Source organism: Panthera tigris, chromosome B4, assembly GCF_018350195.1.
Source record: "Panthera tigris isolate Pti1 chromosome B4, P.tigris_Pti1_mat1.1, whole genome shotgun sequence".
In the NCBI taxonomy this organism is placed as follows: domain Eukaryota; kingdom Metazoa; phylum Chordata; class Mammalia; order Carnivora; family Felidae; genus Panthera; species Panthera tigris.
The window spans coordinates 16,378,308-16,499,940 of record NC_056666.1 but is presented as its reverse complement, the minus strand read 5'-3'; the positions used below and the strand labels follow the sequence as shown (position 1 = coordinate 16,499,940).

At 39.9% G+C, this 121,633-nt stretch overlaps 1 protein-coding gene across 2 annotated transcripts; it reads right to left on the bottom strand.

Annotated features, from left to right (window-relative positions):
* Positions 1–9,393: 9,393 nt before the first annotated feature.
* MRC1 (mannose receptor C-type 1) lies at positions 9,394–107,345 on the bottom strand. 2 transcript variants are annotated; one of them, XM_042991176.1, is made up of 31 exons: positions 107,329–107,345; positions 106,815–106,985; positions 92,747–93,148; positions 89,108–89,281; positions 84,659–84,823; positions 77,031–77,144; positions 74,441–74,587; positions 69,449–69,634; positions 60,696–60,853; positions 58,752–58,862; positions 51,120–51,235; positions 48,985–49,133; positions 46,657–46,856; positions 44,229–44,356; positions 43,623–43,710; positions 41,200–41,344; positions 39,581–39,622; positions 38,299–38,462; positions 36,953–37,020; positions 35,180–35,280; positions 34,086–34,228; positions 33,591–33,705; positions 29,573–29,739; positions 26,365–26,467; positions 22,250–22,482; positions 19,706–19,871; positions 18,582–18,731; positions 13,581–13,694; positions 12,734–12,898; positions 11,525–11,566; positions 9,394–10,362 (listed from the first exon to the last, which is right to left on the bottom strand). In XM_042991176.1, exons 2-31 carry the CDS (start codon positions 106,873–106,875, stop codon positions 10,112–10,114), a joined length of 4,368 nt encoding a protein of 1,455 aa, XP_042847110.1. In that variant the 5' UTR covers positions 106,876–106,985; positions 107,329–107,345; the 3' UTR covers positions 9,394–10,111. The 2 variants fall into 2 exon arrangements, with proteins under 2 accessions (XP_042847110.1, XP_007081330.1); XM_007081268.3 differs by lacking the exon at positions 107,329–107,345 and having other exon boundaries at positions 106,815–107,206.
* Positions 107,346–121,633: the final 14,288 nt, after the last annotated feature.

The window sequence follows — 121,633 nt, the reverse complement described above, 5'->3', positions numbered from 1 at the left end:
GGTGGCACATAGCAATCGGCCGAACACACTTCAGGACTATCTGGAATTCATCCGATTACATGCCATTGTGTCCAGCATGACAGGAACTTAACCGGTTTCCCTATCACCTTCATAGCCAAGAGTTTCTCTGATTTCCAGAAAATTGAGGGGAAAGAAGAGACAGAACCCTCTTTGAAATATTTCTTGCAATTTTTATCAAAGAAACTGATGAGGTTTCTTTTCCCTTTTAGTTCTCAAGGAGCTAAAGGTGAATTACAGAGCTATGATGGTCATAGCATCTGAAGATTTTTATTTACTTCCTTTTCTAACGTGAGCAAGCCCTGACCCATGACAACTGACCTTTCCATGAGGTGGGAGTCTCTATAGGGATAATTTTCAGTTATCACCCATAGCAAAGAGAAATGGTTCTTTTCACAAAGATCTAGCGTTCTGTCTAGGACCCCACAGTAGCTTTTCCCTTCCTTGAGCTTAGACTATAAGACTGGATAAGAGAGACAAATCATCAACTCATACATATTCATTAATGGTGATTGTGAAGGGGATGTAGGAATTGTAAAAGGGGATGCACTGGGGGCATGTCTTAGACCATTCGGGCTGCTCTAAGTTCTGGGGGCTGGGAGTCCAAGATCAAGTTGCCAGAAGATTCAGTGTTTGGTGAGAACCTGTTTCCTGGTTCACAGACAGTCGTCTGCTTTCTATGTCCTCCCATGATGGAAGGGCCAGGGAGCTCTCTGGGGTCTCTCTTATAAGGGCACTAATTCCATTCACAAGAGTTCCACCTTCATCACCTAATCACCTCCCCGAGGCCCCCCCTCGCAATACCATCATATTGGGAATTTGGTCTCAACATACGAATTTGGGGAGATGGGACGCAGACATTCAGCAGAGGGCAGAGAGTATGAGGGAGTTTATGAAAGGTAGTGCAGAAACAGTTTAGCATCTAGAGTTCCCGGTTAATTAGCAGAGAGAATAGAAAAACTGCAGCTTCGGTGACCTCTCATGCTGTCGGGCTAGCCTGCTTCTACCTCCCGGATTATGTGAGATTTCTAACAGCTTTGAGGAAATGCCATGTCAATGCAAAATGATTCTGAAATAGAATGCTCCTCAAAATTGTAGCGCGAGGGCATCAGAGTCCCTTGGGATTCTTGCCGAAATGCAGATGCCAGGACTCGGATCGAGCTCTATTTAATCAGAATCATAAGCATGGGCCCAAAGGAATCTGTATTTTAAATCAACCCTCTAGGGGGGTTCTTAGGCCCATCAACGTTTGAGAACCCCCTGCCAAAACCCCACATCGGGAGCCAGCCCAGAGAGTCTTGAACTTTCTTGCCCTTAAAGAAGAAAAAGTCTCCAGAAAAGGGAGCGTGAGAGCTTTGTGGCATTCTCTAAAACTCCTAGAGAATTGCCTGTATATGCGCTGTAATCAGACCCATGAGGAGAAAGCTGTGATAGGAAAGGTGTTTTCACTCAACCCACAGAGCGAGTTGAATGAGATCAATAATCGTTGCCAAAATCTAATCGTGCGGAGCCGCCATGAATAACGTTAATGTTTAAAAGCCCCCACAGCACGGCCAGGATCTCCGGCCAACTCAGGGGGCCTTTCCAATGTCAATGCCACCTTTTGATTAAAGCAACTGCCTGTCAGGGGGCCTTTCCAAATCCAAAACGTTATTTATAGAATGCTAAAGAAGTTCCAATACCCAAATATGTGTTGCACCAGTTTGCACAAAATCACCAGTGGAAGGAATCTCCTAAAGCATTTTTATGATAATGTCTATTCAGGCTTGACCAAAAACAATGTTTTAAGGAAACTTTCTTATTTGACACTTGGACACAACATAAATCCTCTAAGAAAAACCAGAAGTATGAAAGGGCAAATGACAATATTACTATTTTTGGTGATATCTTCTTTTTGGTTAAAAAAAATTATATTAAGGGCAGCCATTCTCCATCAGGAAATTCACCCACTGCCCTCTGCTAATTTTGAGAAATATGTGTTCATGCTCTCAAGAATTTTGACCTACTAGGGAATCCTGAAGAATAATGAACAGCTTCAGGGGCGCCTGGGTGGTTGTGTTAAGCGGCTGACGTCGGCTCAGGTCATGATCTCACAGTTCGTGAGTTCGAGCCCCGCATCGGGCTCTGTGCTGACAGCTTAGAGCCTGGAGCCTGCTTCGGATTCTGGGTCTCCCTCTCTCCCTGCTCCTCCCCCATTCATGTTCTGTGTCTCTCTCCTTCAAAAATAAATAAAAACATTTAAAAAAATTAAAGAATAACGAACAGCTTCAAACGTGAACTATTTAACACGATTGCTTCATTTATCCAGTTCATGAAGTCAGCTGGGGAGTTTTCGTTTGTCAAGGTCTTGTCAAGCTGCCAAAGCCTGAACACCACGCCCAGATGCTCGTCTCGTGGGTCTGAGACGAGGCCCAGCTGATTACAATGTGCAGCCAGGGTCGAGACGTCCATTTACAGCCAGCGCAGTAGGTTTTCCCTAAGACACCAGCGGAAAATAAATGCTCGCTAATATAGGTGACTTACTTTCCTCACAATTCAAGCGTTTCTAAACTAAGGCAGGATTTTCCACCTCCAGTCTTGTTATGGAAACAAGCCAACTCTTCCAGGCCTCCCCGAGTTATCTGATCTAAGTCTCCACGAGTCTGTAAGCCTAATTCTTCCCGAGTCTACGACAGTAACTCTGAGTAAGAGGGAGTGTCATTTCTGAGGACCTCCTTAAGTTAGGCCACGTTACCTACGCAGCTTTGATTATGTGTGTTTAGGCAACGAATGAGTAAGACGTGTTGTCCCCTTGGTTAGGTCACCTGGGCCGAGCCTGACACATCCAGGGGCTGTGAATGCACATGAAGTAAGGCGAGGACCAGCCAGAAGACTGCCTGCTGTGAGTATTTGAGGGCGTGATCCCTAAATTCTAGTTCCTTCTCACATTCATCCCGCTTTACTCCGTATCTGCGACCAGTGGTTTCTCATCTCAGTGGTTTTGCTCAAGTTTTCCTCTGTCTGCCATCTGTTCCGACCTTCCCCCCTCCCTGCTGAGATGCTTTTTTCTCATCTTTTTGGGTTTTTTTTGAGAGAGAGAGGAAGAGGGCATCCGCATGTGCTTACCCAGGGGAGGGGCGAAGGGAGAGAGAGAGAATCTTAAGTAGGCTCCACACCCAGTGTGCACCCCAACCCAGGGCTCCATCTGACGACCCCGAGATCGTGACTTGAGCTGAAATCAAGAGCTGGATGCTTAACCAAACTGAGCCACCCATGCGTCCCTGCTCTTTTTTCTCGTCTTACCAGATTGCGTTCAGGTCTCCAGTCCGGTGACACGTCTCTCAGAAACTACTCCTGACATTCAGAATGGGTTCTCTAGTGAGGTTTTCAAATGAAGCCTAAGTTTGGGGGCCCTCACTGGCATGGTTCCCTGCCACGCCAGTGGACCAGGCCCTAGCAGCATTTTCACACTGAGGTTGTGTTTCTAAAATAAGATGTGTAGAAGTAAGATATTCTAACCCTAATTATTTCAGACTCTCCACTTCAACTACACTTCCAACGACCTCTTGTCTTGTGTCCAGGAGTGTGGGAGTGACCATGGGCATTTGGGGGAATCAGGGTAAAGGGACCTTGAGTTTGAGACACATTTGGTTGGTTTAATGGAATAATATATTTATGTGGTTGTCAGTATAGAAATGGTGTATCAGTCAGGGTTCAGCCAAAGAAAGACAGCCAGTGGGAAACGTTAAGATGAGAGATAATGGACGGACGGATGGATGGATGGATAGATAGATAGAAGATAGGGAAACATCTACAGAGACAGAAGAATTGGCTTATGTAACTTCAGCAGACTGGCTAAGCAAGTGTGAAGGCCACAGGGCAGGCCATCAGTAAGGGAAGGACAGGAGCGAGCTGGAACCACATGGGCCAAAGCTGTTTTCTAAAAGCAGGAGTTTGCGCCCACATCCTACCCCGGGGAAAGCCTAAGTCCAATTTTGACACCATTTAACTGATTGAGTCAGGCCCGTACAACTGCAAGTCACCCGATTAGGGACTTTAATGACTTCTGCAAAATCGCTTCACAGAGCAGCTAGATCCATGTTTGATTCACTGAGTACTGTAACCAGTGAGGCCGCCGCATCAAACAGCCGCCTCACAAACTGCTTCTAGGAACGGACCGACCATCCACTGTGCCCAGTCACCTTGCCTCACCTGGAAGGTTGGAAACCAGAACTCATTCAGCAGCGTGAGCATGGCCTGGTGTACCCAGGACCCAATTCAGTGGATTTAGAGGAGAAACAATGTTTGAAATATTTGAAACCAGAAACCAGTCTGCAGAAATTCCTACAATTACCACAGGGCAAAAAATTGAAGTAGAATTTCATTTCTCATCAAAGCCAGATCAAAACTAAAATAATGCAGCATGTACAATATGAAAGAAAGCATTCTGCGGCTTTCCTTTTTTTCTCTTCTTTTGCCAGGAATGTGGTACACAGCTCTATCCAGTATACTATGTTACCTGTAACTTGGAAACACACTTCTGGAATATTCTCAAAGCAATCGAGAAATTCTTCTGTAGGTACTGGCAGACTGCACATTTGCATGTATAGAAAATATACCTTACCTTGTCGTTTTAAAATTTGTTAAAGGATTAGAATAGAATGAAAGTCAAACGAATGGAAACATGAAACAAAGCAAAGAATCAACCAATAGAGGGGCGCCTGGGTGGCTCAGTCGGTTAAGCGGCCGACTTCGGCTCAGGTCACGATCTCGCAGTCCGTGGGTTCGAGCCCCGCGTCGGGCTCTGTGCTGACAGCTCAGAGCCTGGAGCCTGTTTCAGATTCTGTGTCTCCCTCTCTCTCTGCCCCTCCCCTGTTCATGCTCTGTCTCTCTCTGTCTCAAAAATAAATAAACGTTAAAAAAAAAAAAAAGAATCAACCAATAGAAAATTGAAATTGAGAAGTTTGAAAATTTCAAAATAAAACCAGTAGAAAGTATTCTGACATCAGGATGGAAATATGAGGAAGAACATTTTCTGATTATTCCCAAAGCAATAATTTATTAACAGGAAGAGACTAATGTCAGGTTGAAGTAGTGAAGAGACTCTTAGGTTATATGGTAATTTAGTTAATGAAGAGAATGAAGAGAACTGAATCATATGAGCATATTAGAAAAAGATTTAAATTTTTAGCTGATTTGACACAAAATACCAACCTCCCCAAACCTTCATAATATGCCATTATAAAAAATGTCAACAAACTGATTAGTGATTATCATCAGATTCAAAGGTATTTATGACTACTTGTTGTGCGCACACACACACACACACACACACACACAAAATAAATACCCTGAAGTATTAGTGCTTGAATATAAATGAAATTCCAGAGGTTTTCCCATATTCGACTATAACCCTGAAGTTTATACTATATTATCAACAAGTTATATAAAGAAACCTCTTAAAACTATCAAAGAATTCTTTTAAATTCTGATCTATCATGCTGAAGACTTATCTTCTATTATCTTTCTATTCCTTACATAAAAAATATCACAAAACCATTGCCATATAAAGGGGTGTGATGGTTAATTTCATGTGTCCATTTGGCTGGGCCATGGTGCCCTGCTCAAGCATTACTCTGGATGTTCCTATGAAGGAGTTTTGAATGAGATTAACATTGAAATCAGTGGACTTTAAGTAAAGCAGATTACCCTCCCTAGTGTGGGTGAGGCTTGTCTAATCAGTTGAAGGCCTTAATAGAACATAGACTGACCTTCCTTGAATGAGAAGAATTCTGCCAGCAGACTGCCTTTGGACTCAGACTGCAACTCTTCCCTGGGTCTTCAGCCTGCTGGCCTATCCAGTACATTTTGGACTTACCAGGCCTCCACGACTGCATGAGCCATTTTTCCTTAAACTTTCTCCATTTAGATAGATGATAGTTAAGTAGATAGATAGGTGATAGATGGATAGATAGATAGATATATAGATAGACAGACAGGAATATCCTATTGGCTCTGTTTCTCTGGAAAACCCTGAAAAATACAATGGACAATAAAAAAAAAACGTTATAGGCTAAAATAAGTCCCCACTACCCCCACCAAATTCAAATGTTGAAGCCTTAACCCCTAAGACCTCAAAATATGACTGTATTTGGAGATAGGATCTTTAAGGAGGGTATGAAGTTAAAAATAAGGTCTTTATTGGGGCGCCTGGGTGGCCCAGTCAGTTAAGCATCCAACTTCAGCTCAGGTCTGGATCCTGTGGTTGGTCGGTTCAAGCCCGGCTTCAGGCTCTGCTGAACAACTCAGAGTCTGGATTCTGTGTCTCCCTCTCTCTCTGACCCTCCCTCGCTCACACTCTGTCTCTCTCTCTCAAATAAACATTAAAAACAATTTTTTTAAAATAAGGTATTTAAGGTGTGACCTAGTCCAATGTAGCTGGTATCTTTATAAGAAGAGGTAGGACGCACATAGAAACAGCAGGGACTCCTGCACGTAGAGGGCCAGCCATCTGCAAGCCAGAGAGAGAGGCATCAGAGAAAACCACCCCACCAGGACTGTGAACTTGGACTTCCTGCATCCAGAACTGTAAGCTGTAGGAACTCTGAAAGAAAACAAACTTCCACTGTTTAAACTACCAGTCTGTAGTACTTTCTCTGGGTAGATCCTAGAAAACAAACACAAAGTAGATCAGCAGTTAATTATTAAAACTAAAGCACAATTATCCTGAATTTATGATGTTCGTTGTACGTGCCGACTTTTAAAAATTTGTAACTTCTCGTGACTTCTTTTCTCATTTTGAATGATTTTTCCCTTTTGTACTACTTTTTTGTATTATTTTTCTTCAGAAGTGCCCCTCCCCACCCAAGGTAACTCCTCAGGCCCACGAAACCTGGCTGTCACACTGCTGAAACCACGTCTGCGTCCGTCACTGTTCCATTAATATCTTCGGTGTATTTCAAATTGTCATTATGTGAGGGGCTGGATGTGCTACCTAACCTTGAAGTCATCATTTTGCAATATGTACATATATCAAGTTATTATGGTGTACATCTTAAACTTACACAATGTTATATGTCAACTATACCTCAATAAAGCTGAAAAAGCATCTTAGGCGTATTTCTAATAGCACATTCCCACATCGCTGTAAAATGATCTGTGTCTACACCTCCGTTTGTGAACAGACACTGGTCCTGACCCACATCTGAATCTCCAGGAGTTAGCTCAATGCCTAGCACATGTAATAGATGCTCCAGAAATATCTGCCAGATGAACGGGCAGATATTCAGACAGATGCACTAGCGAATACGGAAAAGTGAATTAAAAGTCTCCTGGTGTCTACAAATCTCAGCTTTAGTTTTAGAGTTCAAGTTACAGACTATTCACATGGTATGAGCTCAACTGGGGAAAAACAATATCCTTAAGGATCTTCCACCTGCTGGATGCTGATGCAAACCTGAAGCAAGTGCAAAGCCATCGAGGAGAACACTTAACCATTTACCGCCAGATAGAATTTCTGGTTAAGACGCACAGCTCAACTATAATAATCAAAACCAAAGCTGCATACAACTACTCTTCTCCCCTCTATATTTCTCTCCCCCACCCCCAAAATACCCTTGATAGTTTAGTATTGTGTTTGGATACATGCATAGATACAAATGACCTAACAATTTATGTTTGAGGGGATAATGTGAGTGGGATGTATAAGGCTCAGCACTCTGCCAACTATGGAATATTTCTTGCAAAGGTAAGACATTTAAGTCTGAGATATATGTTTGAAGCCCAAAATGTTTTCTGTGAAGATGCAGCTCTCAGTTATAATGAAAAGGACTTGTGTCAACAATTTTTAAATCATGGTCACTTAGGTATTCCTCCTTATTCAACATTTCTAATGCTCTCTTGTATCTTGAGAGATACAAATATGTGTATTAGGAAAGGGATATATATAAAGAGAGAATATGTAGTATATATATTAGGAATATATTAGTATATATATTAGAAATATATATAGCATTTCTATATATAGCATTATATAGAGAGAATATATATTATATGTTAGGGGAATATATATAGCATTCCTAATATATATACTAATATATACACACACTAACATATATAGCTTATATACGTATGTGTATATATATATATATATATGTACTAACATATATAGCTTATATATGTACTATATATATATTAGGAAAGGCATTTCTGTAGTACAGTTCACTACACACAGCTGTGACACTACAGCCATCATCTCCATTAGAACTTCTTCAAACTGAATATGGTTCATTCTCACAAGAAAGAAAAAGCAATTTGTTTTCTCGTGTTTCAGGGATGAAAGGGAATTGTTTGTGCTCAGCAACCTTTTCCACAATTGCCTCCCTCTCACTTCCTATTTCTTTCCACCTGTTACTCATCTGAGTTGGGGTATTAGAAAGTCCATCCTGTCCCTACCCAGTGTTCTGCTTCTTAATCTTTTTTGAACTACAGACTTACCTGAAAATCTATTTTCTTCCCAGAAAAAAAAAAAAAAAAAAGAAGGCACAAACACAAATTGGTACAATGCTTTGCATGCAATTTTTTGGACGTTCATAGACCCCTTAATGGCATCCAAGGAGTCCCATCCAGAGACCCCAGGTAAGGAGCTCCCGCCCGTTGAGCAGTCCCTTGAGAAAGGCAAGGATGGGCTGATAGTGTAGTCCCTGTGTGAGATGCAAAACCTCCAGGTATTACACCATGTATGTGAAGCTTTATTTAGGAAAAAATTTTTTCTTTTCTTTTCTTTTCTTTTCTTTTTTCCTTTTTTAGAGAGAGAGAGAGAGAGAGAGAGAGAGAGAGAGAGAGAGAGTGTGTGTGTGTGTGTGTGTGTGTGAGCCAGGAAGGGGCAGATGGGGGGGGGGGAAGGAGAGAGAGAGAGAGATTGAGAATCCCAAGGAGGCTCCATACTCAGCATAGAGCCTGACATGGGGCTCGATCCAATGACCCTGGGATCATGACAGGAGCTGCAATCAAGAGTTGGATGCTCAACCAGCTGAGCCACCCAGGTGACCCTAAGGTAAAATTTTTAAAAGCAAAAAGGAATTATTAAAGTGACAAAAAGATATTTAGAGATCTGATTCTCAGTAACAGTGCCTTTGGTTTTGGACTTCTGAGTGGCATCAATGTTATAGATGAAGATCTGGGGAAATTATGTAAGTCACCATGAGAAAAAATTCATTTTGTACATAATGCTTTAGCAACACATCTTTTCCAAACAGATGGAGGGTCTAGTTTAAAGAATTTATCTAGTAATAAATTGTTTATTTTCAGAGGAAAGACCAGTATAAAGAAAATAGATAAATAAGTCACACTTAAAAGAAAATTTACATTTACCAAGATCACCAAAACACAAATATATTATAAATAGACCTTGTCTTTGATGTTTATTTCACATTATCTAAGTACACCCAGTTATGCAAATTTACATTTTTATTTCACATCTTTGCATTCCTGATATACATATAACAGGACAAAGAACACATTTGCAATATTCAGCCTTGAAAACCCTGTTAGGGGAAAACAGGTTCTCAGCTGCCTCATTCTTTCTGCACATGTACAAATGCAATTCTAAATAACTGATGTAAAAGTCAGGATTCGTAAAAGGAAAATGTGACTAAATTTTTATGCTACCTGAAACAACAAAGAACAAGTTACGGGTACTTGATTTTCAAAATGGTTTTCTAATTACCGAATTATAATTCAATAGGTAACATTTCTTTGGGAGCACCTTAAACTATTTTAGGAAGCTTAGATGTTTGGGGTTCTTCTAATCACTCTGTCACAGGCAGTCGACACTACCGACACACAAGTGAGGCTTAAATGTGTTGGCATTATGGTGTGGTGTGTTCACCTAACATATTTTTAGAAGTGGTCATCAATATCATTACCTCTCTTTCACGAAGATACCTTGCCAGACTAGAAAATGAGCGATTATTTCTTCAATTAGGCAAAGGAAAAGGACAGGCCAGTGCAATACAGTACTAATTGTAAAGGAGACAATCACATTGAATTAAAGAACCTTAACATTTTAGTATAATGTTATGAAATTCAAATATATCAAAATCACATTATGAGACTAGATGCCTGCATGTTCGTTCTGTTCGATGTTGCCCACGAGATCTTTTGTATCGCTAGTTCCTGGACTCAACCTACTGTTAAAATAGAGAGTGTTTTCAAAAGTGTTCTCTTGAGGTAAGTGCACACGTCTCTTCTTGTAAAAGAAATACGCAGCGAGGCCAGCACCTGTTACGATCAGGAGGACCACAATGACCACGACTCCTGCCATGTTGGAAGCTGGTTTGGAAGGGTCCATCTTCCTGGGGTCAGCTGGAAATAAACAAACTCATAAGGATAAAGATGGAGGGAGGCCAAAGGTAGAATACTATGAAGAACAATACAACTTTCTTTTTGGAAAAACTAAACGAAGAATATATATTCTTTCATTTCAAATGTTCTTTGACATCTGTCAAAGAGAAATGCAGGACATGAACACAGGAGTCCAGGTAACATGAAGAATTATTTTAAACGTTAATATTAGTATTCGGTTGCAAGGATATTTCATCTCTTAGTTAATCAACGTTTTAAAATATTTATCGCTGTTTGAAAATAACTGAAGGCTGATGACAAATACATCATACGAAGATACATAGACTAGCAATAATAATGATGATTTTTAAAAAGCAAGAAAAGGGGCACCTGGGTGGCTCAGTCGGTTGAGCATCCGACTTCGGCTCAGGTCATGATCTCACGGTTTGTGAGTTCGAGCCCCGCATCAGGCTCTGTGCTGACTGCTCAGAGCCTGGAGCCTGCTTCGGATTCTGTGTCTCCCTCTCTCTCTGCCCCTCCCCTGCTCATGCTCTGTCTGTCTGTCTCTCTCTCTCAAAAATAAATAAACATTAAAAAAATTAATAAACATTTAAAAAGCAAGAAAAAATAGGGAAAAGAGAAAATCAGAATAGTGGAAATTTGAAATCATGAGTATAATTAAACAAATAGCACCCGTAAGGTTAATAAGGAGGTGGCAGGCAAACCCTAAATCTCACTTTGAGTTTTTTTTAGCTGCTAACACAATAAGCGAAATAAATCAGTTGTCTATAAAATTGTAAAGAACCTTAATGTTCAGGTTGTCTATAAACTTAAAATTTAAAAGGTTGCTTTAAAAAAAAATGAAAAAAAAAACCCACAAAGATTCGAGAGAAATTTCCCCCATGGGTTCCAAAAGGTAACTCTGCAACACAGCAATGTCTTCAATAATATCTATGGTAAAAACCCCGACCTGACTCCAAGGTCTGCTTTTCTAGAGCATCGTTCAAGGAAGGCTGATGACATAATGACAAAGGTTAATATAACCCCAAGCAATTCTACTGAGAGTACCGGGGGTGGGGGGGGTGGGGGGGGTGGGAAGGGATTATCATGGTTGTTAAAACAAGCAAACTGTATTGATACATTACTAATACAGATCTTAAAATTTCATAATGAATGGTCTTACCTTTTGTGGTAATTAATGCATGAGTAGGTTCAGCATCAACAACTGTTTGTGAAATAAGAAATCAATTAAATACTTATAAAAACCCATAATAATTGCATGTAGATAATGAGTATTATTTGGCTCACAGATACATGGAGTCCTCCATATTTTGTTCATGGTGATATGATATGATGCGATATGATAGGATACAATATAGATGTATCGTATAGATACATGTATGTATAGATAGGATACAATATATATACGATATACGATATAGGACAGATGATAGAGGCTACAAGACTTATGGGTATGAATGTATGTATATACGTATGTATGTATGTATGTATGTATGTATCTATCTATCTATATACATACTATATCAGCATCCTACAGCTGTAGGGAGAGTTTGAATACAATGGAAATCGCTGAAAATACAATCCAGTGAGTTGCATTTGAGCCACTGATACTGACCCTCAAAATCTATCCAGTCTATCCAATAATCATGTATTCTTGGCTAGATCTTTTGAAATTGGCCCACTGAAGCCTAAGGTACCACACGGCGTGTTGGAATGAAAAGTAAACTAAGATTTCAACACTGCACCAAAGAGTGTGGTGTCTCAGAACAGAGTTTTAAAAGACTGAGGAACTACCTAATTCCAAAATAACAAGATCTATTGGGGAGAGAGTGTTAATTTACCTAATTCATTTATTTAAATAGATTCCCTAATTAATTTTATCTCTTCGGAAGGATGTTATATAAAGTGGACTGGCGTGAAAATATTAAAGTTTAGGTAGTACCACGTCGTGGGCATATCACACCATTAATTCCCCCAAACTGTGTCTTCACAGGGTCTGCCACTTAATCTCAGAAGGAGATTTCATTGGTCTTCCACGATTTATTCTATAACAAATTCTGAGAACTCTCTGGAACTTTGACCCCATCCCCTTGGTGGGGATGACTTTGTCAACTGGCTCTCTAAACCGCTTACAACTTGACAGTCCCTCTGTGTGGGTATCCCATTAGAAATGCACTGATATACCAACATCATTATGTCAGCTGAGCAAGCTACTCTCTGCTCACTCAGAGCTGCGGATAGCTGAGCACCAGGGCAGAGTGGGTTTTTCACTTACACTGGGGTAGGGCTTGCAAGGGACGTAAAATCACATTATAATCCCACACATGACATCTTGACATTTAAAAGAAATGATGGCCTGATTCTTACTTACTTTTTGGTCTTTTACAAATATACCCCTTGTAGGAAGAACAGTGAATATTATTCCAAAATCCAGAAGCTGCGGATAAAGCTACACAATCATTTCGTTCACCAGAAGGATCTCCTGTGTTCCAGTTGACAAAGGAAACTGGATTGTTGTTTATCCACATCCACATTCCTGGTTGTCAAATTAAGTCAATAAAAACAGAAGTTAAAAATCACCTTTGGGTTTTTTTTGTTGTTTTTTTCGAATAGGCTTCAATGCAGGGAGTGCAACCCGGGGCTTGAACTCACAACCCTGAGATCAAGACCTGAGCTGAGATCAAAAGTCAGATGCTTAACCAACTGGGTCACTTACGCAGCCCCCCAAATCACCCATCTTAAAATAAATTCTACCTATTCGTGCAAAATTTCTACCCATATTATTTTAAACTATAATCAATAGTTGTTTACAACCAGACTTTTAGTTTGCAAGATTATAATGACCAATTATTATAGGGAAAAAAACCTGAAAAGAATATGTCTCTTATACAGCTTTCGTTGAACATTTATTCCTAATTAGTACAAATACGTATACTTATCCTCCCCTAATTTTTTTCTGAAGATAGAAAATGCTTTTTAAAGCTTCTTAAATTAACTTAGCTACAGAAAACACTCTTTTAATTGGCAGCTTCCAAGATAGCATACATAATACGTGAGTCATTTAAAATTTCAGTTCTTATCGTAAGTGAAAATATGAGTTTGAATTTTCAAATTCTTCACCAATTAATCATTATTTAAGGCAAGACTTTCTGGAGCTGAAAACTTGTTTTGCAAACACCACCGTGAAATATCTGTGATTATCATGCCGCAAAAATTACCTTCGACATTTCTGAACAATCCTATCCAAAAATTGGTTTTGCTTTGAAGTGGCTCAACTCGATATGACAGAAAACTTGACTCAGCAGCACTTTCAATGGAAACCAAAGAAGAGCCTGCAACGTAGAAACACACACACACACAATGATGGAACTATAGCTAAGCAGATAAAATATTTTTGTAATGACAGTATTGATCTTAGAAGTAATAAAAATCACCCCGACTTCTCCACTTAAGGGACAGAATTTCAAAGAACGGACATTTGACTTCTAAGAATTTCAGTTTCCATTCTGCAAATATGATGGTTTAAGCATCATGTGCGTTACAAACACCGAATGAGTTGCTGAAGGACATGAGAAGATGAGTAAGACAATGCGTCTTTTCTCTTTTTTTGAAAACTCTGCTTTAATGTTTCAGGGGCACATCAAGCTCAACGTGTGCAAAACAAAACTCATAAAATCCTTGCCTAGAAATCTTATTCCTCCTTAACTGTTTCCATGTCGGTACGTAGCGTCATCATCTTCCCATTTGCTCGAGCCTGAACCTGAGAATCACTCTTGGCTTCCACCCTTTCTAACACCAATGCCTAATCTTATTGATTTTACTCTTCGTCAGTCACGTCTGTCTGCTGTTAGTCCATAACTGGAGGCCTGTATCTCTCTCTCTCTTTCTCTCTCTCTCCTTCGCCCATTTTGCCCAACCTTCTACCTCCCTCCCCTCTGGCAGCCATCAGTTTGTTCTCTGTATTGATAATTCTGATTCTGCTATTTGTTTACTTATTCTTTTTTTTTTTATCCCATTTCTGCATAGGATAATATGGTATTTATCTTTCTTTAAATTATTTCACTTGGCAAAATGCCCTCTAGGTCCATCCATGTTGTCTCAAAAAAAGCACAATCTCATCCTTCTTATGGCTGTGAAATATTCCACTGTGTGTGTGTGTATGTGTGTGTGTGTGTGTACCACATTCTCCTTATCCACTCATCTACTGGACACTTCCACATCTTGATTATTATAAATAATGCTGCAAACAACATAAGGGTGCATATATCTTTTTGAGGTAGTGTTTTTGTTTTCCCTGGGTAAATACCCAATAGTGGAATTATTGATATGATACTTCTATTTTTAATTTTTTAAGGAATTTCCATACTGTTATCCATAGTGGCCGTAGCTATTTGCATTCCCACCAACGGCACCTGCGGGTTCCTTTTCCTGTACATCTTTGCCAACACTTGTTATTTCTTTTCTTTTTGATTTCGGTCATTCTGACAGGTTTTGGCCATTTGCCATGTCATTATGGTTTTGATTTTTATTTCCACAATGATGAGTGACGTTGAGCATCTTTTCATGTGTTGCTGGCCATCTGCATGTCTTCTTTGGAAAAAATGTCTATTCAGGTTTTCATAGAATGTGTCTCAACAAGGTTATGGTTCAGGAGACACTATAGACAGATAGACGGATGCATTAGAAGAGAAAATAAGTACGATATGTAACTGACATGTCAAACCGAAGACTTGTTTTAGGTGAAACAACCAAAGGGGAACATGGAAAAATAGAATTCAAGCTGTAGGAAGCATAGGATTTCAAGTAGAAAGAATAGAAAATCATTCCAAGAAGAGAAGGAATAAGAGAAAAGACAGGGAGGGAAGCATAGTGCTTACTCAGGAACATGGCGCACAGATACACGGACTCTCCCATGTTTGGTTTGTGGTGAGAGGAGTTAGACAAAGGATGGATGGATGGATAGATTTATCTACTGCGAGGAGCCTAGAGTGCTAACAGATGGCTCCGTTTGGCCAGACTAATCTGACCCACAGGTGAAAAAAGACTTGGGTTGGGCCTCACTGCAGATGGCAAGAGATTGGTATTTAGGGTAGTGATAAAGAACACTTGGGTTTTTTTTCAGGCAGCAGAATGATGCAGTGCCCTAGAGGAGTAGTGATCCTCTAGGTACGGGATTGTAGAAAGTAAAATGAGATAGGAAACTGACAGACTGGTTAGATTACTATGGCACCAACACCTTACACTACATTAGGGTTGATTCAGCGTCAGCATTAGAGTTTATGGTAAAATACTATAGCTTTCTAATAATAACCACTAATATATTTTAAGTACTCCATGCCAGACATTTTGCTTTGTGCTTTACCAGTATGATCTCCCTAAACTTTTACAACAACCGTATCAAATGAGCACTACCCCCTCTTTATAGATAAGGAACCAAAAGTACAGAAGGTAAGTAATTTGTCAAGATCCCGAAGATAGGAGAGGGTAGGGTCATGGCATGATCCAGGCCTTCTGGATCTCAAAAACCTACACTTAGCCGTGTGCCTGCATCCCATGTTACTGGGTCCTGGATTATCCCCTTGATTAGTGTTTTTATTTCACAGTCACATATTCCATGGTTTAATATATTTCAGGGATGATAACCGTTTCGAAATATTTATGACATATTTTGGTAAGTGAAAGTCATTCATTTTATTTACAGGAAAACTCAGTCCTCTAAAATTGGAAACAAACTTTCTCCATCTTCATTGCAATTTTAAAATCTCATTATTTATGTATTTATGTATGTATGTATTTATTTTTAAACACTTAATTTTTGAGAGAGAGAGAGAGAGAGAGAGACAGTAAGTATCCACGGCAATCCTCTACAAAAGCAGTAAGAACACTGACAAATTTTGGAACCCTAAAGATTAATAAACAGCATGTAACAATCCAGCAATACTTATCTTAAAAAATTCAGTTTTTGTGTTAAGAGTGAGCTTCATGATGTTTTAACTTGCTCTAATTTCACTGCATTACCCTCAGCTCTCTGTTTACCTTAAAAACGACAGCTCCCAAATCACAGTGAAAACTAACAGCCTAGAAACCACTAGAATAATCAAAATGGCGGTGGAGCTCTTGCGAAGTCCCACTTCAAAGAATTTCCATTATTTTATCTCTCTGACAGTTCCCTGGAAAGTCTGAGTTGCAAAGCTTTGGCTTTATTTGCCCCAATTCAGAGCTCTTCCAAATGTAAACGGTCTTGTCTCTGAAGGTGTTCATGCAATTATCTAACATCACAGGTGCCTGAGGCAGGGATAACAGTTGAATAAAAAAGAATAACAAAACAGCAGCAACAACAACAACAACAAAAGCTTAAAAGAAAAAATGGGAATAAGATGTCCATAGTGAGCTCCAAAAAGCTTTGATCCATTCTTGAGAATCGACAAGGCCACAGACATGCACTGGGGCGTGTACATGTGCATATTTACAAAAAATCTGAGAGATTTCTAAGCTCTCACTCTGGCTAACCTTGAGGATCTGCAAGAAGGAAGTGAGCACTAAGGCAGAGTTGTTGGGGGTTTTTGTTTGTTTTAGAGACAGAGTGTGCTGAGTTGGGGAGAGGGGCGGAGGGAGAGAAAATCCTTAGCAGGTTTCATGCTGAGTGACACAGGAGTCCATCCCATGACCCTGGGATCATGACTCAAGCCAAAATCAAGAGTTGGATGCTCAACCAAATAAGCCACCCAGGCGCCCCACTAAGGCAGAGTTGTCAACTATTGTATGAGTGTGGAAGCTGTCATTAGCTGACCCCCTGAACTAACTAAGCAGTAACTACCATGATGACACATGAAAAAGAATATAAACTTTACAAAAATAGTTAAGGAAAATCACTGAACAAGAAAAAAAAAACCCAGCAAAAACAACACACTCTGTGGAATGGAAAGAATCTTATTCCAGAGTTGTACATCATATTATTTAAAATGTCTAATTTTCAACAAAAAACATCACAGGAAATGCAAAAAAAAAAAAAAACAAAAAAAACAAGAAAGTATGGCCCATACGCAAGACAAGGAGTAAATACCAACTGTTCCTGAGAAAGTCACACCTTCGACTTACCAGAGACCAAATCATCTATGTTAAAGAACTAAAGGAAAACATGGCTAAAGTATGAAAAAAGAGTATGAGATACGTCTCACTAAGTAGAGGATATCAAGAGAGAGATACAAATTATTTCTTAAAATTCTGGAGTTGAAAATTATAATGATTGAAAGGAAAAATTCACTAGAGTAGCTTAACAGCAGATTTGATTAAGCAAAAGAAGTAACCACAAAAACATGAAAATAGGTAAGTTGAAATTATCGCATCTGAATAATGAAGGAAAAATAAGAAAAATTTACAGAGCCTCAGAAATTTGTGGGACGTCACCAATTAGATCAAAATATACATAATGGATGTACAAGAAGGAAAATAAAGAGAAATGGGCAAAAAGAATACTTGAAGGAATAATGGCCCCCAAACATCTGAAATTTGATGAAAAACATTAACGTATGCATCTAGCAAGCTCCACATCTATCCGAGCTCCAAGTAAGATAACCGCAAGGAAATCCACATCCCCGAGAAACTGTCAAAAGATAGAGATTCTTAAAATCAGCAAGAGAGAAGTGACTCATCATGTACAAGAGATCCTCCCGAGAATCGACAGTGATTTCTCAACAGAAACCATGGAGGTCAGAAGGCAATGAACGACACTCTAGATAACTCAGAATGACAATCCTAACAATTTAGAATATTAGAGCAGGATGCCTGGGTAGCTCAGTCAGTTAAGCGTCTGATGCTTGATTTCAGCTCAGGTCACCATCTCGTGGTTGTGGGATCAAGCCCCACATTGGCCTCCATGCTAAGCTGTCTGCCCCTCCCCTCTCTTTCTCAAAATAAATAAATAAATATACATTAAAAAAAAACTACAGAACAAAAGACTACTAGGGCAGAAAGTGAGAAAGACTTATTCAGCAAATGATTGTTTTTCTACTGTAATTCTTTAAAATTTTGAGGCTGTAATGTTATAAATTACATTGGGGACGCATGATGTGGACCATCCTGTCACAATAGAAATTAACAAGAAGAATAAGCCGGTGTGTTTACATTCCACAGGATTTTAATGTACAGTGTTTTTAAGTACCATGGTAATCCGGACTAGGTGATTATGACATTTTTCTTACAGTAAACGTGGCACCTACCCATTCGGAGACATTCCAGAGAAGCCTGGCCCCAGTTTCTCGTGTATGAAGATTCGATATAGTAGCAGTGACCATGGAAGGGAATCCATGCTGTGTGCTCAGACTCTGGGCACCTGCCAGGCAGTTGTGGAGGTTCGGTGGCAGGGATTTCTGTTAATAAAAAGACATTTAAAACAAAGCGAAGCGTGAGGTTTCTCTACTATGTAGAATAAAAGATTAGCAGCTCAGGAAAATTTCATCACCCATCACCATTTTTTAAAAAAGTTCTAACGGTAATCATTTGGATCCGCCATTTTTGTTATTGGGTGTTCTTTTTAGTGTATCTTTTTCTTTTCTTCATTTTAAATGTATTTCAGTAGACGCTACTTTGGTAGAATAGAAATCAATTGCCATCATAATGAAGAATGCAGACCTATAAATATTTACGAAGGTGTTAAGTTCCTAAAAAAAGTTATCAAAAAATAATTTGCAAAGGGAGTCCCCCTTCACTGTATTCTAGGAAAATTATCACCTTCATATCACTGACTCTCATTAATCGATATGTAGTCTGATAAAATTATATTGATACAGATGTGCTGTCAACATAAAAACCAGTCATAATTGCCTGACAAATCTAACATCACATAATCTCAAGAATAAAAATTCAAAAGTTTATAAAGTGCAAATAAACTCTAGCCATGAAGAAAATTTTCTGTCCCCATTATTTGGATCTATGTATATTTGCTTATTATCAAGTTAGTCTTCTGTTATGTGAAGGAAGATGTTTTATTATCTTGTTCTTTAAAGCTATTTTTTTAAGGTTTATTTCTTTACTTTGAGAGAGACAGACACAGCGAGAGTCAGGGAGGGGCAAAAAGAGAGAGAGAGAGAGGGAGAGAGAATCCCAAGCAGGTTCCACACGGCCAGCGCAGAGCCCAGTGCGGGGCTTGAACCCATGAAGCCTTGGGATCATGACCTGAGCCACATCCAAGAGCCAATGCTTAGCCAACTGAGCCAGCCAGGTGCCCCTTATTATTTTATTAAGTTAACCAGGAGACGTTACTGTTTAATAATGTCAAAAGTCATGTGTATTCACTTATTGAGGAAATTTCAAATCCCTTGATTGTTTTTGTGTATTCAATTACCATCCGATCTTTTGCAGAGAAAATAAAAACTTTCATTGCAATATGCTGTCTTCCAGGAGCCATCGAGATCCATGTAAACACATGCTGATTTCAGTCTGGGCTCATCAGCAGCCCAGTTAGTGTACCTTATCCTCCATTTATCAGTCCAAGCGTACTCATTATTGGTCTGCAAAGACGAAAACAACAATTAACGTGCAGTCTTGCTTCATTTAGAAAAGACCGAAAGAACCAAGTGAGAAGTAAAAGTATATTTTAGACTGTGATTTGACAATCTTCAACATTTGGTAATAAATCGTTTCTACCAACTGCAATTCAGTAGAGAGAGCCCTTTCTTTTAGAGGGACTCTTGGAGTTCCCCATAAATACATCCTTGAAAGCTAATTTGAAAAACACTGACTTAAAAACCTATGTCTTATTCTATGAAACGTTTTATTTGCAGGTTTTCAGGGTGAAATACAAATTTTGTCTTCAGGACCAATAAAATATTTATTACATCAACACTAAAATGACAATAAAACTAAGTAATTTTCATTGAATTTGTAGACCTTGGAGAGAAACACAATCTCTTCTAATCGCCTCAATGTTCAGCTGTTGAAAAAGCACACGTGACAAATGACTTAGGCAAGATCCGACAGATAACAGAGGAGCCTAGGTGCCACGCTTTCCAGGAAGATGGTCTTTCAACTATAACAAATACTTCTGGGTATTTTTTAAAAAGCAGATTGTTCTTTTCAACTTGCACACTTAACTTCTTACTGAATTTAGTGGAACAAAATTTATGATCACATGTAAATTAATTAACCACATCAAAAACAGTCCTTATCAATAATATCCTTTGACCAGTCTAAAAGATCTGACAGGCAATGTCTAACAACAGATGATATATAATATTAATGAAATAAATGAATTCTGAAACCGAACCATGGGTCCCATTTTAACTGCATTATTTAATTTCCCAAGCCAATTACCAAAGATTTAATGACAAAATCAAAACCATGTATTACCTCAAGTTGGAATTTTGTAGTATTCTACCACATTTAATCAAATAATGCTTACGTTGTCCTTAATTCTATAGATGTAAGGAAGATAATAGTACTGTTTTCATTATAAATGTCGGTATAGTGGAAAAGCTACTTAATCTTTCTAAAAGTAATAAAACCTTATGTTAAACTCATGAAAGAATTGTGACCCTGTGCGTAAGAAGGGAATGAGTGAACTAACAAGCAAATTAATTACTAAAAAACAGAGTCAACACAGACATAAAAATGTCTTGCCTAAGTTTACTCACAGAACTCAGCATGGAACTACTTACTTTTAAGTATTCACTTCCCTACTTAGGAAATACTCTTCGCATGAAGTGTGTATTTTGATCTCTGTAGCACAGCATTAGGAAATCTATAAAATCTGACGCCAACCTACTTTCCAGTTTTATCTCTTTCCGTCCATTTCTCTCTTCCTGGTACTCCCTTCCTTATGTTCCACCGTCCCAGGCCACATCAAAAAAGTCCACTTTCTCAGAGAAAACTGCTTGGCCCTCTCCCCTGACTCGACTGATCCCTTTTCTCTCTTGCAGCACTGTTAGATACCTCTCTTTAACATTCTGGTTTTGTCTCCTAGTAACGTGTTGACATTTCTATTTCTTCTACTAGGAAGTTTGCTGGTTGACTAGCTAAATGGATGAAGATAGACGGATCACAGGGGCACCTGGGTGGCTCAGTCAGGTGAGCATCTGACTTCGGCTCAGGTCATGATCTCATAGTTCGTGGGTTCGAGCTCCGCATCGGGCTCTGTGCTGATGGCTCAGAGCCTGGAGCCTGCTTCAGATTCTATGTCTCCCTCTCTCTCTGACCCTCCCCCACTTGTGCTCTGTATCTCTCTCTCTCTCTCTCTCTCTCTCTCAAAAATAAACATTAAAAAAAAAAAAGACAGATGCATCAGAGGGCATCAGGGAAGACTCATTTTAGGAATATTTTAGCAACTCCATCACCACTCTTAGTTCTGTGTCCCCCACCCCAATTCTCTGCCACTGGCAACCTGCCTTTTTCTATTATGGAATAAAAGAAACGACTGCAGTGACGTTCTTCGCACAGGGACAGAAGCTTCACAACTTCAGGACTCACAACTCTAGAATGACTGGCCACAAAAAAAAAAAAAAAAAACGTATCCTCATTACCCAGGAACCATGCCCCTGATCAGCTTTCTTGATTTCCATGGTAGAGCTGTAATTGTGACACTCTAGAGAGAAATAAGTTAATACCTGAGAGTGTTGAGCTGCAGAATCTAATTTTAATATTCAAAAGCAGTGTGAAAGTTAATCTAAGTTATGTAAATTTAATTTGATCTCTGACATATATCACTAGCTTGCTAGATCCCTGAAGGCACTGGATCCTTAAAAGATGAGGTCTAGTTTATGTTAGTGTCATTCACATTGCCCAGCACAGTGTCTTACATTTAATGAGTGCTCAGCAGAATGAACAGAAAGAGAATCCTGTTTCATCACAATTTATAAATCGTGTCGAGTCGCGCATGTTTCCAGCATCTTACCAAGTTACTGTTCAGGGCGATCCACACGGGTTCGTTAACTTTTTGTATTTGCATAAATGCAAATGCATTACTATAGGGGTCCAGAATGCTAGCAATAAGGGAAGTGTGGAGCTTGCAATAATTTTCCGCCTCTTGCCACTGTAACTTTAATTTCATGAGTGAATAGTTACTTTCACCATATTTAATAAAGCCATCTGTTGGAATTGTTGTTGGAGAACTAGGCAAGGAAGAGTCTGGAAGAAAAAGATTATCTTTCATTAGCATTATCAATAAGCATCACTTAGAGTGTCAATGATATACTGTATCTACTACCATATCTCATTCCATTATAAAAACAATCAGAATAGCATCAATCCAAACCATCAGGTGTTAAAAATATTTCCTAAGCCATTTCACACCAAAAACCAAAGCTCTGATTTTTAATCGGTATGCCTGGTTAACTTAAATAATTTCCAAACTGCATCCAGATCATTAATATAGATATGTAATCAAGTTTCTAAATTAAAAAAAAAAAAGGCTCGTAAATTCAACGATATGTAGAATCTGAGCAGAAGAAATGACACAGTTTAATCCCATAAATTAAAGAGCCTATCTATTGTCCTGTCATTACTAATTTTTACTTTACCATCTTGGTCAAATTTCAAGGTCACCAACAGTCTTCCTTCCCCTCCTCCATCTGTCCTACCCTATCCATGAATTTGCATCTATTTGTGTCTATTTGGCTCCACCTGTTAGTAAGGCACCTTCAAGAGACTGATTTAAATTCTGGCATGAAGCCAGATACTAGTCCCGGGTTCATTTAACCCCTATCACACCATCATGCTTCATCCCCACTGATGATTGCCTACGCCCTTCACCCAGGCACCCCCACGCCTTGACCAAACCGACTCAGTGGCTGGAGTTCTTCTAAGCCACAGTCACTGTGGCTTTCTGAAGCTTTTTCCTCAGTCTTCCAGCATGGATTTCTAAATCTTGTTGTTGTTTTTAATGTTTATTTATTTTTGAGACAGAAGGAGAGAGCAGGAGAGAGGCAGAGAGAGAGGGAGACGGAGAATCCCAAGCAGGCTCTGAGCTGTAGGCACAGAGCCGGACAGAGGGCTCAACCCTATGAACCATGAGATAACGACCTGAGCCAAAATCGAGAGTCAGATGCTTAACTGACTGAGCCACCCAGGGGCCCTTCCCAGCATGGATTTCTAATCGCTGTTGTAGGCCAACCTATCCTTTGTGCCACTTACTGTATAGACCCCCCCCCCAAAGAGCTTCTTTCTGTGTCCCTTAACAGATGCCCTAGAATTAGAGGTTAGCAAATGTCAGCCTGTTGTCTGTTTCTGTGGCCCAGGAGCTAAGAATGGCTTTTAAATGGCTGACAAATTAAAAAAAAAAAAAAAATCGAAGAATAATATTTTGTGACATGTAAACATTATATGAAATTCAGATTTGTATCCACAAATAAAGTTTTATTGGAACGCAGTTATGTTCATTTGTTTACATGTTGTTTATGATCGCCCAATATCATGGCGGAATGCTAGCAACAGAGAATGTATATTTACAGCCTAAAATATTTACAATCTGTCTCTTTCCAGAAAGCAAAAATTTGTCAACCCCTGGCCTAGGGTTCTAGATGTCCTTGCCTGCCAATTTTGTCTTGGCTAAATCTCAGATGTGTTCCGCTGCATACCAACCTAATCCACCATCTGTCTTGTCCCGTCGCTATACAAATGCCGAACGTTCTTTTGATTACGCCTGGTATGGTGACAACTTTGTATCATCAAGGGCAGTTTCCCCTTTCTTCTGCTGTTGCTGCCACCTTGTGTTGGTAAAAGAATATCCTTAAACCAAGCGACCCAGGCCAGCACCCTCCAATGGTACAGCCAGTAGAGACTGAACAATCTTACGGTTTCCCAACTTGGGGAGGTCTGGGTTTGTCTTCACAGCACCAGAAAATTGTAGGACCACTAAAAGTGGCAAATGAGGCTCGAGGGCAGGCTGAAAAAAACCGTTTCGTGGCAGACTGTATGCAGCTAGGAAACAGCTCATCTGTCCAACTTGCTTATGAAAACAGTCATAAAACAATTATAAGGGAAAACTAAAATATTGAGAGGTTATTTTTAGGTGGTTGGACTGTGGGGAATTTTTTTCCCTTCTTTTTGCCTTTCTGCATTTTCTAAATGTCAACAAAGAACAGGTGCTATGTGTTTTTTAAAACAGTGGGTTTTGGCTCATATATATTAATATACATATGCATAAAAACATGACTCTATATGTGAATAGGATTATAAATATTATCTATTTTTTAATAAGTTTTTATTGGAGGCAAATAGTCTATCACTTATGCTTGTAAGAAGAAGAAAAAGATTGTTAAAAAGCTTGTAAACCGTCATTCACTCCTGGAAGGACAGTCCCTCCTTTCCTCGACACACAGATGCTTATAAGAAGAAAAAGATTGTTAAAAAGCTTGTAAACTGTCATTCACTCCTGGAAGGACAGTCCCTCCTTTCCTCGACACACAGACACAGATCGCATGTTTGGCATTTCTCGTGGCCCAAGATTCTGGTGCCATAAGACACAGCGGAGAGAGAAAAGCTCCTGAATTAATGAACGCTTAGGATTCCCGCGGTACTTGCCAGTCATCTGAAAATATCTTAAGTGATTTTCACTCATTGCCATGAGCTGGTCTGAGTTCCCTGATCCCCCAGAAAGTGTGGAAAAATCCATTTGATGTAGGAGAACAAACACCTTCTAATTCAAACTCTAAGAATTGTTCTTAGGAGGATAGCAGCCCATGCTATCCCCTCCCTCATCTCTCAACCACCTTGCATTGTTGGTCCTCTTTCTGTGGAGCTAGATAATTGTATTCTTGTTTCACTGGAAACAGCCATAAAGTGCATACAACCATCATCCTGATTCTCAGTACATATGTACATTTTCTGTTTTATTTTCATTAAATGATAGTAGGGCTTCCTAGGATAAACAATGACACACAAAGCAGATATCTACATTTTTAGGGGCTCCTGGGTGGCTCAGTTCGTAATGAATTAACTCTTGATCTTGGGGGTGTGAGTTTGAGCCCCACGTTCGGTGTAGAGATTCCTTAAAAATTACAGCTTTAAAAAGAGAGAGATCTATGTTTCTTTTAAAGTTTCTTTTATTTATTTTGAGAATGAGAGAGAGAGCGCACGTGAGAGTAAGCAAGCATGAGCAGCGGTGGGACGGAGAGAAAAAGGGAGAGAGAATCCCAAGCAGACTGTGTGCTTTCAGTGCAGAGCCTGACATGGGGCTCAATCTCATGAACCATGAAATCATGACCTGAGAGCCAAGAGTCAGCCACTTAACCAAGTAAGCCACCCAGGCACCTTGAGATATACATTTTTTTAAATTTTTTTTTAACGTTTATTTATTTTTGAGATAGAGAGAGACAGAGCATGAACGGGGGAGGGGCAGAGAGAGAGGGAGACACAGAATCTGAAACAGGCTCCAGGCTCTGAGCTGTCAGCACAGAGCCCGACGCGGGGCTTGAACTCACAGACCGCAAGATCATGACCTGAGCCGAAGTCGGATGCTTAACCGACTGAGCCACCCAGGCACCCCGAGATCTACATTTTTAAAGGCAGAGAATATAGAACCAAGGAGGCATATATGATATTCTGTGTCAATGGTTCTCAAATTATGCAAGCACGACTGAGGTATGCTTACCGTGACATTTTTAAAAAGGTACAGGGAGGCAAATACCCTAAAGTTCTAACGAAGTTTGAGAAAGTTCCAACTCCAAGTGTAATCTGCATAAAACTTTTCAGATGGATGAAGGGGCACACTCATGAATAGTTTATAGAAAACGCCACCCTTTTCATCTGTCACGGGCATCCATGGATTGAGGTGAGAAACAAACCTGTCAAGGTGCCATTCTTTAAATAAATTTTAAATAAATTTATTTATTTATTTATTATAAATTTATTTATTCTTTAAATAAAATTTTATGTTTTTAGAGCAGTCTAGTGTTCACAGTAAAATTGAGAAGAAGGTTCTCAATTTTAATATTTTCAAGGTTTAATATTTTATAAGAAATATTAAATAACCCCAGCTCTCATGGGCAGGCGAGGTTTGGTAGAACTTACCAGGAAGTGTTTGGCATATGTAGCCCCGCCTACTGTCACACGTGTCATCCATCCATTTTCCTGCATCCCTTGATTTCCCACCAATAATAACAACACAGTCAGCCTGTACATTTATGGAGAAAGGGGGAAAAAAAGGAGTGTGAAGCAGTAATTGTTAAATCAATTCATTAATGAGCCAAAAAAATCCATTATTCCTAACCTCCAAATTTAATCATCCTATTTTTTAATATATTTTTTGATGTTTCATTATTTATTTTGAGGGGGGGGGGAAGGACAGAGACAGGGAGACACAGAATCCAAAGCAGCTCCAGGCTCTGAGCCATCAGCACAGAGCCCGATGCGGGGCTCGAACCCACAAGCCGTGAGATCATGACCTGAGCTGAAGTCAGATGCTTAACCGACTGAGCCACCCAGGCACCCCTTCATCACCCTATTTCATTTACAGTATGTTCAATTGCTCCTTACTTTCCATGCACCTGCTTGCACTTTCTACCTGGATCTCTCACAGTGAACTCTTGCTATTTTTAATTAACAACCCGGTAGATTAGGGTAAGTTTAGAGACAGGTCTGAGAAATTTTGCTATCAGAAATTCTATTAATCTCTATCAAAATTTAGCAACCAAATGTTAGGAGAATACAATATCTTCTCCACATAAATTCCCCTGATTCAACCCCCAGAATAGGTGTCCTGCTGTTAAAGGGAAATAAGTATAATCTATATTTTTCATTTGCTAATTTAATTTATAAAAGCATCATTATGGATTCAGAACAAATTGCCGGGGTAGAGCTAGAAAGTTTCACATCTTATTTGCGATCTTACAGGGAAGTACGCCAGGCTGGAAAGAGTTCTCTATTCTGTGTTGTGGATATGTTTGCACTATCTAGCTTCCCATAGGATGGTCTATGAGCCAAAGCAAGTCATAAAGTCATGAAATCTGCACCTGCCAAAGTTTTCATCCCATGTCAGATGAAGATTTTGACTTATCACATGTTGGGCTTCTTGAATCTGTCAGTTCGAATAATGAGCTTCAACTCCCAGGAACTCCCTGTCCGACACATAGATGGGCCATCATTATCATCCCCATCTTCCTCCTTAGCTCTTCTTATCTTTGTTACCCTGGCTTACAGCCTGTGCTCTGCTCCAGAAAGCCTGGACACAGCAAGCATGTTTCCGCCACAAAATGCACACGAAGAGTTCTCTCCCACCCTCTCGATCACACTGTATTTAATCCTCTCAAGTTCCTGAAATTGTAACAACACAGTCTGTGTGTTTTGATTCCATTTTCGTGCAATCGACTTTATATTTTGCGCTCAGAAAACGTCTAGAAACAAATTCGACGAAAGATGAACAGTGTTTTTTCCTGGGTGGTGAGATTACAAATTTTGTTTTTGTTGTTTCTGCTTGTCTTTAGGTTCCCAAGACAAAAAAAGAAACTTGGGCCGTAATGATTTGTGTGTGTGTGTGTGTGCTTTACACAAAATTCACCTCTCATCCAGAAATTGTTCCCAGCAAATCCCCTATCACTCTATTCTGCTTCATCTTCTTCAGTAAGTTTTTAGCCCTCATGTATGTAAATGAAGATTCAAGGAATTTCTGCACAGAAAATCACTAGGTACCCTACACAGAGCTACCAAATTAATAATCACAAACACACCATTTCGATCAGATCATGTTTCTCCTCTAACCTTTTCTTGCTGCCTGTCTGACAAAGCCAGACTCATTCCTGGGGCATTTAAATTTCTCTAAATTCTGCTTTCAACATTTTAAAGTTTTCTCCTACTTTTTTTCTGTATAAAAGCCCTGCTCTACCAGAGCTATTTACTCCTGCCCAAACCCACGTGGTGCCTTTTTCTTGAAGAGTTAACTTGCTTCACTCACTTAGCATGGCCTTCCCCAACCCTCACCTAACTTCTGGATCATTGTCTCAAACCTCTTAAGGAAAAGAGCCCTCACTGATTCTTTCTCATGCTCCTTCTCTGCATCAAATGAAAGTCTCCCTATGTAAGTGTTTACTGATTAGATCACTCCGTCCCATAGTAAGTTCTTTCCTGTTAACTACACAGGGCTTTATAAGGGATCCTGACATTATACACTTGCATTCCTTACTATCTTCTTTCCCATATAAGACTTGTGGTCTAAGGGGCACCTGGGTGGCTCAGTCAGTTAAGCATCTGACTTCGGCTCAGGTCATGATCTCACGGTTCGTGGTTGGAGCCCTGCGTCGGGCTCTGTGCTGACAGCTCAGAGCCTGGAGCCTGCTTCGGATTCTGTGTCTCCCGTGCTTTCTGCCCCTCCCCCACTCGTGATATGTCTCCTTCCCTCAAAAATGAAATGTTAAAAAAAATAAAAAAAAAAAAAGACTTGAGGTCTAACCTAAGTGTAAGCTTCTTTAAGGTAAGAAAAAAGTCTTTTGTTCATGTTTTTCTCAATGCCTAGTGTGCTGTTTAATACTGACCAGTTGACTATTCAGTGATACAAGATTAAAAGCACTAAAATAAAGAAACAATCATCTGTCTCTTAGGTTAACGTACAAGAGAACCCAGGGCACTGTTTGGCACATAGCAAGCACTCTACAAATGGCAGCTCAGTCATGATAATGATGAGGATGGGATCTTTAGTAGCAGTAGGTCCTGGGCATAAACCCTCAACACTACAAGCATCAAGAATTTACAAGGGGCGCCTGGGTGGCTCAGTCGGCTAAGCGTCCGACTTCAGCTCAGGTCACGATCTCACAGTTCGTGGGTTCGAGCCCCGCGTCGGGCTCTGTGCTGACAGCTCAGAGCCTGGAGCCTGTTTCGGATTCTGTGTCTCCCTCTCTCTCTGACCCTCCCCCGTTCATGCTCTATCTCTCTCTGTCTCAAAAATAAATAAACGTTAAAAAAAAATTTTTAAAAAGAATTTACAAGCAGCTGGTACAAATAAAGTTGATAACTCTGGGCTCAAGTGCACATCATGACTACAACAGAGACCCAGAGTGGAGCCGGCTTGGCCATCCCTTGGGATCCCCACCAGCTGCCCCACGAGCTGAAGAGTTCTGAATTGAATTTATACTCCTTCTCTCAAGGCTGGCTCAGTCTGAAACACTTAAAAACTGCAAGAATGAACCAGATCAGGGAGAACTCTGATAGACTGTCAAAGAAGACTCATCACTAATATGATGAAGCAGGCTGACGGTATACGGAGAGGTGACCTGAAACGGATATTTACATCTTCGTAGGACAGACTGCTCCTTCTCCCACCAGGGTAACCTTTCCCCCAGTTTGTATAATGAACTCCTCGACCATCCGTCCACAGGAACGTGTGCTCTGAATTCACATCATTCAGCCCAGTCCAGGCATTAAACTTGGAGTCCTTCATGTGATAGGTGAGAAATGCTGAAAGAAAAGTTGCACAAGATACTTTAAAACCTGGGGGAAAATACTCAACATATGGAAAGTATTCAAAATACAGAATTTTAAAATACTGAATCCATGATTAACATCTTTATTATTTAAAAGTACTTACCATGAAAACAAACACAGTCTAACCTTAAAATCACTTTATCATTTCAGTTTTGTACTTTGGCAAGTTTTGCGTCATACGGGTCTAGGTTCTTCTCCGGGCCAGGGCAGATAGCTGTCCGGTCTGTGCGCCGCCCAATGGCAGTGAGGAAAGGGTGGCTCAAGCCCATCGCATGCACTGCTTTCCATTTCATACACCCTGATCTGGGGGTGACTGCCTGCCTTCTGCAGGAAGAGGTATTGTTTCTAATTCATACATAGTCATCTTATGAGTTATCGGGTGTCGTGATTTTTTTAAATAAGATGATCTAATTATAATAACTAGGGGGCAAAGAGAGCTCTTAATCCAGAAAATTTCTGAAAATGAAAACTACTTGTCAAAACGAGAAGCGTTAGGCTGTCAAATTCTCGCTACTTTGGGTTGCCGAGCCCAAAGAGCTACCCAATTGAAACTGCTTCTGGGCAGCAACTGCTAGGGGTCAGGGGCCATCCGCTAAGTGTGCTTGGACCCAGGGGGGTAACTGGATGCTAAGCACTCATGTCATTAGGAGAGAAGATCTAGAACAATTCAGAGAACGAAGAACAAATGTGGCCTTTTGCTTCTTTGCCAATTCTGTGGCAGTGAGAGAGGATGGGGGCAAATATTCAGAAGCTGGAAAAGGCTGAAAGGCACAGGTGCCCCAACCCCTGTCCACTTGCCCTTCCTCACGCCTCCCACACCGCGCGGCCACCTTCCACAGCTAGCAACCTCCCCAGCCAGGAGTCGTGGTTGCCCAGGTGGATGAACACCGACTCTCCAGAACAATTTCCACACCCTTACGCTCGAACACGACTCCTGAATGCAAAGAGGATACTGACTGACTGTGCACTGGGGTTTTACTAAAAAATGCAAAATAGAAGCCCAAAGAGACACAACGATCTGTTTATTCATGAACAAATAATTCCATGGAAGGGCTACTACTCCATGGTTATTCTGCCGAGTAGCAGAGGCAGTGAGTACTCAGCTCAGAGATTTTTGCTTATTTCTCAACTAAAGGTAAAAAAAAAAAAAAATTTTTTTTCTTCCAACATTTTTCAGAGAGAGAAGAGAGCATGGCAAGGTATTTACTTTGGTTTTATTTTATTTCCTAAACAAGATCATAACCTTTCCCAACCCCAACTTGAAATAATGTGGAAAAGAACTAACTACCTGCCAGTGTTTTAGCCCTCACTTCTTTTTCTGCCAACAACCACAAATAAGAATTCAACAACGTGTGCTTGCTTTGCCAGGAATAATGTTATTTTATCTGAAAATTGTTTCCTTCTGCACATCTCTATTACCCAGGTTCTAATTCTGTTATGCCAGGAATCAGCACTTTGTGGTTAAGAGAAGAAGTCAATTATTGTGTTTCTCCGCCGGGTAGCTAAGCCCAAAATGTGGTAGGCCAGTTAGAGAAATATGAATATTATATTCTTAAAATGTTTTTATTGTGTGCTATGGTTTGACCCTTTTCTTTCCGTGTCTGGAAAGTTGCTGCACTTGACAAAGGTTCTCAGCGAAACCCTGGTTGATTTATCGTATAATATGATAATATGTTCCAAGAGAGCACACGGCAGCCTTTATGGAATAAGGTAAACATTTGAGAGAGTGCCATTTGGGTTCCTGTGTCTTTCTTCTTTCTTATATTTTCTGAGATGTACCATGATTTTGGAAGTCAAAGGATTTCAGAACCAAGAGGGAACTTAGAAATTATCTAGTGCCTCATCTCCCCCTTAACAACCCACAGAAATTCATTCATACAAACATTTATTAAACATCTTTCATGCCATGTACCAGTCAATATGTACACTATATGCTAGAGTCTATAGGATCCAAATAAGAACTTTCCAATGTAAGCATTTTCACAGTCCTTTAGAGAATTCACAAAGCAGCCCATTTAATTAGTTCCTTTTTTTTTTTAATGTTCATTTATTTTTGAGAGACAGAGCAAGCAGGGGAGGGACAGAGGATCCGAAGCAGTGTGCCCAATGTGGGGCTCGAACCCGCGAACCTTGAGATCATGACCCAGGCCAAAGTCTGACACTCAACCGACGAAGCCACCCAGACGCCCCTAATCCATTCTAATTCTTAGAATGGCCTCCCAATTTTGAGCCTAGGCCTATTTCTTTATAATTGCCATTCATTGGTGTTAAATCTTCCTTCCAGAAGCACACGCGTCCATATCCTGTCTTTTTCAGGCTGTGAAAGATGAAGGTCTTTCAAACATGGCTCACTTGCTGCCTGCGGTGGCTTCCAAATTCTCCAGCCATTTGGTTTCTTCATCTGGCTGGCCTGTCAGTGGCCAGTATCCTCCTTAAAGTGGTGGCTCACTTATTTAACTTACTATCTATTTCAGGTAAGGTGGCCATGAAGAGACCATGCAAAAGTAGTCAAGTGTCTTTCTCTTGTCAACAATACAATAAGTTTTAACAATCCGCTCTATGGATATGATGCGTTTTTCCTTTCATTGTTCTTCAAAGCAGTTGTTTATCCTTATGTTTTATTAAAAATTTTTTCTCAATTTGTTCAAAGTTCATATCTAAAAATTAGTTTTAGGGCATTTTAAAATGTTTTTTATTGATGCTTATTTACTTATTTATTTATTTAAAAAATTTTTTTAAGGTTTATTCATTTTTCAGAGACAGAGAGACAGAGCGTGAGCAGGGGAGGAGCAGAGAGAGAGGGAGACAGAATCTGAATTCAGACAGGCCCGGAGCCTGCTTCAGACTCTGTGTCTCCCTCTCTCTGCCCCTCCCCTGCCCGCACTCTGTCTCTCTCTGTCTCAAAAATAAATAAACGTTGGGGCGCCTGGGTGGCTCAGTAGGTTAGGCGTCCTACTTCAGCTCAAGTCATGATCTCACTGTCTGTGGGTTCAGGCCCCACATCGGGCTCTGTGCTGACAGCTCGGAGCCTGGAGCCTGTTTTGGATTCTGTCTCCCTCTCTCTCTGTCTCTGAAAAATGAACAAACCTTAAAAAAATTTTTTTAAATAAATAAATAAGTAAATAAACATCAATAAAAAAACATTATAATTTCCATTTACTGCTCTAGGGGTAGTTCTAGGAGTGAAAGTAGAGACTAGTTCTAGGAGTGAACTCTCTAGGAGTTAATTTTAACAATTTTCCATTTCACTCCTAGAACTACTCTCTACTTTGGCTCTTTGGGGAACAAACTGGCTTGGTGGAAAAAGAATAGCGTCTAAGTGGGAATAGCCAGTTTGATTCCCAACCCTCCTGCTTACCAGCAGACTGCCTGAACACCAATCACAAACGGGCTGATGATAACCTACTTCACAGAGTTGTCATTAACAATGAAAAGGGACTTCTTTTGTTTTTAATTTGAGAGAGAGAGAGAGAGCATGCATGAGAGCAGGGGAGAGGGGCAGAGGAAGAGAGAAAGAAAGAGAGTCTTAAGCAGGCTCCATGGTTAGTGTGCAGCCTGATCCAGGTCTCAACCCCACAACGCTGGGATCACGACCTGAGCTAAAATCAAGAGTCAGAGGTTCAACCGACTGAGCCACCCAGGTGCCCCAAAAGGGACTTTCTATGTTAAATGCCCAGCAGGCTCCCTACAACTGAAAAATAGTTCTCCATATGTGTTTGGGTTTTCTCCCCTGCCTCGTCAAAAACCAAAATATCATTTACTATCATCAGCAGGAAAAGGTTACATATTGAAGCGCATCACTGATTGTACAATGGTCTGCATACCTTGTTCTTTGTCATTGCGGATCGATACCAGATTTCCCCCAAATCCTATGCAAGCTTTTCGTGCCTCTTGCCAATTTTTTCTTTCTTCTTCAACAAATCCAAAGATTTTGAAACACTTGGAGGGAAGACAAAAATAGGGACTAAGTCAAGATAATAGTGTTTGCCCTAAAGAAATTTAAATTATTCATGCAGATCGACGCTAAATATAAATTTTCTCATCACCCAACAGAGATCCAGAAGGTTAAGTTAGTTTCATCACCCACGGACTTCCTTTGCAAAGTGTTTTTTCTTCCTTGTAACAAAGGGCACATCTATCTGGATCCTTCAAGTATACTCTCAATTTCCACAGGGAATTTGACACAGGAACCTTCATCTATTCTTGCCTAAAATTTTCTCAAGGGACTAGGTAAGCGGAAGTTAACTTTCAGCTGAAAAGTTTGCACTGTCACTCTCCACATCGATCGATGCCAAGGTTACCGCTAATTGTTTTAGTACCTTGTTATTGTAAAAATTCCAGCCTTCCTTACAACCTCCTGGGACTGCAGGCACGGTAGGAATGACCGTGGCATTGATGCTGCTGTTGTGCCGCTGGCAAATGAAGGCATTTGGATAACCACAATTAATGTCATTCCAAAACCCTGGCAGAGGACAAAATAGCTAAATTAGATTTACATATTTGCATTTAAAAACACTCTTTTTTAAATAAAATGCCTTATGCTTTGTAAGGATTCTCAGAAATGGCTTAGATTACAACACCATTTTTACACAAGTAACTAGAAAGATCTATGCCGTACCCTTTTGTTCTTTCACTTAAACTAACAATAGTTCGGCTTTATTTTATTTTATTTTGTTGTTTTATTTTAGAGAGAGAGAGCACAAGCAGGAGAGAGGGGCAGAGGGAGAAAGAGAGACAAAGAATCTTAAGCAGGCTACCCGCTCAGCATGGAGCCTGATGTGGGGCTTGATCCCACAACCGTGGGATCATGACCTGTGCCAAAATCAAGAGTCACACACTTAAATGACTGAGCCACTCAGGCGTCCCGATAATAGTTCAACTTTATGGAGAGCTTCCTACGAGCCCAGAATAAACTTGATGTTGCAGATACATTATCTAAACAGCCATTAACAGCTAAAGATAATAATCTAATCGTATCTAAATTTATAGACACCAAGCATTTGTTTAGTGGTTTAGAAATATCCTATCTTTAATTCTCTCAACAACACACAAGTTCTGGTCACTATTCTCATTTTACAGACAAAGATGTGGAGAGAGATAATGGAGACAGAAAAACCCTCTGGATATTCTGCTCAAATCAAAACATAAAAAAAAAAAAAAACGTTTCCTAAAATAAGTGACAAGATAGTGTCCTTTATTAGAGCACATGGGAAGCACACATTCTCCTCGCCAACTAAGCCAACATTCTCCTCGCCAACTAAGCCAACTAACAGTTACGCCGCTGAGACTTAAAGTATTTCTTCTGCTTTTCTTGCCTGACGTAAGGGCACAACTTGCTACTTTTAGGCTAGGGATGTAGCAAAAGACACATCGCACCATGGGGCAGATTCAAGACGGTGTTTATGTTGTCTACCTGAATTTGAATACATGGTCACACAATTTTCATCGTCGTTTGCAAAATTCGGTTCACCTGTGGCCCAAGACACATAATCCACTTTGCTTCCGTCCATCCAACTGAAAGAGAAAAATCAGGCCCTTAGCAATAATAATCCAAACATCGGGATAATTGGTTACAGCCTAGCGTGAGGGAACACCTGAGTCAGTGAAGATGCACAGAGCACAGGATTGGAAGCAAACAGAAGAGAGGATTCTAGAAAGACTAGCGGAAAAACTCTGAGGAGCCGGTGATTCCCGGGCCATTGTGCTCCTCTGCGGCAACCCAGGGCTTTGGATAGTCTGTCTTCTTTTCCCTCGCTGGAAGAAGCTACCTTTAGTCTTGAAGCGAGAGAGGAAATGGAGATCCCAGTTGCTCTGGAAGCAGCCAGAAGCAAACATCTCTCGCAGTGCTGATTAGACAGGATTCCCACAAAAGAAAACCACCCATAGAGAGAGACGGAGCATTGAGACTTTCTCGGTAAGGCCCATTCTGTGATTTTTGTGTTTATTCTAGGTTTCTCCCAGGGTATGCAGGCCAATGCTTATTTTATATAAATTACAGAAATTCAGAGACTGTTAGCTGGGAAGAGAGCAAAAGATCATCGAATCCGACCCTCTCATTTTAGAGATGATTAAAACGGATGCTTGTCCAGGGGCACCTGGGTGGCTCAGTCGGTTAAGCGTCCGACTTCGGCTCAGGTCATGATCTCACAGTTTGTGAGTTCGAGCCCTGCATCGGGCTCTGTGCTGACAGCTTGGAGCCTGGAGCCTGCTTCTGATTCTGTGTCTCCTTTTCTCTCTGCCCCTCTCCCACTTGTGCTCTATCTATGTCTCTCAAAATATAAATAAATGTAAAAAAATAAATAAATAAAACAAAAACGGGGGCTTGTCCAAAGAAGCATCAAACATTTCTGATCTTTAAAATTAAGGAGTGTGAATTTGGGTCTCTATTTACTCAAAAATGGCAATAAGGGTCAAGCGGAACATATGTGGCTAACACGTCTGCACACGAGCCAGGAAGACATATCTGTTCTTCAAACTTAGGAGAACATGTGTATTCATGAACAAGGAAAGAAACCCCAAAAATGTGCTAATTTCCTCCCTCTCGGAGCTTTTCCTGGCCCCTGTATCTAATGGAAAACAGTACAGTCATTCCTTTGAAACGAAAGCATTTCATGCAGTTGAAAGGGTATTTCAAAGTAGGGCTGTTAAAGCAGTGAGTGGGGCGACATAGAAGGGCGGTTTAATTCTGTGCACCACGGATGGTCCAAGTGGGAATCATAATTTTAACGGTAAAGTCGGTATTCATATACGCAGCATGTATCTCCTTAGCAGGTGACTTACTAACATGGGATGACATCCTAAAACAAAAATAGGTGGAGTTTTGCAAGATTAAATCAGACTTTGGATTGTTTACTTGAGAATTATGATGCTCAAAATATTTAACTGGATTTTAAGAAATTCTTTTGCTTTCTTTTTAAGACGCTTTTTAGATTGAGAGCTCAGCAGGATTTTTTTTATAGATATATATACATCTTTATTTTTTATTTTTTTTAATATACGAAATTTATTGTCAAATTGGTTTCCATACAACACCCGGTGCTCACCCAAAATATGCCCTCTTCAGCCCATCACCTACTCAGCAGGATTTTTAAAAATGCGTTCAGCAAAGCCGAAGTCTCAAAATAACTGTGAGATGTTTATCAGATCCTCCTCTGAAGCAAAGTTGTCTTTATTTTGATGTACTTACATAAACTTTTTATCCAAGCTGATCAATAAGCCAATAAAATATGCTGGTTGTGCATCATTCCTGTTTACCTAAAAGATGGAAGTTGACATATAGTTCAATCCATACTTACGTAATAAGAAAATTCTTAAACAAAACCTACTTAGTAATGAGGCAGCCCATTTGGGTTGCTTTCTAAGGAGGGATTCATGCAGAAATTTTGTGGTATATTCAAAGTTATGTTTTTCATAGAAATAGAAGAAAAATATTGGGGCACTTGGCTGCCTCAGCCAGAAGAGCATGTGACTGACTCTTGATCTTGGGGTCCTGAGTTTGCACCCCAAATTGGGGGTAGAGATTACTTCAATAAACTTTTCTAGTTTTTTTTTCACTTAAAAAAATTTTTTTAATGTTTATTTCTTTTTAAGAGACAGAGAGACAGAGCATGAGCAGGGGAGGGAGGGGCAGAGAAAGAGGGAGACACAGAATCCAAAGCAGGCTCCAGGCTCTGAGTTGTCAGCACAGGGCCCAGCATGGGGCTCGAACCCATGAACTGTGAGATCATGACACTAGCCAAAGTTGGACACCAAATGAACCACCCAGGCATCCCTTAAATTAACTTTTTAAAAAAAAAAGAAAAAAGAAAGGGGTGCCTGGGTGGCTCAGTCAGTTGAGCGTCCAACTTTGGCTCAGGTCATGATCTCGCAGTTCATGGGTTTGAGCCCCACATCGGGCTCTGTGCTGACAGCTCAGAGCCTAGAGCCTGCTTCAGATTCTGTGTCCCCCTCCCTCTCTCTCTGCCCCACCCCTGCTTGTGCTCTGTGTCTCTCTGTCATTCAAACATGAATAAACATTAAAAAATTTTTTTTAAAAAGAAAAAGAAAAATATGCATACTATATATGAACCTGAATTTATAAAGCAAATACCTTCAGTCATTTTCTGCAATAGCAAATGCCTATAGTAATTAGGTTGTTGGAGATATTCTTTAAAACAAAGTAACCATGTGGTACTTTGCATCTAAGGAAAGACTTTGTCCACATATATATTTATTTGTGCAATATTAGGAAATGTCCTAAAAAGTTCAAACCAAAATATATCCACAAAGATAAAGATAGGTCAGACTACACTGGAATAGCTTTGTAAGCAAACGATTTTTTATTCTTTCATTATATTCAACTTATTTTTATGAGGTCATTCATTTCTGTTATGGCCACCACCCACCTCTCCTCTGGCATTCATGTCTTCCCCTGACCTGAGAAACTTGAAATTTAGCCCCTCATTTGAAATTGCACCACAGGGTACCAGTAGTGGATATTATCTTTGCTTATCACACGTCACTGTTTCATTCTGAAATTAATCGTATTCTTACATATTTCCATAGAAACTTCTTTTTACTTTCACTCTGAATAGAAACAAGATCACCGAAGTTCCTCCTGCAAAATGCTCGGGCGTTGTCCATGGTCTCCTTTTCTTTGCTAAAGTAATACTGGTAGTCTTTGTAGATAACCCACCCATCTTCGGTGACTGGCGGATCTGAAAAAGGAACGGAAAAGGGTGATGAATTTTCCCTCGACAAATTCAAGAATCTCGTACGTGTGCTGCACCAAAGTAAAAAGGGCAGAGTAGCTTTGTCAGAGGTATCAGCAAGTCTGAGAGCCCAGAATAAGCAGGATATTTATGCCCAACACAGACTGAATTACCTAAGTGCAGAGATCCACTCTGCACCAGATCTGGAACTCTATCTTCTCCATTAAGTCCTATGTATCATCATTGGGTAAAAGAACTCCCAGGGCTACTTTCATCAAAGGGATCACATAGCAAACAACTTACATACCTGGACCTATGATGTTCTGAGTTCAATAAGTGAAAGCTGTGAGAAATCAGTTGCATTCTTATACACCAATAATGAAGCAACAGAAAGAGAAATCAAGGAATCGATCCCATTTACAGTTGCACCAAAACACATAAAATACCTAGGAACAAATCTACCCAAAGAAGTGAAAAATCTTGATTAAAATCATGGTTGATCATGATTAAATTCAGGGTCTTGAGATGGAGCCATTATCCTAGATTATCTGGGTGGGCCCTAATGTAATCTCAAGTATCCTTAAAGAGGGAGATCTGACTACAGAAGAAGAAAGCCATGTGACAAAAGAAGCAAGATTGCTACATTGCTGGTTTTTCAGGGTGCAGGAGGGGGGACACAATCTAACTTCGAGGCATGCCGTTCTAGAAGTTGGTAAAGACAAGGAATCAGATTCTCCCCTAGAACCATGGGAGGAAGCATGGCCTTGCCAATTTTGGCCCAGTGAAACTGAGCTCCTGTTTCTGACCTCCAGACCTGTAAGGGGGAATAAATGTACTTTGCTTGAAGCCACCAACTTTGTGGTAATTTGTTACAGCAGCCCTGAGGAACTAATAGAGTACCAAAGAGAAAACCTGGGCCCTTGGGTTGGATTCAAGAGCCCTTGAGCCAGCATATTAAAATACTTTGCTTTTGTGCCTATGAGCATTTGTCTGGAGGAAAGGATCCATACTCCCACAAGGTTCTCAGAGATATTAAGAACTCTGTTCTTCCTGGGTGAAGGAAAGGAAAGGAAAGACCAAAAAAGGCTATCAGTGTGGAGATCACGAAATAAGGAAACACCTACTGTCTTGAGGAGCTGGTGTTGGCTCAGGTTTTGGTGTTTGTCCTGGAAAACAAAAGAAAACCAGATTATAAAGTGTGCGTGAACTTCCTCAATCATATCTCCTTCTAATTTTCCTATTTTTGTGGGTCAAAACAGTTTAAAATGTAGCTCTTCCTTCTCTCCCTCTCTTCTACTCCTCAATTGCCCTAGCATGTTGTAGAGGAGGAGAATGAAGCCTAAGAGAATTAGTACAGTAATAGCTACTAGAAATTGGAAGACACTTTTCAGACCCAACAAATAGTGTCATCAAAAGGGAAGAAAGGAACACGGAGTTTTAGAATCAGAAAACCTAGTTTCAAACCAAACTGGGGTTTAAATTGCCTACCTTCAACTCTGTCAACTGCTAAAAGGAGTTAGTAGTATGTGTAAAGAGGTAGAATAAATTATGTGCATTATTGGTATGTAGAAGATACTTAATAAATGTTAGGGTGACAGTTACACATCTTATAATGAGCTGTGGACTTACTTAAAATTTCATTATTTGGAACCATTAAAGATACACTATTTACTTATAAAATGTTTTTTTTCCCAAAGAATATTATGTTTATTAAATGTATCTTATCCTAAAAGTTAAATGAAATATTTTTCTTTCCAAGGAGTTAATGATATATCTGGACTTTGTTGGAATCTGATAAAAGGAATCAGGTTACCCAGCTTTTGGCTTAATGTAGTTAACATCTGGAAGAACAGAGTTACTAATAACATGTAAGGAAACTTACGTAGTCATTGGTAGCTAGGAGACTTCTAAAGAAAAACTGGCCACTCTTTATTCCTCTACTCTGAAAACTTTGAAAGCACTCATCTATGCAGGAGTGAGGAAAACAAGCAGACAGCACGAAAGCAACCCAGGGTCTCTAGCAGTGGAGTTGGGACAGTAGCCGAGGTTCTCCAACAGCAGAGGGCAATGTGGTTCCACAAACTGTTTTAAAATGAGGAAGATTATGTATATTGTGGTTCAAGGGAAGGTCTGTTTGTTCCTTTATCTTAACAGAAGAACCTGGATCCTCTGACCTCAATGCCTGACTTGGATATGTGGAACTTTCTGAGTCCCAGATCATGACTTAAAGTATGCACTGATACTTTTTGACAATCATAAACATAGTGGCTATAATAGCATCAGGGCCTCAAAATGGTGTTTGTTCTTTGTGTTGAATATTTATTTAAGAAATCAACATTTAGAATATTCAGACGTTGGGAAACTTTTACCTACTGGATGGCTAACATAGGTCAGAGGGTGAATATACCAAAGAAGAAACAGCATGCGCATTACTCTACTTACAGAGTAGAACGCCCACCCACTCCCACCCCTGTAGAACCTGAGCCAGAATCACAGCTCGTGGGAAATATTTTAGAGGACGTGACTGTCATCCAGGATTCCCGGGTGGCCTTTTGATCTTCTGTTCCTTTGGAACATTTATCTGTGCTCAGTGACTTCATTCTTATCCTGTGAAATGATGGCCCCTGCCAGTTCCCTTATTTGGTTATTTTGTCTGTTTGGTTCTGCTAATAAAAGGAAAACGCTAGGATATCAGGAGGTTAGTTCTCCAGTGTGAGACAGAATAGAGGACAGGTTACCATACCTTTTTGTATCTGGCAAATCCAGTTGTTAAGATGTTCACAGTTAATATCATTCCAGGACATACCAGAGTCACCTTTCAACTCACCACAGTATTCAACATTTTGATAATTATTAGGTTCTCCATAAGCCCAATTTTCATATGAAACCTATGTCAGAAACATTACATCGCAATCATTAATTACGTAAGTCATTTAAATCAGGCCATTGACAATCATTTATCTAAACAAAAGAAAGGGAAGGTATATTAACATTTTTTAATCCATCCACTTTTTTTGCAATAGCTTTGTTTTGAAAGCAAGGTTTATGAAAATGGATTGGAAAGAAATAGCTTTCACTACATGGAAACTTTCAAAGCTGAATAGAATATGCTATTATTATAACATTTTCTTTGGTCTTATAGATAGAATGGATCCAGGGCCTTGAAAGTGGGATTTCTATATAGAAAAAAAACAGCAAAAAAGCTCCACTTGTCAGTATTGGGTGTTCCTAAATCTCTAACCCATTCTTAAGTGGTAATATTTCAGTGTGACGTTGGAAACTTTCTCTTTACAGGTAGGATAGAGAAATATAATTAGTTTTTATAATAAGAGAAAAAGACTTATGAAATGCCGTTAACAAAGCTACATAACTCTGCCTAAAAGAACAGTGGAAATAAATGGAGGGCTGGGTGTAGAACCCCTTGCAGGTTTCAGTGTAGAATCATACCCAACAGAGTTTTAGGCTAAGCATTTTCCAGAAATATCAATATGAAATCCAAGTGTCAGTGGAGCTGTCAAAAAATCACCTTACTCAAGTGCCTTGAAAAGTTGCTGATGGGTTATAAGAGGAGGTAGAACTGAAATTACACAAAATCACTTCCTTGGATGACCAGACCACTAAATACTGCCAACACGTGTCACAGCCTCACACTTCCCCATTCTTAGGAATGGGGAAGGCTGACAAGGCCCAATGGTTATTAATGGATTCTCAAAAATTGTTTCCAGATCTCTTGCTCTATAAGAAGCTATAAAACACTCAACTTTTTATATGAAGTTTTAAATTTTAATTCCAGTATAGTTAACATACAGTGTTATATTTGTTTCGGGTATACAATATAGTGACTCAACAATTCTATACATTATTCAGTGCACTCTTAATCCCCTTCACCTATTTCACCCACCTCCCTCCCCTCTAGAAACCATCAGTTTGTTCTCTATAGTTAAGAGTCCATTTCTTGATTTGCCTCTCTCTTTTTTCCTTTGCTCATTTGTTTTGTTTCTTGAATTCCACATATGAATGAAATCATATGATATTTGTCTTTCTCTAACTGACTTATTTCAGCCAGAATTATATTCTCTAGCTCCATTCATGTTGTTACAGAGGGCAAGATTTCATTCGTTTTTATGGCTGAATAATATTCTGGAATTTTATGGCTGAATAAACATAAATGTTGATGGGCACTTGGGCTGCTTCCATAGTTTAGCTACTGTAAATAATGCTGCAATAAACACAGGGGTACAGGCACACCTATGAATTAGTGTTTTTGTGTTTTGGGGTTAAATATCCAGTAGTGCAATTACTGAATTATATGGTAGTTCTATTTTTAAGTTTCTTAAAAAATATTTATTTTTTGAGAGAGCACAAGCCACGGGGGGCAGAGAGAGGGGGACAGAGAATCCAAAGCAGGCTCTGTGCTGACGGGAGGGAGCCTGATGTGGGGCTCAAACTCAAAAAATGCAAGATCATGACCTGAGCCAAAGTCTGACACTCAACTGACTGAGCCACCCAGGTACCCCTATTTTTAGCTTTTTGAGGATCGTCCATACTGTTTTCCACAGTGGCTGTATCAGTTTGCATTCCTACCAACAGTGCACAAGGGTTCCTTTTTCTCTGCATCCTCACCAACACTTGTTTAAAACTCGATTTCTGGGGCACTTGGGTGGCTCAGTTGGTTGAGTGTCTGACTTTTGACTCTGGCTCAGGTCATAATCCCAGGGTCGTGAGATCAGACCCCATATCAGGCTCCATGCTCAGCTTGCTTAAGATTCTCTGTCTTTCTCCCCCTGCCCCTCTCCCCCACCCATGCTCTCACTAAAAAATACAAATAAAATAAAAATTTAAAAACACCAAACTTTTAAGAAGTTTAACTACTTGCACACCAATTTTGCATGATAGAATGAAAGCATTATTTTATTCAAGCTACCTAAATGAGTTTTCTAAAAATTTTTTTAATCCAGCCAGTTATGCTTATACCTTGGGTGAACAGAACTAAATTAGGGCAGGGGCAGAATAATGATCCTAGAATTGGATTTATTTTTGCATAGAAAAATGTTACTAGCTATCATAAAAGCACGTTTCACCAAAAACTTGGATTAAGCCAAAGGGTAACATCAAAATAAATACATGATAAAGTGAGAAAACAATGTATCAAATCAAATTACTCACAGGAGAACCGTCACTCCAAACAAAGCCCTCTGAAGGACTTCCATACGTAAGTCCCAACCAAAACAGTTCATGGTACGTCCCGGTAGCCCTGCAATTTACAAGACATAAAGAGAGCTCATACTATTGGATGAAACAAGTCTGGTTACTTAACGAGATTTCTATGGTTACCTAATGAGACAAATATGAGAGCTAATCAAATTTGAAAGTTGTCTTTGAAACCTAAATTAGTACACAGGTAAAAAGATTCAATGACTATAAGCAGTATGCAACTGTGTGTTTTGGTACAGCCCGTGAATATCCTCAAAAGGAGCCACCACTTGAGAACATATCATTATAAAGCACTGCAAGAAAGTCATTCATTTATTCACTTAATAACATGTATGGAATGTCTTGTACTTTTCTAGAGTAATTCATCACAGGATTTATATCGATAAAATTAAAGCATTCGTAAGTGAAACTAGATAAAAAAAAAGGTCCTATGGATTTGGGATATAATACAGCCATTCAAGGTAGCATTATGAGTCAACAATTTCAGAAATGTAAGACTTTTCTCAACATCAGAGCATCAAATAGGTAAAAGGAATATTATATACAAAAGACACTTACGCTATCAATCGCCATATTGCTTGCTGTTCCTCTTTATTATTGATACTAGCTAGATCACCACCCAGAGCTTTACAAAAATCTCGAGATTCAAACCATGTTTTCTTCTCGTGTTTTCCTTTTGCAAACAGCTAAAGATGATACAGTTTCAGAAGTTATTTTATACTTCATAGCTTATCAAATCAAGAGAAATAATTATTTACTTTTGATGAGATTTCATTTTATAGAAAGACACTGCTATGGTATAAAACAATGTAATTCTCTTGGTTGAAAATCAGTGTAGGAGTAAGTATTTGGGTAACAAAACATGTGGGGTGGTTTTGTTGAGAAAACCTTAGAAAATAAAAATACTTCATAGCACAGAAGAAATTAAAGTCTTAGAAGTTTGATGCGTTTGGCAGAATTAATTTGGTTAGATGGGAAAAGTAGCATTGAAATGAGAAAGAAAAAAAAAAACACTTTTGATACAGGAAAAGTAAGGAAGGAAAACTTCAAAAAACAAAAATTGTGGCATAGTTTGCTATCCTGCCTAGCTTGAACAAACACCTGACAGTCTCAATATTTCATTGCCGGTGTCTTTTACAATGGCCTTGTCTTTTTTTCCTTACAGCTGCATTAAATTTTAATAGATTATATGAGTTAGGGAATATCTTGTATTATCCAGAGGGCTACAGTGAAATGGAATTCCAGACTAAGAAATACCTGTCAGTATGCAAATAGTATAGGAGTCCGTTGTATCCATCAACTTTTATAATTTTCATTATTTCTCATGAGTCATGCTCCCCACCATTACAGGCTTGTGGGAAATGGGGTTGGCTTCCAATGGACTAGGGCTGCCCAGCCATCACCAAGCAACCCAAGGCAATCTTCACCTTGACCCTAACTTGAGCTCTCTGGACAAAAGTGCCTTGAGCAAGCTTCCACATCATTAACTCCCAAGACTCTGTGGGCACTGCAACCTGCTAGACTATGATATAAGACTTCGTTTTCTTAAATAAATTTACTATCACCTGAATTTTATTAATACGTCCCACATCTTAATATGTACAAAGACGGTCTATATATTTCCAAACAAACCTACGTAAGCACCTCTAAAACTATATAATTTTCTAATGAAGCACATATTTCAATGTGTTGAATATCCACCAGGATAGCATCTCTACCAGAACCCTCATTCACTTCCCAGCTCTGGAGAACTCTGCCACTTCTCGCAAAATCCTGCTACAAATCTCCATAGCCTACCACCCCCAGGTGAATGGCTGTGTATAGGACGAGCCTGGCCTGTGTGTAGTAAACCAAAAGTTTCCAGATGCAACAATGAACACCCGATTTGCTTTGTATTAGTCCTCAATTAACCCATTTCCAAAATCCTCTCTTGTCTTGGCCCAATGCATCCCCTTCTATGTAAATTGTGCATTTAGCCCTGACCTGCTAATCAGGACTGAACAAGTATTTAGCAATCTCCACTGCCAGTAGTGGGAATGACTAACCCAACTACCCACACCCCTTGAGTGACAGAAGACTAAACAGCCTCATTCTGATACACATTAGTAATTCAAGTTTTCCCTCAGCCTTACCTAACTGTCTTACAAGGCACACCATGGCCACATGCGACCAAAGGGTCTGAATAAAAGAGGTCCTGGGAGTGGGACGCTAAAGAACAATATCATTAAGGGGTAGAAAGGCACATTTCTGTATGTGACCAAATCTAACTTTCTCAAGAAAGGATATGACTTCCAAGAGTGAAAAAAAAAAAAAAAAAAAAGACCCAAATGCATAATTCACTGAGGTTTTTGTCTGTTTGTTTTGGTCAACTTGACTGCATAAGGAGAAAATGGACCGTGTGAACTTGGAAGGAATAAAATGAGAGCAGGATATCAACTCCTCATTTAAAGGACACTGAACAGCCACGTGCCCCTACTTAGTAATGCTCTCATCGCCCATCGGGCATAACAACCGGGGGAGGGGGGGCTAAGTCACAACGATGGAGCATCACCTCCTAGATGACCATTTGGCATTAATGTAGACTCATTTATCAGTGCAATTACCTAAGAGCTTGGGCTCTGAGACCAGGGCAAAATGGGACGTGATGGGATAGCATGAGGGGAAACAGACATTTTCATGAAGAGTGCAAGCTCAGAGAAGGGCAAGGCAGCCTGGGGGGGACAGTGGGAGGGTGACGAAGCAGAGCACGTGAAGAAAGCTGCTGTGAGTCGTGTTTGCAGCTCTAAATGCAACCGGTCATTAGCATGTACCCGAGGAGAGCTTTTGAAAACACAGAAGCCCAGCTCCCCTTCCGGATTCAGAGAATTAGACTTTCTACAGGTAGAGCCTGAGCACTGCGGTTTGGGGTTCCGTTTTAATTCCTCGCGTGACTTTTGAGGCTGAAACACAGTCCACGTTCTTTCTTAGCTTAGCGGATGACAGTCACCTTGAAACACAAGCTCGTTTTACTGCTGGCGCCCCATTCCTCCGGACATTTGGGTTCGGGAGTTGTCGTGGGCTCTGGCGGGCGAGTCACTCCCTCCGCCCAGTGTTTGCACACAAATTTTGCTTTCTCTTCGCATCTCAAAACATCCCACAAGCCCCCTGCAACTCCAGTTCTCATGGCGACACATCCTGCTTTTCGCCCTGTATTCAATACATAAAGGAAAATTCACTTAGCAGGAGCTACTGACGGCCGGCCCCGCGCGCAGGTCAAACCCGAGGGTCACCCAGGGCCATATACTCCTCAGGTGAAGAGAAAATATAGAGGAGAAATTACGGCCGCATTTGGCAACTCCTTTCTACTATTTTGAACTGTTGGTGACCTTTTATTTGTGTGGTCAAAATCCCTAACAGAATTACGAGCTCAGACGTCAGGGTTTTGATAGCATTTCGTGTTTCGAACATCGGGCAGGGTGCCCCCCACATAGGTACTTAATGATACAATAATTTTAGTAGAACAAAATGTACCATAATGGCAAAAACAGGGGGTTCATGGGTTTTTTTTTTTTCTTTTTTTAAGAAAACATTTGTAAGAGTCCCCTCCTCCGCCCCACAGGCCTTGGAGGTCTCTCAGGACAGAAATTCATCACACACTTCAAAGGGAGACACAAGTGAGCTAGAGATTTTTGTTATTCGTTGAATACTCAACTACCCTTGAACTTGCTTCCTTATCTTACTAGGCAAATATCACCACCTACTTTACAGAGTAGTGATGAGTGCCAGCTTTCAAGGATAAAAAAAGCATAGACAATGGGGACTATAATCAGCTTAATGCTTTATAAATCTGTTTTACAGGTGTGATTATTTCCAAATAGTAATTCATTTTTAAAGAACTTTGAAAATAGTAGGAGTCTTTGCTGGAGTGAGATGTTCTCTTATTGTTCTTTTAACGGACATTAAGCGTCTAGAGAGAAATCTCAAAGTTCTGGGGAGGCGCATCTTTTTCAAAACATTTTCTCTAAGATCTCTGATTCCCTATGGCTCTGATTTCATCCATTTTTATTCCCTAGGGACATTCCAGGATTAAGCTTTCAGGGTCCCACTGCTGAAGGAGCAACACGAGGAAAATTAAAGAGTAGGGCCTAGAAGTAAAAATTACCATTACCACTCCGACCGATACTTAACAACAACAACAACAACAACAACAAAAGTGTATGGTCAGCTCTTATTCTCCTGCCCAGTTAATTTAAAAATAAACTGAAATCGTTGGGGCTCCTGGGTAGCTCAGTCAGTTAAGCATCTGAGTTCAGCTCAGGTCATGATCTCCCAATCGTGAGCTTGAGCCCCGCGTCTGGCTCTGCACTGACAGCTCGGAGCCTGGAGCCTGCTTCGGATTCTGTGTCTCCCTCTCTGCTCCTTCCCCCACTTGCACTCTCTCTCTCAAAAATAAATGAAGATTACAAAAAAAAAAGTTTTTTTTAATAAAAATAAACTGAAATCGTATTGTTTTCAGAACATTCAAGAACTCACCAAGAATCACACTATCCAAATTACTGTCCTATTTTCCTTATTTGTCAATAATTTGAGAATACAAATTAAAAGAACTTCTGAAGATCAGGATTTATTAAGCCACGTAGTAAATCCAGGTGCTTGAGCGAACAGTCTTGCTTTAGCGTTTAGCCCAGATACAACAAAACATTGGGCATGAGGCATTTCTGCGCGGCGTCATGCCCCTGAAACATACTAATATTTCCACTCATCTCTGCAAGGCCAAATTTTAAATCTCTTTAATATAGTTTTAAGTTTACAAACATAAGTTAACTGTCTGGAACGTTTGTGGTTATTTAGGATTTCATAAATATTTTTCAAACAGAGCAATACCAGACAACTACTGGTTTTACCTTCCCTGTCTTCTTACACGACTGTGAACTAATTAGAAATTTTAGGGGCGCCTGGGTGGCTCAGTCAGTTAAGCGTCTGACTTCAGCTCAGGTCATGATCTCACGGTCAGTGAGTTCGAGCCCTGTGTCGGGCTCTGCGCCGACAACTCAGAGCCTGGAGCCTGTTTCAGATTCTATGTCTCCCTCTCTCTCTGATCCTCCCCCGTTCATGCTCTGTCTCTCTTGGTCTCAAAAATAAATAAACGTTAAAAAAAATTTTTTTTAAGAAAATTTTAAGAAAGAAAGAAAAAGCAAAAGAGAATGAAATACAAAATGTCGCAAGCACAACTAATCTACGTAGTATATTTGGAAAGGTACATGGAGGGCTAATAGGCTTTGCCCCATGGACTTGTAGGGTGAATGAAATCCTCACCTCCAAGCAATGCTCATACCTGGCATATCTGAATTCCAGTGGGTGAACTGAACCTTTTCCTCAATGGTCCATTGAAAGGTGCCTTTGTTTTGTACATCTGAAAGTCCTGTCCAAAAATATCTTTCAGGCCTCAATCCAACCAAACTAGTTAGAAACGCTTGTTCATATCTTAAAAGAAAAAAAATAACTAAAATTTAGAAATGTGAATTTTTCCAAACAGCAACAATAAAAGCATGTCAATTACATGTGTGAGCTATGATTTAGTTGGTACTTCAAACATACTGTGTTTTAAGTTATATGCCATTTAAATTATGCAAATTTCTACTAAGGAAATGAGGGGGGACTATCATGGAGCTGAGTGAATAAAATCAAATATACTCAAATCATTTCTGTCCACTCCTCACCAGCCCCTCGGCCCCTCCTCAAAATCTAAGAGAATTCTGCAAAGGCAAAGGAGAAAACTACAGCATTCTCAGATACACTGTTTTAAAAAGTAGTCCACTTTCCAACTATTTCAAATGCCCGACACAGTTCTTGGGTAAGTAAATCCCGAGGTCGTAACGTTATCAAAGATGACACAGACAGAAAAATCTGTGTGGATTACCCCTCAAATTTTATTCTCTTCCCTCAGGTCTGAAACAGAAGAGAAAACTATTGAGGAATACGGAGAAGCAGAGATTCGATCTGTAGAAAGAAGTAGGAGAAGAATCACAATTTCCAAAGGTTTTCTTTGGATCTCATCTCTTTGGCATCATCCAATAACCCAATTTGGTTCGTAAAGCAACCAAAGTTGATCTTAACAGATAAAACATTAAATAATGAGGCAGCAATGTAGGCAAAAATTTTTCTTTGGAGCAAAAGAGAAGTGAAAAAAGTGGTGTTCACAGTTTCCAGGATAACGGAATGTTTACTTCTCACAATTGAATAATTTCATTCTCACAACTGTACAAAGAAAAAATGTTTAAAGTCCTAAACCCAATTTCTCCCAAAAGTCTAGAAACAAAATTTAAGCACAGAGTTACTGAGCTCCCGAATAGAAATGTAGACAATACAAAGGAAAACAAACCTAAAATATAGGGAAATTTCTGCTCCAATAAACCAAAAGATCAATAAACCAACTCATCAATTGATTAGTCAGGATCAATGTGCACTCAGTGAAGATCAGAACAGTAGCATTCTTTACCTTTTATCAGGTGTGCCTTAAGAAGCAATGAATAAAACTTATTGTATTAAAACCATGTCTTGACCTTTTTATAACAAATCAAATGCACATTTTTAAATTTCGTGGGGCGCCTGAGTGGCTCAGTCGGTTGAGCGTCCCACTTCGGCTCAGGTCATGACCTTACGGTTTGTGAGTTCGAGCCCTGCATCAGGCACTGTGCTGACAGCTCGGAGCCTGGAGCCTGCTTTGGATTCTGTGTCTCCCCCTCTCTCTACCCCTCCTCCTCTCATGCTCTGTTTCTCTCTCTTTCCCTCTCAAAAATAAGTAAACATTAAAAGAAAATTCTTTAAGTTTCTTCTGTGTCTAATCCAGTGCTTTGTGAAGATTAAGGGAAAAATAAATAAAAACAAAAACCTCAAAGATGTTTGGTACTCTAGAGGTCAAAAGTTATATAAAATTCTCTACATTCATGTGATTTTTCTGGACCTATCGGTCTAGCAAAACTAGCAAAGAAAAGAAAAGAAAATGAACAGAAAAATGTAAAGGAATAATAAAATATTCAGTGAATCTCTCTACCCTTTTTTTGGTGGAGACAGTGGTAAAGATAGAAAGTGGCATTTTTGAACCAATAAATTTTACTTTTTCTGCTTAAAAAAATTTGGTATATACTAGATCAGAAAAAAAGTTAGGCCCATAAATTATGTTTGCTAGAACATTACTTTTCTGAAATGAAATTATATGATTCATATAATAACATAATGAACGTTTGTTACTGAATATTGCTTTCAAGTTCTAAAAGGAGCAAAATATTTTATAGCACTTACAATGAAGAATCCAAATTAGGATATGATTTTCAATGCTACTCCTTCTGCAAATCATACCTCAAGATCATATGTAATTTACAGAAATTTAGAGCATGGTGATACTTAGGCTTCTGTGAAACCATTTCATTATTTGACATGCATTAAAATAGAATTAAAATAGTTGTATACCTGTCTTCAACAGTTGTTAAGTAAGCCTTCTCATTTACGCAGGTTTGGTTTGCTTCTGCAAATGTTGAAAGTGTGTGTCCAATCAAATAGCAGTAGAAGCCGTGTCTTTTCCAGCCCTATTAATGTTATCAAGCAGATTATCATGGATATTTATTCAATAATATTATTTTAATAATTCCTCTATCATGAAATGTAAATTGCTAAATAACAGAGGTATCTGAAGAACACAAATCTGAAAAGTTTGAAATGCAATGACAATTACTCATGTGAATAAGAAAACAGTAGAATGTTGTTTGTCATACGACAAATTAGGACGCAAAACTGGGGACAGGGCATTCATTCTCTCCGTTTCTGACACCTCTTCTAACAAAAGCGATGTGTGAAGTGCTCACTGGGGAAACGGAACAGAATGCCTAAGATTTCAGTATTAGAATGAGTAACCACAGGAAATAATTGGCACAGTAGCAAGCTCATTTGCCCACTGACGTCAAAAGTAGATGATGACTATGAAACTGTATCATCTGGTCCTGGGAGAATACTTATCAAACTTCTGGCAGCACCATTTGGCATGGTTCCTCTCCCATCCTTAGAACACACAGAAATGCTAAATAAAAGCATTACAATAGGGGCACCTGGGTGGCTCAGTGGGTTAAGCGTCCCAACTCTTGATTTGGGCTCAGGTCGCAATCGCACGGTTTGTGAGACTGAGCCCCGCTTCCAGCTCTGTGCTGACAGCATGGAGCCTACGTGGGATTCTCTCTCTCTCGCTCTCGCTCTCGCTCTCTCTCCCCCACCCTGTGCCTCTCTCAAAAATAAATAAATAAACTTAAAAGATAACAATAAAGAAAAAAATTCCATACTTGAGCTCAAGAGAAAGAAGAGGTTGTCTCCAGTTACCGAAAATACATCGAAAACTAAAACCTAGAATGGGAAATACTCAAGCTGAGACTGTAGTTGCCCCATTGTGCACGAACCTCAGATTATGATACTAGGGCAGGGGTACTAATCTCCATACAAATGAGCACATCAGCTCACCTGAGGCAGGGGAATGGAACTGAAGTCCTTACATGAAGATGGTACCCACTAATGGGAGCCCCTCCGAAAAAGGAGAGCGAAAAACTCTACTCACAGAACTGAGAAATGACAGTTTCTTATCATCTGCCTGGGGTTCTAGGTACAGGGAGAAAAGTTCTTCTGTTAAAAATAAATACCAATTCTGTGCCAGGGATGGGTGCTGGTCCCAACTTGATGCCGTTCACATCGTATTAGCACCCGCAGCCACAAACATAAAATAAATCTCAGTCTACGAAAGGAGAGACTCCTAGACACTCAGAGAAGTCAAATGCAGAAACACACAATAGAACTATTTCTACAACACAGGTAATGTGAGGCTAAGACATTTGAGGCTTAGGCTGGGGATGGGACGGGGACTGGTTGAATCAAAAATTACAAACCACGTGAGGCTCACATTCAAGGAAAGTCAGTAATTGCCTTTCTGGGAAAAAAAAACATAAAAATAAGCATGCTTCAGATGATTTAACAAAAGAAGACAAAGGAAGAAGCAGAATCAATAATTAAAAAACAACATGTTATGAACAAAGAACAAGAGGATGTGAACACACAACAGAATTTGTAGAAAAGAAAACCATGAAGTTAAAAACTCAATGGCCAAATAAAATATAGAAATGCAGTTTTGGAAAGATTAGTCAACTGAATGAATGTAGCAGAGTAAGGAGCACATGAAAAGACATTTAAAGAACACGGACAGAAAACACAAAATAGAATGAGAAGGTTGAAAATCAAAGTAAGAAATGTTTCAGAATCACCAAATAAAATTAATGACTGAGAATCTTCAAGGTTTTAATTTTTTTTTTAATGTTTTTACTTATTTGTGAAGGAGAGGCAGAGACAGAGCATGAGCGGGGGAGGAGCAGAGAGAGAGGAAGACACAGAATCTGAAACAGGCTCCAGGCTCTAAGCTTTCAGCACAGAGCCCAACGCAGGGCTCCAACCCACAAACCGTGAGATCATGACCTGAGCCAAAGCTGGATGCTCAACGGACTGAGCCACCAGGCGCCCCATATAATTAAAATTTTTTTTTAACATTTATTCACTTTTGAGAGACAGAGAGAGACAGAACGTGAGCGGTGGAGGGGCTGAGAGGGAGCGAGACACCGAATCCAAAGGGGACTCCAGGCTCTGAGCTGTCAGCACAGAGCCTGACGCGGGGCTCGAGCCCACGAACCGCGAGATCATGACCGGAGCCAAAGTCGGACGCTCAACCGACCGAGCCACCCAGGTGCCCCAATAATTTTCAAGATTTAAAAAGAAAGATACATTCTGAAAATGAAGAAGCACATTGAGTACCAAAGAGAAGAAAATTAACCCAAAGCTCAACATATTGTACTAAAAGCCTGCAGAATGGCAAAGACAATGAGTAGACCTTAAAATCAATCAGAGAGAAAATACAAGCAGCCACTTTTTAAAAAGAAGAGTTAGGGACGTGTGGGTGGCTGAGTCGGTTAAGCATCCCAGCTCTTGGGGCGCATGGATAGCTCAGTTGGTTAAGTGTCTGACTTTCAGTTTCCGCTCAGGTCATAATCTCACTGTTCATGAGTTCCAGCCCCATGTTGGGCTCTGTGCTGACAGTGTGGAGCATGCTTGGAGTTCTCTCTCTCTCCCTCTCTCTCTGCCCCACCTCCTTCACTCTGTCTCTCTCTAAAATAAATAAGTAAACTTTTTTTTTAAAGTACGGGTGCCTGGGTGGCTCAGTCGGTTAAGGGTCCGACTTCAGTTCAGGTCATGATCTCGTAGTTCGTGGGTTCGAACCCCTCACTGGGCTTTGTGCTGACAGATGGGATCCTGGAGCCGGCTTCAAATTCTATGTCTCCCTCTCTCTCTGCTCCTCCCTCACTTGTGTTCTGTCTGTCTGTCTCTCTCAAAACTGAATAAACATTAACAATTTTTTTTAAAAGAAGGATAAAAAGAAGAATTAGTCTAATAACAGGGGAATTCCAGTGGCAAAAATAAAGGCCAGGAGAAAACGAAACAATATGTACACAGCACTGAGGCGCCTGAGCGGTTCAGTCAGTTAAGCATTTGACTCTTGATCTCAGCTCAGGTCATGAGTTCCAACCCTATGTTGGGCTCCATGCTGGGTGTGAAGCCTACTTTAAAATATATCATATCACACACACACACACACACACACATACACACATGCACATACATACAGATAGCATTTTAAAACAACCTACCTAAATTATTACGCAAGGTAAGGGTGGATCAAGACATTTTCAGATAAAGACAGAGAGTTTTCCACTCTGAAATCACCAGTGAAGGAATCACTAAAAGTTTTACTTTGTCAAGGAAGAATTTTAAATCAGGAGGAATAAGAGAGCTGAAAGTCTACACTGAGCAAAGGCACCAATAAATGTGTGTGTGAATCCAGGTCTAAATGCCTGTGCAAACAGCAAAGATAACTAATTGCAGGTGAGAAGTTAAAGAATGGGAAATTAACGAGATGTGTGGTTTAAGCAAAATAAGTCAGTGGGAGAAAGATCAGTATCCTATGACTTCACTCATATGTGGAACTTAAGAAACAGAACAGATGAACATAGGGCAAAGGAAGGGAAAATAAGATCAAAACAGGGAGGGAGGCAAACCATAAGAGACTCTTAAATACAGAGAACAAACTGAGGCTTGCTGGAGGGGAGGTGGGGGGAGAGGCTACATGGATGATGGGCATTAAGGGAGGCACTTGTTGGGATGAGCACTGGGTGTTATATGTAGGGGATGAATCACTAAATTCTACTCCTGAAACCATTATTGCACTGTATGTTAACTGACTTGGATTGAAATAAAATTTTAAAAAAATACTCTAAAAAAATAATCATAAAATAAAATTAGAGATAGACTTTAAAAATATAGGTTTATCAGTATTACATATTTAATTCTTACAAGAATCCTGTGAGATAAATAAACCTTAATGTCCCTATTTGAAACAAAACAAAACAAAAAAACAGAAGATGTGCAGTTTAGTTAATATATTGTATCCATGTAATTACCTAGCTGTGATACTATAGGCCTCACACGAGAAGGTCTCACCAAAGGTGGGGGAGTGGATGGCACAGGGGAATCCTCTGTACTCTCTTTCTCAATTTTTTGACAGTCTAACATGATTTCCAAGTTAAAAAAAAAATGTTTTAATGTTTAGGTGGAATAATAAACTTCATTTTGTTCAGGAAGCAGAGAGATGTTGATTAACTTCAAGTTAGACATGCATGTTAAAAACATAAGGTTAACCACTGAAAAAAAAAAGAAAAAGAAATAGAATAATTCCCAAACCTGTAGAGGAGGAAAATGGGATAAAAATATTCCAGAGAACTAGTGGAATGCAGGAAAAGACAAACAAGATAGAAAGAAAACAGAACAGTAAATGAAATAAAGCTCAAAATGGTAAAACAAATACAAATATATAAATGTGCAAAAAAAATCCACACTCACATTTGCCGGTAAAAAGCCAAGAGTTCCTCAAATGAGATAAAAAATAAAAATGCAGATATATTTTTACAAGAGCCATTCGATGACATACAACTATTAAAAGCTAACAGGCATTTCTAGCAAAATGCCAAGCAAAAGATAGCTTCTGTGGCAATTAATTTAAAATTGACTTTCTGGTCAAAAAAAGGATTAGTATGAATAAGGAAAATAATTACACTATCAAGGACTGACGCATCAGGAAGATATAATGCAGTTCAAAGCATATAAAACAAACATTGACAGAACTGTAAAGAGAATATTTTGTCAAGGAGACAAAATACTAGGAATGCAGAACATCTGAATTATACAAATTGTTAAAGTTTATCTAGTCACCATATAAAGATCCCTGAATCGAACAATCAAAGATCATTCTGTTCAAGCACACGCTGAATATTTACAAAATCTGACTATTAACTAGACCATAAAGAAAGTCTCGGCAAGTAACAACAACCAAAACTGTATATAATCACAATGCAGTGAAATTAAAATCAGTAGTTTCTAATTATTGAGAAACTAAAAACCAAACAAAGTCCCCATCACAACCACCAAAACCACACACACACTCTCTCTCTCTCTCTTCTAAATAATTCGAGGATAAAATAAATCTTAATGGAAATAAAAAATATTTGGAAGTGAATCACAATGAAAGCACTAGATAACAAAACTTGGTTTGGTTGGTCCACAGTTTTAAATTCACCTTTTATTTCTGCAAATATTTAAACACACATTCATAGTCGGTTAAGCGCCTGACTCTTGATTTTGGCTCAGGTTATGATCTCATGGTTCATGGGAGGAAGTCCCGTGTCAGCACGGAGCCTGCTTGGGATTCTCTCTCCTTCTCTCTGCCCCTGCCCCCACCCCTGTCTGTCTGTCTCTCTCTCTCTCGCTCTCAAAATAAATAAATACACATCAAAAGAAAAACACATTCGCTGGAATGTCATGTCCATTAATTCCACCATCTAAAGCACCCAGTAGTAGATTTTATAATTTTGGGTTTCAAACTCATCTGAGAGATTCCTGGAAAAGGGAACTTCTGGGTACAGAGTCTTTACGTTTGCCTCTGTCCGACATCCAGGAATATCAGCGACTCAGGACCACTTTGCACTAGATTTCCCACAAAGGTAGCAACAAAGTGAAAAATGAACCTGAAATCAGGCCTGTGGTTTTGAATTCTCCAAAAGATCACGTCATCGCATGCCCAGGCCCAGACCAAAAAAGAAATAAAAAAAATTTTTAAGTCTTGTTATCTTTCTTTACCGGTGAGTGGATTTTTTTTCCTAGTCTTCCTAGCTCTCTGAAGAAGTCATGCCTACAGAAGGTATTTTTAAACTGGCCAAATTATTTAACATCTCTGGGCTTTAGTTTTCCCTTCTAATTAGGAGCATAGCATTTATCCTTTAAGGTCATTGGTGGCATAATAACCACACTCAACAAACAAACACTTGTGGATATTTTTTTTAATATTTCATATTACTACCCTAATGATTAAATTGGATTTTATCACATGTTGTAGATATGACAATGACTGGGCTATGTATATGTATACATATATACATACATAAACTATATATATATGTTACATATATATACATATATATACATACATATATATACACATATATATACATATATATACATACATATATGTATACATATATAAACTTTAATTGTATAGAAGTCATGAAATTTAAGGACTATTTATTATTTCTAGAAAATTACAATAATACACACATAAACACATATGCATATGATTAGGCAAAGGATACATAAGTGCATTGGTAGAAAAACCAGTGGTCTAAGTGTAGAGACCTGGGGTCAGGATGCTGGGGTTCTAGCCTTGCTTCGGTACCCTAAGAAAGTCCAAGCTTCTCTGGGCTGAATTTCCAGAATGTAAAAATTAAAGGGAGGATTTTGATCATCACAAAAATCCTTGATGTCTCTAACAGTCTCTGATTTTCTGTATCTGCTCAATGTTTCTTTTTTCTTAAATTTGTTAATGTTTATTTACTTTTGAGACCAGAGAGGAAAGACACAGAATCTGATGTCGGTTCCAGGCTCTGAGCTGTCAGCACAGAGCCCAACACGGGGCTCGAACTCACCAATGATGAGATCGTGACCCGAGCCCAAATCAGACGATTTACTGACTGAGCCACCCAGGTGCCCCTGCTCAATGTTTCCTTCTAGTTTATTTGGACAGTACTGAATTGTGTTTCATGAACTCTCAGCTTTCTGGTGTTTGTTATAAGACGATCTGATCACAACATGACATGCTTGGAAAGAAAATTGGTTTCTACTTTATTTTTATCCAAGAGAAGTGAGAAAGGAAGAAAAGAGGAAGATGAGCAATTCAGCAGTTAAACAGGAAAATGAGAACCCAACAAACACCCTGTCTTCTGTAGTTTCTTTATGTGTTTAGAAACTGTTTCACAGAGGCCATTTGCTTCAACCTCAAAGAACTAGAAGAGTTACAGGGAGGTAGAATGCCAAGTGCGATACAGGTGAGGGGGATGGGCAGTAAGATGGCGAAGCTTTATCCACTTTAACTGATGGCTGACGGCTACTACCAGCTCATCGGATCTCTCCCCTCCCAATGCAGCCATCTACTGCGAAGTATCCCCGTCAGACGTAGCCTTCTCAAAAATATTATAAATGGAGAAAAATGACAGGAGAGTTGGCTATCTGAAATTCATGGTTATCTTCTGGAAATGTTCCTACCACCTATGGAATCATCGACCACCAATAATACCTCAGTGACCCTTCTTTCCAGGACCTTAACCCATCTGACTCTCATTACCCTCACGAGGTTCCACAGGTGTGTGGTTTTATTCTCTGTTCTAGCTCCCCCATTTGGGGTGGGAGAATTCCCCTGACGTTCTGAATCACATGCACCCATATTAACTGTAGAGGGCACCTGAAGAAGACTTCAGGGAGAACAAATACCAAATACTACTAACAAACAGTTGAACATTTAAAAAGTTAGAACATCTGACTACCTATGACAATGATACAACACATTCCCAGGCAAAAGTAAAGCCAAGATATCACAGAATATTTGCTGGTCTGAAATGATTGCATATGTTTTATACTCACTTTCCGGCAGCCTCTTTCTACTTCTACTGTTCCTGAAGGTTGGGTTTGAGATTTCATCTTACAGATGTAGTCAAGAGGCCGCTCACAAGCCCTATCCGCCCAGTACCCGTCCTACGGAAAGCAAAGAGAAAAAAAAATGAATGATTATCAGCTGTTTCACTCTGAGGCCATTTTCTTGTAATGGTGTCTCAGGAAAGGAAAGCGAAGATTCGAGGTTCTTAAGAGAAAAATGGCATCTGTGAAAAGGAAAGGTGAATTGACATTTTATAAGTAAACAGCAAATTTGACTCCGGCTGCAAAGACGTGAAAAGCTATTGGGGCCCCAATATGTTTTGATACTATGGCTATCCATGCCACTGTGTAGAAGGATCTAGAGAGAAACTAAAAATGCTTGTAAGCCCCTAAGTGATTATACCAACAGAAGGTCTACATGCAGCCTCTCCCATCAGCTGTTTTCAAGTTAACCAAGTACAGAGAAAGCCTTCCAGAAAAACTCCCTCACCCAACACACCAAACTTGAAAACACACCTTGAAACCAGTCATCTCTCCTCCCTTTTCCAATTTGTACTGAGGAGTGTCCTCCCGGGTCTACGACTCTGCCCTCCAGCCTGCTTCAGATTCCACCTTCTCCCCCTTCCTCAACGACTGCACATCAAAATGACCTCTCCTCTCCTTCAGTCTCCTACAGACTCCTGTATTGTCTGCCTCTGGTTCCTCATTTCTCACTCAGTTGCAACCTACTGCCATCTGGTCCTCAATCTTCAGCCAGAGTGAGAGCTATACATTGAAAAGTTGGTTTAGCCACTCCTCAGCTAAGGCATGTTTTCTCAGTCTCAACACTCGCCAGCTTTCCTACCTGTCCGTCCACCTCTAACTCCGTGCTTTCAGCCATATTGTCCTTCAGTGCTTTATAAGAAGGATGTTTTCTGGTTTCCTCTTCCCAGGACACACTTCTGCCTACCCTTTCAATAGTTTATACCTGCTCTTTTCTTAAGCTTTCAATTAATCACAATGAGGGGCACCTGGGTGGTTCAGTTGGTTGAGCATCTGACTGCGGCTCAGGTCACGATCTCAAAGTTCGTGAATTTGAGCCCTGCATGGGGCGCTATGTGACAGGTCACAGCCTGAAGCCTGCTTCGGATTCTCTGTCTCTCTCTCTGTCTGCCCCTCCCCTGCTCGGACTCTGTCTCTCTCTCTCAAAAGTAAATAAACATTTAAAAAAAACAATCACAACAAAGACAACCACAATGATGAAACAGCAGCTAATACTTATTGAACAACTGGTTTGGGGCAGTCACGGTACTTGTTATACACATTAACCCATTCAATCCTTACACTCACTGTTAAGCTGGGTACAATTAGTATGCCCTTTTCATAAATGAGAAAATAAGCCAGGCATCCAGACCCAGCCTCTTAACCACCGTGTTCGTCATCCATTAATAAAAGATAACCTGATGATATTCTTCTGTCACTAAACTCCTATTTAGGCCGTGGAAGCAATCTTTTCTTATTTGACATCTCCACGTAACCTAAAAGAGCAAACGTAGCTCTCCAGGTACAGACGGCAGACGGTGAAACCCAGAAGAGATCTAAGTGCATCTGCTCAGAGCAACCAGTCAAAAGTTGAACCAAAGCTCTAATGTGATCAGTCAAGTTGTAAGTATTGCCATTTAGAGCCCAGCACAGGAACAAGACGAATATGGTGGTTACTGGTTAATTTCATCCCTGCACCAAATGTTTCTGTCTGCTGCTTTGAAAATTTGACTTCCCGGAACAATAGAAACACAGACAGATCACCTAGACTAGAAGCAACCTAAACAATATAATATGTAATAACATATTATTATATGTTATTCTTTATACAATATAACAATGTAATAAGTGAGGCAGAACAGAACATACCCTGTGGCTTTTGCTAGGCATCAGCAAATAAAGTTGCCTTACCTTGCCTTTCATTACAACGCAATCTTCCTGCCTGTTGTTTTCATGGCTTGGTTCCCCCCGCAGCCATTTAGTAAATGTTACCGGGGTGCCATCGCTCCACTCAAAATACATTTGGATCTTGATGTCATTTAAGCCAATCCATAACTCATCATCTGGCTCTAAAGAGGAAGAAAAACACGAAATCAATGTGCACATGTTTTCTTTCCTAAAATCAGGAGGTTATCGGGAAAGGAAGGCTCCCTGCTTTATTAACAAAAGTTCAACTCCCTTAAGATTATAACAGATAAAAGACCATTCTCTTGAGTGTTAATCTGATGTGTCAACTACACTTTATGTTGTCAATATTAGTTTCATTGAGCAACGTATTCTTTACATTGTGAAGGCAACTGTATTCTTTTATTGTACAAGTGTAACTTGTATCTCCTGGGAGTTGCTAAAATGAGGCTGAGGTTGGTCCATCATTACCCCCTGTTTTGTGAAGCTACCCTTTTGTTATAAATAACTTTCCATACAAACTGTACTCATTGTGTTGGAAATATGACAGCTTACTTATACATTAATCTATTTGAATATCATTAAATCTCATGAATGTTTTAAAGTACTATTAAAAACCACTTCTAGTTTACTTACTATGTTATTATTAAGAACATTCCAGATATTAAAGCTTAATAACTGTACTAGGAGTGAGAAGATATATAAACGAAGGAGTTGAGCTGTCTCTCCCGACATTTAGGACTTATTTATTGGTCTATAAATATAAATGAATCTGTAATCGTGTTCACCATAAAATACCAGACAAACTCAACTAAGTAACAAATAAACGTTAAAACAAAAATAACCAGGTACAGATACAAAATGTCATCATTTTGTTTTAAAATTCTATGAAGAACATTATTGACCTTATCTGTAGTTATAATTCCAAAAATATTATAACTAAAATGGAACAAAATGTAAGGCCTAAGTCTTCATGCCTAGAAACATACATTTGCAAATTTAAAAAAATTAATGAATATTTAATTTGTTCTACTGGAAATTTCATCATGAATGCTTGACTTTCGTCCTTTAAATGGCAAAAATAAAATTACTTGCCAAAGGACTATAAAGATGATGTTGTAGTAGAAAATGAGAAAAATGCCACACTAAATAGGAATCTCCCTAAATGGTTTAATCTCTTCCTCCTAAACGTTGTCTCCCAACTTGCTTTTGGAGAAGTCGCTGATTGGCCCATTGCCAGCCCCAGCAGATGTTTCCAGCACCTTGAGGCATGAATGACGGTGCCAGGATGAAACGCTTTTCCTTTCACTTAATTTGGCAGCTCATGATCTTTTGGGCAGCAAATGTAGGCTTCAAAATGACCTCATATGCCCTTTCAGGATTTAGGTTCAAAGCTAATAAAAACCTAAACTCTCCCCTCGCCCCCGCAATAAGTAAATAAAATAAAAATAAAACCCGAAACTCCCAAGGCCCACAGTTAAAATAAAGTGTTAAGAGTTCCCTATAACATTTTTTCTTACTACATTGTGCACCCCCATCTAGCTTTTGTAATTCCTAAACACAGCCTACACTCTATAAAAATATATGATACACAAGCGGAAAAAGTCATTAAACCAATTGTTACGAGTCTGTTAGGGAAGCTGTCTTAGTTGATGTAGTCATAACCTAGGTGCGCAAGTCCCAATTTCTCCACTCTATTTCCACAATCAGTATAAAAAATATCCAAAAAAAAAGATAATTATCTCAACTAGCTAAAACAATTTTTCTAGGCTTTTGATCCAGAAATAATAATTTTACAACTTTTCTTTACCTTTATCCATATTATTTTCACTGTTTTAAATAAAGAAGTCTTATCCATGACAAAAAAGGGAAGGTTTCCCTAGTAAAAATTTATTAATTCCTCTTCTGAATTGAAAAGCAACCTCTGGGGCCCCTGGGTGGCTCAGTCGGTTGAGCTTCCGACTTCGGCTCAGGTCATGATCACGGTCTGTGAGTTTGAGCCCCGCGTCGGGCTCTGTGCTGACAGCTCAGAACATGGAGCCTGCTTCAGAGTCTGTGTCTCCCTCTCTGTCTCTGACCCTCCCCCATTCATGCTCTGTCTCTGTCTCAAAAATAAATAAACATTAAAAAAAATAAATTTTAAGAAAAGCAACCTTTGCCAGAGGCAGTTCAAGATGACAGCATGGAAGGATCCTGAACTAACGTCCTCCCATGCAGACAACAAATCTATAGCTACATATGGAACAGTTCCCTCTGAAAGGAACCTGAGAACCAGCTGAACAACTACAGTACAACAAAAACTGAAATACGGGTAGGAGAAACAGAGACCTCGTCTTGCCAAAAACTCCACCAGGGTGTAGCCACCCACCATCAGGAGGGTCTCACAAATATGGAACTTCTCCTCAGGGAGTAATGGGTTTGTGTCTCACACCAGGCACTCCCCACTCTCAGGATGTATACTGGAGAGATAATCCCCCCAAATGTCTGGCTTTGAAAACCAACGGGGCTTAAATCCAAGAGAACCATAGGGCTGTAGGGAACAGAGAATCCACTCGTGAAGATCTCACATGTGGACTTACTCACCCCAGGGCCCGGGGAAAAAGTAGAGCCTAGACCACATGCAAAGGAGATTCACTTGATAATCTTAAAACTTCTGCCAGAGGGGCAAAAGCCTGTTGGAACTCTCTCCAGAGAAAGATGTTGACAGGCACCATTTTACCTTCCTCCTCTCCCTTGCTTGTGCTGGCACTGGTTGCCACCATTTTTGCCCTATCAGTCTGATCCACTATTGCCCACCCCACCACACTGATGCTGTAGCCCTTCCAGAGGCAGGAGCAAGGGCCCCATGCCCCATGCCACTACTGCAGCCCCAGAAACAGCAGGTACCATTCTGCTTCCTCACAGCATTTCCATGCACAGCCAGCACAAAGGATGCCCATTGAATCTTGGGCTCCGGTAGCCAGGAGGGACTGTACGTCTGGGCCCCATAAGTCTGAAACAATTGCAAGAACAGTTCAAGAAACAAGTAATGAGCAGAGCAAAGTTAAATGGTAAGGATGATGCTCACACAGGGCCACCACTTTAAGACTGAGAGAGATTACTGTTTCACATAAAGAGGCAAACAAAATGAAGAAACAGAGGGGGCACCTGGGTAGCTCAGTCAGTTGAGCATCCGACTTGGGGCTCAGGTCATGACCTCACAGTCCGTGAGTTCGAGTCCTGCATCAGGCTCTGTGCTGACGGCTTGGAGCCTGGAACCTGCTTCAGATTCTGTGTCTCCCTTCTTTCTCTCCCCGTCCCCCACTTATGCTCTGTCTCACTTTGTCTCTCAAAAATAAATAAATTTAAAAAAAAATTTTTTAAACCAGAAGAATATATTCCAAATAATTAAAAAAAGAAAAAAGAAACAAGATAAAACCCAAGAAAAAAACTTAAAGAAATGGAGATAAGTAATTTACACATACACAACATTCCATCCAAAAACAGCAGAATATGCATTCTCTTTAAGTACACAAGGAACACTCTTCAAGAAACACCACATGCTAGACCACAAAATAAGTGTCAATAAATATACGAAGATGGTATGAAACCAGAGATCAACTACAAAAAGAAAACTAAACACCTAACTTTATACCTAATGGAACTAGAAAAAGAACAAATAAAACCCAAAGTTAGTAGAAAGAATGAAATTAAAAAGATCAAAACAAAAATAAATGAAAGAGAGACTAAAAAGATAACAAACAAGATCAATGAAACTAATAGCTGGTTCTTTGAAAAGATAAACAAAACTGACAAACCTTTAGCTAGACTCAATCATATAAAAGGAGAGAAGGTGCAAATAAATAAAAATGGAAATGAAAGAGAAGAAATTACAACTGATACCAAAGAAATACAAAGTATCATAAGATACTACTATGTGCAATTATATTCCCACAAATTGGACAAACTAGAAGAACTTGATAAACTCCTAGATATATACAATCTTCCAAGACTTGATCATAAAGAAATACAAAATCTGAACAGACCAATTAATAGTAAGGAGAAGTAATCAGTAATTAACTCCCCCCCTCCAAAAAAAGTTTAGGGTCAGATGACTTCACCAATGAATTCTACCAAACATTCAAAGAAAACTTAAAGCCTATTTTTCTCAACTTTTCCAAAAAATTGAACAGGAAGGGAAGCTCTAAAACTCATTTTATGAGTGTAATATTGCCTCAATACCAAAAGCAGACAAAGATAACACACACACACACACACACACACACACACACAAAATTATAGGCCAATATCCCTCATGAACATAGATGAAAAAATCCTCAATAAAATGTAGCAAACAGAATTCAACAATGCATTAAAAGGATCATGACCTTTGGGATTTATTCCAGGGATGCAGGGATGGTTCAATATCTGAGAATCAATTAATGTGATGCACTACACTAACAAAATGAAAATACAAATCATATCATCATCTCAAGGGAGGCAGAAAAAGCAGTTGACAAAATTCAACATCCATTTATGATAAAATCTCTCAGCCAATTGGGTATAGACAGAATGTACAGTAACATAATAAAGGCATATATTGTGAGCCCACAGCTAACATACTGAATGTGAAAAGCTAAAAGTTTTTCCCTTAAGAACAGGAAAAAGACAAGGATGGCACTTTTGCCACTTTTATTCAACATACTATTAGAAGTCCTAGCCAAAGCAATTAGGTAAGAATAAAAAATAAAAGGCATCTAAATTAGAAAGGAATAAGTAAAACTATCAGGATTTGTGATGACATGATTTTACAGACAACCCCAAAGACTCCACCAAAAGAAAAAAAATGTTAAAACGAATAAATTGAATAAAGTTGCAGGATACAAATAAATTTAATAAAAAATCTGTTGCCTTTTTATACACTAACAATGAACTATAAGAAAGAGAAATTAAGAAGACAACCTCATTTTCAATTGCATCAGAAAGAATAAAATACCGGGGAATAATTTAACCAAGAAGGTAAAAGAAAATTCTAAGACACAAATGAGAGAAATTGAAGAAGACACAAATAAAAAGATAGTCCATGCTCATGGATTGGAGAAAGGACAGTCTCTTCAGTAAATGTTGTTAGGAAAACTGGAAGCCACTTACAAAAGAATGATACAGGGCCACTATCTTATACCATACACAAAAATTAATTCAAAATAAAGACTTACATATAAGTCTGGAAACCATAAAACTCCTAAAAGAAAATGTTAGCAGTAAGCTCTTTGACAATGCTCTTGGTAATACTCTTTTGGCTCTGACTCCAAAGGCAATGGCAACAAAAGCAAAAATAAACAAATGGGACATCAAACTAAAAAGCTTCTGCACAGCACAGGAAATTATCAACAAAATGAAAAAGCAACCATACTGAATGGAAAAAGACATTTGAAAATCACATATTCATTAATGGTTTATATATAAACTATATAAAGAATTCATACAGTTCAATAACAGAAAAACAATCTGATTTTAAAATAGGCAGAGGATCTGAATAGAAATCTTTCCAAAAAATACATATAGATGGCCAACAGACACGTAATAAAAGATGCTCAAAATCACCAACCATCAGGGAAATGCAAATTAAAGCCGTATGAGATATTACCCGACACCTATCACAATGACTATTCTCACAAGGACAAGAATAACGAGTGTCTGCGAGGATGTGGGGAGAAGGGAACCCTCATGCACTCTTAGTGGGAAAGTAAATTGTTGCAGCCACTGTGGAAAACAATATGGAGGTTCTTCAACAAATTAAAAGTAGGACTACCAGATGATACAGCAGTTTCACTTCTGGGTATTTAAAGAAAAAATCACAAACACTAACTCAAAAAGATATATGCACCCCCATGTTCCTTGCAGCACTATCTACAATAGCCACGATATAGAAATGCCTAGGTGTCTATCAATGGATGAATAAAGAAGATATGGTATATATATATATATGTTCCATTGCATGTACACACACACACACACACGCACACACGCACACACTCAAATACTATTAAAGCCAAAAAAAAAGAATAAAAACTTTCTAGGGGCACCTGGGTGGCTCAGTCGGTTAAACATCTGACTCTTGATTTCGGCTCAGGTCATGATACAGTTCATGAGATCGAGCGCTCCTTCGGGCTCTGTGTTGACAGGGCAGAGCCTACTTGAAATTCTTATTCTCTATCTCTCTCTGCACCCTCTTCCTCTCTCTCAAAAGTAAATAAAATAAATATTCAAAAATTTGTTTCAAAAAAAGAATAAAATCTTCCCATTTACGACAACAGACAACACGGATGGACCTTGAGGGCATTACGCTAAGTGAAATAAATCAGACACAGACAAATACCATTTGCTCTCACGTATATGTAAATTTAAGAAGCAAAACAAATGAGGGGCACCAGGGCGGCTCAGTTGGTTGAGCTTCGGACTTTGGCTCGGGTCATGATCTCACGGCTAGTGAGTTCGAGCCCCACATTGTGCTCTGTGCTGACAGCTCAGGGCCTGGAACCTGCTTCCGATTCTGTGTCTCCTTCTCTCTGCCCCTCCCCCTCTTGCGCTCTGTCACTCTTTCTCTCCAAAGTAAATAAGCATTTTAAAAAGACTTGTTTTTTAAAATAAAAAACAAAACAAACGTACGGACAAAACAAAGCTCAGATACAGAGAATAGATTTGTGGTTGCCAGAAGTAAAGGCAGGGGATTGGGGGGAGATGGGTGAGGGCACCAAGAGGTTCAAACTTCCAGTGATGAAATTCAAAAATCACGGAAGTGTAATGCACAGCACGGTGACCAGAGTCAATGCAGGTAACCAGGTTTAGTGCAGTGATCATGATGCAATGAACACACATGTGCAATCAAGGTTGTACACCTGAAACTGATAAAAAGTATGTCAATTATACTTCAATAAGAAACGAATAAATAAGTAAATAAATAGAAGCAACCTTTGCCACCAGCTTCGCTACATAACTATAGCAATAAACATATCAGCTTCTGCTATTACTGCATCATGTTATAGAAAGTAGAGCACAATTTGCTCTTTGGGCCTATGGCCTCTTAACGAATCTGTTTTTCACGGATTCATTTGTAACACTTTATCACCTGCTATACGTATCATGACTTGTAGGTCGTGATATTATTCAGACCTATCAGTCTTGATCCCATTATTACCGTCTAGTCTGATTTCTCCAGAAGGAGTAAATATAAAATCGAGAAATGGCGTCTAGGCGGCAGCAGGCTACCATCAGGGCCTAGTGAGCACAGGAACATATGCGCAGGGGAAAGAATCCCATCTGGCACCGGTGTAGGAGTCCTAGTGCTTTGGGGTCTTTGCAGTCTCTCTCTGGGACGACTTTACCAATTCCTGTCTATTTGTCAACTGTTTGGTCTTTTCCCCTCGCCACGGACTCCTATCAACGTTCAGGCTCTACGTGTCAGGAAGCAGCCCTCACCATCGTCACCAGCCATTTCCTCTTGTTTTGCTGGCTGGAAATGGACAGCTGCAGCTATTTAGAAGTCCCACGGGTGGAAGCAGAAAATGATAAACATTTAATCAGCAGGTATCCCCGAACCCCCGTTATCGTTAGGTTCCTCCCCGCCCGCCGCCCCTTCACGGTGAGTGTTCCCAGCTCCTTCTCCCCAGTGTTTTGTTTGTTGGTTTGTTTGTTGACAGAACCAGTTTTTGAAAGCTTTGCAATATTTTGTTTAGTACATGTTCTATATAATCTTTAAATTACATCCCTAACAAGGGAGCATAAATTTCTTTAAAAGATTTAGGCCAACACCCAACCACCCCAATAAAATATCCTGGTTGTTTTGTTTTGTTTTTTTGCTGCTCAACACTGTGACAGCACTAGCTAGGTTAACAAAGAAAATAAAGGCACCTGGGTGGCTCAGTGGGTTGAGAGTTCGACTCTTGATTTCAACTCAGATCATGATCTCACAGTTGGTGGGTTCCAGCCCTGCATCGGGCTCCGCACTTGTGGTGCGGAGCCTGCTTGGAGTTCTTTCTCTCTCCCCTCTCTCGCTCTGCCTCTCCCCTGCTTGCTCTCTCTTTCCCTCAAAATAAATACATAGACTTAAAAAAGAAAGGAAAATCCAGAGTATGAGATTTAGAGATGTTTCTGCTGAGAGAAAACATGGGCACTAAGAAAGAAAATACAGGGGCTCCTGGGTGGCTCAGTCGGTTAAAGCATCCAATTTCGGCTCAGGTCACGATCTCACCATTCCTGAGTTCAAGCCCCATGTCACGCTCTGTGCCAACAGCTCAGAGCTTGGAGCCTGCTTCTGATTCTGTGTCTCCTCTCTCTCTGCCCCCCTACCACTCATGCTCTCTCTCTCTCTCTCTCTCTCTCTCTCTCTCTCCAAAATAAAATAAACATTTAAAAAAGAGAGAGAAAGATCTTTTAAAAAAGAAAGAAAATACATATACACAAATACTTCCAATAAATATTATTGACAAATTTAAGGTAGGCTGCTCTGAATCCGGATTATACAGGGAAAAACAATATTTTTTAAACTACCTACTAATTGATTACATATCAAAAGAAAAATAAGTCAAATTCTCTTTTTGTGATACAAACTCTTTAAATTTCTAAACAATGTTTTACTTTCATGCAGGATTAATATTTGTTGTATTAAATAATCTAACTATTAATTTTAAATCACTAAGTTTAACATTTATGATTAAATTTTCTAGTGATGGGAGGAGAGCGGGAGGAGCCAAACATATTACAGATTTAAAAGTTCTCACCATATCCCAGCTGGGAGAAGATAAAGTCAAATTCCTCGATGCTGTGGATACTGGCTAGATCACCACCTTCCTTCCTACATGCAGTCAAGGCATCTCTTTGGATTTTCTTCTCCTCTCTGTAAATCTTGTAGCAGTGGCCTGCATATGGCCACCACTGGCTTGGACAGTTAGTGGGCACATCACTTTCTAGAGAAAAAAGAGTTTGGAAAACATTTAAGAGGGAAGGTTGTTCTCGTTATAACAAAATTTTCCATCATTCTATATAAAAAAACAGTTCATAGTTATAAGCAACTAAAGGTAATATTTGTTTTTCATCTTTGGCATACATATTCACTAAAGATAAACCAGGTTGGGTTTGCTTTTCAACTAAAAACTATACGAATCCATCTTTCATTTTAAAATAAACTACTGGTACCTGAGTGGCTCAGTCGGTTAATTGTATGACCTCGGGGCAAGGATCTCATGATTCGTGGGATCGAGCCCCACACCAGGCTTTGCACTGACAGCTCAGAGCCTGCTTCAGATTCTCTGTCTCCTCCTCTCTCTGACTCTCCCCTACTCACACTGTCTCACTCTCTCTCAAAAATAAACATTTAAAAAATAATAATAAAATAAAATAAAGCTACATGTGAAAACTCTTTTTTTAAAAGAATTATACCTACAAAGCCACACTAAGATGCAACAGATCGTCGCATTTTATCGTCAGCAAACCTGTACTAAGCACGTTATGTAAATGTTGGAGGCACAAAAGATTTGACATACAATACGTTCCTTAAAAGATTTCAATTTACTTTGATTTTGTGGACACTAGGGAGCCAATCATCCCTCAGAAGAAGGGCAATACTCAGAAAACAAGCACAAAAACTGGGTTAAAATGGGGAATAGAATGGGTGGGGGCAGAAGGGCCAACAACGAGCCACAGAGACCAACCACAGCAGCATGAGCTGGCCACCTGTGCCTCTGCCCCAGCCCATTGCCTCTGGCTTGCTCCCACAAGGTGGCATGTGATCCTGTGGTGATCACAGGGAATTCGATTCAGAAGTCTTTCAGGCAACACCTGAGTTTGCCACAAGTTGTGTGACCTTGGGCAAGTCACATCACATGAACCAAAGTAACCATATATAACATAACCATATTAACCATACTAATATTAAACTACCCATCCTCACTGTGTTCTTCTGAACTACAAAGCATCTGAGATAACGTTCCTATAAACTGCAAATACCACACAATTATTATTTAAGTCAATAGGTCATAGTGGCCAACATCCTAATTATTACTACTAATAGTTACGGCCAAATTTCATAAATCTTGATTTCGCATTGCAAAAAAATGTACTGTAATAGTCATGAGCTGGGGAAAGTGAAGGGAAAGATGTGTGGGGCAGAGACTCATATTAGTCATCCTTGTATGCCCTAGAACCGGCATGGGCCTGCCATATGGCAGCGGTGATGAATGCTGGTCAAGAAAAAGAGCGGAAGATATATGTGCTACACGGCAGCTTCGCGTTACCGTTTACAGAAACGATTTCAAACTGCAGTTTAGCAATGCACCTTGCTTACAGAGGGACCGTATTACCAAATGAACCTTAATTAGTATATGTGTTTGGTAGTACATGCTCTCAGATGTGCTGCCTTAGTAAATGTTCAATACAGTGAATGTTTGTTATTCATTTCATGAATCCCTTAAAGCCATTTTTCCTTAAAGACTGGGACTGTCTGCCACATCTTTGTTTGAGTCCAGGATTCGGTTTACAGTAGTCATTTAAGTAAACGGTCACCCACGATGACTGCATCACTGTAACAGTAAAAAATGCACATACTTAAAAATTCTAGCCCCTCAGTACAATTGAGATATTGCACACTGTCACGTTGCAAAAAAAAAAAAAAAACAGAAAGAAAAGAAAAGGAAAGGAAAGGAAAGGAAGGAAGGAAGGAAGGAAGGAAGGGAAAGAGAAAGAAAGAAAGAAAGAAAGAAAGAAAGAAAGAGAAAGAAAGAAAGAAAGAAAGAAAGAAAGAAAGAAAGAGAAAGAAATAAAGAAAGAAGGAAAGAAAGAAAGAAAGAAAGAGAAGAAAAAGAAAGAAAGAAAGAAACAAACAAACAAACAAACAAACAAACAAACTTAGTATAACTCTGGAGCCCTCTGGTGGGATATTTTGAGTTTGCTACCTAGGAAGCTGAAAATGCAGCAAATGCTGAGGACCTCAAAAACTGAACGGATAACCTTAAAAAATATCTTAAAACATGAAGATAACCAATGAAAAGGAGTTCCATGGGACAGCCACAAAAGATCACCCGTTCCTGTAGAGCAACACCGTCCAACAGAGATATAATGTAAGCCGCAAATGAGAGCCACATACATAGTTTTAGATTTGCTAGTAGCCACGTTAAATAAAAGCAAATAGAAATGGGTAAATTTAATGTTAATAATATATTTTATTTAACGCAAAATATTTTCATGTCAACATGTGATCGATAAAAAATAAATAATGAGATATTTTATGTTTTCACATGCTAAGTCTTGGAAATGCAGTATGTATTTTACACTTAGGGCACATCTCAATTCAAACTAGCCAGGCTTCATGCTCTCAATGGCCACTTGTGGTTAAGTGGCTACCGAATGGGGCAGTTCAGATTTAGAGACCCAGGATTTGTGAATAAACAGGGTAGCATTGGAAGGACCAACAAGGTACAAGGTAGAACTCTTGCCCAAGAGGGTCACCAATCATGGGTACTGTGTCATTTTCTTTTTTTTTTTAATTTTTTTTTTAATGTTTATTTATTTTTGAGACAGAGAGAGACAGAGCATGAATGGGGGAGGGGCAGAGAGAGAGGGAGACACAGAATCGGAAGCAGGCTCCAGACTCTGAGCCATCAGCCCAGAGCCCGACACGGTGCTCGAACTCACAGACCGCGAGATCGTGACCTGAGCTGAAGTCAGACGCTCAACTGACTGAGCCACCCAGGCGCCCCTGTACTGTGTCATTTTCACTCTCTTATGCTTTTCCAAGCTCTGGTTTATTTGAATTTATAGATAAGACAGAACGATTAACCCAGGAAATACAGAGAAATTCAAAAACCAATGTCAAGGGGCGCCTGGGTGGCTCAGTCGGTTAAGCGCCCGACTTCGGCTCAGGTCATGATCTCGCGGTCCGTGAGTTCGAGCCCCGCATTGGGCTCTGTGCTGACGGCTCAGAACCTGGAGCCCGTTTCAGATTCTGTGTCTCCCTCTCTCTCTGCCCCTCCCCTGTTCATGCTCTGTCTCTCTCTGTCTCAAAAATAAATAAACGTTAAAAAAAAAACAAAAACAAAACCAATGTCAAAGTGAACGTTAGCAGGTGAAACAAGGCAGGTATTGTAGAGAGATAAGAATAACTTACTGAAGTCTTGACAGTATGAATGAATTTTCACAGAAAGAACAGGTATTAATATTTCCCCTTACAGATGAGGAACCTACAACGGGGGAGTTAAGAACAAGGCTAAATTCCAGAATTCTGCTTCCTGTACCAGGGAAGCTATAAAACAACTATTCTCCTCTTCCCCAAAGTGGCAATTCCAAATCTTCTGAAGAACTGTATGAGCTTTTCCAAGAAGAAAGAATCATACTATTTCTCCTATGGGAGGAAGAGAGGATATGAAGTACAAAGGCGACTGAGGTCTCCTGGACAATGCCTGCAGTCAAAATGGTGCCTCTGTAAATATCAAACCCAAGAACCATGACCCTTATCTGGAGATCTTGACCATATCTGTATCTATTAAAATTGCAAACACACCCACTCTCTGATCCAGCAACACCACTGTGAGGAATGATCACATGCACGAAATGGCACGTGTAAAAAGTCAGTCAGTCTAAGATTGTTTGTAATAATAAAAAGTTGGAAGTAAATTGAAGGTCCATTAATAGGTGACTGGTGAAAAAGTCTACATGGTCTCTCTCTGCAATGGCTATGGTGCAGCCATAGAAACAAAGAGGCTATTTATGTATCATATGGAAAGATGTCCAAAATTTTTAAGTGAAAAAAAGTCGAGAATATATGTACAGTATGCTTCCATTTGCATAAAACAGAAAAAAATAATTATCAGCATATTTTTTATATATTTATTGAGTAACCAGGTGAGGATAAACACCCAGAAACAGTTCTTTACCAGGGAGGAGAAATGGGTGTTAGAGGTAAGAGGTGGAAGGAAAATACTATTATTTTCTATCATTTTGTGCCTTTTGACTTTACAGCCAGGCAATGAAATTGATTTTACAAGTCCAGGAGAAAAGTCAAGAATGCCACACTGTCCAGTTTCTCCAGAAGAATCCATCCAGCCATACATCCAGCCATACAGCCCTTTAGAGCATTAAGTGTCCCTGCAAAAACAGCTTATAGTGAAAAAAGTGTAGATTGTTTGCTTTTCGTCAAGGCAAAAATGCCTTAGTAATTTAATTCTTCTATAAAAGTATAAGAGAGAGCATAATTGGATTCTTTTCCCAGAGTCTATCCTAAATGTAAAAGTAAGTTAGTACTTTTGGGATGTTTTATCCCATTTCTGTGAAGACTTCCATTTGAGATACTAAACTTACAGCATTAGAGCCTATACGGAGCCTTAAACAGTGAGAATATAATAAAAACATCCCTTTCAGATATTTATTTCCTCTCTTGGATTCCAGTTTTGTCACATGTGCAAGTTTTATATATCCTCTTAATATCCTTTTCCTCATCTAGAATGTGTGAATAATCATGCCTACCTCACAGGGCTGCTGTGAGGACAGAATTCTGATTGCTGTTCTTTCAAAGGCTTTGTGCATGCCCGAACACCACAGCACACTCCGGAAATGTTACTGCCCATCACCAGTAACCAACAAAAAGAAATTCTGTAGGAACATCATTATATTTACTCCATAAATTATCAACAAAACCTCTCATTTCACGCAGTTATGTAAGCTATGATTTTCTTCTTTCAGTGATAATATTTTATATACTTCAGATCAAATGGATCACTCACCAGAGGGAATCACAAAAGAATTCAAAGTTGTGTTGCCTTTTTTGCAAATATAGCCTAGCTTCTGAACACATTCCAGATTTTCCCATTTAGCATTTTTCCCAGGATTTAATGACACACAGCTTTTTCCAGGTTCTGTTGATGGACTTCCTTTGGGGAAAAGGAAAAAATCACAGTGGGATTATCATAGGTAATACAAGTAAATAGCCCCCCAAAACCTCACGTCTTCATCCTTGGGATTTAATGGATCTCCATTCTGTTATCTGCCGCAAATTCACCAAGAAAGCTTTTACTGACTGACTGCAGAGCAAAAGACATGTTGCGTGTCTATTTCTTTACTTGTTGTTGGACCATTTCGATGTCTAAAATGTTGATTATACACGCTTGCTTCTCTGAAATAACTCCCCCCCCCAGAATTTCAACAAGAAAAGCTAGGGCTTATAATCCTGAACAGCCTTCACACTGGGTTTGGTTATGTATAACAGAGAGGTACTGAACAAAATACAAGAGACGTGATGCTCTAAAGCAGCCATATTTAAAAAAGGTGGACACCTACCAAACAGCTAAGTAAGGCTAACTGTGAAGAGCAAACTAGAGAATTTCTGAACACGGGAAAAATTTCCCCAACTAGGGAGAGGAGACAGAGAGGACGACAGTGAAGAGGAGAAAGACAAGAGGAGGAAAGCTTGGGAAGCAACATGACACAGGAAATGCCAATCAAGTAAACGCGAAACTAAGATTGTTTCTCAAGATTTTCAACCCAGTCTACCGAAGAGTTTTAACTGCTAACCCCTCATCCCCTATCTTACTGAAAACTGATAAAAGAACCAGATAAAGTCAACGTCGGGAAGGCAACGGATACAGGCAATGATACCCACATCTCTCATGCGTTTTTGCTCGTTCATGTAGGATTTTAAAACCAGTACTCTGAAAACTAGTTCTGTCTCATACCTGAAGCCAAGGTGATGAGCCACAATTTATTAATGACTCTGCTTTGTGACCTGCCACATGTATATAACCCAGACCTGGACCTCACTTTCCCTTCCTGCAAAATGAGAATCACATCACCTGCTCCGTAAAGCTTTTGTCAGAAATTTTTAGAAGTAGTGAAATAGCACACAAAGCGAACCACTGTTAGTGATAAGGACTTTAACACAGCAATTAATTGTCTGTAAATGGCTACCATGCTTATGTGTTGCTTGATCAAAATTTTATGCAATGACCATTGCTGATATTCCACAAGGTTTCTAATTTTAGTTGGAAGAAACTCTCCTATTATTTCAGAAGGTGATTTGATCTTGTGCCTACTACTTCCCAGGAATTTGGTTTAATTTCTTTTCCTTTATCATTAATATTCCAGTTTCATCGCTCACTTTCACTGAAGTTATACCCCCTCTTTTCTCACTGAACTCTGGGAATGCAAGTGCAATGCAAATTAAATATTACAGTCATCACCCAAAACTGTAAGGTAAATAAAGAGACTTGCCCGACATACAATAACTAAGCAACAAAGAGTAAACTCTATTTCCTGAAAAAAAAAAAAAAGATCATTATTGATTGATCTGATTGAGCCCAACTGCCATTCTCCCATTTAATTGGACTTTAATCCTCACCCACAAAACTGACATCTGATATTGCCTTACAATGTTGATTTCCCATGTTGTAGAGGCAAATAGAGATGACTCTAGCGACAGTCCCGTAACTATGCATGGAAGGAACGCACTGGAAATGGAATTTCAGAGTTAAAAGCAAATCAATTTAAACCAATGATTAGTTGGTTAGTTCTGAGCATTTTCTGTCCTCCAAAAAATTAGAACGCTGTTAAAGGCTTGATCATCACCCAAGTGTGTTTGTGTGTGTGTGTGTGTGTGTGTGTGTGTGTGTGCGCGCGCGCGCACGTGTGTGTGTGTTTAACAATTAAACTACAAATTGCCAACAAAAGTGCTAATAATTATTGTGCTAGTGTAGAATATCATCATCTGTGGCTGAAATATTGTTTTAATCCAACTCTATTAGATTAACAACAGGAGAAAATGATGTTAATGTAGACCTTAAGATCATTATGACAATGACAGATATATTGCAAATATCTCAAGGCTCACAGTGAGAAATTGTCCAGCCCCAAATAATTTATATTTGCTTAATTTCATACTTTTTGTGTGTATAAATATAAATACATATAAAATCTTTCAATACACTATATAGCATTACATAGTATATATATCTCATAAGTATACATTTTATACATATGCACTTTCAATTGGAACACTGTAAAATTCAAAAATTTGATTTTGAATATAGTACCTAGCAAATCAAGTATACTCAGAAAATATATACTTTCACAGAATCCTGTATTGATTTGTGTGATTATCCTCTCAGACAAATCCCTATCCTGGGAAGCAGGTATAACCTTAAGGTTTTAGTCTCCACAAATCACGTTGGCAGATTTCAAAGCAACATGAGAAATGGTCTAAATTTGGTAAAGTCTCGCAATTCCTTTCTTTGAGCTCTATATGTGAGATGAAGAAGATCTCCATGGTATCCAGATAAATTGAATTTAGATGAGTTTATCCACAGGCAAGCTGAACTCTACCTGGTAACCAGTTCAAATACCGGAATGGACTCCCACCACTCCACTGCCAGCCACTGTTGAAACTCAGGCTGTTAAGTCCAATCCAGAGTCCGGAAGTCAAGGAACTGGTTAATCCTATAGAATAAAAGCAAAAACAAAAACCAGACTGACATTTGGAAAAGACAATGAAATCAAATGCACAATTAAGCAGTTGACTCAAAATGTATTTGAAGGAAGTAATAAAAAACCATGCCTAACATTTCTCCTTTGATTCTCCTAACAACCTGAGGTAAGCACAACTACTGTCTCCATTGGCAGATACAGAAATGGAGGTGAGAGTGTAAGATTCTTAGTAAGATCTATTAAGATTCCTGCCGAACTTCTAGCCCAGATCTGACCAGGCTTCAACCCACCGTCTTGAATACGCCTATACGCCAGTATGAACGTGCTTTTCATTTCTCTAGCATCAAACATTAACATTTTTACTTCATTTTAGAGCACAAGGTTTATTTTGGATAAAATTCAGAGTTTTCTACTAAAAAACATAGAAATGTTTTTTTAATGTTTATTTAGTTTTTAGAGAAAGAGAGAGACAGTGTGAGCAGGGGAGGGGCAGAGAGAGAAGGAGACATGGAATCCAATTCAGGCTCCAGGCTCTGAACTGTCAGCACAGAGCCAGGCGCAAGGCTTGAACTCACGGACCATGAGATCTCGACCTGAGCTGGAAGTCGAACGCTCAACCAACTGAGCCACCCAGGCTCCCCTCTACCATAAAAATGTTTAATAAACATTTCAATTTACCAGTCTCATAAATTATTACCCAGTCTTACATTCCAGGACTTATTCTAAGAATTTTATTTCATGACATTTTTAAAACTCACTTTTTCTTTTCATTCAGATTTTGCTTAAATTCTAAGCACAAAATCTTTGGCTAACAGGAACAACGCTTTGTTTAGGCACTTCATAAATCATAATTACATTGCTTCGAACTCTGTGCCAGGCCTGATCTGGGATTAAAAAAACAAGCCACAAGGACCTCAGCCCTCCAGGGTCAAATACTCTCATCTGTTACTACCCGAACGTTTTTAAAAACCACAGTTCTCTGTTCTGTCTATATTCCTTTTAATTCATTGAAGAGTTCATCAAACACAAAACTGTCCTTTGTCTTTAATAAAATACCAAACTCAGGTGGGTATTTTTGTCAATGGTGAGAATTACCACTTACTCTATTTAGAGCGCTGTACTTGTTCATTTAATCCTCACAAACCATGATAGTGTCTCATGACACCAAAGCCCAGACTCTCTAGTTCTGATGTAACCAGCTGAGCTCTCTGACAGTTGCTACCATTTTCCCCAATTTTTCATTAGCTTAATATAGGCACACATTCGTGTGACCAATTCAAGTGAATGGAAGTTACAGCGACTCAGTGGCAAATAATCATATCTCACATTTATTACACCTACTTCCATGAGAGTGCAAATGGCTGTCTTAGAGGTCATGTGACCTGAACATTGCACTCAGTTGACTTAGCATCTGGCGGAGAGGTACTTGCAAAGGGAGGTGAAAATACCCACTTGAGGACATCGATTAGGTTGTGATTAGGTGGACTGAGGCTTAACAAACCGAACTGAATTCAATACTGGAGTTACTTATTGAAAAGTAAACCCTATTGGGTGATTTCTTTAAATAAATAAGAAAATAACAGTGGGATGAAATTAAACTCTGGAATGTAAAAATCAGTGAAGATTAATGCAGATTCACTCATTTATATCAAGCGTTCTGAAAACAAAGTTTGAGTTAGCACAGCTCTTGTATGCTGGTACTTTATGTACCTTGGGAGGTATCTAGCCCAATTCCTTCATTTTACAGAGGAAGAACGTAGAGACGGAGAGATTAAGACACGCGGGGAGGATTAGTGGATCAGGATTGGAACCTAGGGTTCAGTGTGGTTTCTCCAGTGGATTCAATTCCTGTTTAAATTAAACTTACCTGTGAGTTACTACCCCTTCTGGATATATTACCCTTTCTAGATAACTCTAAATGTTAGGACACCTTTAAATACACAATAATGACCTAGACAGATATTTCTGATATGTGTCCTTCCCTCCCAAACAACAGCCCATGCCAGAACTCACTCTCGTCACCTGCGAAGACTCAACTTTTGGTTCCCCAAAGTTGAGATCTTACCAAAAACTAGAAATGTTTACTGTAAACTATACCAAGAAGATGACATTATCAAAAGGGGAAGTCTTTATATTTCTTTAGTCTTAAATCTCTGGGATGAGTGGCACCAAATATGACTGCTTTCACTTAAAACATAATAATAAAGCGATAAAAATTTACTCATATTAAATCAATTTTATAATTAGTCATCTTATCAATGGCCTCCTTTTAGTTTAGTAATTATGTTTTGTGTATAGTAAAAATACAGTTATTAAAACTATTTTGAGTACCATATGATTGCTTAGATCACTTTAGGGTAAGTTAAAGAAACCAACTAAAAAATAGTGTCCTACCTCATTTACACAACAGGTAACTTATAATGTGTCAAGAGGAAATACTCGTCCACCAGACCGTGCCTTAGAAATGTCCTTCTAGGGTTGGATACTACATTATATGTTAATGATCACTCCATGAAACACTATTGAACCCTGAATGGCTTTTTTCATACATCACTTAAAATTGCAGTGACTTGAATAATAATTCTGTCTGTACCTACAGAGGCGTATGCTAGAGGAAATGATGCCAAAAGTAGCATTTCACAAATGTTAAAGACAGCTATTTCCCGAAGTCAAATCCCCTGGCATTGTAAACAATTTATTAGTTAAGAATATAAGCATATGTAACTTTTCAAAACTGTAAAGAATTCGCTGCCTATAGGAAAAATTAAAGTAGATTTTCATCTGACATTGCTGTGTTTGGCATACTGAGAAAAGGTGATAGCTTTTTCAGGGAATTATCTATCCTCTGACGTCCCGCACATGCTCTAGGTACTGGTAGGCTTATTTTCAAGAGCGAAATTAATAAATACCTCTCAAACCAGGGCCTAACATGTAACAAGTGCCCAATAACTGTAAGCTGTCTGACTATTGTTATTACTCCTTATTGAATCAGGATCGGCAAGAAGTGTGTTCAGAAACAAAATTCAAATTTTGTGTTAAGTAGGTCACTTAAAGAAGATGGTCGTCATCCACAGATTTCTTTCTCGAATGTGCTTTTGTAATTTCATAGAGAGACCAAGGCTTTGCTAGCGATACTACACAGAGGATCACTTCCGCACGCTGAACGTTTCAATTCTTGATTTTTCTGCACACTAGTCTGAAACGGTTATACGCCTGCTTCTGCGCTTAGGTATAATAGATGATGTGTTCGTGTCCGGTGTTACACTTTGTTTTCATCTTTTCTGTATCATGGTCCAGTACTTTTTCCAGCCAGCCCCCAAAACAATCAGGGTAATGAGCCAGCTTTCAGTTCCTACATCTTATTTCGGTTCTGTAAATCTTAACCCTGCACATATGTGGTTAGAACTCTGGTTCGGGCATTGAGGATTACATAGCGTCCCAGCATTTTGGGGGTAGAGACGGAAGTGAGGATATAATGCAACGTGTGTGGGTGATGTAAGAAGGTGCCACCGGGCAGAGCGGTAAACCCTGCAGGCAAAGGGAAATCAGACTGTTAGTTTAGGTTAAGTTCACTGAAACAGGGAGCTGTTCACACCTAAATTAGGGTTCTCTGTAGTGCTTCGGGGACCACCAGATCCTTGCTCACTTTGTGAGAAGGACCCGGGCAGAGTGAAACGGAAAGACAGTACCTGGTTCCAATGCAACTATTTTCTGAACAGGAGGCACTGGGCAAGTTTCAACCTTCTCCCCCCTAGTCTGTTATTTCATCTATAAAGCGGAGACAATAATATTCATTTAGGAGGTAGGCGTGAGGTTTAGAAACAAAGCCCAGTGTCTGGCACACAGGAGCCGATCCATAAATGACAGCTAATTGGATCTGAGCGTCATAAAAATGACTTGGATGGTTTTGTTTTGTTTTGAATGTTTATTTACTTTTGAGAGAGACAGAGACAGAATGCAAGTGGGTTAGGGGCAGAGAGAGAGAGCGAGACACAGACTTGGAGGCAGGTTCCAGGCTCTGAGCCGCCAGCAGAGAGCCCGACGCGGGGCTCGAACCCACAAACCGTGAGATCATGACCTGAGCTGAAGTTGGCCGCTCAACCGACTGAGCCACCCAGGCGCCCCTACTTAGACTGTTTTTTTTTAAAAAAAATTATATTTACTGCTCACAATCCTCACATAGAATAAGCCTTAAGAGTGTAACTATTTGTGGGTATTTTTGTTTTGTTTTGTTTAGTTTTTAGTGACCTGTTGCCCCAAATAGATCACAGTCCTTCACTCACACCACTGTTTTCCAGATTCTTCCCCCAATACATCCCAGTAAATCCTGAATGTCATGAATATCTTCCCTCCAGAAAACAAAATGCTGTTTATTTCATGAACTCCCCTTCAGACTCTTTCCCCCCAATCCATGATATTTTTGACTTAAAGAAAAGCAGGAAATACTCCAAATTTCATTGGAGAAGTCATTCTTATCCAGGTTTCAGTTAAAATTTGCTGACTAAAATTCCGGAGGCTTGGATAAGATTCAAACAAGTATCTGAGGTGAACTGAGCCTCTGAATCTCTTCAGGCTTGTTGGCTCTCCTGAGGGACACAATAATAGCTCTGGCTGATTAGGAAAGCATTTCCTGCCGCAGCTGCTGTCCCTCCCGCCAGCATTACCCCTTTCCTCTAGGCAGCTGGGGAAGGCAGTGAAAAAGTAACCTGTGTTCAGTCCCTTGGCTTCCAGAAAGCCAAAAATCCAGTAAAACTCGGATGAGTCAAGATAATACAACCCACAGATTCCCCTAAAAAAAAAAAAAAAAAAAAAAAAAAAAAAAGCCAATTGAAACCATTTCAACCTCTTTGTAAAGTTTTTATTTTAATTCCAGAATACCTCACCCAATTTTCCTCACAAGTGCCTTTCTTAATCCCATCACCCATTTCACCCATCCCCCACCCGCCTCCCCTCGGGTAACCATCATCATTGTGTTCTCCATGGTTAAGAGTCTCTTTCTTTGGTTTCTCTCTCTCTCTCTTTTCCCCTTTGCTCTTTTGTTTTGTTTCTTAAGTTCCACATACAAGTTCAATCACACGGTATTTGTCTTTCTCTCACTGACTCAGAAACCATTTCAACTCTGAGAGAGTTCTTCTCTCACCCATGCCAGTGCGCACAGATAACACCAGCATTGTCTTCAATCATCCCTTCTCTCCCTGGATCATCTACGTGAAATTAGTTGTGTCTCTTTCTGGGCTTTCTGTCCTTAATTTTATGCATGGTTGTAAGTATTAATCACTCTGATACTATGTCCCAACACTGGGAAGGCCCCCCAAACCAACACAAGACCGAATAACTGAGCAGACTGAGGCACGATTCCTTCTCTGAGCTTATGAATACACAGCGAGGTCAGATTGCTTTTCTGTTGTCAGTCTCGTGAACATGCCCCAGAATCAGCTGGATGGTTGATAATATGCCGATTCCTGGGCCCCACCTACTGATCCAGCATCTCTGGAGTTTGTGCCCACACGTCTTTGTTGTACCAAAGTTCCCCGGTGATTTAAGCAAGTTCACATTTAAGAACCACCGAACTTACTGTCTCCTTGCCATAAGCTGACCGCCCATCCAAGCACGAGGCTGGATTTCTAGATAATTATTTTTTGTGTGTGCTGCACCATCATTTGTCAGTCACCAGACATTCATTGAGACTCTCTTCCTTGGAAGGTTCTGTGTGAATCTCTTGGGGGTTTGGGGGTCATAAATATTCATGAGACATCCCTCATATCAGCCATTTGCTCGTATAATCCATCCTCCACATAGCATTCAGTTTTCTTTCTTCGTGGCACTTCTGTGGCACGTGTATTTATCTGTTGTTTATGTCTGTTTTCCCCACTGGACTTTAAGCTCCATGTAGAGAGGACATGACTGGCTTCGATCACCATTGTGTCCCTATGACCTAGCATAATACCTCACACACAGATACCAGCCCCCTTGTTGAATAAATGAATGAAAAATAACAAATAAATGTATTTCTAATCTTGTAGGGGAAGTGGAACATATAGGTAAGTAGCTATTATAAAAGCAGTAAACAGGGGCACCTGGGTGGCTCATTTGGTTAAGCGTCCAACTCTTGGTATGGGCTCAGGTCATGATCTCACAGTTTGTGGGTATGAGCCCCGAGTTGGGCTCTGAGGTGACAACACGGAGCCTGCTGGGATTCTCTCTCTCCCTCTCTCTCTTTCTCTGCACCTCCCCGATGTGTGTGCACATGCTCGCTCTCTCACTCTCTCAAAATAAGTGAACAAGGGAAATGCAGATGGAAATGGATAAGATTGCATTTCAGCTGTATAAAATTTTGGCAATTCCAGGTACGAGAAATGGCATGAGATTTAAAGATGTGGTGGTGAGAAAGTACGAGATAAAGATGAGAAACCCAGGGGCTCCTGGGTGGCTAAGTCGGTTAAAGCATCCCACTTCGGCTCAGGTCAGGATCTCACAGTTCATGAGTTCGAGCCCCGCGTCAGGCTCTGTGCTGTCAGCTCAGAGCCTGGAGCCTGCTTCAGATTCTGTGTTTCCCTCTCTGTCTGCCCCTCCCTGCTCCCACTCTGTCTCTCTCTCAAAAATAAATAAACAATAAAAAAAAAAAAAACTTAAAAAAAAAATGAGAAACCCAAACCCTTCTGTCGAGACTGCAAAATGCATCTGTCAGGGGGCAGATGACAGCCTTTGAATGCCAGGCAAAGGTGTTTTGTTAATTACTTGGTAGAAAATAAGAAGTCACTAAGGGCTTTTCGAACACAGGAGTCATAGGCTCAGGGATATATTAATCTGGTAGCAGAGAAAGGGGGACCTGGAGGGAGGGGATTCTGGAACAGGGGATTGAGGATGCTTATCCTCCCCACTCCTTTCTGCTCCTAATCTCTCTCTGTTCCCCAAGTGTGGGTCTCAGAAGCTAGAACAAATACTTTCATCTCAAGCAAACATTGGCTCTTTTCATCTTCATAATCCTACAAGAACAAATGCTTCAAAAGCAAACACCTTGAGGAAAGAATACCAATAAAGCCTGAAAACCAGTACGGTCAGGGAGTTTGAGAGACAAGAAGCAAAAAGGACGCAGGGTTTCAGAGCGGCTCTTGACTGGTCCCTGCTTGTGGCGGGAGCGTTTACTTCATTTTATCCTTTTGAATGCCATGATGCTGACAGAAAACCTTGGGCTTCAGGTTGGACCTGGAACATTTGACCAGCATAAGAACATCCCCTAGCGACGGAGACGTCTTCTACTCTGAACCCAGATTAACTCTCGGAATCCTCAACGCAGGTTCTAGAGAGACTGTCGCAACGGATGGAAGCGGGTTGGCTGAGGAGACAAAAGCCATTTACCATCCCAGGGGCCAGTGGGTCATACCCTGGGATGGCACCTGTTCAGGACTGACTCCGTCATGATGTCCGTCTGTAATCCCCTATGCTGGCTGCTCTTAGGCTCCAGCGGATAGAAGTGGAACCATCATGATCTTACTTACAACTTCCTTTTCTTTTCCTGCCATTACCTGTCAGGTACGTCTGCTCGTGGATTTCCGTGATACTCAAGAGCTCGGCACTTTGTTGTTGGCAGCTCCTCCTTGCCTGATGCCAAGTTAAAGCCGATTTGGAGTTTATCTGGTAGGAAATGCCAGTCAACGGGTCTTTGTTCCATAAGCTTTCACTGCCCTCAACTGTAAAAGAAGTCAAATGGAATTGGCTGTATTAGGCGGAGAAAAGACTTTCAGGGAACAATGTTTTGTACACAATTCTAATAGTAGCATTATTTCCTGCAGCTTATTTCTTTTCCTTTCTTTCCTTTTCCTCAAAGTGTCTATGAGATTTTCTTCACTCCCTTAATGAAAAGGGGAGTTTTCAAAAGATGAGCCACATCCAATTGTTGTCATATGCCTAAGCAAGGAAAGAGAGGCATCATCTCCCTACTTGTCCGTCAGGAGGTTTGGGATCAGGTGAGTTGGGGAGTGGGGCAATTGCAAATACTAAGCAAGAATAGAGATGCCGGCCCGCGCTCCTTAATCTAGAAAAAAACATATAAGGAAAAGAGAAAATATATGTCTTCTCTCAGCAAGTGGATATTCTGCCTGCACGTCCTAGTTGGGTCTTTTTAGACCAAAGTCACAGGCATTAGAAGGCAAAGTCATGGATGCCACCGCCAGGCTGACCTGGACGTGCATTCAGGCAATGTCACCTCACTAGAGGTTTGTCCTTAAATTGCAAACCCCTCAAGTCTCATTTTCCTATCTCTAGGATATATTAAATAGAGGCAGCTCCAGGCAATAACAGATGCAGATTGTTAATTTTTCTTCCTTCAGGGCAAAAAATAATACTTGTAGCTTATTTTTTCCTTTGTTATTTTATGATCCCCAATATACTCTATAAACTTAGTTATACCTTATGAAAGGTCAATAGTAGAAATAAATATTGTTTACAAGTGTGTTACATATAAGATGTTGGGGAAATTAGTCAACAAATGAAATATTTCTGTGTGCTTCATGTTATGAAACTTTCCCTCTTGTCTTTTTAATAATACAAATTTCTACCTACAAATCATAGGAAGTAATAATTTCTTCACTTGTTTGTAAGAAAGAGAAGGAATTATGTAACTTCTCAAATTTTCTAAGAGGTGTTCAACCTGCCACAATGTCGGCCAGTCTCCAATAAGCATGTAGCCCTATGCTGCCATGTGACAAGGAAGTGACCTTTTTCATACGCATACCACAGAGTGTGACATGAAACTTGGGGTTCCTTTGCACACCAAAGAGGAAGAAAAATATATCAAAATTCCATTCAGGCAACAACACAGAAATTTCTAAGAAGCTTTCATTATAAAATTATTATATATTTAGATAAAAATAAATTGGAGGGGCGCCTGATTGGCTCAGTTGGTTGAGTGTCTGACTCTTGATTTTGACTCAGGTCATGATCTTGGAGTTTATAGGCTCGAGCCCCGCACTGGGCTCTGCGTTGACAATGTAGAGCCTGCTTGGGATTCTCTCTCTCTCTCTCTCTCTCTCTGTGTGTGTCTCTTTCTCTCTCTCAAAAATAAGTAAGGAAGGAAGTAAATAAATACACTTTAAAAAGATACATAAAATAAAATAAATTTGAATTGGTGACGTTAAATTTAAATGATCACGTAGTTCCATATCCAAATGGAGTCTTGTCCACGTAAGTGAGACCATTCAAATCAGACTGGTTTGGAGTTCATCTGAAGATGGAGATGTTTTATACCCCTATTTTTAGAAATTTGGAGGCCTCATACGGTAGAAAATGTGAGACATCCAAAGAAAGTGGGGGGGGGGGGCGTTATTTTCATGTCTGGGGATATACATAACCAAAAAAAGGGAATGCAGTATGACTCTTCATTTAAAAGAAAGTATGTTTGGCTCTTGAGGTCAAGGAATTGAAATCTATTTCTCACTGCTTGCATAGGTTTCCTGACACTACATCCCCCCTCACGTTCAAATTCCCGCAGTGAACCAGCACAAGTGATGCAGCAAGCTCAAGTTGCAAGCTACGGAGGATTGAGAGAAAGGGTCTTTTCCTTTTCCGGTTCTCACGATGCTTTAAAATAGATGTCTAAACAGAAGGGAAACACTGTAATAAACAATGCGATGGACAGGGAAGAAGAGCACATATGAAAGTGTCACGAGGTCAAAAGCCAGTACCTCATCTTCCTGTATTAAACCTTAACCTTAAGGTTTAAATTAAGGCTAACCCTAAAATCAAATGTTCTTTTGAAAGGAACGCAAAGCAATGAAAATGAAGTAGACTGGGAAATTGCAAAGCCCTTTAAGAAAGGCATGGGATGCCTAAAATGTGCTTTACGGGTTGAACGCGTGTTGAAATCAGACACTTTCATTTCCTAGAGTTATCTTATTTTTACATTGAACAAGAAAAAAGATGTATGCATAGGTTTTGAAGGCATAAATTACAAGGACGCGAGAGAATACTCAGGACGCCCATCCAACACACATCTATCCCAAGGTTGTGAGGGTTTTGTGGGGTTTTTTTCACGTGTGTGTGATTGGTGATTAACCATCTGTCTTCCATTTAACGATTGATTAAATCATACATACAGCTAACAACTCCTTCATCAATACCACTTAAGTCCAAGATGCTGTAGTCAGACCTGGGAAATCCACATCCCCAAGAGACTCTATGATAACAGATTTAGAAAATACCATTCCTACTAAGTAAAGGTGAGAGACGCTCCTCACCTTTGGAAAACAAATCTTGCTTTATCTTAGGGGAAAAAATAGCTCGATTCAGACGAAAATACTTCTAATACAGAGATCAGACATCTATAAACCTTTCATGGGAATCAAACCTCTAAAGTGGTTCTAAGAGACGTGAATACAGTTACTTCCCCCCAAGAACGGGAGAGCAGTGTCACTCTGAATGGGAAGCCTGTGAGTTTTTGTCGATATTCACCCAGGACATAGGGACTGCACCCAGTAGAGGATTATGATAATATACGAGGCTGAGAAATCACATTCATTTTAAGAGGGATTGTGTATCGAGAGACATAAACAAGTATTTTTCTTAGAATTCTGGCTCTAACTTGAGAAACCACAATATTTTTTTGTGAATTACTTCCCCATATTGCTCAGAATAATGCGATCGTTGGGTGGGTGCATGGTCCCCAAACTTCAGCTGTAAGCAATGCTCTTGCAGCTGACGTGGGCTTACCGCCATGCCAGGCTGCTAGTGTACCCAGATTCTACCCCGGATCCCACCCCTTTGCAGGCCAGCAGGAGGAAGAGTTCTGGGTAACAGCATAGAATGGGAGCTACTGCGACCCAGAAAGCCTGAAGGAGCAAGGGGGGCAGGGAGTAAGACATTTAGGGAGTTAAAAGGAAGGGGGTAGCTAGCAGAAGAGACAGCAGGTGGGATAAAAGGGAAAGTGGAGGGGCGCCTGGGTGGCTCAGTCGGTTAAGCGTCTGACTTCAGCTCAGGTCACGATCTCGCGGTCCGCGAGTTCGAGCCCCGCGTCCGCTCTGGGCTGATGGCTCAGAGCCTGGAGCTTGCTTCCGATTCTATGTCTCCCTCTCTCTCTGCCCCTCCCCCGTTCATGCTCTGTCTCTCTCTGTCTCAAAAATAAATAAACGTTAAAAAAAAAAAAAAAAAAAGGGAACGTGGAGCAAAGAACCCCTCCCTCACTGGCTCCATCAGCCCCAGCCCCGCCTCCCCATTTGAGGCCCCTCCCCCATCCCACCTAAACCTGCTCCCCTGTTTCTTTACAGATTCTTGAGTATGGAAAGACTACCCAGGACTCATGTTCTGGCTGCTTCCCATCAATATCATGCAAAGCCACTTGTTTTTGTATTCTTGCGATAATACTTACGTTTTCATTTTAAAAAATCCTTCGAGCATGAAAATAATCCTCTTCCATTTGATTCATAGCTACGTTGAATTAAATGATACTCTTTTTAAATGAAATTAAAGTTACTGTCATTACTATTCATTACTATCATTTTCACAGAACGGAGACACAAAAGTGAGGAGCCCCTCACATGTCTCTGTCTCCACCAGACCACATGCTCATGGCATTAAGTTTTATTTTGGGGCTATCATTTAATAAAGGCAAATCCCTGGGAGGGCAGTTTTAAGTAGACATTGCAACGTGTACAGTATAATTTGCCCTAAAGTCTTAGCAAATAACCTACAGGAACAGGAGAAGGTGAAGGAAAGAAGCAGTTGGTGGAAATAAAGCGATCATGTGATGCAGCCCAGGGCTGAGAGTCAGAAGATCTGTGTTCTGGTCTTCAGCCAATATGGATCACTTTCTCCATTATAAAACGGGGACAATGACACCCGTACAGGGGTGTGGTGGAGGGTGACGAGATAATAAGTGGGAAAGAACTTTGGAAGGGAAAACGTTCTCAACAAACGCAACATGTGCTCGTTACGCTGACGTGGGCAATGTGTCAAATTTTCTTGGTGGGAACGTTACTTACATTTCAATGGACAATATCCAAATAGCTTGTCTGTGTCATAATCTGGGGTGGTTCCACACCAGAGCCATCCATCTGATCGCCCAGCGCTCGTGCAATCTGCATACCACTTGTTTTCAAACTTGAATGGAAATGCACAGGTTGCCCCATTGGCATTGCCCAGCAGCGTGTACATGTCTAGAAGAGACATATCGACGTGCACTTAGAATGTCAGTCAATCTTCTCAAGGTTGACTTTCCGATAAGAAGGATGCCGAAAGAGGATCACACCTGAGGTCCCCACCCAGGGAATCCCTTTTTCTTTCCCTTCTGTCTCTACCCCAGTCTTTTTCTGAGTACACACAGCAGTCTCTATCAGGAACAATTCTAGGACCGCTTCATTTCCACTGTCTTTTAGGACAGATTTGCCTCCTGCCTCACATGAGGCAAAAGTAGTCAGCTATACTGACACCTGCTTGGATTTCTGCATTTCCTCCAAAACAGGGAAGAGCCCATCCTTCCTCTTGCTTGGAATCACAGAATTATTGAATCTCTAGATTAAAAAATAAACTTATAGCTGTATAACTCAAACGCACAGTCAAAACTTAAACCCCGCCTACTTAAATCCTGTCAAGCCAGCCTCCACTGGAGTCCCTCAACAACGACTCTGAGAAAGAGTCGGAGGTTGGGCATAACTCTCTAATCCACATCATGGAAAGAAAGCACCAAAAACCATTTACGATTAATATCTGCTTTCTTAAAACTGAATTCAAACACAAGAGACAGAGGAAATAACAACTTGGGGAAATAACAACCTTCTATAGCAACATACTTAGCCTCTTGCCACCAGCTGATATTCAGAATTTGTCCTAGATTAAAATACTCCTTTCCTAATTAAGTTTTGCAGATCCTATGCCTTTAAACAGTTCTTAAAAGACATCTCAGGGCACCTGGGTGGCTCAGTCGGTTAAGCATCTGACTCTTGATCAGGTCATGATCTCACAGTTTGTGGGTTCAAGCCCAACTTCAGTCTCCACACTGACGGCACGGAACCTGCTTGGGATTCTCTCTCTCTCTGCCTCTCCCCTGCTTGTTCTCTCTCTCTCTCTCTCTCAATAAATAAACTTTAAAAAAAGACATCTCAAAATTCATTTAGACAATATAAAGTTTGTAAAACATGTAGCACAATACCCAACATATCTTAAAATCAAAACGCATGTTAAGCTCCTTACCCTCTTTCCTTCCCCCTTACTGCACTTATCCCGTCCTCCTGACAAAGCCAGGTTTATTTTCATTTACCTCAAAATTACTTTTTTGCCAATTAGCTAGTAGTTAGTCACTTCAAAACGCAACTCTGGCTTTTGTGCCACTAAGTTACAGGACTAGTTTTCCAAATCATATCTCATATAGGGGACAGGCTAGATTTAGATATGATTATGCCATTCGTAACCACTGGGGTTCCTGTTCCTTCGTATGAGGAAAATCTGTTAAGACCACCTCAGGGCTAGTTGTACTGTTCATTCAATTAGCCAAGAAATTATCGACACTGGATTTATAGATATCAATCAGAAATGGGCTTTTCAGGACTAACCTGATGTGTTTTTTTTTAATTTTTTTTAACGTTTATTTATTATTGAGAGAGAGACACAGAGGGTGAGCAGGGGAGGGGTAGAGAGAGGGGGAGACATAGAATCTGAGGTAGGCTCCAGGCTCTGAGCTGTCAGCACAGAGCCTGACGGGGGGCTCGAACTCACAAACTGTGAGATCATGACCTGAGCCGAAGTCGGTCGCTTAAACAACTGAGCCACCCAGGCGCCCCAAACCTGATGTATTTAACAACGCCCTGACGAAGCCAAAAGAACCACATTCTAGTCCAGCCACTTTCACTGGCAAGCCATGTAATTGCAGTCAGTTTCTCTTCCACTGTGGTCCAAACTCCCAGACAACACTTAGATTCTTCTAAGTCTGTAATTCCGATTCTGTTATTCTAAAATAGTCCCTGACCTCGGCCAGTTGTCTCCCCCAGGTTTTCTTTAGAGAGACAGGCTCTACATATACCCCTCTCTGTACTGTCTTCAGATAAACGTGTACTCTACAGTGAGCAGATACCAAGATCACTCTGAAAGCCTAGATCTTCCAGCAGGAATATCTTAAGTATTGAGAAAGACTTGGAGAGCACCAAGTGTGGTCAATGGACCATCTTCATCCAAGCACCCAGGTGTTCATAAAAATAATTCAATAGATTCTTGGACTTTCCCCCTCATGTGCTGATTTAGAGTCCGGGTAGGGGGGGACTTTGGTATCTTCACTTGTAACAAGCTTTCCTGGTGATTCTTAAGCATATTTAAAGTTTGAGAACCACTATGCTAAACCCTCTGCATACTTGCCTCACAGAATCCAAAGCAGGCTCCAGGCTCTGAGCTATCAGCACAGAGCCTGATGCGGAGCTCGAGCCCAGGAACCACGAGATCATGACCTGAGCCAAAGTCCGGTGTCCAACCAACTAAGCCACCCAGGCACCCCTCCAGTGATGTATTTTTAAATGAAATAAGAAGTCCCATGTCTTAGCACCAATCTTCGTGTTTTGAATCCCTCAGGACTATTTTACGATCTGTGAAATTTAACTCATTCAACTTTGGTTCACTCTTGTCCGGCTATAGTTTTCAACCAAGTTTCTCTTGAAATGTTATCTCTCCTATGACTTCTAAACTTTCATTATGTTCAATAAATGCTCCCGAATAGTCTCTTTCTGAACACTTTCTCTCTCTCTCTCTTTCTGCTCTCCCTCTTCTTTATAAAGAAGGAAAATGGATGGGGCACCGGGGTGGTTCAGTTAAGCGCTGACTTCAGCTCAGGTCATGATCTCACAGTTCCTGAGTTTGAGCCCCACATCGAGCTCTGTGTTGACAGCTCAGAGCCTGGAGTCTGCTTCAGATTCTGTGTCTCCCTCTCTCTCTGTCCCTCGCCCCCCACCTCTCTCTCTTAAAAATAAATAAACATTTTAAAATTTCAAAAAAGAAGAAGGAAAATGGAAAGTTGACATGTTACAGCCTCACAAAGACTGAACTCTGGTGCTCTGATTAGCTATGATAACCAGGTTCAAGCAATCTTTGCAGCCCCAGTAACATAGTAATTTTGGAAACAGGTAATCTCTTATCCCAAAAGGCAGGCTCTTCCTCTGACCTTGAGGTTGTTGTAGATAACACTCCCAAATAATCAAGTGTCCAAACCTGGAATGTGTTGATAACATCATCTGACTCAAGAAAGCTTTGTAAAAGGCTTCAAGTTCTGCTTTATCTTTGTTTTGTTGTTTCTGTGCACAGCCACCAGAGGAATGAAATTTGGCCAAGATCAGAGAAAACGAAATACTCTGATTTTATTTAACCTTCAAGAGCTTAAGGAACCAACCTCACATAAAAGCCTTTTCTCAAAAAAAAAAAAAACAGTCTTTCCATTAATTATAAATTACTAAAGCATCATTCAGGACTTTTTACCATGTATTCACTGTCATGTTTTCATAGAAGATAGTTCAAAATGCAAACATCATCAGTTACTAATTCTACGACGATTAAATAAGAATATGCCTATTTTCTCCAATTAGGTTCCAACTAAGAAGATGAGAAAAATGTGACAGAAGGAAGGCAAGACGGTCCATGCTTCCTACCTTCATAACCCCTGGCGCATAAATCATCTGTGGTTCCATAGATTTTCCACCTGCTCCATAAGCCGGAGCCCTTGTAAAGCATAACATTCTTTTCTTGTTTATTGCCATAGTTAAAAAATAAATCTTCTCCCTTGATCCCCAAAAGCGTGTCATTTTTGCACTCCCATTTCTGAAATTCGCTCTTCGGATCACAGGCATACAGAGTGACAGCAACCCAATCCGTCTTTGATGGTACCCCCAGACATAATTTAAACGCCACACTCATAATCCGCGAGTCAGACACCCATCGGAACTTCTGTGCTTCCTTGTCTTGATTACAAACGGCTGTTTGGACCGCGCTGGGACTTAATGCTTCCACGCAGCGCTTGTGATCTTCATTATATATTAAAAATTGCCTCGTGTCTGTTTAAAAGAAAAAAAGAAAGAAAGAAAAGATGTTTAAGGGGATACATGTGACAAAGAATAGTTTAGGTCAAAATTCCTAATGTCTCCTCCGTAAAACTGATCCTGGGAGAAGGGGTGATATGAATTCTGCCTGAGACAACTCAGCTCCCTTGAAGGGGGTAGGGGGTCCATGAAGCTAGAGAGAGAGAGAGAGAGAGAGAGAGAGAGAGAGAGAGAGAGAGACAGGGGGAAGGGCCAGTCGCATGGCCCCCAGCAATCAGCTGGAAATCCTCAAGACCTGCGAGTTCACTCCTATAGCTTTAGGAAAAGGCCTGCCTTAAATGCACACAAAGGGTAGTGGAGTAAACATAAAAATTAGATAACCAAGAAAGAAATAATATCCATCTGAGAAAAGAAAAGTTAGATATGAATATAATAAGCTATAAAATTAGGTGCATGTGTTCCCTGGAATAGAATTTTGAAGTCTGATTCACCGCTACTCTCTTTGAGATAGAGGAAACTCTATTCGAATTCTAACATTAGGGAGGTTTTTGAAAATAACTGATTTTATTTTAGGAAATGTTTGCCTTTATATCCAGCAAATTTTTGAACGAAGTGCTTTCTGGATAGCCCTACTAGAGAAGGCTTTTGTTTTGTTTTGTTTTGTTTTCCCTTACAACAATAGGTAACTTAGAGATCTAGCATCTAGAGGTAAGTTAGTATCTATTATATAGTTTTAACTTTCATTTTATTGGCATACTCAAGATAGCCTTTGCATAACAAAAAGATGCAAAAATGTACCTGCAAGTGTAACAATGTGTCAAGTTTGCAGTAAAGGTTAAATAAATGCAAGTTCTTATACCATTTGAGGGAATATTTATGAGAATAACTACATAGGACGGTGTTGTTTTAGTCTCGTAATTTGGGGCTGATGATTTAAATTAGTGTGTGGAGATGGCTTATACTTATAGTACAGAGCTGCTAGCTGGCAAAAGTGAACTTCCTCTTGCCAAAAAGAAGGAGGAGGAGGAGGAGGAGGAGGAGGAGGAGGAGGAGGAGGAGGAGGAGAAAGAGAAGGAGGAGAAAGAGAAGGAGGAGAAGGAGGAGAAGGAGGAGGAGGAGAAGGAGAAGAAGAAGAAGGAGGAGGAGGAGGAGGAGGAGGAGAAGAAAGAGGAGGAGAAAAAAAGGATCTGGTAAGCATATTTTTTCCCCTTACATCAAAACTGAATTCATGTAAAGCGTTTTCTTTTTTGTTTGTCTTTTTAAGAATAGACTAATGAAAAGAACTGAGTTTTCATTTTATGACCTAAATATCAAACACTACTTCTGGAGTGTTACTAAATTCCTCCTACTTAACTGGTCTTTCAAAATGAGCCCGTAGTATTGCAGATGTTTGAGGGTCTGACTAAATTAGCTCATTATTTTTAATCAAACCATCAGTGAAATACAGCAAAGGAATAAAAGTGCCACTAGCAGAGTCCTTTCACAGTTTACAAAACATTTTCACAAGCCATATTCTATTTACTGTCCTCAACACCCCTGTGGGGTTAGCACCACTTACATTCTGAGGTCAGTTCTTGGACCATCAATTTAGGGCTTACAATGGACGTTTGCCTTGAAAGATTATTTTCCCCTGCCTCGCTCCCATCTCCGTTCTCGTCCCACACTCGCGAGAGACCTCCTGCCTCTAATCCGTCTGGGCTCCTAATTTGGTGCCACTTTGAACTTTAGCCGGGTTCCTCAGCTGGGTTTCTCGTTTCTGCTGGTTTGATTTCTTGGAATTGGGACTCAATAGAGTCTCAATTCAGAACACCTGCTCCTTTTGGCTTCTCCAGAGTTGACATCTGTCAACGGAACATGCGATGCCCAAGCCGCAGCTCCTCCCAAGTAGCTGAACTCCTTCCCAGACTTGATCTCATCTTATTACTGCCTATGTCCTCATGTGACAAGATGAGGAATTTTCTGCGTTGGCAATAAAATGAAAATACTCATGATATGGTGTTTTGTTCATGATAAAACACAGGAGATAGGAAAACAAAAAGTTTAGAAGTCAATTACTATGATAATTTGCCACACACAAATGTAAATCTAGGCTCCTCTAATAGAATATGATAATGAAGTCTGGGGGCGCCCGGGTGGCCCAGTCAGTTGAGCGTCCAACTTTGGCTCAGGTCATGATCTCGCGGTTGATGAGTTCGAGCCCTGCATCAGGCTCTGTGCTGATGGCTCACAGCCTGGAGCCTGTCTCAGATTCTGTGTCTCCCTCTTTCTCTGCCCCTCCCCTGCTTGCACTCTGTCTCTCTCTTTCTCTCTCTCTCTTTCTCTCAAAAATAAATAAACATTAAAAATTTTTCAGTAAAAAAATTAAACGGTAATGAAGTCTACAAATTTTGTCATATAGATCTTTGAACTCATCTCTACAGCCCTTTACCTTTAATTTGTGGTTTCCATCCCAACTGTTGTTTTCCTATCTTCACATACTTTCCACTTTTCAGATAGTTTTGCTGAGTAACATCTATCTCATCAACAATAATATCTTCCATCTCATACTTTGGCATCACTGCATGGCCAGCATTTATGAACCACTCAGATTCAGTCACGCAACCAGCTCATAGCCAGCTGTTTAAGGTAAGGTGCTTGAATGTCTTTGGGCACAGTTAGTGTTCTTCCTTCAGAGGTTTTTATACTTATTTGACTTGTAATTTATGTAACTAATTTTAATCTGTGGCTCCATCTTAATTTTTCTCTGCATATGATGGCACTTAATGACCAAATATCCAATCTTCTGTTTTTCATTAATGGCACCATCATCCATTCATATCCATAAGCCAAAAACCTAGGACTCATCATGGATTCTCAGCTTTCCTTCACTTTCTAGAACAAAAGCAGAATCTATTGGCTCTACCCAAAAATACACCGTGATAGGTAATTTTATGTACCAGCTTGGCTAGGTCACAGTACCTAGAAATTTGGTCAAACCCCAGTCTGGATGTTGCTTGGAAGGTTTGTTTGATTGATAAGATTAACATTTGAATCGGTAGACTTTGGGTAAAGCAGATTACCCTCCAGACTGTGGGTGGGCCTCATCCAGTCAGCTGAAAAGCTTTAGAGATAACAGACTGAGGTCCCTGAAAAAGAAAAAATTCTCCAGACTGCCTTTGGATTTGACCTGCAATGTCAACTCTTTCTTGAGTTTCCCGTCTGCCAGGCTACCCTTGTAGATTTTGGACTTGTCAGCCTTCACAACTGCATGAGCTAATTCCTTAAATATTTCTCAAAAGATAGGTAGAAGATGATGATGATAGATAGATAGATGATAGATAGATAGATAGATAGACAGACAGACAGAGAGATAGTAGATAGATAGATAGTAGATGATAGGTAGGTAGGTAGATAGATATATGATAGGTAGATAGATAGAGAGAGAGAGAGAGAGAGAGAGAGAGAGAGAGAGATACACACACATCCTATTGGTTCTGTTTCTCCAGAGAACCCTAATACATACACTCTAATCCATTCTTTTCTGTCTGTCTCCATGGCCACTGCCTTAGACCATGCCACCATAGTCTTAACTCTGGTCGTCCTCTCTTTGAAATGCAATTATCAAAGAAGATAACACCTGCACCCAGAACCATGATAAAAGCAGAACTCCATGTTGACCAGTTGGTGAGAAGAATAACGTATGACTGTGAAATCATGAAGTGATAATTTTAAGTTTCCTTATATTGCCTAGCAATATAAGGAGTTTCCTGGGTGAGATGGGCCTAATTTGCCACCTGACTCCGAATTTCAAATCCTACCTAATGTAATGGGTTGTTCCCACTTAACGGTATAATAGAGTCAGATTTCTGTCTGTCTTTGCAGTCTCTCTAGCAGATTGCCCATGATGTGCATTGCATTCTGGTTGAATGCTCATTCAGTAATCAGATTGTTTTCTTTTTCTTCTACCTTTGTGGAGAGGTTTTCTAGGTTGAGAGGAGATTTTGTTTTTAACGGTATTTTCCCAACAGTGTCAACCCTTCGAGAGTGCATGGCTGCACAGAGGAGAAAAATATCCAGCCTCCACATCGTAGCTCACTAGGAGAGGCATGGTCCAGCCGGCCATCCCTGCTCTCACCCACCACCTTCCAGCCACAGACCTTTCTGTTCCTCAAACGCTTCGCTTCCACTTTGGAAACTTCGTATTTTGAGTTCCCTATTCTTGGGATGCTCGTGAAGGTCCCAGGTCAAGTGTCAACTCCTTAGTGAGTAGACTATCCTAATTGTGCTCTTTTATTTTCTACATAATATTCATAACCATCTTAAAATATGTTCTTTTTTAAAAATCCCTTCAGTTATCAGGGTGCCTCGGTGGCTCAGTCGGTTAAGCATCTAGCTCTTGTTTTGGGCTCAAGTCATGATCTCACAGTTCACGAGTTCAAGCCCCACATCAGCAGGCTCTGTGCTGAAGCCTGCTTGGGCTTCTCTCTCTCCTCCCCTCTCTCTGCCCTGCCCACACATGCTCTCTTTCTCAAAATAAATAAATAAACTTTAAAAAATCCATTTAATTATATTTTGTCTGTGTCCTTCTACTGAAATGCAAATTCTACAAGTAGAAAGAGCTAGCCTTTCTGGCTCACTACTCTATCCTCTCTTTTTGGAGCATACTAGCCTCTCAACAAATATTAGTTGAATGCATGAAAGAATATTAATTAAGTCTGAAGCATTTTGACTAGTAACCCAGATACATTATTTTATTTAGTAATTGACTGAGGATGATGAGTATATTTAATGTTACTTTTCCCCCTGAACATTTATTTTTACTGAGGAGCAATTTATAAACTTTTATAAAAGGTGTATTTGGAGGGGTGTCTGGGTAGCTCAGTTGGTTAAGTGTCTGACTTTGGCTCAGGTCATGATTTCACAGTTCGTGGGTTTGAGCCCCGCGTCTGGCTCTGTGCTGACAGCTCAGAGTCTGGAGCCTGCTTCGGATTCGGTGTCTCCCTCTCTGTCTGCCCCTCCCCTGCTCTCTCTCTCTCTTTCAAAAATAAATAAGCATTAAAAAAATATTTTTAAGGAGTACTTGCAAATGAAAAGCTTCTATTTCGATTCAAGTGTATCTGTTCTGATTTCCTTTATTTATCTTTGACAGTAAGGAGCAGTGTAAGTTTGATATTGTCATTGTTAAACAATATAAGGAAATGTAAAATTATCACTTTATGATTTCACAGTCATACATTATTCCTCTCCCCAACTATCAACACGGAGTTCTGCTTTTATCATGGTTCTATGCGCAGTGTCTCTGATTTAAAAGGTCACATTTCTTCTGCTGAAAGTGATTCAAGGCCTTGACCAAAAGGCATTTTGTGCCATTCTTGCCACTATCAACACCACCAATGTTTTATATGTACAAACATTCTTTTTTTTTTTTTTTTTTGTCTAGAGTAATCCTGATATCGTAAGCACTGCAAAGCTAACACATGAAGACAGCTGAATCAATGGATTCATTTCTTTGCCATCTCAATTATGGGATCGAATGAGTATTTTTCTTTCTTTTTGCTTTTTATTTTTTTAATGTTTATTCATTTTTGAGAGAGAGAGAGAGAGAGAGAGGGAGAGAAACGAGCCAGGAAGGGGCAGACAGAGAGACACGGAATCCGAAGCAGGCTCCAGGCTCTGAGCTGTCAGCCCAGAGCCTGACGCAGGGCTCAAATCCACGGACTGCGAGATCATGACCTGAGCCGAAGTTGGATGCTCAACCGACTGAGCCACCCAGGCGCCCCTCTTTTTGCTTTTTAAATACTTACACATCAGAAATTTCTTTGCAGAATTGAAGAGACCCTCCTTCCATCTTAACTCGATCTGCCTAATCTCATATTAATTCTTCAACACATCTGTGCCAGGCACTGTGCTGGTGACATTGTAAAGGACAAACCAGAGACAAGTTCCCTGCCACTAAACTCACACCGCCTGATGTTAATTCAAAGCCAGAAACCTCAAAGGTCAAAATACACTTGGGAAAGAAGCAGTAAGTTTCAATTCAATATCTCAAGTCAACATAACCAAAGGGGAGATATCCAGTAACATGAGTATGAGTATTCTTTCAAACATATTTTAACAGTTTTAAAATTTTCCATAACATTGAGCAAATAAATTAGATTTCTGAATTTACAAGCAAAGAAAGTTAGGTTATTAAATGGGACTATCTACAGATATGACTATTATATGCTATGTTTCCTTAGACATTTGCAGACTTTCCCCAGTATCAAGAAATAAGACGCTGACACGCAAACACGAAACGCAATCTTTCGCAAGATAGAGAAGCTGGCAAAGAAGAAAATAAGTGGAATCCACTTATTTCTTCTTGCCTTTTGCCATTTCGGTGCATGGCAACCCCACTCCCCAACGTCAGCACAACATCTGTGAGCCTGGGGGACGTTTTCTGGTCATCACAGCCCCCCGCCCCACTGTGCCTACACACTGCAAAGACAAAGGTCAGAGAACTAAGGCCCCCCAAGAGGAGCCCTTCACCAGTGACTGATAGCAATCAATGAATAAACGCCCCAAATCCCCGGCATGGTGGGCGGGATGATGCTAAGGCACATACTCTACATTGTCCCCCAGAGCGCCCAGCAGGGCTGAACCCCAGTTGTCCACAGTGGTCACTGGCTCCTTCCCTTCTGGTCTCAGCTCCCCACTCCTCTGCTGGTGTTTCCTGGGACTGTCTCCCAAGTAAACTAGTTCACTCAAATCACCGTCAGAGACAGCGTCTTGAGCAACCCAAAGAAATCTGTTCATAAGCCTCAATAAATGAATGTAAAACCTACATATGCGTCCTCCCAGAACTGAAGTTAGGCGAAAAGCAAATATTTATCATGCACGTAGTATATGCAAAAAAACACTATGCCAAGTGCTGGGGGCAGGGAGAAGACTAAGGATTACAGTGTTAGGTTTAGGAAGATTGAACAAAAGAATAAAGGAGGGATGCCTGGGTGGCTCTGTCAGTCAGAAGTCTGACTCTTGATCTCGGCTCAGGTCATGGTCCCCCCGTGTTGGGCTGTGGTGACAGCACGGGGCCTACTTGGGATTTTCTCTCTCCCTCGCTCTCTGCCCCTCCGCCTCTCATGTGCATGCATGTGTGTACTCTCTCTCACTAAATAAATGAATAAACATTAAAAATTTGTTTAATTTTTTTTAATGTTTATTTTTGAGAGGGAGACAGAGACAGAGACAGAGCACAAGTCAGGGAGAGGCAGAGAGAGAGGGAACACAGAATCTGAAGCAGGCTCCAGGCTCCAAGCTGTCAGCACAGAGCCCGACGCGGGGCTCGAACTCAGGAACCACGAGATCATGACCTGAGCCAAAGTCAGACGCTCAACCGACTGAGCCACCCAGGCGCCCCCAAAATTTGTTTTAAATGAATAAATAATAAATAAAAAAAAGATAGAGGAAAAATTGAGAATTATTTTATTTTTCATTTTGCTCCTTCATTTATTCACCAAATATTCAGAGAACCCAATTATTTAAGTCACTGGGTTCGGCTATTTGGGGAGGTACAGCTATGAATCCAATATGGGTTATGACCTCGAGGAGAAAGGAGAGGTCAGGAGCTAGACATTCCTCCAACTTCCTGTCTCCTTTCCTAAAGATATGAATATCTCTACCCTTCCTGGGCTAGTTCATTCTTGTCTCAGCAGGTCTCCCTCGGTCTGCTGATCTCTCTACCCGTATCCTAGATTCTATCCCCTTCTGTCTCTCCACACGTTCTCCTTTCCTTTCTCTCCTGGATCTTCAACCCCAGAATGCCAGCCTCTCCCCCAATTCTCAGACAGACAAGCAAAATCTGTAGGTAAGGTGTTGACACTATGCCACTCTATCTTCTTCCCCTCGCAGCCGTGCTAATTAATCCTTAGGTATCGCGTCGCTCTGATCATGACACGATCAGAGCTCTGACGCTCACTGGCTGTGTGACTTTGGTCACGTTCCTAAGCCACTCTGTGCTTCCTTTTCCCCATCTGAAAAATGAGGGGAGAATAACAAGATCTGCTGGTTGTTGCGAGAATTCAGTGAGATCATCTAAGTGAAGCACCGAGAACAGTTCCTGACACAGAAATTGCTAGAAACGCGGCAACTGTTCTCATTGACTTGGGGGAAATCAGTCTTGAGGACAGCGTGAAGTGGTTCAGAACAGGAAGCGACTAGAGCAGATAGAGATGTTGCAGCAGCCCAGAGAAAGGGACAGAAGAACAGAAATGGTGGAGACTACAGAGTTTCCAAACTCAAGAGACACGTGATGTGGTGGAGAAAGGTATATTCTTTGGGGTCAGTAAACGTGTTATCAAATTCTGGCTCCACCATTCCCTCGTTGTGTTGCCTCAGTTAAATTAATCATTCCAGCCTCGATTTCCTCATCTGTAAAATAGGGATAATAATGTTCCCTGAGAGAGTTTCTATGAACTTCTAAATGAGATAATTGAGGTAAGACACGCAGCATGTCCTTTTGCATATAGTAAACGCTCCAGTGTTAATGCCCTCCTTCCCCTCCCCAGGTGAGAAGTCTAAACAATTGGTACAAACAGAAGGACTAAGCCCTTCTTTGACATACTGTTGTTTTGAGCACATGTACGTCTTTCCTGGTCGACACACTCCGGCTGGTAACTCCTGTCTACTTCTTAGCCTCAGAGTCAGAAGACACTGGCAGAGAGGCTCTGGTCCCTCCTGGCTAGCTGACTTCTGAGCCTGTTTTCTCCCGTAGTAAAAGCCGGCTACTACCCCTTACCCATCTTACCCCACGGGCTGTTGTAAGGATCTGATTAAAGACCTGAAAGTGATTAATTAATGTGATAAAGGATCTGAAAGTGCTCTTAGCTTGAATGACCTTAACTTGGTTTGTAACTGGGCAAATTTGTCTTAGAATGCATTATTTTTTCCATGTCAGTTTCAATTCTTTTTGAAAGGGCACTTGCTTTCTTACCTTCTTTACTCTCGTTTTTGGTCAGTCTGATTTCCACTACACTCTTCTAGATCAAACTACCCACACGACTTTTCCATCCAACAATGCTTGATGGTGGCCAAGAGGCAAGAGGACACAACTGTTCTCATTTCCACATCAGTTTGACTCCCTCTTTGCTATGTAGAGACACATAGGAAGTAGAAACTACTTTCCTTTCGTTCAACTCCTTTTGTGGCCTCTGTGACTTCCTAGTTCTCCCTTAGCTGCTTGGGATTCAGTCTCAGAGACCAGATGTGAGTGTCAAAGGATGCCTGTGATCTCTAGTTCCTTTTTTTTTTTTTTTTTATGTTTATTTATTTCTGAGAGAGTGCAGGCAGTGGAGGGGCAGAGAGAGGCAGACAGAGGATCTAAAGCAGGCTCTGAGCTGACGGGCTGACAGCAGCGAGCCCGATGTGGGGCTTGAACTCATGAACCACGAGATCATGATCTGAGCCGAAGTCAGATGCTCAACTGACTGAGCCACCCAGGTGCCCCTGTAGCTCCTTTCTGAAGACAGGTGTCTTTGTCTTTAACTGAGGTTGAACACATTTGACTCTGTGAAGTTCACATCTAGCCAATGATGACTCTTCCTACCTAGAAATTTGGTTCAACACCCTCCTCAGGTGCTGAATTGTCATGTAACAAGGCAATTGCCATCTTACCTATATCTGCAATATCTTACACAGCCAGGTCTCCATCTCTCAATTTCAGAAAAATCAGAGGAAGTTTGGAACACTAACAGGAAAAATAGACAAATATAACAAGAACTGAAAAATGAAAGATGATAAGGACTTGGTTTTGCTCAATAACTTTAGAAAGTATGTCTTAAATCTGGCATCTAAAAGAAGTCACAAGTAAAGGAAGAAACAACGGGGCTAGAAATCAAGAAAAGTAGAAATATTATAAAGAAAATTTTATGAAAATTAAAATGACCAAGGGAACAGCAGTGGGGAATAGTTTCTTGAAGAAATCCTAGATTGGTATTAAACCAATCATTCATTCAGAAAAAAAAAAAATTGCTTCTGTTTAATAGAAAGAATGTTCCATTAAGAGTCAGGAGTCTTAAGCACTAAACAGGTTGTGCCAGTAACTAGTTGTGAGACTCTGGAAAGATCACCTAACATGTCAGGACTTCAGTTTTCTTACCTATAAAACAAGGAGGTTGGACGCAGCACAAGACCACCAGAGGTCAAATTCACTGTAATTTTACACTCATTGGCTAGTGAGATCCTATTATTGGCATCTTTTCCAGCTCTGCCTCCAGGGCCATCACATCAGTAGTTTGAAATCAACCATGGCAGGAATGTTCCACCATGGCAATTGGTTAAGTGCCCCACATCAGTGCTTTTCTTCTGAGAACCAATTGTTAAGTTTACCAACACACCATTGCTTGTGAGTCAGACCATCCCATTGTGAGCTAAGCCTCTCTGCTGAGGTCCAACCATCGTGTCTGAGCATCTCTCACTGTGTCTGACTGTGACGACATCCCCACTGAGATCTAACATTGGTGCCGAATGCGATTCCTCCTGCTGAATGGGTAGCAGGGCAAGAAGGGTAAGAACTTGCCCCCCCTCAAGCTTCGCCTCCTGGCCCCTCAAGGTATGGTGTGGATGTTCATGGTGCTGATGATGTGGGATGCTCTCAGGAAGGTGGGACAAAGGGTTCTGGGTTGAAAAAAAGAATACACGACAGACAGTAGGGAGACCTTTCCATGGATTTTCTTAATGGGTAGGGAGCCAGGGAAGAGGCTGCAGGGGGTGCAGGGAATTGATACAACCTTTGGTCTATTGCTAACGCAGCAGCAACTAACCTCTGTTCATGTGCTGCCTGAGCCAAAAAAAGGTAAAATCAGAATTATAGGTTCTCAAGTTGAAAAAAAAAAAATTGGGGAAAGAGCTCCCTTACCCATGTTTTCGTTTGCTTTTTATTCTCTGAGTAATCACCTTCAGCACCTCCCTGCTTCCCCTGTATTTGTGCCTCTGAAGAGGAAGACATTCATCAGAGTAAGGCATCCTGCTGTCTCAAGGAGGGGAAAATTCCTAAGCAAGTTGAGAAACATTTCTTGCCCCAAAGCACTAAGAGTCAATATAAAGAAAATTAGTAGCCAGGCTGCCCAATATGGTAGCCCTTGGCCCCAAGGGTCTATTGTACAGTTGAATGAGGCCAGTCTGAACTGATGCATGGCTGTAAGTATAAAATACTGTGTTTTGAAAATGTAACTTTTAAAAAATGAGTGTGAAACTATTCCAATGTTTTATTGTCATTCATGTTCACTGACAATATTTTGGATATATTGGGTTAAATTAAATACCTTCGTATCTTCGTAAAATCAAGGTCAACTGTTTCTCTTTTACTTTTTTTTTTTTTTTTGAGTGTGGCTCCATAACGTGGCCAATGATGTTTCTGTTGGACTGCCCTGGGTTAGAAATTCAGGTCACACACAGAACCCTCAAATTGTTCGTCCAGGTTCCAACTGAAGACCTTCAGAGACAGGGAACTTACTCCTAACCAGACTATTCTATTTGAGACATGGCAACTCTTAAAAGCTTTTCACTGGCTGTAGTTTTAACCTTTGGGGCCCATGAAGAATATATTAACTCCCTTCCATGAGACAGATTTGCAACACGAATACTGTGATGATGTCTAAACCTCTAGACCCACCCCATGGTGTTCTTTTGCTTACGTTAAGCATCTCCTCTCCAGCCCCCCTTACACATTGAGAGATAAGCTTTGTAGCCGGGAATAAGGCCAAATATCTTCTTAAGCTCCAAGAATCTTTCTCAGCATTGGTTTCTTGGGAAATCTCTCGCTTAAATGCTTAATATGCTGCTTTTATTGGCTAGTTAATGATTACTGTGGGAACCAGAAGTCCCTGTTTTAATAGCTAGCACTTGCCAAGCAATTCCTATGGGCCATCCTATGTTCTACACATTTTAGGGGTGCCTGGGTGTCTCAGTTGGTTGAGCATCCAACTTTTGATTTTGGCTCAGGTCATGATCCCAGGGTTGTGGGACTGAGCCCTGCATTGGCTCCATGCGTAGAGCTTGCTTGAGATTCTCTCTCTCTCTCTCTCTCTCTCTCTCTCTCTCTTCCCCCTGCTTCCCCCCACTTTCTCTCTCAAAAATAAATGAATAAATAAATAAATAAATAAACAAACAAACAAATTACATTTTGCAACTCACTGAATCCTTGCAAAAACAAGGGGTATATAGGGGCTCCTGGCTAGCTCAGTCAAAAAAGCATAGGACTCTTGATCTTGGGGTCATGGTTTTGAGCCCCACATTGGGTGTAAAGATTACTTAAACAAATAAATAAATTTAAAAACAACAAAAACAGGCACTTGGGTGGCTCAGTCATTCGAACGTCCAACTCTTGATTTCAGCCCAGGGCATGATCTCAGAGTCATGGGACTGATCCCTACATCAGGCTCCGTGCTAAGCATGAAGACCACTTAAGATTCTCTCCCTCTGTCTTTCTGTCTCTCCCTCTCCCTTTGCCCCTTTCCCCCACTTGTGTATGCATTCTCTCTAAAATAAAAAATTAATTAATATTAAAAAAATGTTTAATGAATTAAAAAAGAAAACAAAACACAGGGCCAAATAACATCATGCTCCCCATTTTATAAACAAGGAAATGAAAACACAGAATAATTAAGTAGTTTCCCGGTAGGGGCAGGGTGCCTTGGCTTGTGTTTTTATAATCACTGCAACCTAATGCTCGTCATGATTTCACATTTTCTGTGGTCAGCACTCTCCCCGGGCAGTCTCCTGGTGGTTGGGGTTTCTGTGTTATCTGTGTGGTCCCAGTTGTGCCCCCACAGTTACATGGAGAACACAAAGTGCCATTGGCACAGAAGGGGCACAGATGGCGTGTGCTGATTTGGGAGAAAACGGGGGGATCAGGAACCAGAATTTCAAAGGTGAAGCCCTTTCCATCTCATTTCCAAAGGGAACTGAGAATGCAAATTCTAACTGGCACCCTCTTTCTGAAGTTTAAGCAGGTTGAGTCTAGAGAGACAGAAAAGAGAGACTTGATAATGTCTTTGAGGATTTGAAAAGCTGTGAATCTGTTCCTCCTAAGTAATCGCCAGTCTCCAGGAAAAAAAAAAAGGGGGGAGGAAGAAAACAAGTATAAATCAGTTTGAACAACTTAGAAAACTGATAAGGGTGAAATTTGTAGCTATAAAAACTATGGACGATTAAAAGGTTTGCTCACAGGCAAAAAGCAGCATTGTGAAAATCTCATGGAATCCCTCCTTGGAGGATGATCTACGATCCTGTCCTTAAACCCACCACGAGGAAAGACACCAGGACCCACCCTCCTTGTGGCCCAAAACACTCACAAGATTATTTCTTGCAGGTTAGACAGAAATACTGTGAACTGAAAGCAAGAATGCACAAACCACAGAGGAAATCCCTCGGAGAACAGACCAGGGAAGGAACAATGGGAACTGGGGGATATCAGGAGGAGACAGGGGTTCTGCGGGACCAGGTGGCACATCTGGCCTGAGAAGCAGCCTCTGGGCTCAAGGTCCCCAGCTTCCAGGCCCGGCAGCCAGGAGGAGGCGACCAGGTTCCCCCAGAGCTGGTGGCGCAGAGGACTTTTGCTTTCCTCCTCACCGCAAGCGTTGAAAGGACCCCACTAACCTTGACCCAAAGAGGAAGGTGCTCCTCCAGGCCCCAAGTCAGAAAGCCGTCACCTCGGTCAACTTACCCAACAGCTGCACAGTCACTGGAATGAGACAGACGAAAACCAGGAGCAGGGACAGCCTCATGGCCCAGAGTTTATCCTTTCCTTCCACTGATGGAGAGGAGGGGGTAAGCAGGAAGCCAGACAACGCAGGCACCCAATCACCCCTTCCCCTACTGTGTTCTCAGAGCTGCCCTGCTGAAAAGAAGTGTGGAGGAAGCTCTCACTTTTAAAGGGCTTCTGAAATTAGGGAAAACCTCCAATAAGGAGATATCCTGTCACATGAGGGTAGTTGGAAAAACAGGAATTCAAAGTTACAACTTTGCTTTGTAAGCTAACTTCTGAGAAGAGCAGACACAGAGGAAGGGAAGAAAGAGACACATGGGGGAGAGGGGTGAGGAAGGGGGGGGTGGTGAAAGGGTGATGGTGAGAAACGCGGAGCCGGGCTGGGTGAGCTGGGAAGGGGAGAAGTGAAACAGCTCTGTGCCTCAGGGCCGGCTCAGATGGGGCTGGTGAAGAGCCAGCCGGAGGCCATTACCTGGGCCGGAGAGCCAGGGTTCCCTCTGAGAAGCAGCTGAACCAGCGGTGCCTCAGCAGCCAACCCCACCCTGAAGGGACAGAAATGACAGGCACTGAAAAGGACAGTTTGACGCTGGAGACATTTTCTTAAGGGCTGAAACAGATACCCCTCATTCTCTATATTCACTGCTTAGAGTCCCCTTTTTTCTTAGCTTCAAAAGACACAGTTCTCACAGAGCTTTGGTGCTTTGGCCAGAGGAAAAGTGAGAGGTTAAACCTAAGAGGGAATCTCAGCAGGGCTAGGAGGGGGAAAGTTCTAGAAGGCTTGCTCTAGAAAAACAGAGAAAACAGTGACACAAGATTTGTGATAAAGCCTTGATGCCCTGTCTCAATCATGCTGGTTCTTCAACTTTGGAAGGGACCTCTTGGCACGAGAAACTCTGCTCATTTGGTCAAAAGAATGTATATTCATTACATGATGGGTGGAATTCTTTCTTGAAGAACAAAAATGTTCATTAGACACAATATTAATCCCTAAGCATCTATCTTTGTTACTTTTCATAAGTAAAACATGAATTAAGAATATCTTGATGCAGGGGTGCCTGGGTGGCTCGGTCAGTTAAGCCTCGGACTTGGGCTCAGGTCATGATCTCGCAGTTCATGAGTTCGAGCCCCGTGTCGGGCTCTGTGCTGACAGCTCAGAGCCTGGGGCCTGTTTCAGATTCTGTGTCTCTCCCTCTCTCTCTGCCCCTCCCCTGCTCATGTTCTGTCTCTCAAAAATAAATAAATGTTAAAAAAATTAAAAATAAATAAAAAAGAATATCTTGATGCAGATATCAGTAATTAGAGAGCCAACCCACACCTGGAGTGTGTTAAAGATTAGCAATTCAAAAACGAAGGCTGCTGGAAACATTGCAATTTTTCTTTAATTTTAAACGAATAGTTTATCTTCAAGCGGAAAGCCCCAAGATTGATCATCTTTGTGATAAAGTTATAAACTGCTTCCTAATAAGAAATGTGATATAGTCCTGTTACTATTTTAAAAACATTCTAAATTTAAGATTATTCTAACAGAATGCAAAAGGTGCTAAGAATGTAGGACACAGGACAAGGTTTTTTTTCCCCCATTAGGCTAAGACCTGACTGACAAAAAAAGTTTGTTATGAAACAGTACAGATGAAACAAAAATGTTTCTTTCTAAAACATTGTTTCATTAACTTATCATGAAAAAAAAAGATATTTTAAATGAGCCCTTCATGGCTTTTAAATGTAAACAATTTCTATAAATTTAAAAAATTTGGCCTAATTTGGATCTAAATCAATTTGAGAAGCAAAGAAAACGTAATTGAACGCTCTCTACACTCACCCTTCAGGTTTTTTGATTTATATAAAAGTGCCACATAGTCAACCAAGATCCGTGATAAGGCTGTGACTTTGAAACAAAAGGAAACCAACTGTCCCACAAAGAATTTACCCCAAGACCTTGACCTTATTGAAACAAAGATTTATCAGGCTAGAAGCAGTGAACAGGCAAGAAAAAGAAATCCAACTTTTGGGAGAGGGACATCACCGAGGATAGCAAAACAGGAAGCTCTCGGACTCCATCATTTCACTTCAACGACTGTTGAACTGGCAGGAACGGTCTGCGGTAACTATTTTGGAACCCCAGACTCTAGGAGGAACCTTCCCTGGAGGCACTGGCTACCACGTTCATCCCCACTCTTCACGGCTGGCAGCATGAGGGCGCAGACTGAGTTTCTGGGGCAACGTGCTAGAGCCTGGGCCGTGTCCTCCAGAATATCCGAATTGTGGGTTCTGAAGGCTGACTGCTGCTTTTATTTGCTTTCACCACTTTTACTCAACATAGTAGTAGACATTCTAGCTGGAGCAATTAGGCGAGAAAAAAAAAAGAAACAAAAACAATTAAAAATACCAAACCGGAAAAGAAGTAATACTGTCTCTCAAGAAGAGGTAAAACTATCTCTTTTCACAGATGGCATGATTTTGTATGTAGAAAACCATAAAAATTATACACACACACACACACACACACACACACACACACACACACACATCCTGTTAGAGCTAATAAACAAATGCAACAAAGTTGAAAGATACAAAATCAGAACACAAAAACCAGTTGCAACTCTATATACTATTAACGAAAACTTTGAAAAAAAATTCAGAAAACATTTCCATTTCCGGTAACCTCAAAAAGAATAAAATACTTAGGAATCAACTTAATTAAGGAGACAAAAGACTTGTACAATGAAAGCCACATAATATTGCTAAAAGAAGTTAAAGAAGAGCTAAATAAATGGGAAGCTATCCCATGTTCACAGAATGGAAGACTTAATATCATTAAGATGACAATACAATCCAAAGAGTTCTATAGATTCAATGCAATTTCTATAAAAATCCCAATGATATTTTTGTATAAATTAAAAAAAAAGAAACTTCATAAAATCACGTGAAATCCAAAGAGATCCTATATAGGCAAAACAATCTTGAAAAAGAATAAAGTTGGAGAACTCAATTCATACTTCCTGATTTCAGAATTTACCATAAAGCTGTAGTAATCAAAATAATGTGGTGCTGGCAGAGGGGAGACATAAAGACCAATAGAATGGAATAGAAAGCCCAGAAATAAACTCTTACACATGCGATCAACTGACTTTTTACAAGGGTGCCAAGACTATTGAATGGAGAAAGAACAGTCTTTTCAAGAAATGGTGCTGGGAAAACTGGGTATCCGCATTACAAAAGAATGAAATTGGACTTTTACCTTAAACCATATACAAAAAGTAACTCAAAATGAATCAAAAACCTAAACTTAAGAGCTAAAACTATAAAACTTTTAGAAGAAAACATCAGGAAACATCTTCACGCCATTGGATTTGGCAATGGTTTGTGGGGGGTAGGGTGGGGTGGATAAGACACTAAAAGCACAGACAATGAAAGAAAATATACACAAATTGGGCTTCCCCCAAATTAAAAAATTTTGCACATCAAAGGACACAGTCAAAAGAGTGAAAAGACAATCCACAAAATGGGAGAAAATATTTGTAAATAATATATCCAATAAGGGATTAATATCCATAAAATATAAAGTACGACTCAACAGCAACAAAAGAAAATCAATTTAAAAAATGGGCAATGAACATGAGCAGACAGTTCTCCAAAAAAGATACACAAATAGCCAATAAGCACATGAGAAGATGTTCAGCATCACTAGTCATTAGGGAAGTGCAAACAAAACCACAATGCTATATCACTTCACACCCATTAGGAAGGCTACTATCAGGAAACAAAAACAGAAGGTAACAAATATTGGCGAGGTTGTGGAGAAACTGGAACCCTTGTGCACCGTTGGAGGGAATGTCAGATGATATAGCCACTGTGGAAAATAGTTTGGCTGTTCCTCAAAAAGTTAAACATATAATTGCCATATGATCCAGCAATTCTACTTCTAGGTATATACCCAAAAGAACTGAAAGCAGACACTCAAACAAATATTTGTACTCCAATGTTCCTAGCAACATTATTCATAGTAGTCAAAAGGTAAAGGCAAGCCCAGTGTCTATCAGCAGATGAATGGATAAGCAAAATATAGTGAGTGTCACACACGCACACACACACACACACACACACACACACACACACACACAGGAATATTATTCAGTCATAAAAAGAAATCTGATTCCTACTACATATATAAACTTGCAAACATGCTAAGTGAAATACTCCAGACACAAAAGGGCATATATTGTATGATTCCACTTACATGATGTACATATTCATAGAGACTGAAAGAATAGAAGTTACAAGGGGCTGGTGAGGTGGGGACGGCAATGTCATTATTTAGTGGGTACAGAGTTTCTGTTTGAGATGATGAAAATTTCTAAAAATAGATAGTGGTGATAGTTCCACAACATCGTGAACATACTTGAAGCTAGTGAATTGTACACATAAGAATGGTTAAAGTGGGAAATTTTTGTTATGTATATAGTACCCCATTAAAATGAAATCCAACTGTTAACCATATACTAGTAAGTTTTGGTTCTGGTTTTTGCTTAGCTGTTGATGATGGTGTAACTTAACTAGCAGTTGCTTCAGGCTAAAACTAAGGAAACCTTTACTTTTTAATTGGAAAGATAATCACTGAACTATTTCATTTCCTCCCAGACATTGTCTTTCTCAAGCATCACACACTTCACACCCACTCAATTCCATGAAACATGAACTTGGTGCCTCTTCTGCTCTGAAGCAATTCCAAGAAAATCAGCTCAACACATTTTTTTTGTAGCCTGTTCTATCATTTCTCATGGTTAAAACCGGCGACCAATTCAGAAGCCTGTTCTGCTTAAGCAAGCGTATCCCTTGATGGGCAAGTTTGTTCAAGGGAATCACAATAGTTTCAGCCCAGAAGAAAAAAGACGAGGATGCCATTGAATACAAACTTAAAAACCTAAAAGGATGAAACACTGTTTCTTCACGTTCTTATTCCTTACATTTTCCAATCTTTACCAAAATATGTCAAAACACCAGTAATGCATTTGCAGTTTAATAGAAAACAATTGACTTATGGAAATAAAACAATCTTTGTATTGGGTTATTTACCAAAAAAGTCTGCTTGGGATTCTCTTTCTCTCTGCCCGTCCCCTGCTCACGCTGTCTCTATCTCTCTCAAAATAAATAAATAAACCTAAAACAAACTTTTTTAAAATTTGACTTTAATGGTAATTCTCTTCAGATAGAATATTTAGATTGACTGTAATTTATAGTATATACATGCAGACTACGTGGGGGGCCTACGAAGTTTCCAGTTCTCCAATCAGTGTTATGTTTTGTTTTGTTTGGCACTGCTCATGTCTTTATGATATCCTTGTTTAGCTTTGCTGAATAATTTAATTAGAAGGTTATATGACCCATTTAATAATTGAAAAAAATTTTAAGATGAAAAACATCCTTTATGGTCTGAAGATGACTGAGACTATAGATGGAAGTCAAGACACAAAAACCTTAGATTTCTTCTCTGTAACTACAAACTATGTAATGTTACCTATAAATTTTAGCAACAGAATGTAAATGTTGTATCTATTCACTGAAATACTCTGGAAACCCTATTCTCTAAGGTAACTAAATCTTAAAAGAAAAAAAAAAGAGAAGAAATGCATTGGAGAGAAAGAAGGCATTTCTGAAAAATCCATTAATATTTTAATTTCAATGCATGAGAAATTAAGATTTGTGTATGTATAAATGCAAACTTTCACATAAAATATTACTATATAAATATTATTCCCAAAACATATCATTTTTGATATATTTAAGACTACAGTAACTTTTTTAAAAGATTATTTTTTAGAACACTTCTAACTTTACAATAAACTTGAGAGGAAGGTACAGAAATTTCGCATATACTCCCCTGCCCCCACATGCGCATGGCCTTCTCCATTATAATCATCCTCTGTGCTCCGACTGTTCATCTTTTTTATTGTCTCTGTAGTTTTGCATTTTCTAGAATGTCATATAGCTTGAATCATACAATAGGTAGTCTTCTCAAAATGGCTTTTTACACTTAGTAATATTCAGATAAGCTTCCTCCATGTTTTTGATGGCTTGCTAGCTCATTTCTTTTTAGTGCTGAATAATATTCCATTGCCAGAATTACCACTGTTTATTTATCTGTTTACCCACAGAAGGACATCTTTCTTGGTTCTAAGTTTTGACAAGTATGGATAAAGTTGCTAAAAGCAACCATTTTCAAGCTTTTGTGTTGATGTAAGTTTCCAACTCCTTTGGATAAATGCCAAGGATCATGATTGCTGAATGGGTAGGTATGAGTATGTTTAGTTTTGTAAGAAACCATCTTTCTGTCTTCCAAAGTGTCTATACAGGGCGCCTGGGTGGCTCAGATGGTTAAACGTTTGACTTCAGCCCAGGTCATAATCTCACACTTCATGAATTCGAGCTCCACGTGGGGCTAGCGGCTGTCAGCACAGAGCCCACTTCAGATCCTCTGTCCCCCTCTCTCATTGTCCCACCCCAACTTGTGTGCACGTGTTTTCTCTCTCTCCCCAGAAGTAAATAAATACCCAAAAAAATATGTCTATACCATTTTGCATTCCCACCAGTAATGAATGAGAGTTTCTTCTGCTCACCAGTATTTGGTGTTGCCAGTGTTTTGATTTGTTTCATTCTAACTGATATGTAGTGGTATCTCACTGTTGTTTTAATCTGCATTTCCCTGATGACATATGATCTGGACATTTCTTTGTATGCTAACTTGTCATGTGTGAGGTGTCTGTTATTGGTGAGGTTGTTTGTCCATTTTTAAATTGGGTTGCTTGTTTTCTTAGTGTTGAGTTTTACGTTCTTTGTATATTTTGGATAACAGCCTTTATCAGATATGTCTTTTGCAAATATTTTCTCCTAGTCTGTGGCTTGTCTTCTAATTTTGATATTGTCTTTCACAAAGAAGTCTTTTTAATTTAATTGAATCAAGTTTGTCAATTATTTCTGTATGGATCATGTCTTTGGTGTTATACCTAAAAAGGCATCACTATACCCAGATGACTCAAGGTCATCTAGGTTTTCTCCTATTTTATCTTCTAGGAGTTTTATAGTTTTGTATTTTCCATTTAGATCTATGATCCATCTTATCATATGACTTCACTCATATGAGGAATTTAAGATACAAAACAGATGAGCATAAGGGGAGGGAAGCACAAATAATATAAAAACAAGGAGGGGGACAAAACATAAGAGATTCTTAAATACAGAGAATGAACTGAGGGTTGCTGGAGCATTGGGGGTTGGTGGGGTGGGCTTCAGCCCCTTCAGCTTCCTAAGGGGCATTAAGGAAGACACTTGTTGGGATGAGCCTTGAGTATTATACCTAGGGGATGAATCACTGGAATCTACTTCTGAAATCATTATTCCACTATATTCTAACTTGGATGTAAATAAAAATAAACAAACAGATCGATCTGTGATCCATCTTGACTTAATTTATGAAGGGTGTAAGTTCTAGGAACAGATTTATGTTTTTTGCATGTGGATGTCTAGTAGTTCCTACACCATTTGTTGAAAAGATCATCTTTTCTCCATTTTATTAATTTTATTCCTTTCTCGAAGATCAGTTGACTTTTTTTTATGTGGGTTTATGCCTGGTCTCTCTATTCTGTTTTTTTTTTTTCTTCAATATATGAAGTTTATCGTCCAATTGGTTTCCATACAAAACTCAGTGCTCATCCCAAAAGGTGCCCTCCTCAATACCCATCACCCACCCCCCCTCCCACCCCCCATCAACCCTCAGTTTGTTCTCAGTTTTTTTTGTTTTTTTTTTGTTTTGTTTTTTTTTTAGAAAAATTTTTTTAATGTTTTTATTTATTTTTGAGACAGAGAGAGACAGAGCATGAGCAGGGAAGGGGCAGAGAGAGAGGGAGACACAGAATCGGAAGCAGGCTCCAGGCTCTGAGCCATCAGCACAGAGCCTGATGTGGGGCTTGAACTCACAGACTGTGAGATCATGACCTGAGCCGAAGTCGGACACTCAACCGACTGAGCCACCCAGGTGCCCCTGTTCTCAGTTTTTAAGAGTCTCTTATGCTTTTGCTCTCTCCCACTCTAACCTCCTTTTTTTTTTTCCCTCTCTATTCTGTTCTATTGATATGTTTGTCTGTTGTTTTGTAGTAAAATACTATACTGTAGCTTTATAGTAAGTCTTGAAGTCCGGTAACATCCTTTCTCCAACTTTGCTCCTTCTTCTTCAAAATGTGTTGTCTATTCCGGACCTTTTATCTCTCCATGTAAACTATAGAATAAGTTTGTCAATATCCACAAAACAACTTGTTAAAACTCTGACTGGATTGCATTGAATCTCTAGATCTAGTTGTGAAGAAGTGACATCTTGACAATACTGAGTCTTCCTATTCATGAACATGAAATATCTCTCCATTTATTGAGTTCTCCTTTGGCATCTTTTATCTGACTCTGAAGTTTTCCTCAGATCTTGTACATATTTTGTTAAATTCATATCTAAGTATCTCATTTTAGAGGGTGCCAATGTAAATATTAATGTGTTTTTAATTTTAAATTTCACTTGTTTGTTCCTGATACATAAGAAAGCAATTGAATTTTTGTATATTAACTTTGTATCCTGCAAGCTTGCTATAATCAATTATCTCCAGGGTTGTTTTGTTTTTGTTTTTTATTAATTCTTATGGGTTTTCTACATAGATGATCGTATTATCTGTGAACAAAGACATTTTTATGTCTTTCTTCCTAATCTGTATACCTTTTATTTCCTTTACTTGCCTTATTGAATTGACAAGGGATTCCAATATGATGTTGAAAAGTAGTGAAAACATCACTCCCTTGTACCTGATGTTCAAAAGTAGAGGGGCCATCCTTGCCTTATACTTGATCTTAGTAGGAAAGCTCTTGAATTTATCATCACTAAGTATGATGTTAGTTGTAAATTCTTGTAGATAATATTTATCTGGTTGAGAAAGTTCCCATCCATTCCTAATTTTCTGAGATTTTTTTTTTAATTTTCATTATTCCTGAGAGAGAGAGAGAGAGCATGAGCAGCGGAGGGGCGGGGCAAGAGAGGGACACAGAATCCGAAGCAGGCTCCAGGCTCTGAGCTGTCAGCACAGAGCCCCACGCAGGAGTCAAACTCACAAGCCGCGAGATCATGACCTGAGCCGAAGTCAGACATTTCACCGACTGAGCCACCTGGGAACCCCCTGAGATTTTTTTTTAAATCATGAATGGGTGTTGGATTTTTTTCAAATGCCTTTCTGTCTCAATTGATATGATCATGTGATTTTTCTTTCTTAGTTTATCAATGTCATGGATTATATTAATTCATTTTTGAATGTTGGACAAGGTTTGCATACCTGGAATGAGTTCAAGTTAATTATGGGGTATGATTCTTTTTATACTTTCTTAGATTTGTTATGCTAATACTTTCTTGAGGAACTTTACATCAATGTTACGCTACATACTGATCTGTAGTTTTCTTCCTTTTTCCTTTTTTTTTTTATAATGTGTTTGGTTTTATATTAAGGTAATGCATCATGGAATTACTTTAAAAGTATTGTTTTCTTCTATTCTCTCTCTTTTTAAAATTTATTTATTTGATTTGAGAAACACAGAGAGTGCAAGCAGGGGAAGGACAGACAGAGAGAGGGAGAGAGGGAGAATCCCAAGCAGGCCCCACACAGTCAGTGCACAGAGCCTGATGCAGGGCTTGAACCCATGAAATTGTAAGACCATGATCCGAGCAGAAATCAAGGGTTGGATGCTCAATTGACTGACCCACCCAGGGACCCCTCTTTTTTTCTATTCTCTTAAAGAGAAATTATACCAATTATCTGCAATCTCTTTAATTTCTTCCTTAAATGTTTGGTAGAATTCACCAATGAACCTATCGGTGCCTCATGCTTTCAGTTTTGGAAAATTATTATTTTTTTTTTAGTAAAAAATTTTTAACATTTATTCATTTTTGAGAGACAGAGCACAAGCAGGGAAGGGACAGAGAGAGAGGGAGATACAGAATCCAAAGCAGGCTCCAGGCTCTGAGCTGTCAGCCCAAAACCCAGGCCCACTCAGGGCTCGAACCCGTGAACTGTGAGATCATGACCTGAGTGGAAGTCGGACACTCAACCAACTGAGTCACCCAGGCACCCCTCAGTTTTAGAAGATTATTAGTTATAGATTTGATTTCTTTGATATGGACCTATTGAGATCATTTATTTCTTCTTGTGTGAGTTTTGACAGATTGTTTTTTTCAAGGAATTGGACCGTTTCATCTAGGTTATCAACTGTGTGGGTATAGAGTTATTCATAGTACTCTTTTAGTTTCATTGGGATCTGTAATGTCCTCACTTTTACTTCTGAAATTACTAATTTGCGCCTTCGCTCTTTTTTTTTAAATTAGCCTGGCTACAGGCTTATCAAATTTATTGATTTTTTCAAAAATAGCATTTTATTTTTTCATTTCCTGTTTACAATTTCATTGATTTCTGCTCTAATTCTTATTATTTCTTCTCTTCTGCTCACTTGGGACTTAACATGCCCTTCTTTTTCTAGTTTCCTAAGGTGAAAACTGAGGTTATCAATTTTAGATCCTTCTTCCCTTCTAATAGATGCATTCAATGCTATAAATTTTCCTCTAAACGCTGCCTTTGCTGCATCCTACAAATTTTGATAAGTTGTTTTCATTTTTATTTACTCCAAAATATTTTAATTTATCTTGAGATTTCTTTTTTGACCTATGTGTTATTTAGAAGTGTTTAATGTCCATGTGCTGTGGGATTTTCCTATTATTCTTCTGTTACTGATTTCTAGTTTAATTCCATTTGTGTTATGAGAACAGACATTTTATGATTTTTATGCCTTTGAATTTGTTAAAGTGTGTTTTATGACCCAGAATGTGGTTTATCTTGGTGAATGTTTCATGTGAGCTTGAGAAGAATGTGCATTATACTGTTGTTGGATGAAATAGTCTATAGATGTCAATCATATCCAGTTCACTGATAGTGTTGTTGAGTTCAACTACATCCTTACTGATCTTCTGCCTGCTGGGATTGTCATTTCTGAGAGGGGGTGTTGAAGTCTTTGCCTATAATAGGGGATCCATTTATTTCTCTTTGCAGTTCTATCATATGTATTACTGTTTTCTTTGTTCCTATTTTTGTGTTTCACTCTTCTTCTGTCTTCTATGGTATTGAGCATTTTATATGAGTCCGTTTTGTCTCCTTTCTCAGCATATGTTATACTTCCTTTTTTAATCTTTTAGAGGTTGTCCTAGAGTTTGCAACATACATTTACAGCTAATCCAAGTACAGTTTCAAATAATGCTATACCACTTTACAGGAATGTGAGTATCTTATAATAAAAAAAATCCTAATTCCTTCCTCCCATCATTTATACTCTTGCTTTCATTCATTTCACCTATGTATAATTGTATAACACGTATGTATATGCTATACACATAAGCATACATAATAATTATTTTGTTATCTATTAGATCAGTTAAGAATTTTTTTACAGTTTTTATTTACCTTTATCTAGTCATTTGCTTTCTATATGTATCATAGTTTCTGGCCTATATGTTTTGTTTTGTTTTTTGTTTTTCCTTCTCCCTAAGGAACTTCTTTAAACGTTTCTTTCAAGACAGGTCTACAGGCAAAAAACTTCTTCCAATTTTTATAAGTCTGAGAAAGTCTTTATTTCTCCTCACCTTGGAAGAATGATTTCACAGAGTACAGAATTCTAGGTTGATAGTTTTTGTCTTAACCCTTTAAACATTTTACTGCTCTCTTTTCTTGCTTGCATGGTTTATGAGAAGTTGGGCGTTACAGGTGAGCTGCTTTTCTCCTCTGGCTTCTTTTGGGATATTTTGTCTGTAATTTGAAAATGATATGCGGAGGTATAATTCTTTTGCCACTTATCCTGCTTGGTGTTTTCTGAGCTTCCTGAATCTGTGGGTTTGGTGTCTGACATTAATTTGGGGGAAATTCTTAGTCATCATTGTGGCAAATATTTCTTCTGTTCCTTTCTCTCTTTCTTCTTCTTCTAGCATTCCTAATACTCAGGACTTATGCCTTCTGCAGTAGTCCCAAAGTTCTTGGGTATTCTGTTCCATTTTTTTCAGCCTTTGCTTTCAAATATTCTATTACTATATCCTTTAATGCAGACATTCTTTCCTCAGCTTTATCTGGTCTACTAATAAGCCCAATGAATACAGTCTTCATTTCTGCTACATGGTTCTTTCTAGAACCTCTTTTTGGTTCCTTCTTGGGATTTCCATTTCTCTGTTTATATTACCCACCTGTTCATGCATGCTGTATACTGTATGCATTTGATCCATCATCATATTAACCCTAGTTGTCTTAAATTCCTGGCCTGATGATTCCAACATCCCTGACATATCTGGTTTTGATTGTTCTATCTCTTAACATTTTTTTTTTTTTTTGCCTTTTGATATGCTTGTAATTTTTTCTTAATAGCTGGGCATGATATACCAGGTAAAAGGAACTTCTGTAAGTAAGCCTTTAGTAATATGGTAGTGAAGTGTGGGGGAGGAGGAAGGGAAAGCATTTTATAATTTATGACCAAGTATCGGTCTTTAGTGAGCCTATGTCTCCGGACTGTGAACTTCACAAGAGTTTCTGTATTATATTCTTCCCTTATTGTTGACAAGGCTGACAAGACAGAGTAGGCTGGAATTGGGTACTTCCCTTCCCCCAGGTCAGCTAGGCTCTGATAATACCCCAGCATATTGGGCTCTGGTTAACTAGTTCCTCCTGAAGACAGGCTTTATTTAGATGCATAGAGTGCTCCACTAATTTCAACATAGTTCCTTTTCCCCTCCCCCTGGTGGAAACGTGAGGGGATTTTTCTCCAATATTTACTATAGAAACTTGGTCAAGCTCCTGGAGGTACTCTTAAAATATTATGGGAAACCCCCCATAACTGGGTCCTTCAGGAGTTTTAACTCAGTTATCTACATAGAGCCTCCAACGAGTCATCATTTACAGTTGAGGTTTTCCTACCTGGGTGCTGGTGAGCCTCTCCTCTGGGAAGCTGTGACTCCCTGTCTGTCTTTCGAGTTTGGAGGCAGTGGTTGGCCAGGTATCTTGTCTTCCCTTATGAATCCCAGAAGAGCTGCTTTTTCCAGTCTTGTTTATCTTTTTACTTGTTGTTAGGACAGAGAGGGCAACTTCCAAGCTCCTTGCATGCAGAACTGGAAATGGGAAGTAGCCTAAACTACTCTTAAATTTTGTCAGTTTCACCAAGGCTTTTGGTGTGTGTGTGTGTGTGTGTGTGTGTGTGTGTGTATCACTTAATCATAAAAAACATACTATATATAATATAGTAGGTACTCCAATTTGTTAAATGAGTCAATTAAGTAAATGTTAAAAAGATAACCTTCAGAATAAATATGGGCTTATATGTGAAGTCTCTTGTAAACTGTCGATTGTTTATAAATATTTAGTGTTACCAAAACTATTAGCCACAGATACTTTGGCTTTGCAAGCAGAAAGTTAGTAGTTCCCTCAAAAAGAAAGACAAGGCATGACTTTCTTGACATACTACTAGTCAATTTAGGTCCCCATCCATCTTGTGAACTATGCCTGACTGACACTACTTGCTCAAAGCACATTTCTTGTAGAAGTTCTGGAATATGTTGAAATTGCAGAGGAATAGGCCTCAATAGTGAATGATTTTCAGGGAACAAAAGAATGTAAGACCAAACATCCACCGTCAGGCCAGGGGATAGCTTAATTATATCAGTGACAATAAATCAGTGGTAAAACCAGTGTTGATTCAAAAGTGAAGATTGACCTGATGCACTTGAGTTATCTTTGCAGGATCTAAACCTCTTTGAGCAATCAGATGCAGGACCACCTGGAATTGATAATTGTGACCCTTGCTGGCCCTCATAACTTCACCCTGGATTCTGTCACCCTCAGATGACTTTTGTCCAATTCCATGCTATCTTCCTCATTTCACAAGCCCTTTCATAAATATGTAGCCACCCTGAACTTAAAAATTCTCCAGTCTTGTTGCTTGAGGAGATACTGTTTGGGGAAATATCCCTGGTGTTGTCCTTACTTGTAGCAGGTGAAACCCTTCCTTTCCCTACTCTTTGGCTTGGTTGTCTTTTGGCTCAACACTCACCAAGAGGGGAACTCACTTTGGAATAACAGTTTCTTTTCTCAGAGCCATTGCATAATGATGTGCATGTTGTACACTGCTCAATCAGAAGGGGTGCCATTTCCACGGACTACCGCAATCATACATGGCAGTCCTAAAAAATACATGGAGCAGCATGATTTAGAGTTCATGAATTAATGTTTCTTTGTGAAACACTGAAATACCTTCCTAATGCACGTGGGGCAGGGGGACCCACCCATCAGTGTGCCCACAATAGTTGCATCTAGATTTTGCAGCCAGCCACACTAGGGGCTAGCTTCAAACACAAGCGTACCCACAGTAGCCACAGTTGGCTTCTTGGTCAGTCACACTGGGGCCAGGCTTGTCATCACTCATAGCACAGCTATAACAGGAGGGGACACACAAACCATACAGGAGAGACCTTTGGAGCACTTAGTTCTGGTAACTGGGAGGATTCTACTTCTGAGCCTCATGGGACAACTCCTACATAAGGCCACTTCTACAAAGCCAAGAGATGTAGCTGACCTAACTAATACATAAAAACAGAGAGAGTCTGTTCAGGCAAAATCAGGAAACAGAGGATTATGTTCCAAACAAAACAACAAAACTACAGAAAAAGTACTAAACAA

Excerpts from the sequence above, each read along its gene's own strand:
- MRC1 (XM_042991176.1), bottom strand. The coding sequence starts at position 106,875 with ATGAGGCTGTCCCTGCTCCTGGTTTTCGTCTGTCTCATTCCAGTGACT. Across the intron at positions 74,588-77,030 it reads GTATTTGAACTGGTTACCAG|GAAGTCCATCAACAGAACCT; the intron begins GTAGAGTTCAGC and ends TTTTCCCCAAAG. Across the intron at positions 22,483-26,364 it reads CATATGCCAAACACTTCCTG|ACTCTTCCTTGCCTAGTTCT; the intron begins GTAAGTTCTACC and ends TTTTTCTTCCAG.